At 34.7% G+C, this 144,179-nt stretch overlaps 5 protein-coding genes across 5 annotated transcripts in view; 4 read left to right on the top strand and 1 right to left on the bottom strand.

Moving 5' to 3' along the window:
* Positions 1-3,836: 3,836 nt before the first annotated feature.
* Positions 3,837-7,820, bottom strand: LOC137404721 (uncharacterized). The gene has a single exon (XM_068090954.1). It carries the CDS (start codon positions 7,818-7,820, stop codon positions 3,837-3,839), a length of 3,984 nt encoding a protein of 1,327 aa, XP_067947055.1.
* A 17,292-nt stretch (positions 7,821-25,112) lies between these two features.
* Positions 25,113-91,903, top strand: LOC137404720 (kinesin-like protein unc-104). Its single transcript, XM_068090953.1, is given in 56 exon segments — positions 25,113-25,310; positions 28,107-28,264; positions 28,650-28,789; positions 29,678-29,697; positions 29,933-30,183; positions 30,555-30,696; positions 31,035-31,143; positions 31,394-31,588; positions 32,613-32,770; positions 33,388-33,523; positions 35,037-35,122; positions 36,048-36,086; positions 36,566-36,634; positions 36,989-37,146; positions 37,283-37,459; positions 37,600-37,685; positions 38,223-38,357; positions 39,016-39,083; positions 39,216-39,502; positions 39,662-39,752; positions 39,843-39,949; positions 41,611-41,703; positions 42,065-42,214; positions 43,651-43,830; positions 44,355-44,469; positions 46,373-46,458; positions 48,542-48,675; positions 50,547-50,692; positions 52,465-52,674; positions 54,166-54,296; positions 56,421-56,634; positions 56,910-57,027; positions 57,984-58,115; positions 63,499-63,708; positions 67,169-67,384; positions 70,806-71,039; positions 71,623-71,746; positions 72,133-72,323; positions 78,058-78,146; positions 78,490-78,688; positions 79,798-79,907; positions 80,837-80,999; positions 83,368-83,450; positions 83,717-83,900; positions 84,151-84,260; positions 84,499-84,670; positions 85,004-85,080; positions 85,822-86,035; positions 87,210-87,313; positions 87,676-87,859; positions 88,459-88,564; positions 89,501-89,771; positions 90,082-90,133; positions 90,999-91,095; positions 91,307-91,383; positions 91,683-91,903. Coding segments are annotated over 56 exon segments (8,007 nt in total).
* A 9,531-nt stretch (positions 91,904-101,434) lies between these two features.
* On the top strand, positions 101,435-135,803 carry LOC137404719 (kinesin-like protein unc-104). Its single transcript, XM_068090951.1, is given in 28 exon segments — positions 101,435-101,490; positions 103,813-103,952; positions 105,175-105,349; positions 105,720-105,861; positions 106,387-106,507; positions 106,746-106,940; positions 107,930-108,087; positions 108,706-108,784; positions 110,352-110,437; positions 112,309-112,466; positions 112,603-112,779; positions 112,921-113,006; positions 113,542-113,672; positions 114,529-114,815; positions 114,975-115,065; positions 115,165-115,271; positions 116,978-117,070; positions 117,425-117,574; positions 119,324-119,503; positions 120,368-120,482; positions 122,689-122,774; positions 124,489-124,622; positions 126,509-126,654; positions 129,734-129,943; positions 131,442-131,572; positions 133,708-133,921; positions 134,197-134,314; positions 135,273-135,803. Coding segments are annotated over 28 exon segments (3,924 nt in total). The 3' UTR covers positions 135,431-135,803.
* A 4,843-nt stretch (positions 135,804-140,646) lies between these two features.
* On the top strand, positions 140,647-142,644 carry LOC137404718 (uncharacterized). The gene has a single exon (XM_068090950.1). The coding sequence runs from the start codon at positions 140,647-140,649 to the stop codon at positions 142,642-142,644; it is 1,998 nt and encodes a 665-aa protein (XP_067947051.1).
* Positions 142,645-143,588: 944 nt separating this feature from the next.
* LOC137404717 (uncharacterized) overlaps positions 143,589-144,179 on the top strand; it is a 675-nt gene continuing 84 nt past the window's right edge. The window contains exon 1 of the mRNA XM_068090949.1: positions 143,589-144,179. This exon is cut by the window's right edge and continues 84 nt beyond it. Within this exon, the coding sequence (XP_067947050.1) occupies positions 143,589-144,179 (591 nt within the window).

Genomic DNA, 144,179 nt, shown 5'->3' with positions numbered 1-144,179 from the left:
ATGAGTGATATAGAGGGAAGGTTACCGGAACGAGAGTTAGTAGCTATTGATCAGAGATTTCAAACTATAGAAGGACAAATATCAGTGGCTGTGTCAAAAGCTGCGAACCTGACAGAGCAGATACAACAACTCGATGCTAAAGAGGACAAATCTCCTAATGAACTCGCAAAGTTGCAACAACTAAAAGAAGAGTTGGATGCGCAAAACGGTTTAATCAGTGATCTAAAAGGAGACCTTTCGGATAATACAGCAAAGATGCGAAAGCAGCGCAACCTAATTTTAGACATTGGTGGTGGGTTAGCCGCTGGAGGAATTTTAACGGCCATATTCGAAGCGGTAGCGAATGCGTTGGGATCTGATGCGGTAAAAGATCTTATTCCTAAATCTACCGATCCGAAGGATATTATCGAAAGCGGCATTGGCAAAATTATCAAGAAAAATCTGGAAGACTTGGCCGCGTACTTTCATGACAGATATCTAAACACTTCCGGCGCAGTACAAGCATTTTGGCACATGATGGAAAATGCTGTAGATTATCTAGAAAGCAACTTGTGGATAATCATCGCCGGAGCATTAACTTTGTTAGCGTATGAAATAAATAAGCACAGATAAATCTCTTATGACGCCATAAAAGATTTTTACAAAAATTGTTGTTTAGGTTTGCGAAGATTGTTACAAAGATTTTTGCAAAGATTGCGAAGATTGTTACAAAGATTACAAAGATTGTTACAAAGATTGCAAAGATTGCAAAGATTGCAAAGATTGCAAAGATTGCAAAGATTGCAAAGATTGTTACCTTATTGGATTAGCGCAAAAACTCCTACACCCGCAGCCGTGGCAGCGCCTACAAAAACTCGCTCATATTTTTTTTGTTCAGAGCTAGGGGTGTAATCTAAAGAAGGCGCTTTTAAATCAGGGTGAGGTAGTGTAGGCTTTTCACCGTAGAGCTTTTCATAAGTATCAAAGGCCGAATTTACCGAATATATTTCATCGGTAGCCTTCTGCTTTCGAGCATTTTGCTCGTTTAGCCAATCTTGGTTTTTGGCTCGTTTGATGTTGTAATCCGCTTGTTCAGCGTTTAGCTTTTCTAGCGCCGCATTATGTCTCTTGGCTTCTTCCTGAGCTCCATTTTTATCAATCTTTGAAAAAAGATAATTTCCACCGGCGAACGCTAAAGAGTTTACGACGGCTCCCACTACCATAATCGCGATACTAGCCATTTATTATATCTCATAAAATACTATAAGCTCTTTTATATCAGTACTGGATACAACACAGGTCACAATTCCGTCTAGCTGAAGATTGATCGCGTGTAGTTTATTAGTTAACACCCCGGAATATGTAACAATTTCGGATTCGTCATTAAAAAATTGTACATCTAACCTCACAACGGATGAGTATGGCCAGTAGAGAATAATATCTTTGATATTTCCACCTCGAGGAATAACTAGCTGAAACAAGGCTTTTTTATCAGAAACACTTATGCGCTTTAGCCTGACTTGATGCACAGTCATGGATTTTGATCTGCCATACATTTATTATACGACAACTCAATCTCAGCAACAAACTTGCCAAGATAGGCATTACCTCGTTCATCCGAGATTGACACGTTTAAGCTGTTGAGCTCGCCAATGAGCATGGATTTGTAATTATTAGTAGGATGGTGTTGTATTATTTCCCCCACATCAGTTCTGCCTATGGGAATAATTGAAAGGAGATTTGATCGTTTACCGTTCCATAAATTTTTAGACGTGTCTATTCCATCGATGTATAAATACAAACACAATGGGGTCAGATATAAATATTCATTCTCTATCAGTTTGGCTAGTCCACCCGTAATCGTTGCGTCAGTACTAACCTTTAAAGTGTTTTGATGAACTTTAAATGAGCCTGGTAATTTGGAAAGGAGCTGCTCGTACGTGTAATACCCCGGCTGAATAGTAGTCGTTCTACCGTTGTACGTGTAACTGGTCACCTCGGTCAAATTGTAAAAAGATAAATATAACGTAATTGTCTTAAGGCTAATACCGGTTGCCTTCACGGATCGATCGAGCTCAATGCGACCGGTTTTGTTTATTGTCAAAGAGGTCATTTATTAATAAATGACTGGACAACTATTTAGCGGTTATCCCATAGATTTTTACAACTTAACTGTCGTCGTAGCAATAGACGAACATAACAAAATATCGTATAGCTTTGTCAAAAAGTTTGTCGATATCTCACCAGCACCGGTAGTGGTTAAAAGCTTTGATGATGTCAATTGATGGTATGATGACCCCATGTTATATTATTTTCAGCAATATAAGTTTGCCTTATACTGCGCGACTGCTTTGTGCGGTGTGAGTAAAGATCAGCTGACACGAGGTCTACCTTTTACAAAAGCTATTTTAAACTTTTACGTTATGTACCAAACTAAAAAGATGTTGGCGCAAATGGAGATAAGAAATCCCGGAGATCGAGATTTTGATCCGTACAACAATCCTTACAACAAAACCGAGTACTGCAAATTGCTCAATGAGTTTAGAGTAACCGCTAAAGATATTCCTGAGATTGATCAACCAGCCAGAGGTCTCGGATTTATCATACAAGACGGTGGTAGTAAAGTAGGTTCTTTAGAAAAACAGATGGCCGATCTAGGCAGGCATCACAAACCATATCCAAAATATCCATCAAGCAGTAAAGATAAGACGGATATGGATGTGCATCGGAGTGGTGCCAATGGTTGGGGTACTTATTACCAGTTTCCGGAGTGGAATTCGAGTGTGGGTACTAAAATGGTTTCGGTAACTCAAGACCCATTTGACTACAAAAGGGTAGTGCCCGATCATAGTAAGTCATTCACATCCCCCGGAATAGTTAGACTTAATGATAGTATTAGAGCTTACGTCTACTGTTTACTGGGAGCTCAGGTTCAAGCTAGACAAGCGGGTTCCTCCCTCGAGTCTCAACAAGAATTTTTAGTTCTGGTCAATGACTTGATCATGAAAAAGCAATCTCTCCAAGATTCTATATCAAACTTTGAAGACGCCCTCACTAAAACTCGCGGGCAAACAAATTATGTTATAGCCAAAGGTCTGTACATGATACCGTCAGACTTGAACTTGAACGCTTTAGGACAAAGCGTAAAAGAATTTAACGATAAAATTAAAATAGCCCAAGCGTTTGATAGCGTAGGAATAAAACCTCCACCACCGAAACCAAAACCCACACCGCTAAAGCCTTCACCAAAACCCGCGCAACCTGCACCAAAACATGCGCAACCTGCACCAAAACCTGTGCAACCTGCACCAAAACCCACGCAACCTGTGCCACTACAACAGCCACCGAAACCCAAACCCGCAGTAAAGCAGCCTCCAGCACCGACACTAAAATCAACTCCTTCTGTAAAGCCATCTATATTTCCTACAGAATTATTTTCACCAAAAACTGCCCCTTCTGTAAAGCCATCAACAGAACTGTCACCGCCCGAGGGCGACGTTCACGAAGGAAATAAATTGTTAATTGGCGGCACTATAGTCATCGCGGGTATAGCTTATTCCATGATGTAATTTTATACGACTGTATAAAATTATGACAATGCGGCTTGTAGAGCCGCCTTTTTCATCGTTTTGTACCCGGGTATATCTTTTGCCTTGGCCAGCTTTTTGAGTTCGGGTAAGTTAATGCACAGTTCTGGTGGCATTCTATTCTCATACCTAGGTATGGGTCTACCTCGAACTGTATATCTTTCCGTTGACTCTTTATATTTGTCATACACAGGGGGTCGGACGAGATCAAACAACTCCATCGCATTGATCCATCTTTGACTCAACTCATCTAAACTTTCTTTTGCTTTCCTATTCAAGAAGTGCGGCATTGTTAATGTCATTTATTCTGTAATGTCCGTGTGCCAAGCTATTTATTGAATCTAGGTAATAGCGTTTGTCGTCAAAGGCCGACAGAGTCTTTTTGCTGAATGTCCAATTTTTTATCTCGTGTAGTTTGGACTGGAGTGTCGTCATGGTTGCATTCGGAGCCGGATCTCCACTATCCAGGCATTGTTTGTAGGTATCAAACTTTAGCTTTTTGGTTATACACTTTTTTACTCCTTTGCATTTTGTCAGTCCCCAACCCTCACCCTCTACGCAGTATGACTTGGCTCGCAAAGCCACAAACTCTGATATCGCCTTACCACCACCTTCATCCTTGGGCAGACCTATCACTTTCTTGTTTTTCTCGCTGTAGCACGGGTGATATTTAGGGTAGTTGCTCGTATCATACTTTTCGAGCGGCATTTCCTTATAAAAATCTTCTGTCTCGATTAATAACACTAAGCTGTCCGTATCAGTGTACATCATTCTAGCATCGGGGTATTGCCATCGTATGTCATCGTAAAAGAATTTGTACATGAGCAGTTTACACAGATCTAAAATGGCCTGACCGACGTAAATAGGTTTGTTCATGGCCACTGTAGATTTGCTCATGAGAATGGCCGCCAAGTTGTCATTAAACTCTTTCTTACACTTGAATCGCGGCTTATTTATGAGCTTTTGTTTGCGATTCATTTTAGTAGTCAACTCTACATCTATCCGTTTGCGAACATTCTCCATCGATTTCCCGAATACGGCATTGTTCATGAGCTTGAAAAAATCTTTCTCAGAATCAGTCTTAGCTTGCTTTCGAAGATCGGTGTTTAGTCGAATGTACGGCTCCATCCATGCACTTTCTTTAAACTTGAGAACTCGGTGTACTTTAGTCAAACGCAGACCCTTTTTCAAATAATACTTTAAGATACTGTGATGTACGACGTACTTGCGCTTATCTCGAAGGTTTGGCACCAGCTTAGGAACTTTTGCATAGCACGGCTCTCCAAGCTTGTCAAGCTCTCCCACATCGCGCATATACTCTGACCACTGATCAGGTTTCATTGATTCGGGTGCCAGCGGATAATCATTGTGTTCGTCGTGGAGCTTGTTTGGGTATTCTAGATCTACCTCCGCCATGTAGCCCTCATCATCATTAATGTCTGGCAGCCCTTTCGATTTCACCCATTCGAAACCACCAGTCGGTAGCTTTTGCGACATGGCCCACCCGTACAGGTTATTCTCATCCAAGTACATCAGGTAGGTAGCTGGTTTCTTTTTATCATACCCTTCCACATAAGGATTGTTGGCCTTGGCGTATCGCAAGCCTCCGCATGTAGACACACCACCTCTTATACCACTCTCTACAAAATTGTACATGTCTACATCACTGATGAGCTCCAGTTCTTGTTTTGTTATTTTAAGCAATGCATCCCATGACAATGAGGGTGCTGAGATGTAGTGACACGGATCGAGACCATATACATCCATGGCTGTCGATCTATGGCTCTCAAAAACATCAGTCAAAAGCAAGACATCCGTCTTAAGATAGAGATCGTGATAATCACCCAAAGTCTCACACCCCAGCTCCTTCCACACTTTTTGAGCATGCCGATAGTCCTCATCACTTATACCGGCATAATTGTCAAGCGATGAACTAAAGTGTATAATCTTTGGAAGTTGCTTTTCTTTAAACCGCTCGTGAGAATCCATGTACTCGTACGGATACACGCCCTTTCTCGCCAACAAGCCGTAGTGTTCTGGATACTCTCGTTTCAGGTGCGGTAGATCATCTAGACCTTCCACCAATGTAGCCAATGAGCTATTGAGGTGCTGGAGGCTGTCCATAAACTTAAAGCGATCTATTCTCATTGACATGTACTTTTCATCCGTGTTCGCTATAACATCGATGCCCTTGTACCCCTCGTAAGCCTTGACAATTAAATGAGAGTCATACCCCTTGAGGTTGTGAAATATCACGTTAATCTTTTTTGTCTGTCTGTGCTTGAGATTGCAGCTATTGTGCGCGGGGCCTCTGTACGACCCAGAGACATGATCATGATCTCTAACTAGCCAATCTTCTTCCGTAGCCTCGCGCCCACACATGTAGCACTCTGTCGCAGTTTTAAATTCTCGCTCTTGCTCCGGAGTGATTATTATTTTCGCGATTGTAATGCTATCTATCAACTCTTCTATTCTACCCAGCTCTGCAAAGAATCTCTCCATGCAATCCTCACCCCTGTAAGTCTCAAACCTCAATGACTTTCCTAAGCTGTTCACCAGGTTTACGCCGTAGCCACACGCTGTATGGACTTTGGCATTTTTGTCCATAACAGACTCAAAGTCCCCGTAGACGGTGTAAGGCACCTTTTCCATATTTTTAATGTTCTTAAACTTCATGACCGAGCCAGGTTCAGGCATCTTGACGACGCAAGTACCATTGTGAGCGGCTAGGCACCCTTTGATGTGGTCCTTAAATGTTCTCTCACAAGTAGAATGATGAAGGCAGCGTAGGCAGGTATAGTTTCTATGTCCGCTGTGATCAGTTTGCTTCCTCATTAACACTGACATACTCTTGATCCACATGTAGTGATTTTTATAAAGAATTAAATTCACCTCTGGGAGACCTTTTGCACTATCTGTATACAACCTGTCATCCGTGTGAACAATCCCCATTCCACCATCTTTCCACTCAAACACATTAATCACAAGTTTGTTCTTGTTAGCAAACTTTTGAATCTGGTCTATGGTGACCGGGTACTTTAACATTTTGGTATTCAAGCTGTTTTGATATGGCGTGTAATTTGATAACCTGTCTACGTGATCTGATGATGGGTATAGGCATGAGAGTATCGTCCACAAGAAGCACTTGTTATCATCCAAAGCCTCTGGATCTATTTCTTTTATTTTTTTAACTAACGCTGATTTCTCGGTTTTGGTAGTAAAAGGAATGTCCATAGATTTTGCAATCCGTTTTATCACTGCCATTGTTTTGGCACCTCCATTGTTGACGTTTATGATGGCATTTTTGTTCGCTAAAGCTTTAGGGGTTGGTTTGTACGTTCCACCTCTTAGAGGTTTCCACCGATAAATTTCCAGATAAAATCTAAATACTCGCTCCAAAATCCACCCCGAACCATTGTTCGTAAATTCATCAATTTTTCTGATTATATTCGCTAGCTGTCTGTTTAATTCTTCATCCAGATTGGTTGATGCTAGGATTGGTACGGCGCCTTCTCTAGGGGTACTCCAGAATCGAGTGATTATAGTACCACGCTCCAGATGGGAAAATGAAACTTCAGCACTTACGCGAAGTTTTTTAGTTCGGTTAAATGCATCATTAATCCTACCTATAATGACGGGTTTGGCGTGATTCCATACAAAGTCTATGTTGGCTGATTGATAACTGGATACATCTATAGTAGATTTGTTGGTGACCTCGTCTAAAAAAGTGGTTCTTATCTCCACCCGTGGCGCTCTGTCAACACCTCTCAATGTGTCCAGCAAGTCCGCTTTTTTCACACGCGGCCCAACTCTTATATCTCTGGCTCGAGCTAAAGATTTTAGATCTTTCATACTCAAGTCATCCACTGTAAGACGTTTCTTGCCACCGACAATATTCTTTAACTCGGCTTTTCTCAGCTTCGCTGTATTCCCAAACCCCATACGCTTCGCCTCCTCCCTCATCTGACTGGAGGTAGAGTCTCCGTACAGGTTTCTCACATTGCGGAGGGCATCATCCGGGTGTGGCTTTTTGTAAGTACCGTCTAGCAATATCGGTATACCCTTGCTAGTTTTACCAATCACCTTGGATTGATCGCCAGCACGATACGCGAGCTCAGCCTTTCTCATCTGGCTATATCCTTTTACACCGCTTCGCTTGGCATCTTGTCGAAGCCAACTCGTATTCCCCTCTCCATAGAGGTTTCTAATGTCAGACACCGCCTCAGGTGGTGCCCGCTTTCTAACTCTCTCCATTTCTATTTATTATTACAAAGCTTTAAACGTTAGTCAAATGAATTGATGTAGGCTTAAAGAAAAGCGTATAATAAATAGACAATCAGAGGTTTAAAGAATTTTGTATAATAAATGGACAATCAGAGGTTTAAATAATTTTGTATAATAAATGGACAATCAGAGGTTTAAATAATTTTGTATAATAAATAGGTGCAAAAAGCAAGCGTGACCAGCATCGAAAGGTCCTGCAGTCGCGTGTCACCTAGGTGACAGCCGTGCCTGTTTCTAACTCTCTCCATTTTATTTCTAATATCCATTTTTTAAAATCAGCATGAGTTTGTGTATCTGATTTTGAGTTTACATGGTTTAAAGAATTTTGTATAATAAAGGTACAAATGGCAAGCGTGACCAGCAACGAAAGGTCCTGCAGTCACGTGCTCTTTGGCAGCCGTACCTGTTTCTAACTCTCTCCATTTCTCACATCCATTTTTCAAAATCGGAGGGATTTTGAAAACTTTAAATTCTAAATTTTTCCATCTTTAGACAAAAAATACCAGGGCGAAAATTCTGGTCCAGAATCTCCATATTACATACTAATTATTACCAACTGTTTACACTGATGACAGCAAATGATGTGTGTGTGTGCACATGGCGTGACGTGATGGGGTGTGTGTGTATGTGCGCGCGTGTGTGTGTGCGTGTGTGTGCGTGGTATGTGAGTGTACAAGTGCACATGTGTGAATGTGTGAGTGTGCATGTAGATGTGAGCATGGGCATGAGCAAATGTGCATGTGCGTCGATGCAAATGCACCACAGGTGTGTGTGTGCGCGCGCGCGTGTGCGTGTGTGTGTGCATGTGTGTGCGTACGCAAATGTATCTTCATGTGCCCATAAAGCTGCAATTTAGAGTATGTACATTAAAGGTAGTGATATAAAACATAATGTGTGTGTGGTGTGTGTATGTGTTTTTGCGTATGTGTGCGCAAGTGTGTGCGTGTCTGAAGTTAGAGTGTCATAATTGATGATTTCCATTTCAACTATTATCACATTTAGATACTATGGCAAATAACTTTATTAGCTAAAGATAAAGCAATTTCTTATAATTTATGCATGTAGACCTGTTTTGAACGTATATGTCACGAACAAAAAATACAATATTTTCATATGGATAAAATTATTGTCACTCTCTAATCTCAATAATACTGCTCAGATTACATATACAATTGACCAGGTCAATATAATTTTATATTTAACGATTGCGGAAGCAACAAGTTTTAACTCAAAAAATTTTCAGCTAGTGGCAAAGCAGGTATTTATCAACTAAGATGTGCACCCTTGCACTGAGTTTATGTACAGTATATTTACTATCAAATTATTTACATGTACAATATATTATTAAATTTATATTGTTTATATAAATCAAATATAGTTCAGTATAACACTAATATTTATAATTATAAATAGAAATCGAGAGTCAACAATATGTGGAGAAAAAAGATACCTAGTACAATGCTACTCTATTTAGCTGGAGGTCCTTAACAATGTTGATTTGTAAGAATGTAAGTTTCAGCTAAACAAACAAAACTAACAAACACCAACAACTGTTATCCAGTCCAGTTGCATCAGAACTAAAATAGCGTTGCTGTCAACCACTTGAGTGAAGCCTGCTGATGCAAAGGTGAGCTATTGCTAAAAATAGTCCATTTGATTATTAGAGCATTTGAATCTTAGCAATAACAAGATCAAGTGTTTGAAGTCAAAAAAATAATTGATGATTAAGTAAAAATATTGATGCATAAAACAAAGCACTTTAACTTACTGTTTTAAAATGATGTCAGTTAACTTAATTTCAGCAATAATTTTGGTTGGTTAAAATGAATGCATTATGCAAAGCTAATTAGATAGATACAACTTAATTCTGATAGTGAAATATTTTGTACATTTGAGTTTTATCTTTTTATTACTCGGGTAAAACATCCCAAGAACTTGCCTCCCAGGCCAACATTGGCGTACATGGTAGTATTGTGGCTGCAATATCCTGTAACTAATAAGTTTGTGAGCTTGAGGCAAAGTATATTTATTCCACATGAACATTCATTATGTTTCTGGAATAGAGTATGCTTTGTTATATTATTGTCAGCCTATTTAGGTGGAACTAGCAAGCGGTGCATATTCTTGCACAAGAGGTCGGTATAGAGTTAACAGCAAGTCTGAATTCTAAAATAATTTAGAACAAAAAATTAGTTAAAATTAAAAAATTCAGCTTGGTCATTGTGCGTGTGGCGTGAGTGCATTTAATTTTGGATGCATGCCAGCCAAAATGCAGTTGGTTCACAGCGAGTTTTTTGTATAAGCTATGTGTTTTTGCAATTTTGGGCTGATTTTGCTCTAACTTAGTAAAAAACATGAGCACCTAAAACAATTTGTTAAAAACATTAAGTTTGCAAACTTTGTCTATTTTCTGAAAACCTGCTTCATGAACAAAGAATGCTTTCATTGAGCAAGGATGATACCCTGATCACATGTCCAAATGCAGTAATTTTGATCGCAAGTAAATCATCTCCTGTTCTTTACAAAGGAAATCAAATTACCTGAAAGAATTTTTTCGTACAATTTGATGAAACGTATTTATCAGTTCCCTATCCATGCATAACTCAATATTACGCAACATTTTTTTTAAACGATTAATAGATGTAACAACTTCATTAAGTTTTAAATTTATAATTTTCAGATTACTAAAATTCCTTCTTTGAAGTCTTTAGAAAAATCAACTATAACAGTAATGCTAAAGTTGGAAAAGGCAAGAACAAGCGGTATAGCAAATTTTTGTTCATGTGGAAAGATAACATAAACATGATGCTATATGACTCATGGATGTAAAGAATGTTGTCTGATTCTTTGCACGCATCTTCACTGTGATTTTAGTTCTCAAAACTAATATTTAGCGAACAAGCATCTTAGAGTAATTCATTTGGTCATGTCTTCTAAAAAAATAGAAGTGGTGAATTATCTCCTACTCTAAAGACTCAAGAAAAGGGCAGTTGTGGAAGCCCTTTACCAAAGGTTTCAAAAATTGCATCATTTTTCAGTGTGGTATCTACAAATGTATGTACAGTGGGTGTAAGTATTGTGCTAAAGCATCAAATTATGTAAGAAAACTTCAACATTTAAAACACAGTCCCGAGTTGCTTGCCAACCAAGATAACTATACATATCGTGTCTGTAAGTATGTGAGGAACTGACAAACAAACTTGCTACACATGAAGTGTCCTACCAAGGATTGTGATTAAATGCTGTCTCTGATAGATAATTGTGATAAAAGCTTTTTTGTCATTTGGGAGTTGATGAAAACACTTCAAACTGGAACATAATAAACTGTAATTGGAAAATCTAAACACTATTGGCAATTGTGGAAAAGGAACAAAAAAGAGGACTACCGTTATACTAAAAAGAAAGTGTTCTATGTGTGGATGGAGCTGATGTCTTGTAGGCAATTGCACAGCTGAATCTGAAACTGATGCAGGAATATAAATACATGAAGGGTCAAAACATAAAATGTGATAATCACTAACAATAATTGTTGATTCGAGCGGTTCCATCAGACTGGCGATTATTTTTTATAAAGTTATGCAAACTTTTATAATTTATAATTTCCTATGTTTAATAAATTAATTCAATATCCAAGATCTCACTAAAACACAAGCTTTAAGTTGCATGTTGAATAAAATCCTTATCTACTTCCACAAGTCATTACTAATTGTTATTAAAATAATAGCCATTGCTACGTTGTCATCATTAACCAATGAGATGGAACCTTTCAGAATGTTGAGAGAACAAGGCTTGACGATTGACAGACTTTTTAAAGCATGTAATCACTAAAGCAAATAGTAACCTATCCAATATTTGCTTTAAGCATTTTCAAAGATTTTTCATTTAGCTCGCAGTTTGATCTTTGATTTTGATGGTGTATCTTTTGTTTTGAATTAAAACTCTTACACTCACTTTGAGCTATATAAAACAAAAACATGACTATAATGTTAAATGCTGATACAAATTTGTTGCTTTCACAACACAAATAAACTTCATCTGACTTATATGTACATCACATTGTCATTGACTCTATAGGTTAATGTTGGAAACCTATTATCCATGAAGTGTGCACTAATGCCCAATGTTACATTAACGTAACAACCTAAAGCTACATTTGACTGTTGACCTTGATAGATTTTGGCATTTATAAAAGTTTAAGATGGCAGACCAATGTTTTGAAAAACACACACAAACTGATGTAAAGTTTTTACTTGCAGCATATAAGCCAGATGTAACAAATTATATAAACTTTGGGGCAGATCAGTACTGGTATACCTTTTACTAATTTTGCCGAAGAACTAAGGCTTATGTTACGATCAAGAGCTAGCATTGGCGTAAGTAATAAAAGCAATTTTAGTCCAAGAACTATACATAGGCTATCAGTAGGTTTTATTATTTGAATAACTTATATTTAAACTATAAGGTTAGTTTACTTTATTATTAGCCTAATTATTGTAACTGTCAATGCGTATGCAACTGTCTGATGTGATGTAAAGCAATCGGTTTCAAAACAACATACAGTTCTGCACACTATAAACAGCATGATATAACTGATGATGAAAAAGAGTGATAGGTTTTCAAAAATAACACCAGTTTTTAAAGACATTAGAGTACAAATAGACACAAATGGTCTAATTGTACTGTATAACTTGATGAGCATATCAGCATTGATAAAGACATGTGTCACTACATGGGATCTGCCTTTTTAATAAAGCAGTACATTAAATGTATGGTTAATCATGGAAATATAAGGTTTGGGCAAGGTGTGCGCCCAATGAATTTATCAATGATTTTGAGGTTTATTAAGGCAGTAATATAGAACTGACTGATTTGGCCCAAATTGGCCAATTTTCTAAAAAAACCTATTTGCAAGTCTACTATTTTGATGCAGCAACTACTGTAAGTATGAAACCAGATTCAAATAATTTTGATAAATAGTTTCTTATGCTGTTGTAATTAAAGAATAAAATTTAGGTAAAGCTTTGCAGTTGACTCAGTACTACTATAGTTACTGCACTCTTGGTGTTTATGGAATGCGGAAGTGGAGAACAGAGTTACTGACCAGCATGTTTATAATAGTTTAATTAAGAAATACTTGCATGAAGATTTGCTAGTTTTTGTTTGAAAGATGATACTAGTGAGGAGGAGTTTAAGATTTCAAATTTCAAGTTTCACAATTTTCATATTTATAACTAATCGCTACATTATATATGTATAAATAATATTCATACCTTTTTATTATATGTATTATGACAGTTATTTTAGCAAAACTGGTTATACTTTACTATTTTCATTGTCTAGTCGAATCTTGCAAGGGATGATCTTTAACATTCGAAAATTTTCTAAAACTACCTTTAATGAAACAAAGCTCTACATGTAGGTTATATGAGTTATCTATCTGAGTTTAATACCATCTAAAAGACTTGACTGTTTATTGCAAAACTTGAATGGGTAATATATCAAAGTTCTGCCACTTTATTAATAACTGTTCTATATATTGCTGTTTTCTAAAATGCTACTCAAAATGTTAACTTACTTGTATTTAGAATATAATAAAAATTCAATAACAAAATTTAAAGTGATTTATAAAAGAAACTGTGATTATAATCCGAAACTGTTATTATATAATCACAGTCGGTGATCATTAGTAAATAATAATGTCACAATAAAGTTTTAAATTATATATAGAGTAAGTTCAGAAACGCCTGTGATTACAAAGGTTTTTTAATTAGAACTAACAGAATTTTCCGCAAGCAATTTATAAAACAGTGCTAAAAACTTGAGTATTTTTTCTAAACAGTTTCAAATGACCGCAACCACCCAAACTGCTTTTAAAGCAATAGCTTTGTTAAAGAAAATATTTTACTAATCAAATGCATTACGAAGAACTGGCTGGAAATTTTCCCTTAGATTATTACTTACAGTGAATATTTTCAAGTTTTGGTCCCTTTGCTTTGTTGCGTTCCTTGGTGAGAAAATGAATATCATGGTAATAAATTGCACTCGCCAAACTAAATATACTTATTTTAACTTAAAAATTAAAAAGTAGTCAGATTGTTACACTATTGATTATTTAGAGACATTCGATAGGCATAGATTTAGAATGGTTCAGGAAAAACAGCCAATAAAAATTATGTCCGTGTTTTTGATTCAAGCCTCTATGCTTGTGCCTCACCTAAAATACAGTTATAGTCATTTAAATCATTCAGCTCTTGTATAATACAAACGTACAAAGGAGATAAATCCTTTTGAAATTGTTGGAGAGGAAAATTTCATCAGTCATTCTTTTATACCTTATGTAACATTTATCATTTAAATCATTTTGTCAATCATAATTAAGTCAAAAACAATCAGGCACATAAAATTTGTGCATAGATTTAACCTGTTGTTTTTTCTTTATGCACTCCCTAAAACCATTCATGGAATAGAAGTCTAACCACTAGTATAACTTTTTGGATAATCTACTTTTGTTAAATGATAATACTCACAGGAACTCTGAAATTAAAAAGATTTTGCCATGTAGCTGAATAGAGATGGCGACTCTCTAGAGTGTCATAGTTAAACTTTTGCAAATTACTAATACCTCAAGGTTTTTGCTGTAGGCCATAATAAACAAAATCTTCATCGACTACTTTGAATTTAATTAGAATATGTATGCACAACAGTTTAATTATCTGTCAAGTTTCTGTCAGAATATTAATGAGCCATCCATTTGTAAAAGTTTAAGTTATTCAACATGTGAATCTTATTATTATAATAATTTTCACCACTTCCAAAATTGGATGCCATCATTTTTATAATCGTGCCTACATTGTTACACAAAATAAATTTTGATATGGTATAAAAGGTTAACTTTTTTAACTTGTTGTAACAATGCAATGAAAAAACCTGAAAAATAGCTTAGCAGTCAAAACTGTTTTTAATCGATGAAAAGCTGCATTACCTCGATTAGAAGTGACTAGCATTCGTGACTGTACATATGAGTTTAGCACCTATCAAAACTTGGAGAGATAGAATAACGCTTGGTTGTGGCTATTTCATAGCCGCCAGTAGATAAAATTATACGAAAAACATTGGAAACGTGGCACTTGATTACTTACACAAGAGGCTATCATATAACTTAATGTGTTAGTAATATATTGTGTACTTACTATAGTGACAAGTCTAGCTATGTGACAAGCATTTTGATATTAAAAAGGTTAAGACCCTTTGTAGCCAGTGCATTAAAATAAACAATTAAGCTAAAATATTGACTTTTCAACAAAAATACATGAGCGAGTACTTACATGTATTTTATACCTGGTTTTTACACATTAGTTACTTGCACACAGCCCTATGCAATATTATTGTGGAACTGATTGTTGGATGATTATTGAAGTGGCATGCTGTCATGTGACCAACTAATATTTGTATTCTTAACCTTAGGAGAAGTTATTATGTCTGTAACTGTTTTGAAATGTAGGCACTGTCTACTGTTGACTTCTTTCATCTAACAACAGACTGGAAAAAAACATTGTTGGGTCTGTACTATGCGTGTCCTTACCAGTTAAGTTTTTCAAGGGAAATTTTACAAATAGTTTTTAGTTTATTCGCCCAAACAACTACATACAATGTATGTAATGTTATACTTGTGTATTTAATTATAATGTACATGCTATAGTACATTCATAAATTGCTTGCCAACATTTTTTCATAATAAACTTTTAAAACTTGCCTGCTAAGCATAGATGGAAAAACTGAAATAGGGACCCAAAAATTGAAATGACAACGATTAGTGCTGGCAACCATTTTAAAAGCTTTAACAAACTAGTTGTTTTCTACGTAAAGAAGCAGAGGTGGTGTGAGATGTGCTGAAGCTACTTTTTATGTTTTATGATAAGAGGATCACAGTGGGAACCCTTGCTGGTGTCTCAGTAAGATGCCAACAATTGAAGCTACTGGCATCATGCACATAAAATGCAGCTCATCAACATAACGATGAATCTGGATAAATTCTGGCCTCACTGTCTTGATGTGACACTCAATTTTTCAAAGTTGCCTGCATTTTTATGGAACCATAAACAAGGTGAAAGTACATGTAGCTTGGTTGATTCGAGCGGTTGCACCAAGAAAAATTTGTTGAGTAAAATACTAGGGTTTTTGCATGTTTTCTCATTTCCTTGTGCATTAATAAACACAGCCCTTCTTAAAGGTAAAAATAATCAGAATTAAACTACAATGTGTAGATATATTTCTTATGATCCACCTGTAAGTCAAGTATAGATTCATTTTTCCTCAAGCTGTCAGATTTACAAACAAGAATACTGCATGTATTTCTGTTTAGAAATGTGTATTTCAAATGTATAAAACTGACCGGTCAAAATGGAATGTGTTCTAGCAACTCACAAAACTTCCTGCACGATCATAGTTTTTAACTAACATTGACGAGACACTGTTGGATCCTTGCAACATCAATTATTATTACCTAAAAGTGTTCACTTTTTAAAAATTTATTTTCAATTTTGCTTGAAAACTAATTGTTAAAATATAGTTTATAGTTTAAGTTTTAAACTAGTTCGAGCTAGTCAGATAAAAACATATACTTATACAATAAATATTTATGTGCCAAGCTAAAATTTTTAACCCAGAGAAAGCGCACAGTGAGCAAATCAAACCACAGTTATTCATTTTTGATAATGAGTCATATACTATGCTGATATTTGGGCATATCATCATATGAATGTTAAAATAAAGAAATTGTCAATTTAAGCAGATTATTTGGCAGTGCTGTAAACATGGTCTGCAGACTCCCTCTTGGTTGTTTCATATGCAGGCTCAAAATCAGCGTACTGAGGTGATGATGTGGTAGCCAGTTCCTTGCTAACAAGATCGTTTACTGCACTGTAGACATGCTCAGACTGATCTCTTCTTATCATTTCATAAGCAGGTTCAGAATCAACTGAATCATAAACAGTAGCTTCCTCACTGCGAACTTGTATCTCTGAGTATGTGGGATCTTCTGTACCTTCTCCTATGTCTGCAATGTAAAAATAAAATAATTTATAATAGGTATATTTTACAGTTTTCGGATGGATTTTATAGTAAGTAAAAAGTGCTTTACTCAAATAAAAAAAATTAAGCACTTTTAACTGCTTACTCTATCTAATCAAATTATTTTTATTTAGTTTTCAAAATACTTTTATTTGAATGCAAGGCATACGAGGACTGACTAATCTCACTGACGACCAACAAGAAAAAAGAGTTAGCAGTTGCATTGAAATAAAAAAATGCTTTAGCACAAGATCCTGACTTTCCTTCAAAATTGGTGACTGGGTTGAAATTTGGGTCTACGAATATGACCCAGAGGCCAAACCACAGAATTCTCAATTGAAATCTTTGGGCTTTCCTAGGCCTAAAAAGGCTAGAATGTCTCGCTCAAATGTGAAAACGCGGCTGATAACGTTTTTTGACATCAGAGGTGTTGTACACTCTGAATTTTTGCCACTTGGTCAAAATGTAAATAAGCATGTGTACAAAGTCATTCTGATAAGACATAGAGACATTATCAGAAGGAAACATCAATATTTGTGGCGCTCAGGTGACTGGTACCTACACCATGACAATGCTCCGTCTCACACCTCATTGATAGTACGTCAGTATTTGACAAAAAAAGGTAACTGTGCTTTACCATCTCTCTTATTCACCTGATTTAGCGCCATGTGACTTTTACCTATTCCCCAAAATCGGAATGACAATGAAAGGTGAAAAACTTGACGACATCCCAACGATTTAAGAAAATGTGATGAGACAATTCCCAAGCCTCACGGAAAATGATTTCAAGCATTGCATGGATCACTGGAAACACAAATGGGACCAGTGCATAGAAATCTCAAGCGGTTAATTTGAAAGGGACTGTTCAAATTAGGTAAGAAGGATTAGTGTTTTTGTGTATTGAGACAAAACCTGGAACTTTACAATCGCCCCTCGTATATGATTACTAACATTAGACAGCAATTAACCTATCGGTCAATACTATATACTGTTGTACAATACTATCGGTATGTTAAGATACGATATATTAATAATATATCTATTTGCATCATTTTAAAACTTTGCTTGGATTGATATTTTATTAAACAATAAAAATGTGTTTTTGTATTCCACTGTGATGGATGAAGTTTTAAAAATTTTATAAACTCACAAAAATATTCTGTATTTCAATTTGACAGTGTGTCTGTTTATTTACTGTTGGTTTCGCTGATCACTCACAATTTAACAATATCATTTTAGTTGCAAAGTTTAGCTCACATCATTCAGTTTTGCAGACTGCTGATTTTTAAACATTATAAAATTTTAAGCATCAAACATATGAAAATTTATAATGCAATTAAACCTCTATTATATAAATTTGATATTTTTTACTTTTCTCTATCAACCGGCATTTGTGCTCGCAGCCTTAACAGGCAGGTTGTTAAACAGTGCTCAGAGCGCTGGGCAGTATCGCCTGAGCTTTTTTTCCCTGTACTCAACTAGAGGTGCAACGAGACACGAGACGTCTCGAGTATCGACCTGTCTCGTCTCGTATCGGTCTCGTCTCGACTTAACTATTGCCAAACTCGAGACAGGAAATAGAACTAAAGAGCCTGCGCACGGTTGTTATAACATGGCTTCTTGCGGTAGCAACAACTCCATATATTGTAATGGATTGCGGGCAACTGCCTTTAAAGTTATACCCGGTCCGTTACTACTTGTTGCTACTGATTATGTTGGCCACTGAGTCTAATCATGTAGTCAGGACAACGGCCCTGTTATTTTTAGTTCGGTTCTGTGTCCTTAAAACAGATCGTATCTAATTACTCTTCGGATAATCCAATTTAATAAATAGAATTTTGCGGGTAAAATGTCTGTATTTTATCGTATCGTGTCTAAACACCAACTGCCCTTCATAAAATTCGGGCCTCTTTTACGTATATACTACCAATCGCGGGTAAAACTTGCCCGGACACGGAGAAACGAACGGAAGGCCGTGTCGACCATAGTCCGTGTTCGGTTAACAATGACGTTTTGTTTGCTCAATATAAGAATATACGTGTGCATGTATACAGTAATTAATATAATTTCATGAGTACAATTTAAATATAATTCACATACTACAGCTAATACACAAACAAAACTTAACATTAAGGAAACGATAAGAATGAAAGTGTTATCGTGTGTTCTTTTAGTTGCGGTATTTCTTTGTAGAGCGACGGCTATCGGTTTCATTACACATTACATTAAAAAGTAAGAACTATTCAATAGATGGTAAAAATATACATGTACAAAGCAATATGTTTATAATAATTATGATCAATCAAGCTCAAAATTCTTAGAATATATAACTTCGGTATTTTAGAGCTGTTTGTGTCACTTTTGTTTCTAAAAACTACATGCATATCACTATTAAAATGTTGTATTTAGATCGTTTACACCAGGTGAAAATTCAATTTAAAAAGAGTTTTATTAATTTTATATATACCAAGTAGCTAGTACTTGTGTAGTGAAATCATCACCAAATGCTCATTATTTTACTGTCTCGTGTCTCGAGTCTCGAATTTTTACAAGACAGTGTCTCGAGTCTCGTCTCGAGCTTAAAAAACCTGTCTCGTTCCACCTCTATACTCAACAGGTCTGTGCACCAAAATGTAAACTCGCAAGTCAAACCCGAACCCAAAAGATTGACATCCTCAAAGTTTTTATTTCCTGAGACTCGAGAAAAGATAAAACCGTGAGTTCAACAAGTTTCATTACTTGTGCCAAGCACTAGTAATGCACTAATAAGCAGTAGTCTACACCCCTAATGATCATTCGCAGCACACTAGACTACTAAAGCACTGTTATGTGCGTTAGTTTGCCGGGTTTCAAACTCTTCAGTAATCAGGTAAAAACTAACTACTGACACAGAGGCTCCATAAAGTTTCGCCAAACTTAAAGTAAATTTTTTAAAAACAATGGTGTTGCAACTGTTTTGTGTATAAAAGTTATTTAGGAACCTTTTAAATGAATTCTCAGGGAAAAAAACTCCTCATTGTGAGTACCTATCTTTACTTTTTAGGTTTAACGTAAAGAGCAAATAATTCAAGACTGGAGGCAGCCAGTGAAAAATAACCTTAGAGAGAGGAATAGTTTGAAGAAGATAAATGGCAGGGCTTACGTACCAGGAGCAGAGAACAAATGTGTAGAACAAGGAGCAAAATGAACAAGAATGATAGAGTTGCATGGAATGACTGAGGCGGTCTAGACTACATCACAAGAAATGAAGAAAAAAACAAATTTCATAAAACCATGCAAAAGAATGAATTTAAGAAAGAAAAGATACAAATGGTGAAAACGGAAAAAAAATCAACAAAGCATTGCCAATGGTCTTGACTGCGAGAACTTTTAACTTTCCTCACTTTAATTTGACAACAAACCAATTTGACATACAATAAATAAACAACCTTTAATCTTTTGTTCTTTGTTGACGGTCAATTGGATGTGACATTCAAACAGAAGCGGGCGCTGTATTTTTCAATTGGTTCATCAGCGTTTTGGGAAGATAAATTTAGCAGTTTTACAGCTGAACCGAATGTTGCCTATTTTGCCAACTTCTTCCAGAGGAGCGATATCAAACCTTTTAGCTGCAATAAATTGTGCTAACTTACAATAACTTTTTAAAGATTCCCTAATAAAATATATATTAAGAAGCCAAGAAAAATCTTTACCATTTATCTATTGCTTGCAATTAATTTTTAACGATATTATAGCCGGTGCCTATAGCATTGCAATTTGATCGAGCTTTCAATTAGTTCCTTTCATTCTAAATTTGAAGACGCCTTTTACATCTACATTCAACACTGTAGATTCAAACCTCAATGAGGTGATTGACGTGTTCTCTACAGGTTGCAGCCAAAAATGGGTTTTTTCTGTGCAATACAGTAGGAGTTACGAGTGTCGGTCCATTGTAAGCCATATTATGATAGCTGCAAAACTGCTATTAAGCAATATGCTTTTAATCTGCCAATGTAAAAGTTATATAATGATAATCAATTAAATGCTACAAAAATATATATATATATATATATATACATGCATATATATGCTCATGCTACAGACAGTACTGTTTCGGCTATTGAAGCCTCATCAGTGCAGCTCAGAGCTTAGGCAAGGGACACAAATCCCATTACCAATGAGAGTTGACTTCCTGCCACGAAACAACTAAGTTGCCTCGCAGACTTTAAGAAAATCAATGTGCTGGCACCAGAGTGCTCAAATCACAAAAGTGATGAGCTTTGCAAAAGGCTAATAGTGTCGCACCTCTCACAAAGTGCTCAACCAAACCGAAGGAAGGGAGCATATACTCATGCTACAGACAGTACTGTTTCGGCTATTGAAGCCTCATCAGTGCAGCTCAGAGCTTAAGCAAGGGACACAAATCCCATTACCAATGAGAGTTGACTTCCTGCCACGAAACAACTAAGTTGCCTCGCAGACTTTAGGAAAGTCAATGTGCTGGCACCAGAGTGCTCAAATCACAAAAGTGATGAGCTTTGCACAAAGGCTATATATATATATATATAAATATATATATATATATATATGTATATATATCTATATATATACGCATATATATGTATATATATATAAATATATATATACATATGTATAAATATATATATATATATAAATACACATATTTTTATCTATAACAGAATATGTGTATTTATTTATTTTTCTATGTATATATAAATGAGTCTGTATTCAAAAACATATAAATGTACATGTATATGTACATTCATATACATGTTAATAAACGTGTCTAAACACATATAATTATATATGCATTTGAAAATGCATATGTGTATACATACATAGATGCATACAAATATATATATATATATATATACATATGTGTTTCCATATATAATATATGCATCTATAGACCCTACATGATTCACCGAGTTAAGTTTATTGCAAATTTCCTTTTTCATGCATGTTCGCATACTAATTTATTCGCGGTTGAACACAATAACTCTCTATTAAGTGTTAACTCTATTGCGGCTAGCAATGGAGTTAACCCTTCAAATGCACACACCGCGTGTTTAGGTTTACATTTACTTTACAACTATGATTCGATCATGCTAAGCTATACATTTATTGCTGCGTACAGAGGTTCTCACAAATTTTCATCAATTTGGAGGTCTTTGAGGAAACAATTTTGTAATAAGTAAGGAGTTTTTTCACAACCATTCACTAAATTAAAAATTGAATTTTACTATGGCTTTTTGGTAAAACACAATATTTATGTTTTCCATCTCTACTGCTTTGTTATTTATTTTAGTGGGAGAGAGAGTTCTATAATCTGCACGACCTATTTGCACTAGAGCTAATAAACGCAGACTGTGCAGTGGTTAGTCATTTAATCTGTGAAAAGTAGAGTAAGCAGCTTTTTCATTATACACGGATACACAATGACTGCAAGAGTAGTAGATGGCATTCCAAGAAGATCACCAATCATTCAACTAGGTCTTGAAATTTAGCTACAATGGATCACAACTGCTAACGAGGAAAATGTATTTGTTTTAAAAAAGGAAACAAAAATGCTGTTACGAGCACAAATCTTTTGCTAACCAGTAGAACTTTGCAAAAGTAACCCTTGAGGAGAGTTCTGATGATAACTCCTTTTCCAGCTATGTAGTTGCAAGATAATCGTATTTACCATCTACCCTAGACAGTGACAGTGATATAGAGCTGCTATTACCAAAATAACTAATCAGAGAGCAACATTACACGTTAGTATGTACTTATCAAGAGGATCAGTTTAATTTTATTGCCAGACAACTGCCATATGGGCTAAACTGTTATTAATTTACGCCATTCATCGTTTGTAAAAATTTATTTGAATTTGAACTATTTTATTTGTACACTCAAGCTTGTGATAAATTATAATAATTATTATATCTATACATAAATAGAATATATAGTATAATCATTTTTGCTGCAGCGATATCAAAGAGTTTTTGTTGATGAAGGGGTCTAGATTGACCGGTTGCTTCTCTGCCAATATTTTGCCTTGAATAATATTTATCCCTGTATCTAGTTTTTGTAATAGAAATAGGTTCTGTTTCAATTTCAACCTGCAGCAGACACAAAAAAGAAAAATATTATCAAGTGCAGGAACTACAAAAACATTAGCTGATGTATTGCATGAAAGCGATCAGTTTTTAAACAAGAGAATGAACTAACACATTTAATTCTAAAAAAAGGTATCTGCACTGTGAATACAAATACATACTTAAATGTCTAGACCAGAATCATTATTATCATCAACTTTGGTATTAGAGGTCGACAGAGTTGATTTTAATGTAAAAAGACTATAGGAGAGATTTTTGCGATGACGACGCAACCCCGAACGCCTTGTGAACTCCTTGAATAATTTTGTAAAGTAGTGTGATGCATTGGCAATGAGGTTAACTCAAAGCCCCGGGGATGATTATAAGAAAGTTTTGGAACCTGGCTGCGTTTAGCACTCCTGCCTAGCAGCTATTTTTGCAATGACGTCATTCTGAATATCTTGTGACAACCTTGAATTATTGTGTAAAGAAGTGTGATGCGTTGGCAATAGGGTTAAATCGAAGCACCCGTTATAAATTAGAAAAAAATTTGGAACTTGGCTACGCTCATTATTTTTGCCTATGTTTTTAGTTTGGTTCAATAGTTATTTCCCTTTGTGTTTAAAAATAGAACTAATTATTAGTGAAATTTAGTAATTCACATAAGTGACTGTTCGTGAAATCGCGAACTTCTATATTCATTGAGTATTTTTATATTGGAGGGTATATATATATACACGCAAACTCGGGTAACTCAAACTTCAGGGGATCAAATGAAATTGTTCGACTTATCAAAACGTTCAAGATATCAGAGCACTGTCACAAGTCTATGTTTTTATTAGTAGATAAATGTACATATACAAACTATATATAATTCAAATACATAGACAGCATGTTGCAAATTAAAAGCTTCTACTGTAAAATTAAACAACAGTTCATCAGTAATTATAGAGACTTTTCTATCACATGAAATTAGTTTTTGTTTTAGGTGATGGAATTGCCAGGGCGTTTTCATATTAAAATTGACAAAACTTGATCGCTGCTGAAAAGAAAAAAAAAGATTTTCTTGTGAGCATTTTAACCAAGATCAAATTTGTCAATTTTTCTTTAAGTTAATTAGAACGTTAGCTCACTTTTCCTTGCTTTTGGAGGGCCATTGTTGAGCGGATGTTTGGTAAAACCCAATTTTTGCAAACCTTTAGAAAATTCGTTAACAAAAATATTTTGCCAATGATGGTATTAACGATGTCTTAGAACTGCTAAAAGTTGACGTTTATCTCTGTGGCTTAGAATAAAATGATATTTTAAAGCGATAACAACCATCGCAGTAGCTGTTGGTCAAAAAAACTGTTTGAGTGAACCAAGTTGAGGATGATTTATCTAAAGCAGATTATCATTGCATGGGAACGGACCAAACAAATCCCTTCAAGTAAACCATGTGTTTGAGTTATACAAATGCGAGTTATCCGAGTTTGACTATGTATATATATACTAGCTGCAATACTCGCCTACAGGGACGGATTCACATGCAGCATAAGGATTACTGAGAATTGTCTTTCATACTGTAAAACAACTTTAAATATGCAGTCTACTAAAATTGTTGTCCTCATCAGAGTATGCATACACATATACATGTCAATGTTGGGGAGAACAATGGGAATCTGCAATGAGTCTCACAGCTAGTAATCTTACAGCTAAAATCTGGTAAATATTCTAGATTCATGTGTCTAGATTCGTGCATGCGTTCATACCCGTCTAAATTTGCCGTTGAAGATCGCGCACTTCTGCTGCTGAGCCCCGCCTCGGCTGACCAGTTTTTACCCGCCAGGCAGTTGACAATTGCGTTCTTGAACTCGCCTTGAAATCAATCGCTTTGCACTCACATCAATCGCCTGGCAATCAATCAGCCTGCACCCGCCTCGCAATCAATTGCCTTGACTCTCCTCACAATCAATCACCTTGCACTTGCCTTGCAATCACCTCCTAGTTGCCTCACAATTTATCGCCTTGCAATCAATCGCCTCGCACTCAATTGCCTCGCAATCAATCGCTTCGCAATCGATCGCCTCGCACTTGCCGTGCAATTTATCAACTCGCACTCGCCTTGCAATCAATGACTTTGCACTCGCAACCAATCATCTCGCAACCAATCGCCTCGCACTCGCAATCAATCGCCTCGCACTCGGAACTCATTCATCCAGAAAACCGTGCCTGGAGACTCTCGCTGTACTCTGGGCAAAAAAAGGTCTCCCCCGCATCCCCAAGTGACGTCGCGGCTCCAAGCTTAGCTGTGCTTCCCTGCGTTGCCCGGGTAGTAAAAAAAATATTTGCACAGAAAATTGATTTGTATTTAACATATAACAACATTTGCAATTCTAACTTTCAAACTACATATCATGAAAGAAGTGTTTTGTATAGTTGAAATAAACTAAGAGAAAAAATAAAACAACTGTAAAGGTTTTCAAACCAATGTAAATTTAAAATTTAATAACTTTCAGCGACCTACATCTTTTGATAACGTGCAGTGGAACCTCAGTTCTCAAACGTAATCAGTTCCAGGCGCACTAACTGGAGATTATCGTAAATGCGCCCAAGATAACTAGTAGCGGCTAATAGTCCGAAAATTACGATACTCTATAAGGCGGACAGATAGACAGACAACGATTGTTGTTTACATAGTAGATATATACATATATATACATATACATATACGTATATATATATATATATATATATATATGTATATCTGCTGGAATGTAAGAACAACCGTAATCCCAGTAGTCATTGGGGCACTGGGCGCAATAACACCGGCGCATAAAATGTGGCTTGCCCAAATACCAACAACAATCAACTCAGGTGAGTTGCAGAAAAGTGCGCTATTGGGAACAGCTAAGATCTTGAGACGAGTGCTCAAACTCCCAGGTCTCTGGTAGGAGACCCGAGTTAGAGCAGAATTTACCACCCATACGGGGTACCCGGGGTGAGGAAACAATTTTTTTTGTATATATATATATATTAACCTTATATATATATATATATATGAGGTTTTTTAAAATCTGTATATACATTATTGTAAAATTGGTCTACCCACGCCAATTGAAACCAAGTTTAAATTTGGTAAACCTGGGCAGTTTGATAAATTCTGACATTGAAAATTGGAAACAACTTTTCAAATTAAATCGAGTAGTGTCCATAAGGGGAACTTTTTTGAATTTTTTGCTAAATAGACAACTCCAGAGCCATGCAATATTAGTGGAAGCTAAACACCATATGTGGCTAGCTAGAAGAAGCGGCAAATCAGTTCTATGTTGTTCCAACAAAAATCTACTATGACTTATGTCTATCAAATTTAGTGTCCAGATTACATGGAATTGGCATTTTACACTCTCTCTGTACTAGAAAATAGGAGGGTTTTAAGGGCCGGCCACATTTGTGGATGATTCAAATACAATTGGTCAGTTGTTAAGGAGTAGAAAATAAGACTTTGGTATTTAAAATTGCTTAATTTAGTTTGTGAGTGAGCATGTCTGGAAGGCAGAAAAATTGGGATAAACACTTAACACTTAAGCAGCCATTATTGAGTTTTTCAGCCACTCAAGGATTTGTTTACATGGTGTAAATCTCTGTCTTGCTTGTCGTTCACTGTTTACAAGTGTATGATGTGCCTTTGGTTTGTAGCATGCTTTATTAGTTTTTTTTGAGTGCTTCGGTTACTATTTTGTTCTTTGTTATAATCGGCAGCTGTAAGTGTTACAGGAAGATTTCAATGCAGCAAAAACCAAATCATTACCATAAATCCAATGTAAATCATCACATTATGTGATAAAAAGCAGCATAATTAGCTCTTTGAACCCTGGCTGTCCTTGTCAATGTTTGTCAATATTGACAAACATTGACAAGGACAGCCAGGGACATTGACAAACATACAAGGAGATTATTTTCCCTTTAAAACCGGTCGCAGAATTGGAGTTGCAATCCCTTAGAAAAGGTAGATTCAGTGGTACGACAACTTCCCTTAACTTGATAACAAAAATCCATTTCATTACAAAAACATTGTTCAGACCTTTTTGTCAAATGAAGTTGAAAAATTTGTTTAATGAGACTGGCTAAAATTGTGTTAGAAATGAAGCCGGAAACTAATATGTAATAAAATTTTAGTGATAAGAAGTTGAAATTCAATAGAATCAATAAAAATTCATACTTTAAAAAATTAGATTTAATTTTTTGTTTAATAATCTAAACTTCTTTAAAACGAGTTTAAAGTTTGTGTTATTTGTACCTCTGTCTTGAAGGTAAGAACTCTCTATGGTACGCACTATACAGCGCCTTGCAACATTACATTTTAATGCAGATCATAACCAATAAATACACTATATACAATAAAGTTACTGTAGGTAACTATTGATGCTGGTTTAACATACTATTTTGTACTAATTTTTAATACGCAACGCACTTATACAAAAATTTGATGACTTTCACCCGGCAATTTTTGAATTATATAATTACTATGGTTTCTATACCCTTACATACTATTTTTCACCATACGGCGACAACCCTCGAACATATCAAAATCGTATCCTGACTGTGCGCTGTCCAAATAAAATTTACAATATTTTTATCATGATACATTTTTAGCTCCCATATCTACGTTTCCACCAGTACCCGCCAAAATACCAACAAAACCTACAGTGCATTCCTCAAATCCTATATATTGGTATAGGATTAAAGATTGAAAGTTTAATCTTCATTTAATTGTATCAAGCTATTAAAGATTATAAGGACTGGACAAAATTGTATTTGTGTTGAAGTTTCCACATTTATGTTATGGATCCTCATCAGATGCGTGGACATACATGTATTTATACTTATATTTTGCTAGTATTTTCATCCTAATAATGCACCTTATTATGCTAAATGTAGGGTTATGCTCTGATGAATCGTGTAAGATTACAGAGTAACATTAGTTTGTTCCATGAAAACTTTTGGAACCATTCTATGAGCTCTTGACAATTATATTTGCTTTATGTTTTGATTTATTTTACTGTTATCCTCTATGAAAACACTCTTATAATCATGGCCAACAAATAATATGTATTTATATTCAAAGGGAAAGGCAAAGAAGAAAAAGGGAGAATACATTCCTTATAGGGACTCAGTGCTAACTTGGTTACTCAAGGAGAACCTTGGAGGTAATTCTAAGACAGCTATGATAGCAGCCATATCACCTGCCGATGTTAACTTTGATGAGACTCTCTCCACCTTCAGGTAGGGGTTTTTGCTGCACTTCTTACCTAGTTAGTGCTTTGAATTAATATTTTCTCACATTTTTCACTCGTCATACAAGCCATGACTCGGCAGTTCTTTTTCTAGTAAATAGTGGGAGTTACCTGCGCTGTCCACTCTGTGATACTTCAGTAGATATTTTCTTCTGTTCTTCAAAGAAGTACGTCAGTAGTGCGAGTTTGTCTCATAAAGACTGTATGCAGCATTTTCCTATTATGTTATACTGAGACAGGGTTGAGGTCATCATTGATGTTGTATTTTACATAGACACTTAAATTTGTGCTCTCACCTCTATACCATTTTTCTGGGTTTAGGTGTATGTTTTCTGTTGGGAGAACATGTCACCAATTATCTAGGTTTGTTTCAGGTATGCGGACAGAGCAAAGCAAATTGTCTGCAAGGCTGTGGTCAATGAGGATCCGAATGCTAAACTTATCAGGGAACTTCAGGATGAAGTAAAGAGGTTGAGGGATCTTCTCAAGTTGGAAGGCATCGAAATTGGGCCAGGTGGGTAGGATTCGGTATATGCCAGGTTTGTAAGGTCTGCTGGTAGTTGGAGGTTGGTAGGGTTTGGTGGTGGGCAGGGTTGAGAGTCGGCCATGTTCTAATGTTTGGTGTAAACCAGAGGTAGGTCAGGTTTGTTATTAGCCAGGTGGCTGGAAGTATTTATATCGGCTGTGCTTTCACTCAAAATGAGGATATGGCGTCCATGAGATTTTCTTTTCTTAATATAACTTTCATTATGAATATGTTTCCTGTTAGTGCTAATACCTAGCTTAGTTATCAGATGTTCTTACCTAGTCTCATTTTCACCATATCCTCTATCACCCGCTTCTCCTGTCACATTTTCTTATCCTCATCGACTATTTGATTTTATCTCATGATGAGTTGTTTTTTCAATTCTATATAGTTAGAATGAGTATGTAGTGAGTAGTGTACTCAGTGTATAAGCTACACTGCTATCATATCATTTAATGCCTATGTTGGTTCAGCATGTAGGTAAAAGTGATTTGTCTTCTCATGCCTGATTATATGCATTACATTACTAGAGCCTGTAGCGCAGCAGACAAGTGCAGGTACATTTTCATAGATATATGTATATTTGTTTCAGCTTCTAGGTTAGCAACCCTAGCTTATCATTTCAATGTGTGGTTTGCGCTTTAATATATGTGATCAATGTGTTAGTCTAGCTGTGTGGCACTCAAGAAAGTTCTCTGATTAGACTTACCTGCTTTGTGCGGCTTTGACTTTTTTCTTTCGTTGTAAAATCAAATGCAATATTTGTTAGAATTTGAGCCTTTGACTTTTTATACTTTCTTGTATTTACAAGTATAAGTTAAACAGATGTTGGTATTTGCTCACTGACATTGTTTATAGTTTGAGTGGTGTTACAAGCAAAGGATAATTGTTGACACGTAAACCAATGATTAACTCACTCATCACGTCCACAGATACATTATCTTAGAGTTTCATAAACCTGGTATGTTTCCTGCTCCTTGTAGTATTACCAGTTTATGTGCTGGTTAACTCTCCTTACAGTGTTATTAGTTTATTTAGTGGCTAACTAATGCTAGAAAACTAATTGTTGATAAAGACTTGTACATCTGTTTCATTACCATGTATTTCGTGATGTGAACATGCCAGGTTTAGGTTAAATGTGATGTATTATGCCATTGCAAGGTTTTTCCAGACAATTGTGTGGTCAGCCCTGTTTGGTTTCCCTCAGGTCTGACTGGCATTCCAAATGCAAAAGAGTTTCGGCGGCGGCGCCATTCTTCTACAAACCTGGATGATGAGCTCGATGCCATCGAGAGGCTGAAGATGAATGAGAAGCTGATTGAGGAGTTGAATGAACCCTGGGAAGAGAAGCTTAAAAAGACAGCCATCATCCAACAACAGCGGTAAGGCAGCACAGGTCAACATTTTAGTGTTTAGTTGCAACACAAAACTTACCAAGTCCTTCTTTTCCTACAAATATTCACACCAGTGAGCATTCAGTTTGCTGACAATCAGTTATTATGGTAGTAAATATCAGGTAATGGATAAAATGCCTTTTCATAATTTGATTGGAGCAGCAACTGCCAGGATCATCTGTTCGAGTTATACATCTAGAGTAGTCCATGTTCAGAAATTGTGAACAACTTGTTCCACATTTAGAATGATTGTCTGAGTAACTTCCTATCATTGTAGAACTGGGGTGAACTTCTCTCACATGTATCAACATGAGTCTGATAATCTTGGATCTGTTCATTACATGTTTTATTCTGTGCAGGGAAGAAATACTGAGTGAAATGGGTGTGGCCTTAGGGGAAGATGGTGATACTCTTGGATTATTCTCTCCCAAGAATACCCCTCACCTTGTGAACCTTTGTGAAGATCCGCTCATGTCAGAATGTCTCCTCTACTATCTGAAGGTATGTTTTTACGCTGCAGCATATACGTAGTGATTGGTGCATAACTGGGGACTCTAACAGTATTATGTCTGATACTTCACAGAATAGTAAATGGTATGTATGGTCGTCCTTAGTTTATAGGTCCATCCATCATAGATAGTTGTATGTTTACACTAATCAAAGTTCTGTATAGTTTGTATGAACATTTTCTCATGCACATAATGTTTTGACAACTAGCAAACTCTTTTTTCACTGGTAGCTTATCAATGGCTGCCCGTATTGGTCAGTCATCTTCTTTGTCTGACTTATCAGTAACATCGCTGGTCTTCAGATGATGTTTTGACTGCCTGTTTTTGCAGGGTGGAGACACGGTGGTTGGTAGTGGCGGAAAGAGCCGTACTCCTCATATTGTTCTAAATGGATCTCATATCAATGAGCATCACTGTACATTCAATGTTTCAAAGGAGGGTGAGTCTACAGGTCAATGTAGAGCCAATTGATTTATATTCTAACCAGAGGGTTTCCCAGGTGGTCAACAACTTCATGTAGTCATGTTCCTTTGCTTATTGTCACTTTTCCTCTCAAGTGCCTGTACATCTATTTAATTTGGTTTCCTCAGGTATCTAGCTTATTAACCATACTACAAAATTGTGAGTGTTTCCTTCGCGTTGCCATTTTGTTCATGCAACGATTAACATTTATGTTAACGTTTGCACAGGAAACGCCCACATAACTCCCGAAGGCGACTCACTTGTGTATATAAATGGCAAAGCTGTGTGCGAGAAAACAGAGCTTCGTACTGGCTCCAGGGTTATACTTGGCAAGAACTATGTGTTCAGGTTCAACCATCCTGAGCAAGCTGCCAAGTTGAGGATGGAGGCTATGGCTAAATCTTCTTCATCTGAAATGATGAGTGAGTGCTCAATCTAAATCTTACAGAGTGACTCTAGACAAATATATTAGCTGATCTATCATAACCTGACCGAGTGACTTCTGACGAGTTGAGTAGATGTTTTATCTAAACCTAACTGAAAAATTTCATACAAAATGAGTAGTTTTTTGGTCAAATATTAGATAGACACATTAAAAGTTTGTCTGTCAATTTTTGATTGATTTGAAGTTTTTAAGGTATTTTTCGCAAGTCTCATCCAAATAGCTTCTCAACATTCAAAAAATTCAACTTGATGACAGTCAGTGTAGCGTAATTATCCCTAATTCATTTGCTATCTATCGATAACATGATTCTTACCAACCTTAAAAGTTTGGTAATATGTTTGTGTCAACAGTCTGTTGCAAAAGACTTAGAAAAGCAAATAGTTTGACCTACCCCTCCAAACAATGTTTCCTGTTATAAAGACCTGTTTATTCTATCTAGACTAAGAAATGATGTGTAATCATTTTACCTTAGTTTATACCCTGAACAGTATATTAAGGGAGATAATAATACGTAAAGTAAATTGAACTTTTAATAAATGCCATACTACTAGAGAAGAGAGTACGGAATATAGGACATCGAATTAAAATATGTGATCATTGCTATTGCTTGGTTTATTTTTACAAAAATAATATTAAGGTAAGACAAATACTTCACCAAGGCACTATGTACAACATAAATACTGTCAGTATTTTGTAGGCCACAATAATCATATCACACATGTAATATTTTAATAACAAAGATAATATTAGTTGGGAACCAAATCTCATCATCAGCTTTTGTCGGCATAATTATAGGTTGAGCTTCAATTGTTGTGGGGCATTCAAAGGACAAAGGCCTCAATTCATAGTTCGACTCCTGATCCTATCAAAATTTGATATTGGAAAACTTAGCTGGCACCATATGTGCATTTAAGTGTATATTAGATCTTTGAATTTAGTTTCTTATAGACATGAGCTCCATTAATCTTTTTTCTACTATAAGACTTTTCTGTATTGCATAGGTGAGTCCATGGTGGACTGGTCATTCGCCCAAGGGGAGTTACTTGAAAAGCAAGGGGTCGACTTGCGCAAAGACATGGAGCAGAAGTTAGCCTCTCTTGAAGAGCAATACAAGAGAGAGAAAGTTGAGGCTGACCTTGTGTTTGAGAAGCAGCGACAGGTAAGAGGCAGCATGGACAAATAATTGCTTGACTTATTTGTTTGTCTGATTACCTGTGGGAAGAAATACATGGCACTGATCTTTGTGATAGTCTGTTAAGCCATCCCCAAATTTTATCACAAGTACATGTATGCGCAACAATAACATGTTTTTATGTATGTGCAAAGGTCTCCCTCAATCTTGTACATTGTCAATCAATGAAACTTTTCTTTGGTTTGAATTCCCACCAGCAACAAATTATCCTTATCGAAATAACTTTTGTGTGCGATTGTAACGTAATTGTGGTGGACAATCAACTTTTTCATATGATGATGAGCTCATGTTAAGTTTTTTTGTTATCAAAATGGTCACTTTTGTTTTGTGTAAAGTAATGTTATACTATTGTTATTAATGATCTTAACTGTTTTGATTTTTTGAAGTCATAAATGTTTTATGTAGTACTGTCATTAATATTCAAGGTTTCGCCCGATCCTATGCGCAACTTTTAAATCTAAAACAACATTATTGTGTTTTTGGTTGCCACCAGTTTATATTATGCAATATTTTCACACTTTACCACCACAACCATTTTACTCGCTTGTTATATAACTGTTTTACCCAGATCGTCTTGTTTCTAGGATTATGAGTGTCAAATACGCACTCTGCAAGAACAGGTGGAGAGGCAGAGCACTATCATGACTGAGAGCATTATGTCAGGTGCAGGTATGACATCGAATTCTGCAGACTACTGGTCATCCAATGAAGACTTGTTAGGTGAGTCATACCTATGATGAGATGGTAGCCTTTATATAGAAACCCAAGTTTCAATTTTGGCTGATATTGACGTGATGAATTGATACTGTTTGTTCTTACAGTGTCGTTTTAGCCATCTTAGAGTTCTCATGAACAACTCGGGACATCGTTAGTTTTTCTGATTTCTATTTCAACTCAAAATCATGCACGACAAAGCTTGGTACAAAAAACTGGTCTGGTTTGGCTGTTGAGTTTAAAAGTAGAGTTTTTGAGTAAAATAGTCATGGTTATGCCTAGCTGATGTATTCTGGATAACTTGTTACTAGGAATGTACCCATGATTAGTACTTTTGTAGATATACCTGAATAGTTTTGTTTGTCTCGGAGATATACATACACACTGTCACACAATTGCCAAATGTAGTATATGATAGTATGCCACACATAGTTTAGTACAGAAAAGTACGTGACTTCACATCTGTCTCTAACGTCTTTTTTCTGTTGACGCTGCTGAGATTGAATGCTTTAACAAACTTATATTTCACCATTTGGATATTTCACTAGATTTACCATGTAAATCATTTAACTTGTGGTGAACCTAGGTTTTCACTAGTTGACTAAATTGGATAGACGCCCGATATATATCCACAGTAAGTCTGCATTTTGGTGGCCTAGGTGTTTACAACTTCTGATTGGTTTTAAAGTCTCAGTTTTAGGCTTTCTGTTTAATGTCTTGTAAAATAGAAATGCTCCCAATTCCAAAACAATGAGCTTAGAAAAATAAAACTGTTTTTTTTTTGTAAAACTTGACTCACAATAGCTAAGCTACACAACAATAGATGGCATGACTCTTGACAATTTCCTCATTTCTGAAAGGGGCCAAAGTTTTAAGAATATGAACGTTTTGTGTGTTGGTTTGGAGCTTCACTGTTGTGTGGTGTACAGAGTTTTCAGCTTTACAATGCTGTCCTGTTCTTTGCTAAGCAATATATTGATATCTTAGTTTACTAAGTATTGCTAGAAATTAGTACCTAATACATCATCATTTTGGGCCTGTCACAGCATCTGACAGCTCATGATTACCTAAAGCTGGTTTTACAAGGCACCATGATAGCATAATAACTGTTTCACTGACAGTGTTTAGCTTACTTGCTGGTGGATACCTGTTTCATGGTTGGTTCATCAGAATGTGAATGGTTTTACCAGGAGAAAATTGTGTCACTAATTTGTGAGTCTATCCATCGTTTTTTTTACGTCAAGTCGTTTGCACATGCCCTCGTTGACGAAAAAGCTGTCATATTTGTAGAAAACAATTGTTTTTCTTTGATTTATTAGTACTTTTAAGTTTTGTTTTGATACTATAATTAAAAAAATTGCAAACAAAAACATTGTCTTCAAATTATCATTGCAAAAACTTCGTGTTTCGAGCAATAAAATTGTCTATAAAGATGGTCGACAACAATAAAATGACGTCACGAAAAAATGAAGGATTGTGCACAATTATGTTGCATCAATGATTAGAACTTTTGTTGTAGACGATGCACCATGGAGTGACAGAGAGTACCAACTAGCCATGTGGGCGTTTAGAAAGTGGAAGTATCACCAATTCACCTCACTAAGAGTACGTTTGCTTCTTTTCAGCCTTTTTGTCTCTGTGCGTCAGCTTTGCTGAGTAGTCTAATATGTCAGCTATTTGTGCTGCCTGCCTGTTTCTTTTCAACAAAAAGTGTCTATTACCTCTCATCCTCGCTATCTCTTCACACTGCACCAGCAACCACCTTTGTACCACTATGTTTCTTTACCATTTCTACAAGCTACAATAATTTCGGTCAAAATTCTTTTTGGAGTTGATGATATTAAAAGATATTTTAGCATACATACTGCATGTAATAGTCCAAATACAGATCCAGCATAAAAAAGATGAAATGCCTTACCACTGTTATTTTATTTTCATACCTCTGCCTGCAGAACTATTACATGATTAGGGTAAACTTTGCGGGTGTCACGCTGTTGTCTCTCTCCTTCTCTGCTCCAAGCTCGCGCATGCCAATGCTATGCCTTGCCGTTCATACAAATCACACGCATCTGCCTGTATTTTTGGGAGAGGATTGCTTTGTTCTTGCTATTTCATATTTCTTGTATTCCAAGGTGTTGACACAGTTTTAGTAAAAAAATCATTGTTTTTCATGAAATATAATAAAGATAAAATGCTGCATATCAGTGATTGTTTCTTCTTATTGTAATTTGACAGCTCACACTTTTCACTGGTCTCTGTACTGGCGAATATTATGTTATCCTAGTGAATGCGGTAGTTTTTGTACATCACAAATTTATCAACAAAGTACTTGTTAGCATTAAACCCACTCTAACCAGCTACTCTCACTTATTAATCTCTAGTGAGAGTTTTTAGCTGTATTTAACATTGAATATTATTTAGTGAGACCCGAAATTAATCACATTGATTTCCCTAGACGTCAACAACTGTATCAAACTCCTTAACTTTATCACTGAGCTTGCTATCTAACACAACCCTTTCTTTATGTTAGGATTTTTGCATAAGAATTCAGCCGGCTAGAGAGATCAAGGTGATATGCTGGTGTTGTGATTTTGTATTATTGTCCTTACACTTGGCTCCTCATTCTTGTATGTCCCCTAGTCACCACCCTAGCACACAGACTATTTGAAATACTTATGCACTCAACTAGATAGTTTTCATAGGCAATTACAAACATAGAAATTTGCTATCAGACTTGTCTATTTCAATGGAAAAAGATAACTGTAAGGATTTGTGACAGAACCCATACACATATAGCTTCGGATTTGGCTTGACTTATTAGATCTTATGTAATGTATAAGCATTAATTTTCTCTCTCCCGCTTTCCGTGTGCACTATCATCATTTTGGCTTTTTATTTCTCTGAACTTGTGACAGTATTGGTGCGCTATTCTATGGTTTGCTCAATGGTTTTATGCTTGGAATCAGGGCATTGCTGCTTGCGGATGTTTGATAGTGATACGTTTAAATGTCATCCACTGATGTTTATAACTTTTTTTGTGATTGACAGGATGTACTCTGGGGCAATGCCATTCACCTCAAGGAAGCCAACTCTATCAGCGTAGAGCTGCATAAAAATGTGAGTAATTTACACACAACTCTGGCATGCTAAGCCTGTCTTCGTGAAAACTATACATTATTAGCTATAACAGCAACATGGGTAGAGCCACTCTTTCCTAAAAGTCCTATATTAAACCGCTTATCACTAGTTCTGCAAGTTATCATGCATAAATTATGTATGAGTTATTTGTACTGTTTATACTGTTGACTGGCAGATATACAAATAACTAAGTATTGTAGGTGTTTTCATGGAAACTTGTCTATTTTAGTGTGGGCAAGTAGTTTTATTAGGTGTGAAATGCATTTTTATAAGTGCCTACAAATATGTATTTTTTGTTCATGTTTTTCTAATAAGACTTGGTTCATCCGACAGGTGGAATTCCAGTTTGTTCTTCTCACTGATACCCCATACTCACCCATGCCTCCTGACCTCAACGAAGAACTAAATGTACCAAACAAAACTCTGCTAGCTATAGAAGTGAAGGACAAATGTAATGGCGCTGTACATTATTGGAGTGTCAATAAATTGTTGTGAGTTATATACGACATTGAGTCAGAGATGCATATTGATATACCTGGTATATAAAATGAAAAGCAAACCCACCATCATATTCAGAAAAATAATATCTACAAATAGTGTCTATATTAGCTTCATGTCTGGTTGTAGGCAGCGACTGGACCATATGAGAGAAATGCTTAAACTGGAGAGTGACCTCAATTCTCATAAAGGGTCTAAGAGTAGTCTGAGCCGGGAGTCTCACGTACCCCACGCTAGTAGCAATGATAGCCTTTTGTGTAACGATCCATTTTATGATCGATTTTCATGGTTTCGACTGGTGGGCAGGTAAGATAATGATTTTAGGTGACTGGCTCAGTAGGGTATTGTAAGGCATTTATAAAACAGTGCCAAGTGGAATGCCTCGATTTTATATCTCCATATTGTCTTGGTATGCCCATATAAATATGGCTTTTCCGACATTTTAGGGGTTTTCTCTATATCAGCAACCTGCTCTATGATCTTCCACTCATACAGAAGATCGCCATCGTTAATGAAAAAGGAGATGTACAAGGTCTGTATGATATGTCATGTACAAGTCTGTACATGTATAGCCTCGGTTACCTTCTATGAACATTTTAAGTTCTACTTTAAGTGCCTTTCAAGGTTCATTGCTTAGTTTAATTTTAGATTTTTAAATGTTTAGTAGTTTGGGCTTTGAACAAGGATAGACCTTGCTGGTTGGCATTTTCTCAATTGTGCAGCTAATGTATTTAAAAAATGCCACCTGCTCACCAATTGTAGAAACTTTCTAATATAGATTTATTTAATTCGTTGAAATGAAGGTTATGTGATACATGCAAAAGTTTTCATTAAATTCATATTAATGTATCTCAATAGGATGTATTATTACAGCAATATCTTAAGTGAGTTCAGTTAACTCGCAATAGGCGAACACAAAGTTAGCTAAATAACTTGGTACCATGCCATGTCTCTTCAGGTGTTAGCAATGTGGGTTCACCATAACTAGAGATTTTAAAGAACACTTTTATTAGTTTGTATATTTGCCCTTTTTTGTGCAGCTGCTGAACTTCCTCCTTCATCTTTGTAGGATACATTCGCATTGCCATTCAGGCAATCACAAATGAAGACGATGTTGAAAAAACTCCAACCAGGCAGTCAACATCATCCACGCTACACTTTGCTGATGATGATTACTTCCCTTGCGTTTCTAAACATGATTTAAGTTGTTAATTCCCATGTTATCTCAGTTTTTTCGGTGTTAGACATTGTAACAATAAATTGTTAAGTGTTTCATTTAGTTGTACAATCTCCGCTAGCAGGTGGTTAGAACTTGTAATCGTTATCAGTATGTGCTTGTTTATATTTTTACTTCCTTCAACAATGACGATAACTTTAGAAAATGGACATTTTTATTCTGAAACTAACTAGACCGAACTTGCTCTCTGCAAAGCCTATTTACAGTGACATCTCATTGTTAGTTAATTAAGATTTATCTGTTTTTTTGTGAACTTTGAAGATTACTTGTGATTTATAACCTTGATAAGGAGTTAGTTATCATGTGAAGCTGCTAGTAATTTTCCTACCACTACTAACTCACAGTCTTATTAGCACAACCCTTGGTCGTATGTTTTGTTAATATTGTAGTTTCTCGGCTCCAACAATTATCAATCAACCAACATTAGCAGATATTATTAACCTATGGTTGAAACATTTTGGTTTCTGCTTGTTTTGTTTTGGAATTAGTCAGTTATAATGATAGCAAGCTTTGATTTTTGGTTGACCATCTGCTAAAACATGACAAAAAGTATTTTGACCCTAGTAATTAGAAAATCCTTTTGTTTTTTTACTGTTCTCCTCCTACAACTGATTTCTTGCTTCAGTGCCAATCTCCTCACCGCTCTTCACTACTTCTGTATTGAGGTGTTCTAGTTATCTATCACCTCAAACAGTATGTTTCAAATTAAAGCTTTTTTACATTGACAATTTTCACATAGCATTTTAATGGCGTACTTACGCAGCAATCGCAGTAATCATCTCAGGCAGAAATGCGTTTCTAGACTTGGTGCATTTATTTATTTAGCCTCGACAACCGCTTTCAGTCGTAACTCCTAGTAAAAGCAGCAGCACAGACGGTATCAACTCCCGTGTGGTTGAAGGTCAAACACATGACTGTCCAAAAATTAACCCAGACTCACAGTCATTGATAGACAAAGCGTTTGAGGACTCACCACACTCCAGTACACCTGCAGACACGGGTTCTATGACAAATACTGCTCTCACAATTGGCTCTATATTCAGATTTCGGCTCACTGTCTTACAGGCATCACAGGTGCCCAGTGACTATGCTGATATATTTTGTCAATTCAAGTGAGTCAAATATTATATGTTTTATTTCTATGTGTGTAGAATGTTCATTAGTTAAATACCCGACAAAGGCAAGTTATTCTATTAAATTATTTGGCCTTATTAGTTTTTTGCATCTATCATTGTTTATCAAAAATATATCAACATATTTTCTCTTGACAGCTTTGTTCACCGGCATGATGAGTCGTTTTCAACTGAACCTCTCAAGAACTGTGGCCAGTCTACCTGCTTGGGATTTTACCATATTCAGAATGTATGTGTTTTATTCAGAGAGTTCGGGTTTAATGTTTAGAGTAAATATCGTTTGCTCATCAGTTTTAATCACTCCGCTATTGTTTAACAGTTTACGGTGGAGGTGACGAAGGCATTCTTGGACTATGTGAAAAACCGACCGGTTGTGTTTGAAGTGTTTGGTCATCATCAGCAGACGAAGATGAGAAACACCAGAAAGTAGGCACCTATTCATCGATACATTAGCAATGTCATTCATGTGTATCATATCTTTTGATGACATTTTGTTGCTCGTTATTAACTTCTCTAGAAGCCTTAAAAGTCTGGCTCTATTCGAAAGGTTTTGAATACAACAGAAAAGTTCATCTGTACTTATCACTTTTCTATGTAATAATTTTGTCTTATATTATTTGTTTAATGAATTATATAAGAAATTGGATGTAGGTAAGTAATTGACTTTTATGGGAGTTGATCAAGTTTATGTACATTATTGTAGTAGCAACGATGGCCTATTTGGTTTTGGTTTTTAGCCTTTTATTGTAATGTCTAATAAAATCAAACGTGTGACTGTTGGCATTATTTCATGTACAGCAAACTCAGTTGAATGTTCAGGAATTTCATTAGACTTGTAATAGGAATGTTTGAATAGTCAATTTCCTTTCAAAGATAATCAAATAAATGAAAATTAAGAATGAACAGAGTGGGTTCGAGCACGACCTGATTGTATTCGTTTAGACCTGTGCAGGCTAGTTTAAACTGGTTTAGGTTAGAATAGGCTAGTTTAGACTGGTTTAGACTAGAATAGGCTAGTTTAAACTGCTATTGAATGCTATTGATTAGTCATCTATTCAATGGCGTAATAGTGGTAAAAGCATAACTCTGTCGGACGATTGTTAATAACTATCTTCCAATCATCTTTCACTTTGAGTTTTCCACAATGCAAACCAGGCAAGATTTGATTGTCATAAAACTTGCTAATGAGGTGCCAATGTACAGTAGTTTATTTTACAATACACACTGTATCTAGTTAATCCACGGATATAAGATATGGTTATATACAATGATGCCCTAGTACAGGGGTCAGGAACCTTTGTGACTGAGAGAGACAAAAACCCCCACATGTTTCAAAATTTCATTCTAGGAGAGCTGTATGTATATTTCAAATCACGAAAACATGAAAATTGAAAAGCAAGACCAACAAACTTAGTATGTTTGAGCAATTTTAGAGTATAAGAAAACTGGATTTATTTTGAACAACAATGTTTAAATAGCAATTTTTTCTTTTAGCTGTTTTTTGGTTTAAAGGGTTTACCTTTTGGTCTAAAAATGGCTTGTGCGGTCTCTGTGCGGAGCGAAGTACAGAAAGCACTAAAAACTCTCTGCTGAGCGCGCCACATCAAAAAGTTGTAAATGAAAATATATTTCGATTAAATGGAAATTATTTTTTATTTGTTTATTGTTTCTGTAAATTCAGCATTATTTGCATTATTATGTTAATTAAATTAACAGCCAAATTATGGATTATTTTGCTACTGATTTATTAAACAGCCAGATGCAGTTATCAAAAGAGCCACATATGGCTCGAGAGCTATAGGTTCCTACCCCTGCCCCTACCCCAGCCGTAGTACATCGATTATCTGATTATCATGTGTAATGAAAGCCACACTGACCACAAGGTAGCAGTTTCAAACCTGTATTTTGTAAACTATTTTAATCAAATATAGTTTATATGTTGTGAGCCAGTTTGAGTAAAATAATCAGTTTTAGTTAAAATATTTGTTTCAGAGAGTTATTTTACCTAAAACAACGCTCTTGATTGGCTTTATTTTATTCCATCAAACTGTATAGAACATGTTTGCTAACTTTACTTTGAATTTTAGAGGAAAGAGCAAACCACCACACCTGACACTTCCAATATCAAAACCTCTGGCGAGCTCCAAGTCTTTCCCGAATCACATTGCCAGCAACTATGGGTAATTGCAGTGTACAGATTTGAGTGTATCAAACTTTTCCAGCAAGTCACATCTTTTCAAACATAGTACCTAACTTTGTATTGCTTGCTTACTGCCTACAAAAATTTTATCGGTACCATTTTTGTGTCTTTTTGCCTAAAAATGAATTATCAGGACAGCATAAAAACAGCTTGTTGGAAATTGTGTCTCCCTGACACCCAGCTAGCTTTGACAATATAAAGCTTTCTATCAGCGCCTTTTTACTTATGTTATTCTTTCTCGTTTCTGGTATTTTATGATGCCTACTTGTGTAGTACTGTATGTTTGCATTTCATCTAAAATAATATTTTTTATCAGGCGCGTTACATTCATTTCTGTGTAGGTTACAGACGGTGGCCAGGCATGACCTGCTGGTCTGGACTGAGATATGTGAGTTGGCTCCTAACGGAGAGTATGTGCCTGTCACCGTCGACATTGGCAAACATAATGGCTACCAGGGAGAGTTTCTTCTCAGACAAGGCATACAACGCAGGTAAGTCATTGAATACAGCTACTTATTGCAATCGTACAAATTTGTGTCTGTAGGTTGTTTTTGTAGCTTTTTCTGATAGTTTTCATGGGACCATGGCCATAGCTACCAAGTGATTGTTTAGTTTTATTATCTAGGTGAAAAAAGTAGCTAATTGCATGGTTGAGCAAAATATGTAAACTCGAGTTCTTAATTGTCGTTCTAATCTAATGTCACTGATATGTTTGTTCTCATGTGATATTTGACTCGCCATTGAGCAGGTTAACTCTCTCATGTTAACCATGAGCTGCGGAGTCTGGTTCAATACATTGGTTGCGGTTGTGTATCATAATGAGCTGCAGGGTATGGCTTTAATAAGGTTCCTGCAAAATATCTCTGATTAGATAATAGTTAAATAATTAGCCTATAATCATATATGTATATCATACATATCAATACATATATCACATATGTATTTGCGCAAAGGGATACAATCATTTGCCTGTATTGACCCAATAGATATGTTTATAGCCCACCCGAGCATGGTTCCGTTTTGCAAAAATATTGTTTTTCACTTGTGCAATCTCTGACTGTTCCTGCCTGTAACAAAATTGTTATAATATTATATCTGACGTGCTACCTTTTTGTATCTTGCGCTTGGCTCATTGGATATTAATACTTCCTATTAATTATGCAAATGAACATATATAAGCGAATGTTGTTTTTTACAATAAGTGTGTTTTTAACTGAGAGAGTTGTTTAGTCTGGAAGCTCATTAAGGAGCTGCTAAATAAAGTTAATAAAAAGCTGAACTCTCATTGGCTTATATTGTTAAGCCCCCTAAGAACAGCGAGTACACGAGGACCATGCTGTTACAGATGTATTACAGCTACGAAAGTTTCACAAGTTGTAGATCAATGGGTTTTAGGTGATTATCTATTGAGCAAAAGTACTAATGAGAATTATTTTATTTTAAGAGGAATTGATATTGTCATAAGCTATGATAATTTTGATGACTCATCTGACTCTCAAAATACTCATGTGGTAGCAGTCAAAGTAACTGAAAGAATGTCTAAGCTCACTCTGCAACACTTTTTAACCTTGTCTCTGACATCAGCCATAAATTTTATGCTGAATATTTTGGTGTCTGAGCATTTTTTTTATAGATTTTGTTGTTTAAAGGTTGTGGCAATTTGTATGTGCCCTTGCCATAGATAAGGTTTTACTGAATACTTAAATATGTTCCCAAAAAAAGTTAATTTGTTAGCAAAAGAATTAAATATTGCGGATGTTGATATCCAATTTCTGTCAGATAATTGTCTCACCTAAAGAAAAACCGCACATTAAATGCAACCTTAGCATTTACTGGCTTTCAGTTTATCAATCACACACGCGTAAACTTATGAACACGGGAAAATGAATGATTCGTCTTAGAATGGCTTGTGTTTGCCGTGTTTTAGAATTGCCGTGACATTGGTTTCGGATCCTGCTGCTAATTTAGTGTGGAAGGATGTACGGGAAGTGGTAATTGGTCGAATTAGAAACACCAGAGAGTTTATACCTGATGAGCATGGATATATGTCAGTTCTTTCTCTCAACCTTCTCCCTGGACAGTTTATGACTCTTCCCATGGATGATAGGTGGGCCGTTGATATCTTTACAATGCCTTTTTGGCCTCTCTGATACTACTCTATATGTACTGTATCTTAGTTATCTTACTCACATAAGGGTCTGATGAAAGCCAAGTCATGCGTTAGTCTTGGACAGTTTACTGCTCTTTTTTTTCTAATTATAAGCACTCCAAAGCAATATTTTGGTCTTATTTTTTGCAATCTGAAAGGTAATTAGCTTTTTTAATTGCTGCTTACTGTGTTATAAGTAAGAGCAGTGATTATGCTGTTTGTGCTAGAATGAATATCTAGGTGTCAGTCATCTTCACTCAACATAGAGATTTTGTTTGTGATCATATGTTATAATTAGAGTAAATATCTATTTTATAATTATTGTTTCAGAAAGTAATTCCTCATACCTATTCTAATATTGTATCACTTAAAAAAATGTCATTATCAATATCTCAATATGATGGGAATGTGGCAAATCAGCTACATGAATGGCATAAAATAATCAACTCATGTGAGATAAAGTATTGCTATCTGGTTTTCAGGCAGTTCTTTAGATTTGAGGCAGCATGGGATAGTTCTCTACACAACTCAACACTCTTGAATAGAGTTACTCCATCCAATGAGAAGGTCTATGCTACAATAACTATGTACATAGAGGTAAGATTAAAATGATCAAGTTTGTTTAAGTTTCCGAGTTGTAGTTTAGCATTCATGTCTGAACAATAGATAAACCATTGTGTCCCTTTTGTCTACCAACTATATAAAGTGTTATGCTTATACTCAACATGCTCTAGAGTCAGCTTCACTGTCACATTTTTTGTAAATTGAGCTCAAATTAAATGCCAATTCACTGGGATCAACTTGAAGTTCCCTAGGACACTTATGTATTCGCGTCATCTAACTTTCGCGTTTTCGCGTAGTCATCCTCTCACGAAGATTTTATGAGCGAAACTAAACAATCAAAACAAGTAAGCGAATAAGCGAAATTAAATAGCTTTGTTTATTGATATCCACAATAAAATTGTCATATTAGAAATGTGGGTAATTTTTGTGTGTTTGGGCTCATTGGGCAATTATACTTTTGTTCATCGATTAAATCAAATCACCATTCGTTTCCTTAACAAAAATAGGTAATGAGTAGTTGCCTTCCTCCTCTTCTATTGTTGATAACATACTGTCAAGACATATTCCATGTCAGGAGTTCAGAATTCTCGATAAACATGAAATCCTCTCAACCCACAAGTGAAAAAAAACTGAGCCATGGCCACCGCGTGCTACATATACTTGAGATCTAGTATTGGTACCACATCAGTTACGGGGGCAGGGACCTAGACGTCATTGGTAATCCAAGAAATTAATGGCAGCAAGCATTCAAGTTGCATTATCGATCTCGTCTACACATTTCTACCTGCGGTTCACAAACACAAACTAGTCTCAAATTGAAAACAAAGTTTTACTAGTGAGCTGGACCTGAGGAATCTAAATATGTTTGTTCCACTGCATTTATTTTCACATCACCATATTTTTGCACTCATCAGAGCGGCGAAATTTAGTAGCAGCAAAATTTTACTCTGTATGCTACTCACGAAACTAAATACTAGCGAAATATAAGTGTCCTAGGGTATTCGCTCTTGGTTTTGTTAGAATCCTATGTGAGTTGTTTTTGCCGAAGTGAAATAATCAAGTTACTCCAATTTTGCTTAGAATCTCCGTGAATCTTGATTTTAGCGATCTAGGAAGTTATTGCCATAGCGTACATCAGCATTTGCTGTCTTTGTACATCAATGTAAATTCTTGACCTGTATTTACAAGTGAAAAAGCAAAATAATAGCCTTTTAGATTTCAACAAGCTGCATTGGCCAATTAGCTTGAAGTTTCACAACGGTCACACTGGCGATAGTCATTCGCAACAAGTCGTTTTGATTAGTTGCTTTTGCTCAAAGATGGGAATCATAAAGCAATGAACTACGGTTTGCTGTTGACAATCTTAATCAAACTCTCATCTTGTAAACTAAGACTAATGTGATAAATTTACTGACACTACTCGGTTGTTTTGGTTTTCATCTCTGCACGTGTGTTGCTGATTAGTAAGCAGTAATGTTCACCTTTGTCTACACATTACTCGCTGTGTCATGACACTCCATTTGCTCTTTCTGTTGATTTTCAATAGCCCCTTTGTTATCGTCGATGACACTTTGTGAAGGAGCAATTCTTGAACTATTGGAACAAACACAACGAAAACACTTAGCCTATGAGCCCGTAGATTGATGGCTAGATTTTTGAAAAACATCACCTTGCTAGCTTTTTGTTACTCAGAGGCTAAATGGTTGCGGTTGTTCAAAAAGATTGATCAATCCATTGAGTAAAGGTTCATGATTCTTCAGGTCTATACACTTATCTAGATTGGTACTTGATTTCATTGCTCTCTCTGTAAGAGAGAGATTTCTGTACTATTCCTTTTACTGCCTGACAGTTCCGGCTATGGTTTAACAACTTAATAAATACCTCCTAGCTATTTTATTCTCTCTACATGGGATTCTATTGATGATTATTGTTTTAGATGGAGAGTTTTCTGTTGCCTGTCTGTATTACCAAGGATGTTTGTCTGCATATCTTTGGAAGGGATGCTAGGATACTTCCTTCAAGGTATGGCTCTGCTGGTCTTTAATTTAATGTTACTCACCACTACCTGATTACGTCTTCAATGTTTTAATCTAATCAGAAAATTTGATATATCGCTCACATACACGATATGACTGTTTCATGGGGTGCGGGTATGTGTATATTGGCCTGGTGTACCCATATGCTGCTTCTCATTCTCTATCTACCTGAACAAATATAAGCCCTGACTCATTTCAGCTTGTCATCTGTCCAGTCTTACAATTTATATACTTCTCTAAAGACTGGTTCCCATATACGTCGCAAAGCACCAGCGACAGCACCGCAGGCTATTAGCGGTGAAATGGGAACGTACACACCGGGTACCGCCGAGGACTGTCGTTAGTAGCCGGCGGCAACGCAACTGTTTAGGGCTGTTCAAATTTCGCAAAAGGTCGCAGGTAAAATCTTCCCGAAATGCACTGTACGGTTAAAGGTCACCATTATAGGAACGGCATGGCGAGCGAACATTTTATTTGATTACAAATTATGTTTACGATATTATTAACAATGTGGCTTTGTTGTGAACAGATGCCGCCAAGCCTAGCATCACAAGCATTTTGCTGCGCATGTTACCGCCGGAGTCACGTAGACGATATGGGAACCAGGCTTTACTTATTGCTCCTGTGCTGTTTTACCTGCCTGAGCTGTTTGCTAAAGGTTTCTTTGTCTACTTGCTTTCCTCGTTAAATTTTGCCATGTTCAGAGATGTATTTAGTTTCTGAGTTATTTGCTGCATGCCAATTGTATATATACCGGAGGGTATGCTAGTCTACCTAAGTCATTTTTAGTATGGTGAGACATTTAGTAGAAATGGTGGAACATGGTGATGGATGCCACGTTCCACCATATTCCACGAGGAGTATGAGGGAACGTGGTGGAATTTGGTGGACCATATTCCACCAGGAATATGGTCTACCAAAATTCTACCACCATCAGCGAAGTGGTTGACTTTTTGTGAAACATGTTTGTTAATGAATGACAATACACAATTACCTTTGAATGTGTGACGTCATAATCCTTTATTCAGTTTGTTCTTTCTTTATATTTCTTCATGTTGAAATGTCAGTCATATATTGTATACATTACCACTGATGATTTGCTCCAGGATATTCGATATCGCTAAGTATGCACGAGCTGTCATTGTTTCCTTTCATTGCTTTGTTTTCTTTCACTGCTTGCAGTTGAGTGTTAAGTGGGTGGGCTAGTCTGCACTGCTTTACTAATCTCAAGCTCTCACTTCCTCTTTAATAGGAATAATTCATTGCAGCGAGCTTTCAATGTTGCTGTGACATTCACTCTGAGCAAGTGTCCTTTAGTAGAAAGTTTCTGTGGCTTATACCATTGCTCTACATACATCGTGTGATTTTCACTACTTAATTTTGCATACTGTAATATTTTCAATCTACGTCTGCTTTCTGGCCTTTACTGTAGGGCAGTCGTTGAGATGAAAATCAGCTATGTCTTGTCTTACACTTGATATTAACTGATATTAGTAATTTTTGTATGTCGAGATATATAAGTTTAGAATAAAATGTAACAATTAAAGCACATGAGCATTCAATTCTGTTTTCTACAAAATGTTGGTTTGTTTTATTATATATTGCCAACTAATGTGTGTGTTTCAATAATCTGTTTTCTGACTTGAGGTCATTCTCTCATTCTCAATAATCCAGAAACAAATTCTAAATTTATAAAACATTTTGCTAGAAAGATTTAGCATCACTGGAAGGCCTTTGGTCATAAAAAGATGTAAAAAATAAGAAAGTTACCACGTCGGCTTTCACCTTTATTTTTCCTATCCAAAAAAGAGTTACTTGGTTCTTAAAAGATTTTCTCTTAATATCCTTAATCTACGTAGGAATATGTTCTGGTCTAGAATTATTATAACTCATTGAAGAAGATCGCTTTGTAGTTTTCATTATTTATCAAAAACAGGTTTAAGGAAACTTATACACAAAGTACTCTAATAGGTACTTGCCGAATAGAAAATGTGATATCACACTCATATGACTATTATACAGATAGTTGTGTGTTGCTCATAAATAGCAACTCTGTTTCATTCTTGTAGCACGAGGTTCAAGTACTTCAAAGCTCTCTTCAGTTCTAGCCAGGCAGGATCTGACAGGGATCCCGAGCACATGACTAGACTGAGCTCCATTTATGAGCTGACTTTTAAAGACTCCACCCTTAATTCCAGCCCTGGTAGGAATTAGCAATTTTTAGGTTTTTTTAGATATATGTGTTACTATTGACATTTGATAGATATTTCTAATCTCAGATAAGTTCAACTGACCTGAGTCTGAGAGAAATAACAAAGGATACTTACCATATGGTTACGTATTTGAGTAACTTACGGTAGATGACCTCCATAAAGTTATTCATAGCAAATTTAAATAAATAATGAAATAAACTTAACTATATAACCACGAAAATGCATAATTTTCAACTGTATCACAGCTATTCTCTAACCCAGTTGCTACCCGCTTGTCATATTGAATTCGGTATTGTCTCTCGTATCTATTGTTTAATTAGGCATATCTTTCCTATTAACGAAATATATGTTAAATTGAAAATACTGCTTTATATGACAGAGGTCACAATTTCCTAACATTGTTTAGTTGTTATAAATACAGGTTAGGTCTCCCGGAAGATGGATGTTTGTTAGAAATGGCGCTGATTTTGTTAACACTTTAAAACAACGGTGCTGTCACTTGTTAGAAATTGTAGTATCCCCGATGTTATGGTTAAGCTTTCAGGTAATAAAATCAACAATAAATCTAGGCATGGGTTAACCTTGAATCCTAAAGTGTCACAGTTGACTGTGCAACTCAAATACATGTGCCTGTAGGTTGGTAATCACTCTGAAGTTGCAATGTCAAAGTTCAGTAGACTGGAACTTCCAGTTATAATATAACTTGATTAATGAACTCACTCATGAATAGTCAAGAGTACTGGCCTATGAGTCCAAATTGCCTCTCCATGAACTAGCTCATCTGCATGTTATTTATGTGTAAATATATAAAGTATAAGTTGATGATTTTATAATCATACCACTTTAGGTTTTGCTTCTCTGAAAGTGTAGGAAATGTCATTTGTTTGAAAAATAAGTCTGAACTGTTTTCTCAGTTCCATTGTTATGCCTAAAGCTATCATCTACAACCTTAATTATTTGCTTTTCTTCTATGAATCTTTAGCCATGGCAGGTAATTCACTTCTATGTGGTCATAGACGTAAAGTGTCTGCAAGCAGTTCTATGACTCGTTCATTGTCTATGTCTAATGCAGGTAAATACATAAATGACACATTAAATACAGAACAGCACCAGTAACAGCATTTTTTGTTGAGTTTTTTGTAGTCATTTTTTTCTCGCTTCTCACGCGCTTTGTTCTAGGGATATATCAGAGTGTGATCTTTGCTTCAAAGTTGTGATAAGTGCTTAGTAGAATTGGCTTTTAGAATTGAGTTATATCTGTTCCAGTCAACCATTTTAACATTTTTGGTAGACACCTTCTTGCGCAAGTACCAACAAAAACTGGGTTAATCGGATAGGCTACTGGGATAATTCATTAGCATATGGTATCTTTACATTTATTCAGTCTAAATGTTTGCAGTCAGTTCTTCATTTGCCAATCTACTTTCAGGCCTGCCGTAATAGGCATCAGCATAGTTGAGTTTGGCTACTGCAAAATTTACAGTAACAAGTCACAGTGTTACATTGTCTAGAATTTGAATTAGGAGAGCCAGACTGTAATGCATTTGTGGAGCAATTATTTCATTCCTGCGATGAGATGAAATCTTTACACTAATAATGATGATAGTGGTTTGAATGATCTCCCAATCACTCTCTATTTTGCGTTTTATTAACACTGTTATGTTCTACATTAGTGTTTGTTCTGCAAACCTGCTTATTAGTAAAAAAATTACTTTTTAAAACAATTGAAATCATTTAAGATGGCCTCAGGTCGCTTATGACTGGATATTATAACAATTTATAGTTTGTTGGACATCACTTTGTAAACACATATTAGCAGGTTCGGTATCATTGTTTCACCAGTTTGTCATCACTTCTGTAGGTCTCCTGAGGCGTACTCGGCAGGTGATTGACACTTCACAAGCATATGTAAGAGGTGAAGAGAATCTCGGTGGTTGGAGGCCTCGAAGCGACTCTCTTATTTTTGAGCATCAGTGGGAACTTGAGAAAATCAAACGCCTTGAGATGGTTAGTGAGTGGTAACTGATCTCTAGTCAATAGTTAATATTGCAGCTATGTTAATTTTTGTCGTTGTGTTATTGCTGACATCAATGTTTAATTAGTTTTATTTCTGTGTCATGCTATAGTTCATGCCCTGGCCACCAGCTAACAAAAAATAAATTATTACAAACCATGTAAAAGCACATGAATCTAGTAATATTGGATAAAATAATATTGCAGTTGTCAACAGTGGGATTAATATACTATTGAAAGAGTAACACTGTGGGAGACCAAAATGGAAGGTTTTGTTTTAATGAATTCAGTACTATAGTACATGTGTATACTGACTATTCTTCAAACTGATCATGGTTTTATTAGGTTGTACCAATGCTCTGAACTAGTTAATATTTGGTAGAAGATGATGTTGTTGTTGATGATGCCATAATAGGTTGTTATCTCCCTAAAATTATGTGTGATCGATGTGTTTTCATTGATAGTAACATAGACCTCGATATTCTTTCCATGTGGTACCGCAAATAGAGAATAAGTAGCTGAAATTAATTGCAGGGACTGTTTCCAAAAAACTCCAACAATGATATCAACATTGATCTCATAGTTACTGAATTTAACCCCTTCATATAAGTTTTTATCAGCATTGCATGTAGTTCAAATTAAAATATGTAAACTAAGCAAAAATATGTGCGAGCAAAAATTCTTATACGAATTCATCTTCTTTGCATCATTAATCGCAAATAGCAACACTTTCATCAGTTTCGCTCTTTAAACAATTTAACATTCAATCCATTCATGCATTTTGCATATTTTTTTATATCTCTCTTAGCCTTTTATACTTTAAAAGTACTACTCTCATAGCTTCAAAAGTTTAGCCGCAAAATATGTAGTAGTACAGATGCCATAGTAAATGGGAAAACTTTTCGTATGCATCAAAGTATCAGGAGCGTGTTAAACAAAAAACTACTAATAGCCTGATACAATGCAATTATTAATTATTTATGGCAATCCATTCAAAGTTTTAACAAACAAAGCATAAAGCTTCTGAGTTATAAAATGAACTTCAATACAAACCGAAACAGATACTCTTGATGTAATCAAGTCATTATTAGTACGGTTTGAGGAACACTTTTCGACTGATCGCTTGTTATTATGGGTTCGTAAAGATGAAGAATATCAAGTATCGTCAGCCACATAGAAGTGGCGTTCAATTGATGTGTGGCTATATGTTTTTTAACCTGTCTCTACAAAGTAGTATTTAAATAAAGGTGCCGTTCAAATAAAAAGTGGCGTTCAAATAAAGGTGACGTTCAAATAAAGGCGGCGTTTAAATAAAGGTGGTGTTCAAATACAGGTTTCTTGGTATATTAGTTTTGTTTAGCAAATATTATGTTGTGAAACTTGGTATTAATGCATTGTTAAGTAGAGTAAATTTGTGTTCAAGTAAACTTTCCTGGATTCGAATACGTTTTCTTATGCACTGAGGGAGTGATACTTTTTGCTGAGCCAAGGTCCTTCTCTCAAACAAATAAATTATATAGTTGCTGGTATTCACAGTCAACCGAGAGCTGAACCAATAATACGATTGGTTGAGATGATTTGTTTATACTTAAAGCATTGTGAGTAACAAGAGTAATTACCTCTCTGTTAGTCTTCATGACCCACTGGGTGGTACTATTTTACAGGGACAGCGTTTATAATTCACTTCCTCGTGCGAGTCATTTGTATTTAGTCTTCTAATCGCGTATTTTGCTGTCTGAAACACTTAAAATGACCTATTTTTTCAGGTTGAAAAAGTGCGGCACACATTCCTAGTGCGAGAAAAGGTTCAGGAACGGGCTGCTCCTGTTTGTCCAAGAGAACCGGCAAAAGGAGGTACCTCAGAGACAAGTTCACTTAGCAGTTGTGATACAGCGGACAAACGTGGTCTTAGCCCAAAAAACAGTGCTGACATGAGCGTCTTAGATAATGAGTCTAACAAGCAGCTTGCGATGAAGGTATATTTTACTGTCTTTCAGAGTATTCTATGTGCGCAACACCCGGTTTGTTTGTTGTATATCTTAATTGAGTTTATGTTCCGCCGTGAGTATTAATAATGACTTCATAGGCATATCCTGGTGGTTGCTTTATCACAAAAATCAAATCCGATTATCATAAGGGTATTCAAGCTACCTTTCATAAAACTCATGACTTTTAAATCACTCATATATGATGCAGTGGTGCTGCACCTTCACTTCCTGTCCCCCACTGTCTGTGAAAGCTGTTGTTTTATTCATGATTTTATTTGAAATGAACTCATATTAGAGACCACAATGTTGTCTTGAATGATCTAATGTCCCTTGCCACTTTATTTTATAGTCATTTGTTAAGTAGATCGAAGTCTTATCTAGGGGTCTAAAGATAGTTTCAGTAATCTAATAAATCGTTGATAGCTTATTGAGAATAAGAAGTTTATCACCTGTTTTGCTGAAGTATTTAATTGTTTAAGCTCTGTATCTCATTAAGAAGAATATTGTGATATACAGAATACAGTTATCTTTCTAGCAAAATAGCTAAATATTTTCAAAACTCGATAGTATGATTCATGGAAGTGTAAGAGTTGCAAGGCAAAATTGTGTTTGGCTTTTAAATTGATTACACTCATCTCTGTAGGCTAGGTTGGCTTCACAAAAATGTTTTCCTTCGATTGAAATATATTGTATCTTCATTTAACCCTTTCACTGCCAACCATGTACAAATTCGGGTATCTGCCTAGTGCCAACCATTTTACCGCAAATTGCCGATACTGCTTCATGCTATGCAAACACTATTTTTTCCAATTTTAATCTCTATCTAGAACATTTTTGTTACATATTTTATTTTACTAACATTTTAACAAACATTGCTATGCAAAAACTCAATGGATCTATACTTTGTGCGATGATAAAGCTATGTGAAGCTACGATCGATGCGAAGCTAAAGCGATCCTCCATAATGTTCCTTACTCTTAAAAACTATTACTTTCACCACTATGAGACACAGTGCTGCTGGTTTAATTATTTGTATAATCACGAAATTCTGAATTGGCTATAATGTCATCAACATAACTAATTACCTGTTTTCTGACACGCGCGCATGGTAATTAATGAACTCACACAAAAAGCGTTAGTTTTTAAATTAAAAATTCTCAAACAAAGGTTTAAAATTGCTTCGTTATTTTAGGCTAATTTTATAGACAAGTCTTCGGACAACACTGTCCATTTCATGTCTTAAAGACCATGGGTTATGTTGTCAACGAGTAATAAAATTAGGTAACTATGCAATTTTTGGGAAAGTCGCAATAATGCGTCTACTGCAGTCGTCCCACGAAAACGCATTTATGTGGCTATGACAGTGAAAGGGTTAAACTCTTTGGCATTTAGATTTGATTGACATGCCAAGTCTATTTTGGAATTTTTTGCTAAAAGCAACCAATTGGTACCATTGATAATTTGTGGTCTTACTTTCAGGTGATTGCTTTGATGAGTTCCGGTGTTGCTTCATCCAGCTGGTGTATGAGGAAGTCAGACTCTAGTGAGAGCTTTAGCTCAGACTCAGATAAACTCACACCGAGCAGCTCCGTTGTATCAGGGCTTTCCAAGTGAGTCGGTCATAAAGTGCCACAATCACCTACCCTAATATTTGTCTACTTTCTTCCATAAAAGTGCTGTTTTCAATGAATGTGTAGGCATTCTCAACATGATCATAATAATAATTCATAGCATAAATAGCTGCATTATATTCAGTCAGTTTATCTCATGTCCATGTTCTGTCATTGTATTGATTGAATAGATAACTAATATTGTTCCCAGTATTGCAGTATTGTTCCCAATTAGTTACTGTAGTTCTGTTAGTTTATTCTGTCTATACAACTTTTTAAGTAGAGCAATTAATTTTTTTTTTAATTCTATTACTTTGTTGTACTTTTTGTGTCAATCAAAGCTTCGGCGCTAGTTACTGTTACTATATTTGCTATTATAGTTTTAGTCTTTCTGGTATTGGAACTGCCAGGTTGGTACAGTTTAGTTATCAATAACTATTACATGTTGTAGCATTCAGGATCTGTGTATATGTGTTAACTTATGTGTTATACAATCACTTTGATTAGCGAATCACAGTCATTATAGTTTCAATCACTGCTTAATAGTGATTCATATCACCTCGATCAAACCATACCTGTTTAGTTTATAACTTAACAAACTGGCTTTGCTAGAGAAGGTTGTATAAGAAGGTTCTTGTTTACTCAAGAAAAGATCTAATTTAATTAACAGCCAATACTTACAGTATTATAGAAACTGATTAATTATATTCTTCAACTAAATCATTTATTATTTAGTTGACGCTTTTTATTAAGCGGTACTGCTTGATAAGGTTTCTAAATGACATCATATCCCAATCACTGTTGTTGTAACTAGTGCTGATAATAGCATTCAACCCAGCATGCATCTAAATTTATTATCTTTAAAGGTTGACTTGCAACAAAATTCACATTACCGTTATTTGATATGAAAATATTCACCATATCTTACTTTGTTGTGTTGTAGGTGAAAAATATGTGGAAAGGTGATTACAAGCTCTTAAAAGCTAAAAACGAACAGTTAATCGCAGCCACATGGGACCGCCATAGTTTGGATTCCCTTTCCAAAACGGCTCAAATGTGATTAGTTGTGAGAGATGGTTTCTGTTTACACTTTTTTGCAACCTTATTCGTCGAAATATTTTTACAAATATACTTCACACATTCAATATAACTATGTCTGTTGTTCTTACGCGTCTGTTTTATCGTCATTGTAATGCTGTCACTTTTAGTACCGATATCTTATAACTTACCGTAAAACTTCGTTTAATTTTTTAGCCTTAGCTTGAAAGAGTACATATCATTATCTGATAATCATGCCGAGCCTGTTGGTCACTTGTGATAATTGAAAAGTGCTGCAGAAATTATTTGCGAAGTATTGGGTCACACGATCAGATTACGACTTGCCAATTAGACCAGGTCGAAACAAAATTGTAAAGTAGCGAGCATCTACATGTATATTTGATACGGGGTCTTTAGTAAAACCCGAAGTGTTTGTCATAAACTATTACTACGATAAGTTTTATATTGATTTTTGTATTGCCCTTTCAATTCGCGTGAGAACATACGTGACAAGACAATAACGAAATTTCGTGGTTTTGTCATCGAAATAAAGAGATTCCAATCTACGGCGGCTTTTCGTTTTTGAACTTTTAAGAGCTTGTAATCACATTTCCACATATTTGGCACTTACAACACAACAGAGTAAGACATAGTGAATCTTTGGAAACCAATTAACTGTAATGTGAATTTTGTTGCAAGTCAACCTTTAAACATCCCTTTAACTTGAAATGCTTTTCCTTTTGAGGAGTTGTTAGTTGAAATGATTATGTAGTTACTGCTAGTGGAAACTGGTTCATTTAAAATGATGATAATAATTTGTAAGACATTTACTTTCTTCTACTAAATTTTGGCAATGCTTAACATGACAAGCCATGAAAGCACAAAACTTGAAACCTGTAAACCATTGTGTTCCTTGATCAGGGTGTTAATAATTGTCCAAAACATTTTCTAGCAAGTGAAGTTTTGGTTGGTGTCACTATGGGTGTGACTCTTTCTACGTATTGACTCTTCAATAAATTAGAGACAGTTTTCTATTTTGTCATTAGAATTAAAGGTAGCTTATCAGTTGATATACTAATGTTTTAGATCTATGTCGAATGCTGATGAACGTAAAAAGGCACCTATGTCATGTGGTAGCATGCATACTGTGTCATCGGATAGTAGTTCAGTTGGGGAAGCAAGTCATCAGCTCATCATAGACACAGAAGAGATATTTCCCAACCCAATCATCTCTAAAAAAGGCTTCATCAATGTATTTGACCAGCCCCACCACAGGAACAAGTGGTCTAAATGTCATGTGGTATGTTTTTTGTATTGACTAATATACTAGTTATGGAGTGTCTTCTGTAGATATGTTTCAATCCATTATCTGCCTTATATGCATTAATGTAGTATGCAAACCCCTATCATCGGAGAGTCAGCCTCATGTATTCATGTTTACAGCCAGATGTTTAACCGTGTTCAACAGTCACGAGTATATCATCAGTTTTCATTTGTATTTTATATATTTTTGTTTATACCTCAACTTACTCTCCACTTAACCATGATATTATAAGTAATAATTATTAATTACAGGTGATTCGACGACCATACCTGTTTCTCTACTCAGGAAGTAAAGACTGCGTAGAGAGAGCTGTTATCAATCTGAGCACTGCTAGGATTGAGTGCAGTGATGATCAACAGCAGTTACTTGGTAAGATTCACTCATTTGTCTCTATTTTTAAATTTATATTTATTCACGCTGTTCAGATTTTTGTTATGCTTTGTTGATAGTTTAACCTTTTCATTGTCATATGCTCATTTATGCGAAATCTATGGTCGATTGTCGTATGCACATTTTTGCGATTTTTTGAGCAATTATGTAGTAACTTACTTTTATTATTATTTTATTAATTGACAACATCACCAATGACCTTCAGGAATTTTATGGTAGTGACAGCGTTGTCCGAAGAATGCTCAATAACATTAGCCGTATTAATGTAATGGACAACGGGAAACCGGTGCAAGCTCTCAAACTTGTACTTTTTTTCTTACCACACATGGAAAAGTTAGTGTTGCATAAGGATATCTGTGCTGGTATATTTTATATATTTATTTATTCTTTCTCACTTTATTTTAGACATATACAAAGTTTTTATAGGGTAGAAACTGTTTTGGAGAAGAAAAGGAAAACATTGATTCAAATTGTCTGATTTAAATGTAAAAATGTGTAATTTCACACAATTTTTTCGTACCAATCAAAAATTTTCTTTTACAACAAAAAATTGTCATAATTGGAATATAAGAAAATTCAAAGGTGAGCTAACCTGCATTGGTAGCCTTCCGATGATCAATATGTGAGTATACTTGTCATGGTCGGGAATGAATTTAGAAAATAAGTTTAGACTTTCTTATTTTGAGGAGCCGAAGTGGCGAGTTTTAAAAGTTTTAGAAGAATTTGAATTAAATTAAGCTATTCACATGTATTTTACCCCCCCACATGCAGTAAAGTCTCTATAATGTCTTGGGACCGGATTATCTATATTATAGGGGTGTCTACTGTAGCTAGAGTTATTAACGATGATTCAATCATCATAGTTTTTACCAACACTGCAACTAGCTATAGACTGCTCTCACGCTTGTCCTAATTTGCTGTTATACATATTGCAGGTGTACAGAATACATTTTCCATAATCACTCCTTATAAAGGCTACATCATCCAATCACTAGACGAAAAGGATGTATTCGATTGGCTGTACGCACTCAACCCTTTGCTAGCTGGACAAATTCAATTGCAATTGGGTAACAAAAATAGGACACAATCGTGATAGTAACAGACTCTCTCATTGGCTACAAGTAAATAGGTATATCTGTAATTTATATATTTGTCCGGCAATCCTCATCATTATATTAACTGATACGAAACTTTTCTTTTTGGATTTAAACTATATTTTTGTGTATTTAATCTTCGGAAAGTAATCTCTAACGAACAATCTATATTTTATATGAATTTGTGTTTATTACTGCCAGGATGTATGACACCTCATTCAATCAACAACCATATACATTCATTATGAACACCTGCAGGGTGTGTCAATACTCATCCACAGCAAATCAGCTCACATTGTTTGATGCTTATCCAAGGCTATTATTCTGTCTGTTCTCAATTTAGAATTTTATGTGTATGTCCATACTGAACAATATGTTATCATTGGTATAAAATTCAATCACTGTCAGAGATATTTTACTAATCTCTGTGTACTTGTGCATATTTCATGTGATATATTTTTGTTGTTATCTTAACTTCTAGTCAGTCATTGTTGTGATATTATACTGTTAGATCCAATGAGCTAATTATTTTGTTTATTTTCTTAAGAAATAGAGAGTTGTTCCTAATAAAATATTTATTTTATATAGAATGAGAGTTAGTCATAAATTCAAGTTATATCGTTTGAATGACCGCTGCCGTGAAAAGACACACATTTTATTTATGTAATTTCGAAGTTAGCTTTGCTGTAGATTGGCTCTATTATTAGTTATATTGTAAGTGTTATTTTATCTCTTTATACAGTAACAAAGCTTATTTACGAAACAACTTCTTTAAATTGGACAGCATCGCATAAAGCAAATCTATATGGCACTACATATAATCGCTCGTTGCCTTTTCATTCATACAAAAATTGAAAGCTAAAGCACTCCATCTTCAGATGCTGCTAGAACCTTCTTGCAAACCTGTTTATAAAAGTGGTAATCTCTAGTAGTTCCTTCTCTGCTTTCAATGCAAGTTAAATTTAAATGATTGCTATTTCTATTTGCTCTGCAGAGGCTTATAAGTTACTTGTGTTGTTAAGCATAAGAAATGGAACCTTTAACAAACATGTAGCTCTGTTATGTTTTCATACAGAACCAAATACAGCCAATTTGTGTTATGAAAAAGTATAATGTCTCATGAGAACATCTGGAGGTCAAATGATCCACACAGATATCTATAATTATCCCATAACTCACAAAACACTGTTAAGAAAATGATTGTTATAATTTTATTTTAAAGAAGCTGCTGTACTTCAAGATTTTTCTCAGATATCCTGTCATATTTTAATGTAAATAGAAGAGGCTTTTGGGATGTTTAGTGTTTTTATGACAAATTAATGGAAGTTTTATCAGTATTTTTTGCCGTACCAGCTTAAATGTTTTTAAACAAATGTGTAAGATAATGAGTCTCAATTGGAAAACACTCTGTAGGTTACTGATGTAATAGGCATGGTTTAAGTTTCACTCACTGATCATAACATGTGAACCTCTGTTACCTTACAGGGAGAAGCATTGTACTGAAACTGAATGTTTCTCATTCTTTAACTTTGTGTTTTATATAAGAGTGACAGTTGAGTCACACATTTTCTCTTGTTACAGATGTTTTTTGTAGGATTACAAAGATAATTAGCTTATTAGCCATTATACTGTAAACAGTTAGCTCTCCTACTTAAACCCTTCAACTATAGCTGATTTGCGACCACTTGAGTTTCTTCATTTTACTTCATAATACTAAATTATTGCTAAAAGGTGTTTTGTTGACATATAATGGAAAATTAACGATTTGGTACAGTATACTGCAGTGCAGTATGGTTTTGGCTCTAGACGACTACAGGTGGTTTTCTGTTCACAGTGGCCTGATACATATACTGTAGCAGTATTAGGAGTACATTGCAGAGTGCGATGTTTATAGATATGAAAGTCACCTAGCAATTAGCTAGTTGATGCTAACAATGGAAGTAGGATAACTTCTATTAAATAGACTAAAACCACCTTTTCAAATATTTGGTGGTATTTGACCATCCTTTCTCATTTATCTGAAAACAATGGCCGATTAGTGCTTGCTATCATTTTGCCATCTCGGTGCTCCAATTCATGCTTTGCTATTCAGTTCTTAGAATTCTTGCAGCCCTCAGCTTTACCTATTATGAATACAATACATTATACAAATAAGCTGGTTGTACAACGACTGGTACTCACAGACATTGTGATTGCAAAAATTTAGGAAACTTCTCAAGGGTCACAATTTTGTCTGGCATGTAATAAAAAACTGTTTTTTGTGGAAATTTATACTCTGAAGGTGAGTATGGAAAATAACCTCGCGAAATGAGACAGATTACTGTATTCATATTTAATCAGCTGACTTCTACAATAACCATAGCAAGTAAATCAACTAAGGACTTCTTTACTTACCCAAGAGTAACACATGCATGGTTATTTCACAAATATTCCTATCTTTTATAACTATACATGTTAAATCATAACTGTCACGAACAACTTTTATCCTATTAACTAGGTAAACCAGACACGCTGATTCCGATTTTGTACTCAGAATAAAGATTAGTCCACTAACGTTCAGAGTAATGAAAACTTTTTTACAGCGTTTTAGTCTTGGTCTCGAAAACAACACAATTGGCATTACAAGCTCCGCCCATAAATACGTGACGTAACCTAGCTTTTTAGGAACAGAAGTTACGTAGGGATGTTTAGACTGATTCAGAATAATAGAGATGGGTGTTTTAAAATCCATTAATATCTAAATTCAGCTTTAAAAATAATATGTCTTTTCTGAAAGGTAGATAAGCTATTTAGCATTGCATATTTAAAAAAACGCGATAACAACGCTAGCTTGTGATAAAACCGCGCTTTTTGAGCTCATTTTTCTCGGCGTCCAGGCCATTTAAATGTCATGTAACAAACTACGAGCAATTTTAAATGGTTTATATACCTTTCATAAATAATTGAAATTATTTTACAGGCTGGATTTAGATAATAATAGGTTTTAAGACACCCATCTATAATATTCTAAATCGGACTAAACATTCCTAACTTCCGTTCCTGAAAAAGCTAGGTTTCGTCACATATTTATGGGCGTAGCTTGTAATGCCGATTGTGTTGTTTTCGAAACGGATATTGAAATGCTTTAAAAAAGCCTAAATGACTTTGAAGGTTAGTTGACTAATTTTTATTTTGAGTACAACATTGGAACCAGCGTGTCTGAATTACCTAGTATATACGATAAAAGTTGTTCGTGACAGTTATGGTTTAATGTGGGTTAAAAATTTCAACATTGCTTTTTTGTGATTGAGCAGCTATGGATTATGCTGTCATGCTATTGCATGAATTTGCTTATACTTGAGAGTTTTAGATCATCTGATTTTATACATACTATAGTTGAAGGCCCAGCATTGCCCAGCTGATTAAAGGTTTTTCATAGAAAATTTATTTTGAACATTTCCAATACATAACATGTACAAAATTTAGAAGTGGTTTGTTTATTTTGTGAGTGTCCAACCAATGTATAGCTCAAATATTGGAAAGCTTGACCCATTGCTAAAACTGATTGTTAAAAATCATATCTTATTTCTTACACTTCACATTTGCTCAAGATTTAAAATAGCTCTTGAACACTGGCAGGTAATGTAGTTCATATTTGCTGTGTTCTTGTACCCAATGAATTTGAGTAACCAGAGCTAGTAACTCATGGTACTACTTTTAAATTTACTATAATAAGATCAGCGGTAGTCCAAAACAGGCAATGAGCGTTTTGAAAAAAATTGCACACCATAGGAATATAACTCGCTCCTACGTAAACTTATGTAAACTTACTAAATCGAATATTGGTAGGATTACATAAGATTGCATAATGTTAATTATTAATACAATTTTAATTAATTGTAGAAATGCAAAATGCTAAAAATGACTTGTTTAATAATAAGATGCAAGGAAACATTTAGCACATGTTTATGCTGACGTAATAAAATCATTTGTCGAAGTCACTCTCACTTTTAAATCGTATGTCGTATGTTTCTCTTTTGATGGCATGTGTTACGAGCTGAGCTCACTGATTTAGTACTGGTTTCAGTCTAATTACTGTCGCGGTGTAACAAATCACTCAGTAGCTGGTTCAATATGGTTGGTTTTTAAGCAGGTCATGTATCAATGCTTAAAATGCTTTATAAAGTCCAGCATGCATATTAAATGCTTATTAAACAATTATAAATGCATAAACATAGGGAAAGACTTATACTATCTAAAAATATTAAAAAAGATTATTGTGAAGAAAATATTAAACGAGGGATTTGGTCACAAAGTTCGGACTGGGTATCAACACCTTTAAATGTTCTCAATTCTCACTGGTTCATAACTAACAACTTGGCAGTTGTTTATATTCACTCAGTAAGCAATACTTTAGCGCATGGATATTCAACTAATTCATTTGTGGATACCTTTATGGTTTTGAAACAGTGCGTCAGTGTCTTTCATGCAAATGTTGCATTCAGTCACTAAAAACAAATATTAGTGTGCAGTCAAGCATTCAAAACAGAGCATATTTGCTTAAGATTATTAATTAATTGCCATTCATTGTCATCAGCACTGATGTTTGAGTCACATAATGATTATAATGAACAAGTAAATGGTCTTTTGTTTGTCTGGGAAAAGCGCATGAGCTCTGGAATGTGAAGCTCATTGTGTAAGTTATATTTAGTGTAGGAGGAAGTGAGCTCACTACCTTATTACTAGCTATAACCCGCTATGACCTACAAGTGAGACTCGGTAGCTCTGATATGTTGTTCTTGTTAGAGCTCACTTTAATGCTGGCTGTACATATTCTTCCTGCAGAAGGTAACTTTGTTATATCACATGACTCCTATTTACAGTTTAGTAGTTGTATGTATGCTGAAAGATAGTTCAAACTGGTTTGTTTATCATTTCATTATATGTTTCTATAGTAACATTACTATCAATGTTTTGAAGAATTTTAGGCTCTGACCAAAGAAATAATTCACATTTACTATGCTAAAATATTGTGAAGGTAATGTATTTTCAACAAAATTCAATTTCTTGGGCAAATTCCATCGTTTTATTATATAACTCAGTAAGCTGTGTATGCAAGTAGCTAATAGCTTCATTTTAAACTAAAGTGCTACTAGTATATTTCAATTAATTGTTATTTGCTTGTGAAATCGCAACAAACAGCGTATAAGGAGACCAGTTTTTGTTTAAACTGAAGTACACTAACTCTTGGTCCTTAGGAGGTAAAAAATTATTTGATAAGTGCAAACACTTGACGCAACCTGAATCGTCTCGCATTACTAAAAACATCAAACAAACTTGCTATTCTATTATCGTTTTCTATGTATCTGTAATTCAGGAGAAGTAAATTTAGCCCTTGATAAACCAGCCAGGCAGAGTAGTGAATATAAACCTAATGAGGTTTACCCAGCCAGCAATGCAGTCAATGGCGACACTTCAGACTTCTCTTATACAGCAGCTAATCAAGAAGTGAACTGGTGGACAGTGGACCTGGGTGCTAAGTACAGTATTGGCAGCATAACACTGTATAACAGACCTGAACCTTTTGGTAAGTCTATTAAGTGTTTATCAATTCTTTTTTTTAGTAACAAAATAATGTAAAAAGAAGCAATCAAGATCTTATTTGCAAGAATTTGTTTTTGTCATGTTTTTATCGCACATATTCCTTAAAACCAATGTGAATATGATTTTGTTTACAAAAAGGACTGGGAATGACAATATTTTAGCTGTCAGAAAGGTAGTGGCAAAATAGTTGCTGAACCAAAGCTGCTGTACTTGAAAATTTTTTTATAATTTTTTAACTTCTACAAACGCTGTAACATTGCCAAAGTATTATTAAAAAACCACATGCTTTAGTGTTTGTGCTAGGCAGACAAGTAAGTTTTCTGATATGAATAGATATTGTACTTAAATAATAAAAAAAAAACTTTTTTTAGCATGATTTATTTGATGGGGCACAACTGTGAGTAAAACTTTAAGCTGTTATTAATCTCGATGATAAAAGATCTTCCAATTATATAGATAAGCACACTTTTTGTGTGTGTCCTGAGAGATCACCATGTGTAATAAGTATTTACACTATTATTGTTAGATATGGAAAGTTGGCTGCAGGGTGCAGTGGTAAATGTATTAATAACAGCAGATCGAGTGCCTGAGTTTAATTTCCTAGTGATGTGCTGTTTTCCTAATGATCTTAATGCAGCTTTGGACAAATTAGCAGCTAAACATACATGACTTTTGTTATCATAAAGATTTATAACTGCATTCTATTTGCAAATCTAGGTAACAGAGTCTGTTTAGAGCCAATAGTTACCAGTTAGCAGTTTTACATTCTCGTAATGTCACAAAATTACGAGCTATAATAAAGCTAGGAAAATGCCTGTTTCAACATTACTGTCTTGCTAGATCTCCAAATAACATTAAACACAAGCAACTATTAATACCGGCAGTGTCATACACCATGAGAAACTGTCAAGCTTAATAACTTTATGTAATAACTTTATGTAGAATTACTCTATATTTTGGCAAGGTGCTTGATTGTCGCAGTTGGTATTGTGCATAGCTAAGACTCTAATATGTAAGTTCAATTGTGGAATGAGGTAATATTTTTTTAGCGGTTTTAGCGTGGCTTTGGACAAGCGTACAGGTAGACAGGGCTTTTATTAGGCAAAAGATTATAGTACTATAATACTATAATCTATAAGTATAATACTATATATTGTAACAATATAGTTTTGCTGCTATTATAGTATACAGATTAGTTTAGTAACAAGACCATCAAGCATAATCAAATTATTAGAATGATTCATTTCTGACGAAAATTTTATGAAATTTTCTACAACATGGTTCCTTTGCTTCTACTTCAGGGTTGTAATCTGGGTTTATTTAGAATAAAATTTATTCCCTTAATAACCTAGCTTTGTAACGTTAAGTTTTTGTGATTTAGTCATGTCAAAGATTGTTGGAAAAAACCCCGTTTTGCAGAGCTATTTTGTATTGTATTATTAGGGCTGAACTTTTTTTAAAAATTAAAATTATTAAGGTTTCTCAGATTTGTTGTCTCAGCCTAAATAAAATTGATATTTAATTAGCGCTTTGAGTTTAATAAATGATTGGTTTTTGATATTTAAATCATAAATTAACTGCTATCACTTTGATGCCTAAATTTGAAACCTCTTTTTACAGGAGGCAAGACTTGGTTTTTAAATATTGTCATTTTGCAGATCAATGTCAATAAAATCAGTTTTGGTGTCTCAGCTATTTAAACTATGTCTAGTGAAAACTGACAAACTCGGTTTTTTTTTTTTAAAACTGTTTCCAGCCATCGAAAATGCATTAATGACTAAGAGGAATGGAAAAACTATGGCACAATGATTTTGTGTTTTGAAAGTTTATGAATTCAAATTATTATCACAATAGTTTGTTCATAAACACAGCATACCTCTTGTACTTGATGTAAAAAGAAGTCAACTTTTGAATTATTCAAGGCAACAGCTACATATTCTGGAAGCTTTCCATTTAACAGCTTTGAAGTAACCAAACTGAACTTACAATAGAACAATAAGGCAGATAATTTAACCTAAAGTCTATAACTATTAAAGCTCTGAACTGTCTCCTTACACTTCTCTCATCGTGGCAAGCTATAGGGTGAAAAAAAAGTTGACTTTGGTTCAATAGTATGTCAAATTTTATAATTATACTTTGAAACGATTAGTTTGTTAATTGTGTGCCTATGTACAGTGGATAAAAAATTTTGTATTGTATTTTTGACCTAACATGTAGCTTTTAGTGTTTTACTTCATCACAAATTAACATGAATAAGAATTTGTTTAATTTTCCTGTTTTTGGGTTCTTTTGCTGCTTTTTTTACTGTGTTCGTATACACTTAATTTTCTGTGTTTGTAGTTTTTATCTTGTTCTGCTCGGTAATGACTATACATTGATAAAACTTATTGAGGTTTATTATCTTCTTGTTTAATCAGCGATAATTTTTTTATACAACATGAGATTAAAAACAGTTTTGGTACACATTGCTTTAATAGACATTTACTCTATTTTGATTTAGTGATATATTATTGGTGGATAAAGTGTCACTTTTAAAACTGATTTTATACTTTTGAAACACAATTTCTTATCTGTATTTCAGTAACATTAAGTTTTATTTGTGCTGCACAATAGCCAGTCAAATCTACAGGTTAATGTACTACTTATCAATGACATTATGGCTTTTTATAAAATTATTTTGCACTAATTATTTCAGCAGATGTAACATATTTAATTGGTTTATTAATTCACAGTGGTTGTAAAATAACAAATACAAATCTTATTACTTCATGAAGCGCCGTTATTTTAGAAGCAAAAATAATATATATAAACATATTTGACTAGAGACAACTTTTTTATTATTATATAGTATTTAACTTTTATATGAATTGATATTATTCAAGTGTTAGTCTTGCTCAACTATGTTCGTAAACATAATTTTATTGATTATGATATCAGAGAAGATGAGTTATGTTTCTTTAAACTTACGCAATAGTTCATAAGATTTTATAGGTGATAAGATTTTCATTGTTTGAAAAGTTGTCAGCACCAATGCTCTAAATAAAAATCTCTTTGCACATGAAGTACTTTGGTGCCTTTCACCAATTTCTTAAACCTATGCAGTTTGGTAAAGCAAAATGGTTGCCTTTTTTCATTATTTAGGCACTCATACCACTAACCCATTTAAAGTGCTGAAAGTGTACAAAAAGCACACATTTATTGTTAGTGGCAAGAGAAGACAACATCTCACATTTCTATTTGCAAAATCCATATAACAACACCATTTGCTACTATTTCAACTCTAGTATTAGCTAAGATCAAATATTCTACGTTTCGTTTAACATAACCTGTTGCAGCACTTTATAGGAAACCCGGCTACACATGTAATCAATTTACCTCAGAAGTTCAGCCTCTCAGTTTACTTTCCTAAATTCAATCTCACCATGTAAAGTCCGATGTTACAGGTGAGAGGTTGAAACAAGTGAGTATTCTAACCTCTTCCAAAACTCAACCAACAGACCCTTCACTATCATCAGGTGACTGGACAAGAGTCTCTTATCAGGATGCTGCTTATCAGGAAGTAGCTACTCATAACTTTAATCCACCAATAGAAGGACAGCATGTTGCTATACTGAACACTCATGAGAAGGGTCTGGCTCTGGCAGAAGTACAGATAAGAGGTAAGCTATCTATGAAGCTTCATGAAAATTGAATAAACCATGTGTTGCAGCTCTTCAACTGTTTAACTGTACATAAAGGGAAGCGAGGAAAACCAAATATTGTTATAAGCAGTGATTGGTTAAACTTGAAAACAATAAAATATAAGACAAAGCGTGTTTTATCATTTGTTTGTAGAAGTGTAAATAAATAATCGGTTATGGATAGAAAGTTCAGTTGTTGTAGTGGTTTAGGTTTACAAAAGTAGGTATAAATTAATTAGTTAGGTACAATTTGCTGAGTAATAAAACAATTCTTTAAGTAATTCTACAATTCTTTTCAAAGATTGTACATGTTCCATAAATTGCTAGAACGGCAGCCAGCTGGCTGAAAACTACGAAGTAATTATTTAAAACACTCAACTTTTCTTCATATAATTTAGCTACAAGGGATTCTCTAGATGCTTTTTATTAGGCAGGGAGTCTTTGTAATAGAAAAACTAGTGAGTGTTCACATTATATTTGATATATATTTTCAGCTCTTATAGCTCAATATGAAAAGAAAATATTAATAACTGCACTGTACAAGTTATCGGCTAGTTTATCAGTTTGCATCCAAAGAGCTGTACTGTTAGAAGGTCATGTGCAGAAGCAATGTTCCATATTTAAGATGTTTTTTCAACCAAATCAACGTTACATGAGCAATAATATAGCTGTTGAAATAGTCATCAGGTACAAACTTTCTATTCAATATCCGAAATATAATTATTTGGTGCTTTTTTGAAACTTCATATGAAAAAACGACACTAGAAGAATTTCTTACCCAAACTCACTGATGTAAGAAATAAGAGTTGGAACTTTTTCAATGCTGTTTTATACATTTTTTAATACACATACCTTATTACCTAGCAATAGTTTTCCGTTATTACATTACTTAGCTAATAATCATTTCACTGACAAAGGAAACTCCGCTTGAAGATGGTATTTCTTTGTTGCAGGAGTTATATGTTTTATTATAACAGATACAAAAATGATAAGTTGGTTACGCAGAAGATAGCTGTGCGGTTAAAGCCATATGGAAGAATCCATAAAAAGGTTTTACAATGAAATATCATATGTTTGATTGTCAGCAGCTATGAGATACCAGCAAAAATTTACAAGCGTTCTAACTCTTAAAATTTTTCGTATGTTAATCAAAGTGTTTGGTATGACCACGTATTTATACACGGTATTTAAAAAACGTTAAATGTCTCGGAAAAGCCACTCTCTAGTTAGTTGCAATTCAAACAAAGTAAATAAGTGCATTGCACACTTATAAGAGGCATTCATGTTCTACGGTTTTTGCCTCATGGTGTAGAACACAATGTTTTTGTGTACTATATATACTCATACCCATATACTCATTGTTTATTTTATCTTTTTATTTATTTGTGTTATAAATATAATAATATTAACTTATTATTTTGCTACTCTTTGTAATGATGATGATTTTACCAGAAGGTGATTGCATTCGATAATTACTATGGGTTTTTACCACACTCTATGTGCGTCTATAACCTACTATAGTTTTGCATGGCAACACTGGCATGCGAAAGTTGGTATGTCAATTTGCATGTCATTGAAACAAACTAGAACCATATAATTCTATACCAAATAAATTTTTCATTGTAATGAAAGCAAAGCAAAATTACTTCACTTTTAGCCATTACTTGCTAATGATTTCACATTCCCCTTTAAGCAATTTAATATTTTTATTTTATCAGAATTTATTTCAATGACACACTTTTTTCAAGTTATAAAGTGTGAAAGTGTCAGTAGTTTGATAAGGTTTGAAAGCCTTTACAGTTGCTTTTGTTTTCTCTCCTAATTTATTTCAGCTGCACAAACACAAGAACACTTTTAAACAACTACACTTTTCTCATGGTACTTAGTTTGTACAAATATAAGTACACTTCTACACAGTTAGCATAGTTGGAACAACTAGAAGTTAGAATGGCAAATTTTGTTATATTTCAAAAAATAATAAATTTGTTGGACCAAAACTTTTTTGTTATTGGGACAACGCATGGTAGTACATCTAGTCAAGCGATATATATGTAACTTGTTATATATAATATATATCAAGCTAAATATATGATAGTTTGATATATATATGATTTATATATATAAATAAAGTTGTCGAATATACATGATATTTAAATATATCTCACATCATGGACATATTTAATAGATTTTCAATTATCTAATAAAATTATTTAATACTAAGGATCAAAGATGTTTAGTTTTATTTATTAGCATTATGTACGTTATTTTTACTGTTTGATTTTTGTATTTTATCATAGTTGACGACTTCATAATTAATTTTGTTTTGCTGGTTAATTCTGCTTACAAAGCTACGGAGGATCAGAAAGACATTCTCATAATTAGATATGATTGTTAGACAGAGTTTCATTCATTCCATAAAGTTTCAATTCAAAAAACTGTTTAATCAATCAACAAATAAAATTTATTTATGCTGTAAGCATATCATTACTTTATAAACTTTGTGTTTAGATTACAGTTATTCAAGAAGTAGAAACTGCTTCCAATCTCATAATGATGGAACCAAACCAGCTTATAATGCAGTTGATGGTGATCTAACTAAATACTCTTCAACTCTGAAAAGCACAAATGGCTGGTGGAAAGTCAATTTTGGAAGACAAATCCTATTTAGAGAAGTTAAGGTTTTGGTCAGAAATGGAAATTGTGATGAGGGCCCTTGTTGTAAGTACTTATGTATTAATGTATTAATGTTTATTGGAGTTGACAAATCATATCTAAAGAAATTAGAGTTGGTCAAAGTTATAGAAGGTCAAAGTGAGTGTGATCCTTGATGTAATGTTTAGTTCTACATTATTGTTTTTGCCGATGAATAGGATTAACTTCCTAAAATTGCATACTCTGACCTATTCTTCCAGCAAAACTGCCGCAGACTAGCTTTTGCTCAGTATCTTTGCAGCCTAAGCTGTATAATGAAATACAGAAAGTGATTCTATTCAATTATTCATTGTAGACAAAGTATGCTTTAAAGAAATCAACCTAAACACTAAGCTACGTATGGCTCTAAATACACATTTATTTGAGCTGCTAATGTTATTTTTCCACTAAATAAAAGAGTCATTTAATTGACTCTATCAACAAGCAGACTACAAGTTAAACATCTGAGAGTTTTAGTTCAGTATAAATATCAGTCTACCTGTATTGTTAGAAAAATAGTGCTACACAAGAATTGAACTAAAACAGAACTCCAGCATCAGTAGCTGTCTAAAAGTATTAAAGTTTTAATACATTCAATAATTCAGTATTCTCATTCAATTACTAGCTATTAGGTTTGTATATATTTTATTATCTAAATTTTGTTTGTTTAGGCGTTTCAGCAATCTTAAAACTTTATTTCACATTACAGCAAGTCGGTTGAAAGAAGTCTATTTCCTCACTAATCCGTCTGGTACAAGCTCTAACCCCAATATTAACAGTGTTGATGGCTGGAATATATGCTCGCGCACTGAGTCAGCATTAGGAGAAGAATATACAAAGTCTTGTGACAGTGATCCCATCAATCCTCTCACAAGACAGTTCAGTATCTTTAGCACAGCTGACACATGGATAGAACTGAGACAAGTAGAGGTCTATGGTCATGGTTAGTACACCTCAAAAGCACTATTATATGTATACAATGACACTCAACCAGTTGTTGAAATGGCTGAATGTATGAGTTAGGTATTTTTGCCTAAATTTGATTTGATAGATTTATCTTTTACCATCATAATTATGCTAAGCAATGAATAAGCTGGTAATTCTCTTTGTCGTCACAAGCAAGATTAAATTATAAACTTCATTTGGCTAGTATATGCTGCACTGCAATTTCAGTGCGGTGTCAACCCACCGTTTTATTTTTGAAAAAACTAGTCTATAAACTGAAAGCTGAAAAAATTACTGCGAGCAAAAAAATAAGGCAATCATTGAACTTTATGCTCATTCAAAATAAATTTCAGAAGTCACCATAAAAAGTTTTTGTTGGGTTTATAAGGTAACCATGTAAACCATTTCTAGACTTTCGGCAAAAAAGTTGACATGCTTCATAGTATAAAGCACTGATAGACATATACTTTTTAAAGATAATATACAGACATAACTGGTAGAGATAGGCAGAAATTAACATTGTGCAATCTTTTTTGGTACTTCATGAATTTATGAATGATTCACATTATGTAATTTTGTAGAGCTTCCTCAACTGAACATTGATGCGCATGTTGATATTAAAATGGAAGCAGTAACTACCAAGTCAATTACATTATCTTTCAAACCATGGGCTCAGCTTATGATAGGAGGTCTTCCACCAACTGGGTGAGCTGTCGGAGATTAAACACAAAGATGATCGACTTAGTACTAAAAATCTTCTAACTTGCATATAAACAGGAAGTTATGACATAACTAATTTGTAACATTTATTCTGCTGTTGCTAAGTCTTTGTGTGTCACATTCTCAACAAAATCGGGCAGTGTCAGTTGATTTCTAAAGAAAGAAAACTTGCTCAACAGCTGTAGTCAGTTTGTATAAATTACCAATACATGTTGGTTTTAACAGCTGTTGGTGAATGTAGCTATTCCAGTCAACAAGATAGCTGGCAGCGCCTATTTATCAAATTTTACCAACTATTATTGGCAGCTGTATTGGGCTAACTGAGCACTTGGTTCATAACTTGGTAACAAAGCCTAATTGAAATATTTCAGATATGAAATAGAAGCAAGTAACTCTGGTGGCACCCAAACTGTTACTCACAACAACAACCTTCAAAGCCTGAGAGTTACCTTCTCTGAATTGGATCCTGGAAAATTATACAGTTTCACTCTCTCTTGTTTTGTTCAAGGATACAAATGTCCTGGAAACACCCCCACTATTTCTCAATCTACTGATTGTGCAGGTTAAATGTGTTTTTTTTCTCTGTGGTTGACTGCTTAATTACAAGTTTACATAATATTTTCACTGTATGATATTTTTCATAATTGCTTAAATTAAAACTGGTATAATACTTAAGTTTATTATGTTATACTCACACAGTTTTATAGTAGTGAGTATTTAACTTTATACTACTCAACTAATTAAACACATTACCTGCATTTACAAAGGCTACAATACTTTGACTATTACAGTTCAGGCTCTACAAAATGTGATCCAATAGAATTTTATGAAATATTTCTCTAGACACAAATAAACATTGAGTCAAAAAGAGAAGATTAAAAATATATTTTGGTTTAAAATATGTTACACTGTAGTTAACATGCCTAAATCTGCTTACTATAATAAACTGTACCCTTTTTGATTGGCTGCTAAAATTTTAGGTATTGCATTGTAATTTAATATCTATGTAAGCTATAAATATAGATAAATGTAACAATTATTACTTGATTGCTAAGAAACATTAATTTTTCAGTAGCAACGGTTAGAATAATTTGTGTTATACAAGAATATTCCAAACAATTTGCAAAAGACAATCATAAAAATAATACTTCAAACCGTTATGATGTACATCAAAACCAAAGCGTTATTAGTTTTCTATTTAGTAAAACTTGGTGTAAGTTTTATGTAAGTAGTCTGAACTAGAACATAAACATAGAACATGGACATCTCAGATCAGCGAAACTCAGAAAGTTAAATTAGTTATATCTTTAATCAGGTTCTGGATTGTTTAATTTGTATGCTGTATCACTTAAGAAAACTCTGATTGCACACGTTTAAAGCGTCAACTTATTAATAATGCTTCAGGAGCAGTTGAAAAAAATTTAGCTTTGAAAGTTAAAGTTCTCTACTTTGAATCATTAAAATACCGGTGCATGATATTTATATTTTCTATTTATTTGTTTTATAAAACCATTAAGCTTTATACTTACAGCCATAAAAGCCTAGAACCCCATTTATTTTACCTCTGCAATTATGTCTCTCACTAAATCTTAGTAAAGTTTGTCGCAAAATCCGTAAACTCAATTTGTTCTGTGTGCTAATTTTGTGATGAATCTGCTGATTGGGTAGCAATCATTGAGGATGCAAGTGAAATTAAAGTTTATTCCATGTGTGATAGTAATTAAGATGAAATTTTGTAGCATGATTGAAAAGGCAGATTAGATACCAACTGTGTTTACAGTTGGTAAAAGAACAAAAACTGTTCAAATCATTAGCTATATTAGTTATAATTATGGTAAGATTGCCTGTTAGTGTTACTGTTATTGTTATTGCTATTTGGGTATACAGTTTTGACTGGATTTATAGTAATCTAGAGGCTTATTCAAAGACCAAAGAATTGTCACATAATTGAACAGTACTAGAGATCTTTTTCAGATAATTGGAGCGGCACCTTGAAGTTTAAATATAATAACTGTTTTAGAGAGCACGGTAACCCATATTTTCGCACAGTATGAAATCTGTCTGTTGCATAAGGTTCCTAAAGGTTGACTTGCAACAAAATTCACATTACAGCTATTTGGGATCATAAGATTCACCATGTCTTACTCTGTTGTATTGTAGGTGCTAAATATGTGAAAATGTGATTACAAGCTCTTAAAAGCTCAAAACGAATAGTTAATCGAAAGCCGCTCAAGACCGCCTTAGTTTGGATTCGCTTTCCTAAACGGCTCAAATGTGACGCATTTGTGAGAGATGGTTTCTGTTTACACTTTCTTGCAACCTTATTCGTCGAAATATTTTTACAAATATACTTCACGCATTCAATGAAACCATGTCTATCGTTTTTATGCGTCTGTTTTATCGTCATTGTAATGGTGTCACTTTTAGCAGTGATATTTTATAACTTACCGTAAAAATTCATTTAACTTTTTAACCTTACCTCGAAGGAGTACATATCATTGTCTGATAATCATGATGAGCCTTTTTGGTCACCTGTGATAATCGAAAAGTGCTGCAAAAACTTTTTGTGATGTATTGGATCACTTGATCAGATTACGATTTGCCGATTAGACCAAACTGAAACAAAACTGTAAAGTAGCGAGCATCTATATTAGATACAAGGTCTTCGGTAAAAACCGAAGTGTTTGTCATAAACTAATACTACGATAAGTTTTGTATTGAGCTTTATATTGGCCTTTCAATTCACGTGAGAACATATGTGACAAGACGATAAGCAAATTTCGTGGCTACGTCATCGAAATAAAAAGATTCCAATCTACGGCGGCTTTTCGTTTTTGAGCTTTTATGAGCTGGTAATCACATTTCCACATACATGTATTTGGCACCTACAACACAACATAGTAAGACATGGTGAATTTTTTGATACCAAATAAATGTAATGGGAATGTTGTTGCAAGTCAACGTTTAAGGCTCGAACAATCATTGGTATATTTTGTTTTTATACCTTGCTGTCTTTACAGTTCAAATCACAATTATCTGTACTTCCCTCTAGTTTCTTTTTCTGTTCTAGTACTAACTACATCATTTGGTTAAGCAATGTCAATAATCTTAGATTGCTTGGTATCTTTATGAACCAGTACTAGATGCCCTGCATGCCTCAATCAACTTACCTAAATGAACACTAAATGCTAAAGCGGTCTTACCTTTACGTTTTAATAAGCTGTTTATTGAAATTGTTATGCTACGCGTACTTGTCAGTGCACAGTAGACTGCGTTTCCTAGATATACTCTCGTGTAACTACTAATTTATATTTTTTGCTCTTTTGAGCAGATTGCCCATTTTTGAACATTTACTAGTCAGTGGTTGGAGGTTTTCATCTCTTGCTTGATATACTCTTAGTATACATTTTTAGTCTACCTATGATTAAACGTTGAATGACTGACACTATTTTCTTCTGCTGTAGAAATACTCTCCAAATTTTTACTAGCATTAGACTTGGTCATTTTTCTGTATTGTTTGAAGGGAATGCCTGCTTCTTTTTAGTCAGGTACGAGATGTCATGTCAAGTCAAATCATTCTGCCACTTACTGTTTTGAGAGTTCTAATTACCATGGGTACCACATTTGGTCTACCTACTGTGATCTACTGATATTGAACCCTAGTTCTGTACACTTTTTGATATCTGTTTTTTTGTCTACACTCTTGCAATGCCAGATATAGCTATCTTAATAATCAAACAATCCTTCCACACTTAATCGACTAAAACCAAGTTCAGTTTTTTTACTTCAATCACTTTATTGGCAACCAAATAAAAACCTTAAAGTACCTCATTGATTTGACTCACTTTGTGAGCACTGCAGTTGCACCACCTTTTAGAACAAGATAGTTGGTGTTCCATTGTACTGCCACTGCTACTTTGTTATGTCACGTTTTATTTTCTGCTTGTGCGGTTTTTGCCGATTTTCAACGAAGCATCTGATAGTTTCATTTCTGTTTTACGTAGCCTGTATTTTGGGCCGCTGCTTGTTTTCTCAATTTGAGTTTTCCTATTATTTGTGTGCCATGCTTCATCATTATATGCCACAAGGAAGCGTTCAGCCTTCCTTTTTAGAGCACCCTGCTTCATCCGCCGCCAAGTACTTGTTGCCACTGGTTTGATAGAGTGTATCTAAGATATTTCCTATGCACATGTTTGTTTACCTAGCCATCACATAAGTCTTTTTCTTAAGACTGTGTAAATACTTTTGCTTTTTCTCGATCAAAATATCACTATTACAATGATTCTTAATATCATTATTATAATTCACATTATCATTATTGCTACCATTATTGCTGTGATTAATCTCTCTATTATCAGTATGCTAATTATTAAAAATTGAGATGATAAGACAAGCTATTTAATGTGAATATGTAAAATCTTGTATCACTGTGGACATTGACATTGTTTTGATTATTGCAGTTTATAGCAAGTACTTTTTTGCAGATGACATCAGGAATTACTAGTTTGAAATCACAGACAATAATAATTCTAATGCAAGTTTAACACAAAATTGTGAGACTTAAATTATGCATACATGTTCATATAACAGAACAGGGCATACTTTGGCAATGTATACATTAATTTGTATATTTGATGTATAGTAAATGTCTGTACTAGTAAAACTCAGTAAAAGAAAGTATTAGAAAATGCGTTTTAGTAATGTTTGCGACATGTTTTTTAACCTTCCGACTGTTTACTGATAGTTGATTTACAGTCTACTTTTTAAACCTGCAAAACATATTAAAAAGTCAACAAATATTAAAAAGTTAACAAGAATGAGAGGTTATTCTGTAAGAACCAGGTGCAGAGACAGAGGTTGTTTATGAGGCCTGCAAACAGAGAATAATTAGCTTACAGAGATTTAATGAACTGATGTAAAAGTAATTCATATTGCCGATGCTGCCAACTTTCCCATACTGAGCTGACATAGCCTTAATCTCAGTTTGCCTTGATGAGCTAAAGTTGCTAGCAACCTACTTTCAAACACCACCCAAAGGTTTAAGCTATTTTTACTCAGCAAGTTTTCAAGTTGAAAAAGTAAAAAATACAAATATGTTAAATAATTTCAACTCTTCCAACCTTTTAGGCATTCATATTAATTCTAACTCATTCAATTATTTTGTTTCATTACATGATATGCTCATTCTGAAAGATTGCACATGAACTAGTTGTGAGGAGTGAAGATCCATAGGAACTTTTATTTGTATATAAAATAACCATTTTTGTATTGAAATTAATATGGTTTTGGTTGGCAATAAAAATAAACATGGCTCATCAAAAGCTTTTCTACATATTTGAGAAGAATATACTTTCCCAAGCATTAATTATATCAAGAATATACTTTCCTAAGCATAAATTATATCAATTCAGGTTGGTGGAAAAATTTTATTTATGCACATTTCATTTCTTGGGTATGAATCTGATCAGTTAAGCAATTTTCCTTTGAGTTGATGCATTTATAACACATGCACTAAGTTTTGGGTATGTCGCTATAAGTCATAACTTGGGTTTTGTTTTATACGGACACTGAGCATGAATAGTTATACGCTGGCTACTACTTAATTCAAATATATGGCATCGCCACTGCTGTATCAAATGACTAACTGGCTACGACCTGTGGCAAAAATAGCATTCTTTCATGGACAGCTCCAAATGCTTTTATAGTGTACTGCTTTTATAGTAGTTTTATTGACTATTTCATTAAACCAGACAAGTCAAGAGTAAATACACACACCCAAAGCGCTTTTATTCACACTGTTCTACAAAAAAGATGAACTCTCTAAAAGCAAAGCAAAATATCTACACAATGGCATAAGGCAATATGACTCAAAGCCTAACATTTTAAATATCAATGTATAATCAAAGTATTTTTAACAGAGAATATCGAGTGAATAAATTTTGTTTTATGAAGCTGAGAACTATATTGGCGCGTTATTCATCAAGTCAATCATCATCATGTTGTTCATCAAGTTGGTGCCTCAAAAGGCAACGACAGCTTGTCCATCTGAGTATGTGCAAGGTCAAATATTTGATATTAGATTTACTATAATTTTTCAGATTTGAGTCAAAATTTGTGCAATGTTCTATAAAGAAGTTATTTTTTAGAATTGGTATAATTAGGCTTCACAGCAAAGGTGAAGCCTACCAGTTGCAAGTTTTGAAAATAGCTCAAACACTTGTCACTACAAGCTGGGACTTTTTAAACATTGCTAGAGATGCCGCCTTCTTAAATTTTGCATCTATTTCTTCATGTAGCTCCTGAACCACCAGGAATGATCACATTTACACCTACAAAGACTCAGAACAGTGGTAGACAGAGATGGAAGTACACTGCATCTTGGCAGGTAAGAAAAGTTTATTTACCTCATAATTTATTTACCTCCTTAGAATGTTCAGAATAAAATTTTAGACACCAGCAAATGTCACTTGCAAGGACATGTTGAAGTGTGTAGGTAAGGTTGGGTCTCTACAAAATATTGTTGAAACAATATCAATAGGTATATTTTTGTCAAAATTTACATTAAAAGCAAAAGTTATAGGTATACATTGAAATAGGTTTTTGCTTCATTTAATTAAACTAAATGAACATGAGATTATTCTTTATTATTTTCTCAGCACAATCGTTGTATCTTCATAAATTAAATATATTAATGAACACCATAATACTAAGATAACTTCATTTTTTAGCCACCAACCAGAGCCAACTGCGAGGATGAATTGAACTACCGCTACAAACTAAATGGAGGCTCAATATCAGATACACAAGAGACAACAACTGCGGTATTTTATGTTGATGGAGTAGAGGGGTATGTGTTTGCTGCCAGAGCTGAAAATAGTGTTGGTCCATCTGGGTTCAGAAGTAAAAGTGGAACATCTGGAGCTCTGAGTAAGTGTAGTAACCAAACAGAAACTCTTGAGACTGAACCTAAGGTTATGCATAACGAGGCTGTGCGGAGCATAATATAAGTAGCTATTGACATCAAATCTAAACATTTCCCTTTTTAGTGACTTACTATTTGTTAAAATTAGTTATAAGTGCAACTAAAGCGTCAAAATTAGTTTAGGAAATGTAGTATTAAAGCTATATAGCTTGTCACTTGCTTTTGTAAAAAATGAACCAACATAAAATATATGTAATTTGCTTGCTGGACTGAAATTGCTAGCATGGTATCAGGTTTCTAGTGGGTTTGATTGGACTTATCTTATAGTAATGACATAGAAGAAGTGCTTTCGATAATGGAATGAATATGGTAAATTTTGTTACACACTGATGCAGATTTAACTCTCACTTGCAAACAAACAGTTTTATGATGTATTTACTTTGTTTATTTTTTAGAACTGGAAGACTTTTCTTGTTACATTTTATGACGCTGCCACAATATTTGTTATATAGCAGTAAAGAAAATGTTCTAAATGACACTGCATCAATTAATTTTAATTGCCACTTATAAAGCTGCAATGGAACAATTTATATTTGCAAACATCTAAGTAAGCTTTGTCATAAATACTGCCATAGAAACAAGCAAACAAGAACAACAGTGCAACTTTCAACATGAAATATTTAATTAGAAACATAAGTCAACATAACCTATCAGAACACCCACACCTACTACTATCCTTCTACCAATTTTATGTTAATCAAATATTTTTCAATGTTTTTAAAATAATTGATCTGCATGTAACAATCAAATTATATTTGTCACTCACCTTATGTGGGTATCTCAGAATTCCAGGCTGAGAACAGTAAAGGGAAGTTCACTGTGTGTAATATGCCATTTTTATAAAACAACACAAGCTTATGCAAAGCTTTTTGAAGTTGCTATACTTCTAAATTCAAGTCAAATAATGTCAACATTCAAATTTTGATCTTCAATTCAGCAATAAGAGCTTTGAAAATGAATTGTAGTTTTAACTCTTAATTGTCCATTTTCTTTTTGCATCTATGTTCTTTAGTTGTTCTCTATTTGCATGCATACTGTATGTTCTTATTTGTAGAGCCACAGTTTGAATCCACCCAACCAACTTTGACTGCTACAAGTCCATATTGTGTCAGGTTCACCAGAGTTGAACCAGAGTTTCCTGGAGGAGCCATCACTCAGTATCAGGTACTCAGCTGCTTTAAACTAAAGGGAGGTCAGAGTTTTTTATCGACGTGGTATAACTCTCATGTCTGAAAATAATTATAGGACCCTGTAACTCGACAAAACTTTACATTAAATTAAGTTGCGAGTGATGATTTTATTGCGCATTAAAATGTTGACCATGCTTTACTTTGAATAATCAAAGTTTTAGGCAAACTAACAAAAAATTAATCTGAAACTCTGAAATAACGCCAAAATTTTTGAATTGAACTGTTTAATTGCAATACCAAGTTAAAATAAAATAGAGGAAAAATGATGCCGAGTTATTATTTTCAAATGCAAGAATGCCTTCATGTGTACATAGAGGTATGAAAGTATATCATGTTTATCCCAAAAAATATCAAGTGATAAGAATAAAAAAAATAACATCCTTGAAAAGGCACTGCTGGTGACCAAATTGCTCTTTTTAGAGGAAATTTTTGAGCTGAGGAAGTTCTAATAAACTCAAAGACTAGTGATCCTGAGAACCAAATTAAAATTTTTTTTAATAATACAAGTGCATTGATAATTGCAATTCATTGATTCTGAAAACTAAGCAAACATAACTATAGTCTTCTCATATCATAGTAGTACATATCATATTATTGCAATACATGAGCATTGTTACACATTCTTTTTGTTAGCATTTGTTATTGATGCTAAAAAGGTATCATATATTCAGCTCTGTTGTAAAACTTTTTAGATTTATTAGTAAATTTCATATGTTATTGCTTACAATAAAATGTATTAAATGCAGTGATTAATACATATGACATGTTTAAAATACTGCTAACTGTGTTTAGTTTTCTCTTATTTAAAACTGGACAGTTCTTTTTTAGCTCTGCTAATGCTGGCAAAGTATTTACTGGTAATATTAGGTATCATTTCACTTAGAGACAATTGAATACTTACAGTATAAATGTAATGATGATGGTAAATGGAAGGATGCTGGCAACTCAGTAGGAAAAACCATATGTGGATATCAACCATACAACAACGCAGAGTGTCAACTCAGAGCAAAAAACACTGCTGGTTTGGGTTATTCTCAGAAGAAGACAACTACAACTCTATGTGCGGGTGAGCAAATTTAGGCTTAGTGAAACTCATGCTTGTTTAAAATATTTTTTAAGCACGTAACATATATACATGTTAGGTACAACCTCACACTCTTGTGCCAATATTGTGTTGATCACGGCTGCAACATTGGTATGTCTGACTTTCTTATTTTAGTTTATACAAGCAAAAAAATTGCTGAACTATTTATTTTGGTACAAAATGGAATAGTCTAGTGATCAGTAATAATACTGATTAATGGAGTAATTCTCAAAACAGTCGACTACACTTCCATATGCAAGTGAAGAAATTGTGAAGTAATAAAAAACATGTGTGAGTAAGAAACTTTTGAAATGGTTTATAGAGTAGATTTAAACCTTACAGTTTCTTTTTGTAACTGTAATCAGCCAAAAAACTTGACTAGTCCAAACAATGCAGTTTTATATCAACTAAATAAATTTACCTAACTCTGGTTAAATGTGAAGTAAACCAAGTAAATTATTATCACTTGTTTCACATGTAGTTCAGAGCCTATGCATTAGTTTTTATCTCAAAGTAAAGTAGAAGTAATAGTTTTTTGCACAAACAATTCATCTAGTAGTTTTTTATGTAGAATTTAAATGTTCATATTCACTTTTCTGTCTGTATTATGTCATTCATTTATTTTAATGTAATGGATAATGTGATAGATAATTCTCAAAATATCTAATGCTTTTCTTTCTATTCAGAGTGAGCAAACTGTATGCAGGATCTTCTGAAAAATTGTAGCTGTATCAAATTAATAGCTATTAATAGAATGAATGAAAATACTAAAACCATATCTACATCTACCTAAATCGGAAATCATCATGGCAAATTTAAATTTTATTGTTCGCGATCTTTTATACTCCTGAAATAAATACGCAGATTCAGAAGGGGTAAGACAGTGAAACACTGTATCAGTCACTTTAAAACATTATTTTTAAAGCTTCAAAGTTTTTTTTACCGTCTAATTTTGCCAATTCGAACCGTTATGCCGGAATAAAAAAAGCTGTCATTCAATTTTTATAGGATCATATTGATTTTTAGAGCTGTCTATAAAATCTAAAAAGTCAATAAAAATTTATTGAACAAGTTTTCTATTGTTTGAAACATGTTTATGACAGTTTATTTGAGCTATATTGGTAGGCAGATTAACTATGTTTTGGTTTGAAGAACGATGCTGGCGAGGGAAAGTTCGAAATTACAGTTTCATGATTTTTACGTTCATAAATGACTGTTATTCATAAAGAATATTTTTTATAACTTTGTATTTCATTTAGCAAAACAGTAATTTTAGTTGAACTACTTATACTTTTAACATTTTATAGTGAAATTCTAAATTTGTTTCAGCAAGTAAAGGCTTCGGAAAATCAAAAATTTTATAGCATTTTCTTCATTGAAACAAAACACATGTCTTTCTTTTATTTTAAGTAGTGTGGAGTCTTCGTCTGAATTTTATACCACTTGAAAAGGGAGACTTGGCTGGTTGTTTTAAAAAGTTGAATGAGTAATTTATCTCAATTTAGTTTTTGTAGTAGAATACTAAATTATAGCATTTTTCTGAGAAAGGACTGGTATCCAAGTAGATCGCATAAAATTTAGTCCGTTGCAAATATTAGTCTACTAGCCAAATTCATGGCATTGCTTGGTTAATAAATTTAATTTATCCAATTAATTTGATTAACTTAACTCATGAGCTAGAAGTCTACATCTCTACCTCAACAGTATTCATGTTCGATGCCAGTTTCATGGCATAACAATCAAATAAGTTAATAATTAGAGGCGATGTAGGTGTGAGTAACTTCAAATGATTCAAGCGTGAGTATTTTACCTGATGTAATGAATGTCATCGCAATGATTTTGGCTACAGTCAGATGAGCAATCTTAGTATAGTGGTTTATAGTTCCGATTTTCATACATAGAGGTTTAAATGGTCAAACCATCTATGAAGCAGACTTTCCATTGCTATATTTTAATCAGTGTAACTGAACACATAGACAGACAGATGAGCAAACATAAGACGAACATAGATGTTTATAGTTTATTTATGTTTATAGGTTATGGCTATAAAATGGCCAGTGTTGCACGGATAACAATCAAGTATTTACGTTTCAGTTTATTTCTGTGTAATTAACTGCCTAGTTCAGCTTTATATTGGGTGCAAGTCTTGCTGCTTATGTTTATATGAATTCAAGTATTTTTTTGACAACAATTTTAGTCTAAAGCTTGCACCATGCTAGCTAGAGGTTTTAGCACAAAGTCATGAAAAAATGACATGTGTATTGCTAAGTGCTCAAATTATTCCATAATACAGCCAGTTAATTAGTGTAGTGTATTGTACATTGAGCATCTAACAGGTAATATTTGACAGCTCCTGCTTTTACTGCGACTCCCACAGTGGTAGAAGATTATGACTCTGACAGAAAGAGAAGAAAAATTACTATCACTGTCAAGGTGAGATAACTCACGTACCAAGTTAATTTTAGAGTGGTGATACAACTTAAGTAAAAATGAAATTATAAATCTTTTAATTGTTTTGAAATTTTGGTGCAATAACATTCAGCATAACGAACTATACATTAATTGCGTTGTATCCGCTTTTGTGTTATCAAACTGAATAGAAGAGAACTTCAAAAGTCATAACTATTTACAAAGTAAAGTAGCCTGTATATGTTTTTAACTAAAGGATTGTTACTAATAACTTATTTTGATTATTTCAGAATGTTCAAGCGCACTGTGCTTCTATAAATTCTCTGCAGTATAAAATTCCTGACGAGAGTTATTCTACAAACAACGTTATTAGAGACCTCAATGCTCTGACTGACTATAATATTACTATCAAAGCTACTAACGACGAACTCTTCAGTAGTGAATATTACATATCTGTGATAACAGGAGAACTTGGTAAGTAATAAAAGTAAATGTATTTATGCTGAATGCAGTATTTAAACTACTCATATATTACATGTTCGCAATCAGACATGGAAATAATTCAAAACACTGAAAGCACAGAAAGTTTACAGAAAACCTTCATATCGTTATCTACTTTTTTTCTGTATAAAATATTAGTGTAATTGTCTATGAAACAAATTATATGTTAACATGAACAGCTTGGCTTTGATTTTGATATAATTTGAAAATTCATTGATTAAAGAGCCATGGAATGCACCAGTCATTACAGACAAATACTCTCCTAATAAGAGCTGTGTAATAATTGAGTGGGACGAGCCTCTGCAACCAAATGGAGTCATTACCAAGTATGAAGTAAGTCTACAATTTTCCTTAATAGTGGTTACTGGATTTTTTTTAATCAGAAATCAGACAAATTTAAGATGCTGCAATCCATTATTTGTCAATGGTTACACAAATTGATAGAGCACATTCTTTACCAATTTCATTACTAACGTTACATGGAATTACTACTAAAGTTTTATGTAGCTTTGATACAATAACTGCAAATGTGGAATCAGTTATGGAAAGTTCTTAGAATATGCATTTGCAGCATAAATGTGCAAAACAAGGTGAATCATATTCAGACTGGACAGCTACTACAGATAAATCTTTAAGAGATTGCAGATATAAACCAGGAAACCGTGTCAACTGCAGTCTGCGAGCAGCTACTAAAATTGGTCCTGGTCCAGCTGAAGAACTTATTATACACGTCACATGTGATAGTAAGCAATTTTCATTTGACATAACCATTAGACACATTGAGTTTGTTGGTAAAAAAGATGTTGAGTTGACTAATGTGTAATTTTTCAATCTTGGCATTACAAATCCTTATTTGATTACAAAACTAACTGCCAGCTGAACAAATTGTTAGTAACCCTAGTAATACACTATTGACTAGTATGTTGATTGCTTGCTGCAACAACATCTACTTGCTGAGACATGCTTTTAAGTAAATAATATTATATTCATTATTTAACATGTAAATAGCTTTGGTTTCCCTAGTGGTTCTTTGGCCAATATGTGATTATTGCAAGTTAGTATTTACTTTTTACCAGATCCGTCTCTTCCAGTCTTCTCTCTAAATTCTAATGGAACTTCAGATGACACAGTGACAATCAATATCTATCTGGAAGTAAGGAGTTTTAAGTATATATTGTTAGTATTTCTAGTGCAACAGCGATACTGGAAACTATCAAGTGATTGATCAGATATGAATTATCATTGATAGTTTTACCTGAAATTTTAGTTTTTTTTCTATAAACTTTTGTGTTTATTTTGTTTTTTAATGCAATTTCATTACAAGAACTACAAAGTGAACGATTATGTGATGTATCGTTAATAGTTAACCAGTCATTTTTAGCTATAACAAGCAAAATCAAAATGATAAATGCTCTCTTTTAGTGGTAGCTGTCATTCAACTTCCTTTTATTGCGCATGATGACAAAAATTATTTTACATTTTTTCTAGTGTTATACTTCAACGGTTTTATTCCTTTTTATTAAAGTGGTAATGTACAAACACGATGTGTCAAATCGAGAGTTTCTATTTAGTATATTGAAGCAAGAAAAGCTCTGTAAATAAGTAAGAAAACTAAAATGAGGGTATTGATATTGTTAGCACAGAGGTTAATAGGTGGGGTGAGAGTTGTGATTTTAATGAAACATTTTCAGTACCGTCTTTAAACCAACTGTAATGTTATTGTGCGTTTCATATCATACTTTATTACACTCTGATTGGCCTTTTGGATAGCTCAAGAATGGTCTCTTTCAGATATGCCACTTAGCATAATTTCTTGCACCTTGCAAAGTTTTTTTGTTTCTATTTAACAGGGTTAAATAATTTATGATAGCCACTCTTTATGTGATTTTGTCAGGAATCTCAGCACAAATGTCAATACATTCGGTCTTATTCAATCACCATCACAGACACTGAAGAACACCTGTTTTTCGCTGTCAGCAATGCCTCTGCTGGTAGTATCATGGTGCCAGGTGCTCTCGCATTTACAATCTACTCTGTCTCTATTCAAGCAACTAACAATGCAAATATGAGCAGTAATACAGAGAAGTTTATCATCACTGCTGAAACCAGTAGGTGTTACTATTACAATAATATTTGAAATTAATGTCCAAGTTTTGATTATATTGCCTAAGACTGTTAAATGTAGAGAAACCTTTCTGACAAATAAAATCACAGGCTGACTCCGCAGTCAATCACATTAAATGGCCTGTTATGTTGTTAATGTCCTATTAGTTGTATGTATACAACTAATAGGAACTAGGGTTTAATTCCCTTTACCAAAAAATTTGAAATATATATTACCAAATACGCACATTATTGATGAAACAGTATTTAATTAACATGAGCATATTTTGCAACAACCACAATCCATTTATTGGGATAAATGTTTTTGCATTTAACAACGATTAAAAAGGCTGAAACAGATAACTAGAAAAAGTTTGGAAACGGGTAACATAAATATCCTAATGCTGATTTCTTATAGTGAGCTTTCTGAGTTTTCTATAAGTGGTAATTATTATACACTGTTGCATATTTTCCTATGCAAACTGTAACTGTTTCTTTCAGAGCTTACAATTTTTCATTAAAGTCTATTGACAACCCATTTTGAATAACTAACTAGTATTTGGTTAAATTGTACACTTCATTGGACTTATAAATTTAAAAGTTTTGGTTAGCCACAGTTAAATGGATTAGAAAATTAGTTAAATTAGGTGAAGTTTCACTTTTGTTGTGTTTATGACCTTTTTAGCATAAATAATATACATGTATTTATAACCTAAAGAATAAAATAACTGATAATATAAAAAATTATGAAGTAAAAAAACTGCCAAAGAATCAGTTGTTTTTATACAAATTTATATTTGCTTTGTTGCACTTCCTCAAAAATTAATACATTTTCTGCATATATAGAAATAAATACCAAGCCATGGGTAAGCCTATGGTGATTTTTAGGAAGATTAAATTATGCTTAATTAAAAACTGTTAAGATAACACTGAACCAATTTTCTCAAAAATAATTGCATCTGTTCTTTGCATAAAAGTTTATATACATATAGTTAAATGCTTTTGATATAAACATTCACTCGCTTTTTGTTGCTTAAATATACAAACTTTGCAAAATAAGAAATTTTTGTTAATAGCTGAAATTGTTACATCTGGCAGCAAGTGCATGATTAAACTGTGTTGTTTTTAATTTTTTTTAACAAAAACATTACACATACATGTAATGATGTATACTCCTAGAGGCACCAGAGGAACCAATCATTGTGCTACTATCCAATGCAAGCTGTGTTACAGTCATCTTATATAAACCAGAGATTCCCAATGGAGTGATTCAGAGTTACATGGTAAGAGAGACTAAACTGCCTATTAAATAGGAGACTATTATGATATTGCTTATTAAATTGAAAACGTGAAAGCAAACTTTGCTGGTAGTTGCATGTAAACCTTTTGCTCTCTCTTTGGCTGTTTATAATTATAAAAATTATGTGATTCATTTTTACTGAGAATAAATTTTTTCTATACTTTTGGTTGAGATCTTAGGCAGTTATATAAAAATCATTATTATTTCAGAAATTAGTGGTATGCTTTTTTGAATACTAAAATTATTTTCATATTTTCAAACCAAATAAGTTAGTTATCTAACTAACTTGTTGATAGCGTACACCTTTTATTCTGTTAAATTATCTTTTCAAATTTGTTGCTATAGGTAAGGTGTACTCACTCAGAGTCGGTTGCAATTGCTACTGAAGTTCAAGCTGATATGAATGAAACTGCTAAAATAAGCTTTTGTGGGATTCCTTCAGCCACTGCTGTTGAATGTAGTACTTCAGCAACCAACTCTATTGGACAAGGAATTGTGTCACAAAACAGAGTTTATTCACAGCTGACCGGTTAGTATTTTGACAGCGCTCAGAAATTGGGTCACAGACAGCTGTGAGCAAACTTTAACAAAATATTTGTGATGTCGCTTTTACCAGCTCCACACGCAAAAAGAACTAAGTGAACTTTGAGTTTAACTCATGAATGTTTAACGCACCTATGATCACAGACTAAGACATTCAATAGTTTAAAAGCAATGCAAATAGGTTCTGCTCCTTCTTCCTCGCTTTTTATGTGAATTTTTGCTAGGAGCCCTGTTTCTTTCTGCATGACTCTAGCCGAGCTGACCCAAGCGGCCTTGAGTTGGGCCTAGTAGGTCTAAACTGAGTGAGGGTACCTACCTTCACACTTTGTTAAATTTAGTTTCTATCACATTAATCATGACTGCTATGAGCTTTGCCTATATCTATACTCACATGTTTATATGATAGAAATGTAAATACACCTTGTATAACACTATCATGTGTTGACTGACACAAAACATTGCGAGAAAATTTATTTTTTTGCACTCTGGAACTATAGACGTTTAATGTAAATCCAAAACAATTAACCCAGCTAAACGTCATCGTTATACTCTATAAATTCTTTTAAAGTTTTGCCCTTTTTGCAGTAACAAACTCTCAAGAGTCCGGTATAGAGTTAATTGCAGGAACCAGCAAAGGAATATCTTTGACAGTCAAAATTAAGAAAATGAGTATAGAACGTGGTATTATTGGGTAAGTTGTGATTGAAGTACTATTTACTCTATTATCTAGAGTTAGCAATTAAAACTTAGTTTTAAATTTAAAACAGCTTTTTTGCACCTCAGAACTGGATACCGTATTTGTCAGTTTGCGTTCAGATGCATTTTCCAATGTTGGAAGCTGCACCAAAATAAAGACATAAAGCGTCAATAAAGTTTCATCCTTTTATTGGGTTGTTCATGGCAACCCCTCTTAATCTAGTCTGTTTTAACTAACAATCCAATTAGAACTAAGAAAAAGTGAGTTTTTAATGCAGAGAATAAAAGTGAAAACTAAATCCTACCTATTTCAATAAGCTAAGTTTGATATCATGAACTCTTTGTTAAAATATGGAATACATGTAACAAGTGGGTCATTTTGGTAACATTCTTTACTAAGTGACTTGTAAACCTATGGCCCATCAACATGCCAACTGAAAGGTTTCTAGCAAAAAGCAGGTTCATTCCGTTAAAACGCTTTGTTGGGAGTGCGTAATCATACATGAACTGTGGTCATGCGCAGATTTTGTTTTTACTATTATGAGAGTCACGTTTGTCTGACTTGCCATTTATTTGTCTGGATACAGTTTTAGAAAAAAAGAAAAGTTCTCTTTTAATAAGACTCAAACTTGAGGCAGAAACTCAAACTCGAGGCTACTAAGGTATTTATGTGTACGCAACATAGACAGGGACTCAGTTTATTTTGAAACATGAAAACAAAATAGTAGCAAATGGTGCAGCGTGAATGTAATGCTATATTTTATTCTAAAAAAATTAATTTTAGAAAAATTTATATCAATGGCAAACAGAACTTCTAATCACTCTTTTTTGCATTGTTGTTCCTATCTCTTGTCAGTTGTCTAAGTATTACATTTAAAGATGAACTTTTAATTTTAAGCTAGATACCAGACTTGTCCTATATTAATTTTAGGTCATACCTCGTAATGTTAGCTAAACAGCCTAAAGATCGAAGAAAAAGAGACACAAGGAATTGTGGGTGCACCAAGGAGTCAGCAGGCAACAGCTACAGAAAGTCAGCTGAGTGTTACTGCTACACTACTGCCGAACTATCCGCTGATAAAATTAGAGACAAATACGTATTCACAATTGGGGACCAAAGGAAATACGGAGAGTTTAACAATGGAGAGCTTGAAAAGGAAGCACAATACCTGATATACATAGCTGTCAAGGTAGAGACTGATGTGAGTTAAATGAAACTTTGATAATGAACTTTTGCAAATACCGTGAATAAGAACCAGGGTTCTATTCTTTGCGTTCAGCTTTCATGTTGACATGGATAATTTCAATCAATATTTTTTGTTGACAATTACTAATAGTTGGCTCATCAACTTTGCATTTCTAAAGTAATGTGATGTAACAAGCTAAACGAAACCGCTAGAAGTCTAAAGCTGTAATGTATTTTACGCCTTTCATTTTTTGAAGAATGTAAAATCTCCATTGGTACTGATGACTTTTTATGATTTTGGGACTAATTGCAACATTTTATTTCAGGAAGGAGTTGACCCACTTATAAAGCTTCATCCTGACTACATCACCGCAACAGGTTAGTAACGTTAGTAAAATTGTGTATTTGATAGGGATATTGGTCACAAGTTCATCTTAAATAGTGTAATCATTCACTTAGAATCAAAGTCTCTCACGAGCTTTAATTTCTCTTAATTTAACCCCACTAACTTTTTAGCTCCTAAAAGTGACCGCTCAGGTGGAGTCATAGCAGGAGCAATACTAGGTGTAGCAGAATGTAGCAATAACTGCTACATTCTGAGCATTGGACATTTTTTCTTGCAAAGACTTCAACTATTTTATACAACAATTATTAACCAGGTTATACAGTGAATTTTAGGATTTTGAGTATTCTATGGTAACAACTAATAACTGCTAATTGTTTTAGTTCCCAATGAACTTCTGATTGGCTGTTACAATTTTTGGAAGTAAGCTAACTAAATGTAAAAACTGGTTAACATATCAGCTGCAGTACCCCTAATGTTAGTTTGCGCAGCAAATCTCCTGCATTATTATACAATTTTATGGTTGCATTAACCTGCATGACTGATTCTCACAGAAAAAGTCAGCTTGCCATGCCATTTTTAAAATGCTACTCTTACTGATGTAGTAAAATTTAGGAGGGTTTTGCCAGCACCCGTCTAAAAGTGGAACAGCCAGAACTATTTTGTTGACAACAGTAACTAAACTGAACACAATGAACAAAATCAAATATGGTGAACTAAGCACTATTTTATGCTACGTGTTCTAACTTGCTTTTTGAGGAGCTTCAGGTTCTGGTAATTGCACTCACACCTGTCTGTGTTGGCGTACTTAACTTGTAAACATCAATACTTGTTTTTTGTATTATCATATATATATAGCCCCAAAACTATATATATCAACTTGTTTTATTTTATTTTTAGCACCTAAGCAAGATATTGCTGGAGTTATAGGAGGAGCTGTAGGTGGTGGCCTCGTTCTAGCACTTTTGGTTGCTTTGCTACTCTTCTTAGTCAGGAGGTAGGCAACTATATTTATGTTACCATAGAATGCTCACTCATATTAATTTTCTATTTTAACATTGTCTGAGGTAGAAAGAAATATTTTTGGAGTGAACTAGAGTCACATAAATGGACTGTAATCTTTTTTTAATGTAGCAGTCTCTTTCCATTCATGACACTATTGTTAATTAGTCTGCAAATACAACTTTATTAGGATTTTAACTTTGTAGGAAGTTCATGAAAATGAAAGAATCTGACTTCAGACAGAGTGCACAACCTAACATTTCAACTATGAATGAACTTTCAGGTAATTAGAGAGCTGTTCTTATGGTGCTCTGTGGATATCAACTATAATTTGCTGGTAACGGCAAGACAACCATTATACCCACCTCTAGAATGATTTGTGCTATTTTAAACAATAATATAAGCATTCACTATTCTTGTGTTATTTAGAAGGCTCAAAGATTTATCTGAGAAGCTGATCAGACATTTACCACAGATGAACCAGTAATATACCAAAATAAATTTTTTACATTTATATTGCTTTATGTCATGCATTTAAAGTTGAGAAGCTACTAATTTACAAAAGTACAATTGCATCTGTAGATATTGATTCAAACAGCAACACATATGAGGAGGTTGCCGATAACAGTAAAAACAGTGGGGATGCCCATATCTATGACACGGCTGATAGTAATTCTGCGTATGAGATACCAAACAGATCATCTGCAGCTCATGAGTATGAGGTGGCACAGACAGATGTCTCTCCTGTGAAAGACCTATCTGAAGGCATCTCTCTTTTTTACGTTAATGTAAGGAAGAAGTGACTACCAAAAAGGCTTTATATTTAGAATTTTTGAGCACTTTCCAAAAATAACAAGATAGCTGGAAATCAGTTTTTACTGCTCAAAACAATGTAGCAATATTTGGTACACTAATTTTCTTAAGTCATAAATCAATTGTTTCACCTGTTCATGTATAATTGATATCCAATTTATAGCTTATAACCCACAAGTGCTTAACTAGTGTAACTAATAAAATTCCTTTTGGTTTTGAGTACAGTAATGCAAACTACTGTATATGAACCATTTAATTACTACATGTTATAAATTTTAAACACTGTATGATCATATGAGTTGTAACAGTTTTTATTACCTATATTCCACTGTTAGATTTACTGAATCTGTTTATTGGGTGTGAGTCATTTTTAAAAATAACAAAAGTTTAAATTATCACCAATTTTTTGCAGGTCGGATTTCAAAGTTTAAATGATGAAGTATGATTTGAGAAGTGTTGAAAGAAGAACTGGACCACGACATAAACAAAATTGAGCTGTGCAAAAACATTATTCTTCTGTTTTTTTTTAAGCCGGTTTGAATCAAAGCCTTTGAACAAAAAATATAGACCTGATCTTATTATCCTGCACTAAACTATTACTCACGTTTTTCAGGTAAATTCATTCCATTTTCAGCAAAACAGACATAAATATCTTTGACAGGACTGTTTGGTGGTACTTTTACTATTTACTATGTTTCACTCACATCCACTATATTTAAAGTTTTAAGGTTTTGTGTAGCAAGTTTGAATTTTTTTTAGCTGATCCAGCATTTGCAAAAGGGTCTTAATACTTTGGTTTCTATTTCGTTTTCTAAAATTTATAAAAATTGTCGCATATAATTTAGTGTTTCTTTTGTCACAATAGTTATGATTTTTTTCCAAATATCAGCGTTCAATGATTCTGTTAAAAGTATTCCATAGCCCTGAATATAGTAATAATCATTGACAGCTTTTCTTTGCTGGCATTATTTGTTTATTTTGCAATGTTATTTGGTAAAGAGGATTTTTTCTATATAAAAGTGACATATTTAACTTCAACCATTTTTTTAATAAACTTACTACTGTCAATAAAACTTCTAATATATTATATATTAAAATAAATAATTATCTTTTAAATCTTGGAAGATTTTCAACGCCACAATCAGCTTATATTTCTGCTTGTTTTATAAAATACATTACACCTTTAGCTGTTTAATAATAACACATAAATTTCTGTTAGGCTGCTGAGCGTATAAGTAAAATATTGGAAAATAATTTAAAAGTATCTTCCTCGAGTGTTGAAAACATTAGGTTTCCAACAATCTATCACAGCGGCCAAAAAACCTTTGAACAACAGGTGTACGTACCGTATACATACGTATTGAATGTTGGTCCATATAATTCAAATGAGCTCATAGTAGAATTTGGTTGATCACTGAAAAAAAACATTTAAATGTTTTAATAGGACACGACGATTTGGATACTTTATTAACTTAACTCATAATTAATCACTGCTAACACTTTTAAAGGCTACTTATTGTTTTCCTATGTTCAATGGTTACACTAGAATAATGTGTTTTTTTTAATACTGGCAAAAACAATAGTTGTCAGTTCATAATGTTGATTACATTCAAATAATCCTGTGTATTATACCCTTAATTCATGCATGTGTTTATTGTTGAGTTAACATATCTTGTACCACAATTTAAATTATCGTGATAAGATCTTTTCAGAAATATTATTTGGTGGATTACTTCATAGACAAAATCATGAAACACTTTTGTGTGAAAAACGTTTTTGTGTATTCCTCAGTTTTTTGTTTCTGGTTTGAGTGACATTTTTTTTCTTTTGTGAATAAAGTTATTAACCAAATCAATGGCTTTCTTTAGCAGGTATACTGGTTATGAGCTGATAGATTACTGCAGTCTGGAATCCTACAGAACTATGAAATTGTGCTTCACAAGTTAGTTTTACACTCAGAATAATCAAAAGTCGCAAGTGAAAATATGAAGATTTTGACCCTATCAACCCTCTAGAATAAGTACACACTGAGTTTGCAAATACAGTATTGCCAACTTTTTGTGAAGAACTTGAACGGACCAAAAATTTCATAGATGAAAACTACAGCATGTTATTTCTAGAGATGCCCGATTCTAATTTCACCAGCCGATTCAGATACCGATCTGATACACCGATTCCCATTGAAAAATAATCTGATTCAGATACCGATTCAGATCTTTGGTGTTGCATATATAATTGTTAACTTTATCGTGCGAATATAATGCAAATAAAATATAAACATTGGTGTATTTGCTTGTATTCATGGAATAAAGATATACATGTATATATAGTCACATGATGACATACCGTGCATGTAGTAGCAAAACAGTCCATGTTTCTTGTAATCTGCTATTAATAATGGTAATTACTGTTAGTGGTGCAGCTTTCTCTTTGATAATGAAGTCTCGCTTCTACTGCTGAACAAGTTGCTGCGCCTGTACAAGTCTGGAGGAAATAAATACTTCTCTTAATTACCGTTAGTGATGCAGTTATCTCAATGAGAGATCTTCATCTTCCATCACTATCGATGTAGCCAAGCAAACTGAAGAAAGACTCGCTTGCCACAAATTATGGAGAACAGGCAAAATACCGATAGGCCACTGAGGTTATTTTATGCAATGTTACAATACATCATATCATCAGGATCAAGGGAAATAAATAACTTTATGCATTGAATGCTCAAATTACTCTTGTAATGCTAGTACATAGAGATATTACACAACAGTATTGTTTCTCATCATTGTGCTTTTGTTTGTGAATGGCTGCATTAAATCATATTGCTGTAATTGGGAAATAACCCACTCGGTATTTTCGTCCTAACTAAAGCCAAAAGATTCCTCAGATGTGTTGATGTTTGGTAGGCTATAGATATGAAATAGACTATGTGACAGGCCCGGAAGTTATTAGGTATAAATAAGAAATTGCAGTTGATGATGTTTTATTAGGGTAACAGGCTGAAAAACGTTTTTCTGCTAAATAGTTAATCTATAAAAAGTATCTGAAGTTTCCCACTTTTTTAGAAAAGATCAGCCGATACCAATTCAGATACTCACACCCGTATCGGCACCGATACCGATTCCGATACTAAAATCGGGGCAACTCTAGTTATTTCGTTATATTCTTTGTTCTAAGGACAAAGCTCACGCAGTGCTGGAGCAGTTCTTAGCAAACTTGGCACCAATACAGGCAAAAGACCAAATCCACAGCTACAACATTGGCGAGTACACAAGCAGACACTTTTAAAACAATCTTGGCATCGTTTAAATAAAATACACATGCACAGCATTACACACAGCCTATCAAAATAGTGAGGGCGGTGCTCATGGCACAGTACGCTTTTTGTAATGTGCTGCCTATTAGCTGACTCAAAGCTTGATAGTCTTTTTGGATTTTTGTGACGCAGCAAGGTCAGTATATCTATGAATGTAGCTATCAGTACCGCACAAAATCTACCACTTTCGAATTGTTCAAGAACTTTGAACCAAATATGAGCAAGATTCATGTTTTTGGCTAACCATGTATTTATTATGATAAATCACATGGGTAAAAATTTAATGCTTGATGAGTTACCAGCTTTTTATCTGGCTCAAAAATTAAAAATCACAGCCAATATGTTCTTAATCTAAACCACACTAATGTGATTACATACTGTAATATGTTAGTAGACATGTCAGCAAGCTTACAAATTACCACATTGGATAATCAAAACTCAAGCTTACCTAAATGACATTATCCTTTTTACTGACATACAACTGCTCACATAAATTTATTAACAAAGCTCACTAACATGTTAATCGCAAATAATGAGGCCATAACCGATAAACACACTGACCAATGGAAAGCAACCAATAGAAAAAACCTTTGGACTCCACAAAACTCCCGAAGAAATGGTTTGGGACTAAGCGATAGAGACAAGATCCAATAGAATAGGTCACACTGTGCAAGATCTTTAAAGCAAATGCATATCATTGACTATGAAAAATCCTTTGCACCCATAGCTTGATTTACTAATACTCCTGCTTCATTATAATAGGCTACAAAAAGAACGTCATTTTGCAGCAAACTTTGCAGTAAAATGAGAGTATTTTAATGCAGTTATCAATAAAGAATTATAATAGGACAACCAAATGGCTACAAAAACTAACCAAGTGGTGAAATCTTTACGCGCAACAAAAAATTGCCATATGGACTGAAACAAAGCACCCATCGGTCATACAAAACTTTAATCAAATTTCTCAAACCAAACAAATTTAAGGCTAACATTCAAGAAGTATGCATGAGTAGATGATTACGCAATTGCAGTGTTCTAAGTTGATAGCAATATTTATGGGTGCTAAACCAGATAAACATATTTTTTGTATTCGGCATCTGAAACAATGTATATTGAATGTAGGCCAAAGAAGACAAATCGATTATTTTTTTAAGAGTTAACTTTAACAATTAAAGGATAGAAAATACCAAATCAACCAACAAAGATATGCTGAACAGAAAATTTAGCAGTATGGGATGATTGACTACAAAAAAACGTTACCTCGGATTGTCTGCAGAAAACTTTTGCAAAGTGTCACTGATGAAGAGTACAACGAAGTTTGTCGAGCAAAACTACACACCGCAAAGTTGAAAGAAATGTCATACCTTATAACTGTGACATGACCAGATATGATGGGAAGTATCAAAGCTCTCCCAGTATCTAGAGAAACTTGAAATTACCCACATCAATGTAGCCAAAAGTTGTCTGAGATGCATAAAGAACACTCCAGGCCATACCCATTCTCACAGTCCCATTGATAGCGTTTTAAGAGGTATTTTGACTCTACTGTGGTTCTGATCAGAATGGTTGTCACAATCTTAATGCTTATGTCATTATAGTCATCAAAATCAGCTCGCGATACCAGAAGCAAGCTAGCTTAGCTCACTCAAATTCGGAAACAGGGTTGGTTAGCCATGACAATTTTTTTGGCACCCCAAACCCATGTTCAAAATACATTGCTGCACGGTACCACTACATAAAACACTACCATTTGTATCAATACGTACATGTAAATAGTGAAGGCAATATTCTGGATGTAATGATTAAGCCACTAGAAAAGATTAAACATACATGTAGCTTTGTGTTTGAACAGCTATGACTTTGCCATTGAGAGGGTGTGTTGAGATCAATTAAATAGATCTGTGTAAATGACCATTCATTTATATACTGCAACTGCGTATGTTGTATTTTGGAATTATCTTACCTTGAGCAATCAGTAGCAATAGTGTGGAAACAATATCTATATACCGGAAGTCAAAAGTTACTGCGTAGACTTATGTAGAATCATGTATGGCATACAATCTTTGTGTAATTTTTTTGTGCACCTGTGTTTCCTGTTTCTTGCCTAGTAACTTTTTTGTTTTTCATTTGCAAATAAAGTCTTTAACTAAATCTATGGCATCTTCTAGCAGTTTAGAACATTCTAGATATGCATCAATGCTGAGGCACATTTTGCTAATACTAATTTTGCGCCGATCAAATAATTCAATTTATGCATTTTTCAGAGCAACACCAAACTTATCATTCAAGTTCTTAGTATGTCCTTATATTTACTGAATATTTAGGAAAGTCTGAGTTCCTAGTAGTAACGGTTTACAAACACATTAATGTCAATGATAGGCTATTAAAACTGGCTGCCAGTTTTAAACAGATACACATGCTACTTACATGTACTTAACAATTACAAGCGCGTTAGTGGACCAAATAATTGAAACGGTTTGTTGTGGAATTTGTCAAAATTTGGCAATTTTCTCTGGTTATAATTATTAAAACTGCAGTAATATCCAAAATATGAAATCATATTTTTTGTATCTGTGTATTCATTCTCTTTTGCTGTTCTGAGAAGGTAATGTCAATAGTTTTCAGTTTTAGATGAAGAAATATTTGAAAGCGTTTAATCTAGCAAGCAATCTTGAGTGAAATATCTTCCTTAAACTGACTTACCAGTTTTCTCTCAAACTTCCCTTTTAACTTGGTTCACATAACTTTGATTTCCGCAAAGATCCATTCTTGTTTGCTAACAAACCAAATGTGGTTTAATAATATTGGAGGGAACTAAGGGTAAATCAACAACATGTGATTTGATAAAGTAAATAGATTTTCTAAATAAACTTCATAAATAAGTTAAATATTTGTATATATTTTGTATATAGATGCTGCAAATGACTACAAACATATTTTGACAAAGTTTGTGTGCGGCTTACAAAGTGTATACAAAGTGTGTGCAGCTTCACTATCAATTAAAGATTAAGCTGATATGAGCTAGCAAAAATATATCTCTAGCTTAGTAAATTATTAAAGTTAGCCAGTATTTAGATACATATATTACTACCGTTTGTAATGTGACTAGCTCAATTAGTCACTGATAACTATCAGTCTGTTGTTTTGCTGATAGTCATAAATTGACTATAGACAGGAAGTAAACAGTCTTTCTTTGTTTAAAACCATGTTGCTGCAAGTAATTATGCTTATTTCAGGATAGAGCTTCTTACATATAACAAACCTTTTCCGAGCAGCTGTGCCTTATAACAGCCCTGATATCGTCTTAACATGATGGACTTTTTTATAATTTATATACTCTTAAATATTTTTGTACTAATAATCTTTATCCTCTGAATTTTTTGAATTGTAACTCACTGTTAGTTAACTTCAAGAAAATTATTTAAACAGGGCTTGTGATGAATATGGGCTCATAACTAAACTTTTTTTGAGCATAAAAAGACAGTCTTTGCTGCACGCTGTATAGGAAACACAATGCATCAGTTCAAGGAGGTTTTATACAACGCTGCCAAATGTATTTGTAAGGGTGAAAACATATTCAAATATAGCATATTAATAAATGATTCAACAATATGAAAGTCAGATTATTAGATCTTTATATGCTAGCTGTACCCAAAATTATTGATTTTCACAATTTACAGTTTTAGAATTTTTGGAGGCAAGTTGTAGCGACTTATTTCTCATAATGTTCAGAGAACTAGAGAGCACTCTGAAATTGAGAAATAAGCGCTCAGTCGCGACATGGTTAAGTGTTTGTTGACTGGTATTAGTCATTTTATCCAGTTTTATGTCCCTTATGCTACATATATCTTATATATATATATATATATATATATATATATATATATATATATATATATATATATATATAACATACCACTTGTTTGGATTGTTGACTTTTTTAATTACAAGCAAGAAATTTCGAACCAATCTCAAACATTGTCCAGAGGTTTTTTGCTCTAAATAAAATTCATACATGTAAAAAAGATGTTATCTCGTTATATATGTCATACACAGTATATTACCAGTAGTATGATAACAATACAAACCCATTAAATAAATGATTATTATCCATAAGAGTTGAACATGTTTAAAACAAAAGACATGATAAAACTATTACTGAAGTTAGTTTTGTGTTTAATCAAACCTCATTGTTGAGAGTTTTGCATTTACTCATGTAACCGCCCGCCAATATTTATTGTTCCTAATTTGAAATGAATAATAAAAACCGCTAAACCTGTTAAAAAATCATGTCCACAGCTGACCAGGCAAAACAGAGTATTCAATGACATTTCCAGTTAGGAAAGCTTTAGAAGCTCATCAAAGCAGTAACTGACATGCGAAAGTACAAAAGAAGACTGTCTCTCTCACACTTCCTTAAAACTCATTGTGGTTGTTATAATAAGCATCAGGAACAAGTATATTTTGTTGATATCAAGTAGTCACCACCAGATGTTAGGCCTATATGATAACTTAGTCTAATTAGGTCCTCTAACAGGTGTGTAACTTTGGGGATTCTAAAAATGAGTTGTTGGTATAAAGGATATGATGTTAGCCACTATAGTATGACAGATGCAATTGTGTAGGTAAATTTGCCTAAATCATGATTTTTATTTTTAAATTACTTTAGTTAATTGTATTTGTGTAAACTAAGTCTTATAGGAAGCAGCTTTACAAGTCTACCGGAATTTTCAAAAAAAAGACAAGCACATATGAAGCTCTAATAAGGGTTTGAATGAGATACAGTGCTTATCAAATTTGAGTCAATATCAACCAAGGGGAAAAACTACTTGTTAATATAAAGAAACAGTAAACTTTCACTCAAATAAGTTGATGATAGGTGACTGGAAAGTGACATCTGACTGACTTCACATATTTGCTTCAAGAATATTATTAATAGTTTTGCTAGTTATTATTTACATTAAGCTAAGAATGCGTAGTAGTCATTCATAGTCATACTAGGGGGTTATTGTTTGTGACTAAGAGACATAAGAAAGAGAACAAAACAGCCTGGTCAAAAGCAAATATTTTAATAGAACTGTGCATATTTACAAAAAGTATGGAGCTCAGCGTATTTCATTTGCTGCATAATATTCGAGAAAGGAAGAAGTTTGCTCGCCTTTGCAATAACATTACAGCTCGTTGTAATCTCTCAGCTGATAGCTTATATTTAGCATGTTGAAGATGTTTAAGCTAACCTTGTTGGCTCTGCTAATCGTTCCTACCAAAGGTATAGTATATCTGTTGAATATTTAATGACTCTAATTGTTGCTTCATCTATTTGTGCAGCTTTGGTTTGTATGAATTGTGATTCACTTGAATAAACTAGTTTTTACATCTCTCTTTTAATACGATTTTAAGAATAACTATAAAATTTTACTTCTTAACCCTGTGGTGCCTGGTGTCCCATATTTGGCACACCAACTTTGAACCAAAACTAAGCCCATCAGCAATGTGAATTGGGCCTTTGTTCTTTGTTGCATGGCTGGGTGGGTCTTCTTTGTCATGGCACTACATTTTATAATGATTGGTCACCATACTAAGGCTCCTTTTCTTTCCTTTCTTTCTCCTCTCTTTTAGTAGGATTTTATGAATAACTATCAAATTTTACTTCTTTAGTTATATTTATTTTTATTGATATTAGGAATGGTATATTTGTTCAAAGAAAAACCAACCGGCCAGAGCAGTGAGCATTTGGCACTGGGTTGATCCTATCCAGACAGCAATGTCTGGATAGCCACGAATGACTTTTCGCATACAGCAAAACGCCAACCAGTGAACTGGTGAACAGTAAACCTCGGTTCTAAATACACTATTGGAAGTATAATAGTGCACAACAGACCTGACCCAGAAGGTAAGTAAAACTTACGAATTTCCAAATAGTGCAAGATTGTGGTTTTGTAATTACGACACATGCTAAAGCCAACCTGTTTGCACAATCGAACCAAGGCTAAATCATAAATAACTCTAATCGAGTTAGTTCTTTTGTATTTTTTACTTACAATAAACTCTAATTGGTTCAGTGCGCCCTACCGGTGAAATTTGAGTTGAATAGGCTCTTTGCAGTCATCATTAAGGAATTGATGCATTTCTCAACTTTTAATTAGCAAAACGATTTGAACCAAAATACATCAATACTATCTTTTGTTGTAGCTTATCTATCTATTTAACCATGCTGGGTGAACAGAAAATGTTCAAAAACTTACTTCTGAAACACTCAGAAGAAAAGTATGTAAAAATGATGTCACTAGTTATCATTGCTATATAGTTGATATCAGATATTACGTTGCAGCGGTACGCAACTATATTCTGTCTGTCTCTTTGCAACTGTAAATTTCATAATCACACTCCCATTGGAACTGACCAGTTTAACCGCAATCAGGTTTTATTGAATTATTAAGTTTTTTTAGGATTTAATTTAGAAACGTCCTAGTAATCAGCCCTACACAAACATCAAAAGCGACCACGAATGTCAGGAAGAAATAACAGTACTTGATAATAAAATCCCCTAAATTTCTTTGCAAGCTTCTCTTTATCACCCTTTTGGATGTCATTCCAAAACAAGTAAATAATAAATTTGGTAGTTCAAAGCTTCAATATTTAACCTGATCACCTAGCCTGCATAAACAAAACTTAGCTTACAAATAAAATATTTAACTGTATTGTTTCGTATATATTTGCATTACGAACAATGACTTAAGTTTGTTGGTGAAAATGGGAAGAACATACATCACAGCCATATAAAAATGTATTTGATTTAATGATTCAGTTTCACATTGAAAGTAAACTCATTGGAAACTCACACAGAACCACTTTGGTTTATGTTTTATGATCTTATATTACTCTTGAGAAATAAACGTACCAGGTAAGATTTGATAGCAATTATGAAATGCTGTTTTTGTGTCATTCAACTGCTTCGCTTGCCGTTTTATTGATAGCTATGAAAAGCATTTTATCAAATAAAAATATTGTGCTTCATTTTTAGTCTTCCCAACCAGTCTCTACTATGGTAAGATGTTGTTGTTGCATATCACCTGCTATGATATGACTGTTGTTGTTGCATCACATCTTTATAGAGTAAGATTTTGGTTGAATCTTCTGCATTGCTTGTACTTTGCATGTTCAGCTGCTCAGTTTGAATTAATTTCCGTAGTTTGACCTGGACATTACATAAAGCCATTAAATAGTGCGAATGATTATATTGGAGTTGTCTTTTTACTTGCCTTCACACTACTGGCAAATAGGAAAGTTTTAAGGGCCAGTCAAAATTGTGAATGATTCAAATACAATGGGTCAGTTGTTCATGAGTAGGAAATGAGATTGTGGTTTTTAAAAGTTATTTATTTGTTTATTTTATTTTGTAAGCGAACACGTCTGGAAGGCAGAGGAATTAGGATAAACAGTCAACAATTAATCACCCATGTTTGATATTTTCAACCACTCGAGGAGTTGTTTACATGTTGTAAATTTCCGTCTTGCTTCTTTGATGTATTTACATCATACACTTGTAAATAGTGTATTGTTCACTAATTACAAGTGTATGATGTGCCTTTGGTTTATGTCATGCTTCATTAGTTTTTTTAGTGCTTCAGCTACTATTTTGTTCTTTGTTATGTTCGGCAGTTGTAAGTGTTACACGATGGTTATTAATGCAGCAAAAACCACATTGTTACCATAAACCTAATGTAAATCTTCACATTATGTGATGAAAAGCAGCATAGTTAGCTCTTTGAACTCTGGCTGTCCTATTCAATGTTTTTCAATATTGACAAACATTGACAAGGACCGCCAGGGACATTGACATTGACAAACAGAAAAAGGAAATGATTTTTCCTTTTTATCAAGGCAAAATTAGAGTTGCAATCCCTTAGAACAGACCGATTCAGTGGTCAGACAACTTCCCTTAACTTGCTAACAAAAATCAACTTCATTACAAAAACATTGCTCAGACTTTTTTGTCAAATGAAGTTGACATTTTTTTAATGAAACTGGCTAAAATTGTATTAAAAACGAAGCCGGAAACTAATAGGTAATAAAGTTTCAGTGACAAAAAGTTAAAATTCAACAGAATCAATAAAAATTCATACTTTAAAACATTCGCTTTAATTTTGTGTTTAGTAATCTAAACTTCTATAAAACGACTTTTAAAATAAATTTTACCTCTGTTTTGAAGGTAAGAACTCTCTATGGTACACACTATACAGTGCCTTGCAACATTACCTTTTTCATTTGTCATACAAGCCATGACTCGGCAATCCATTTTTTAGTAAATAGTAGAAGTTATCTGTGCTGTCCACTCTGGGATACTTCAGTAAATATCTGCTTCTATTATTTAATTAAATAAGTATATCAGTAGTGCAGGTTTGCTTCATAACGACTGTATGTAGCATTTTCCTATTATGTTATACAGAGGAAAGCTCGAGGTCATCATTGATGTGGTGTTTTGCATAAACACTTCAATATGTGCTCACACCTCTAGACCACTTTCCGGATTTAGGTTTATGTTTACTGTTGGGAGAACATTGCCACCAATAATTTTTATTTCATCAGGTATGCGGACAGAGCAAAGCAAAATGTTTGCAAGGTTGTGGTCAGTGAAGATCTGAATGCAAGACTTATCATAGATTTTCAATATGAAGCAAAAAGGTTGAGAGATCTTCTCAAGTTGGAAGGCATTGAAATCGGGTTAGGTAGGTAGGACTTGGTATAGGCCAGGTAGATAGGATCTGGTGATAGCTAGATGTCGGTAGTGTTTGGTAGTGGGTAGGGTTAAGATTCGGCTATGTTGTAGGGTTTGGTGTAAACCAGAGGTAGGTCAGGTTTGTTATTAGCCATGAGCGTAGAAGTAATTATATCGATTGCGCATTCAATCACAATGAGGACATTGCGACCATTTGATTTCCTTATTTTAATATAATTTTCCTTTTGAATCTGTTTCGGTTTGTGTCAATACCTAACTTAGTTATCAGATGTTTTTACCTAATCCCATTTTCCCCATATCCTCTATCACCTGTTTCTCCTGTCACCTTTTCTAATCCTCATCGACTTTTTAATTCTACCTCATGAGTTGCTTTTTCAATTTTATTTAGTTAGAATGAATATGTAGTGAGAAGTGTACTCAGTGTATAAGCTACACAGCTATCATATCATTTAATGCCTATGTTGATTCAGCAATCAGCATGTAGGTAAAAGTGATTTGTCTTCTCATGCCTGATTATATGCGTTACGTTATTAGTGCCTGTAGCGCAGCAGACATGTGCAGGTACATTTTCATACATATATGTATATTTGTTTCAGCTTTTAGGTTAGCAACCCTAGCTTATCAGTTTAATGTGTGATTTGTGCTTTAATATATGTGATCAATGTGTTACTCTAGCCGTGTGGCACTGAAAAAATTTCTCTGATTAGACTTACCTGCCTCATGCGGCTTCGACTTTTCTTTCGTGTTAAAATCAAATGCAATATTCGTTGGAGTTTGAGACTTTGGCTTTTTTATAGTTTTCTGTATTCACAAGTATAAGTTACACAGACGTTGTTATTTGCCCAGTGACATTGTTTATAGCTTGAGTCTGTGTTACAAGCAAAGGATAATTGTTGACACATAAACCAGTGACTAACTCACTCATCACATCTACAGATACATAATCTTAAAGTTTCATAAACCTTCTATGTTTCCTGCTCCTTGTATTAGTACCAGTTTATCTGCTGGTTAACTCTCCGTACAGTATTACCAGTTTATCTAATGGCTAACTAATGCTGGAAAATTAATTGGTGGTAATGACTTGTACATACGTTTCATTACAACGTATTTGGTGATGTGAACACGCAAGGTTTAGGTTAAATGTGATGTATTATGCCATTGGAAGGTTTTTCCAGACAATTGTGTGGTCAGCCCTGTTTGGTTTCCCTCAGGTCTGACTGGCATTCCAAATGCTAAAGAGTTTCGGCGGCGGCGCCATTATTCTACAAACTTGGATGATGAGCTCGATGCCATAGAGAAGCTGAAGATGAATGAGAAGCTGATTGAGGAGTTGAATGAACCCTGGGAAGAGAAGCTTAAAAAGACAGCCATAACCCAACAACAGTGGTAAGGCAACACAGGTCAAAGAGTAAGTTTAGTTGCAACACAAACCTTACCAAGTCCTTTTCTTCTAATAAATAATTACACTAGTGAGCATTCAACTTGCTGAAGCTCATTGGTTATGCTAGTAAGTATCAGGTAATAGATAAAATGCCTTTTTCATAATTTGACTTGAGCAGCAACTGGCTGGATCATCTGTTCGAGTTATTTATCTAGAATAGTCCATGTTCAAAAATTGTGGATAACTTGTTCAACCTTTAGAATGATAGTCTGAGTAACTTTGTATTATCGTAGAACTGGGGTGAACTTGTCTCATATGTATAAACAGATCTCTGATAATCTGAGAATCGTTTATGACATATTATATTATTTGCAGGGAAGAAATACTGAGTGAAATGGGTGTGGCCTTAGGGGAAGATGGCGATACCCTTGGATTATTCTCTCCCTAGAAAACCCCTCACCTTGTGAACCTTTGTGAAGATCCGCTTATGTCAGAATGTCTCCTCTACTATCTGAATGTATGTTTCTACGCTGCTGCATATACGTAGTGATTGGTGCATAGCTGGGGGCTCTAACAGTCTCATGTTTTGATGCTTCACAGGATCGTAAATTGTATGTATGGTCATCCTTAGTTCATAGGTCCATCCATCATAGATAGTTGTGATTAAATTTTTCGGAAAGGTTAAGACATCATTATGCAGACAATTGTCCAACTTGTTATTGCACTCTGTGGTTAGTAAAGATACATAATGCTAAAGTCACAAGTTTTCATGTTTTCTTGTGGAATATTGCAGGTAAGGAAATTTTTTCAGTTTTAGTCTTGAGACCATTATATTATGCTATATGTGACTGATACACTAATCAAAGTTCTGTATAGTTGTATGAACATTTTTTTCATGCACATAACGTTTTGACGACTAACAAACTCCTTTTTCACTGGTAGCTTATTAATGGCTGCCTTTATTGGTCAGTCATCCTCTTTGTCTGACTTATCAGTAACATCGCTGGTCTTCGGTTCATGTTTTGACCGCTTGTTTTTGCAGGGTGGAGACACGGTGGTTGGTAGTGGCGGAAAGAGCCGTACTCCTCACATTGTTCTAAATGGATCTCATATCAATGAGCATCACTGTACATTCAATGTTTCAAAGGAGGGAGAGTCTACAGGTCAATGTAGAGCTAGTTGATTTAGATTCTAACCTGAGGCTTTCCCAGGTGGTCAAAAACTTTGTGTAGTCATGCTCCTATGCTTATTGTCACTTTTCCTCTCAAGTGCCTGTACATCTTTCTAATTTGGTTTCCTCAGGTATCTAGCTTATTAACCATACTACAAAATTGTGGGTGTTTCCTTCGTGTTGCCATTATGTTTATGCAACAATTAACAATTATTTTAACGTTTGCAAAGGAAACGCCCACATAACTCCCGAAGGTGACTTACTAGTGTATATAAATGGCAAAGCTGTGTGATAGAAAACAGAGCTTCGTACCGGCTCTAGAGTTATACCTGGCAAGAACTATGTGTTCAGGTTCAACCATCCTGAGCAAGCTGCCAAGTTGAGGATGGAGGCTATGGCTAAATCTTCTTCATCTGAAATGATGAGTGAGTGCTCTATCTAAATCTTATTGAGTGACTCCCGACCATGAGTAGTTTTTTGGTCAAATATTAGATAGACACATAAAAAGCTTGTCTGTCAATCTTTGATTGACTTGGAGTTTTTAAGGTATTTTTCGCAAGTCTCATCAAAATAGCGTATCAACATTTCGATAAATCGGTAAATTGGTTAACCCATAGCGTTCAAAACTATGTGCAAAAACTTGGTGAAAATTAAACCTAATGACAGTCAGTGTAGCGTAATTATCCCTAATTCATTTGCTATCTATCGATAACATGATTCTTACCAACCTTAAAAATTTGGTAATATGTTTGTGTCAGCAGTCTGTTGCGAAAGACTTTGAAAAGCACTTAGTTTGACCTACCCCTCCAAACAATGTTTCCTGTTATAAAAACCTGTTTATTCTACCTAGACTAAGAAATGATGTGTAACCATTTTACCTTAGTTTATACCCTAAACAGTATATTAAGAGAGATGATAATAGGTAAAGTAAATTGAACTTTTAATAAATGCCATACTACTTGTGAAGAGAGTACGGAATATAGGACATCGAATTAAAATATGTGATCATTGCTATTGCTTGTTTTTTATTTTTACAAAAACAATATTAAGGTAAGACAAATACTTCACCAAGGCACTATGTACAACATAAATACCATCAGTATTTTGTAGGCCACAATAATCATATCACACATGTAATATTTTAATAACAAAGATAACATTAGTTGGGAACCAAGTCTCATCATCAGCTTTTGTCGGCATAATTTTAGGTTGAGCTTCAATTTTTGTGTGGCATTCAAAGGACAAAGGCCTCAATTCATGGTTTGACTCCTGATCGTATCAAAATTTGATATTGGAAAACTTAGCTGGCACCATATGTGCATTTAAGTGTATATTAGATTTTTGAATTTAGTTTCTTATAGACATGAGCTCCATTAATCTTTTTTCTACTATAACACTTTTCTGTATTGCATAGGTGAGTCCATGGTGGACTGGTCATTCGCCCAAGGGGAGTTACTTGAAAAGCAAGGGGTCGACTTGCGCAAAGACATGGAGCAGAAGCTAGCCTCTCTTGAAGAGCAATACAGGAGAGAGAAAGTTGAGGCTGACCTTGTGTTTGAGAAGCAGCGACAGGTAAGAGGCAGCATGGACAAATAGTTGCTTGACTTATTTGTTTGTCTGATTACATGTGGGAAAAAATACATGGCACTGATCATTGTGATAGTCTGTTAAGCCATCCCCAAATTTTATCACAAGTACATGTATGCGCAACAATAGCATGTTTTTATGTATGTGCAAAGGTCTCCCTCAATCTTGTACATTGTCAATCAATGAAATTTTTCTTTGGTTTGAATTCCCATCAGCAACAAATTATCCTTATCGAAATAACTTTTTGTGTGTGATTGTAGCATAATTGTGGTGGACAATCGACTTTTTCATATGATGATGAGCTCATGTTAAGTTTTTTTGTTATCAAATTGGTCACTTTTGTTTTGTGTAAAGTAATGTTATACTATTGTTATTAATGATCTTAACTGTTTTGATTTTTTGAAGTCATAAATGTTTTATGTAGTACTGTCATTAATATTCAAGGTTTCGCCCAATCCTATGCGCAACTTTTAAATCTAAAACAACATTATTGTGTTTTTAGTTGCCACCAGTTTATATTATGCAATATTTTCACACTTTACCACCACAACCATTTTACTCGCTTGTTATATAACTGTTTTACCCAGAGTGTCTTGTTTCTAGGATTATGAGTGTCAAATACGCACTTTGCAAGAACAGGTGGAGAGGCAGAGCACTATCATGACTGAAAGCATTATGTCAGGTGCAGGTATGACATCGAATTCTGCAGACTACTGGTCATCCAATAAAGACTTGTTAGGTGAGTCATACCTATGATGAGATGGTAGCCATTATATAGAAACCCAAGTTTCAACTTTGGCTAATATTGACACGATGAATCGATACTGTTTGTTCTTACAGTGTCGTTTTAGCCATCTTAGAGTTCTCATGAAAAACTCGGGACATAGTTAGTTTTTCTGATTTCTATTTCAACTTAAAATCATGCAAGACAAAGCTTGGTACAAAAACTGGTCTGGTTTGGCTGTTGAGTTTAAAAGTAGAGTTTTTGAGTAAAATAGTCATGGTTATGCCTAGCTGATGTATTCTGGATAACTTGTTTCTACGAATTTACCCATGATTAGTACTTTTGTAGATATACCTGAATAGTTTTGTTTGTCTCGGAGATATACATACACACTGTCACACAATTGCCAAATGTAGTATATGATAGTATGCCACACATAGTTTAGTACAGAAAAGTACGTGACTTCACATCTGTCTCTAACGTCTTTCCTCTGTTGACGCTGCTGAGATTGAATGCTTTAACAAACTTATATTTCACCATTTGGATGTTTCACTAGATTTACCATGTAAAACATTTAACCTGTGGTGAACCTAGGTTCTCACTAGTTGACTAAATTGGATAGACGCCCCATATATATCCACAGTAAGTCTGCATATTGGTGGCCTAGGAGTTTACAACTTCTGATTGGTTTTAAAGTCTCAGTTTTAGGCTTTCTGTTTAATGTCTTGTAAAATAGAAATGCTCCCAATTCCAGAGCAATGAGCTTATAAAAATAAAACTGTTTTTTTTTTATAACTTGACTCACAATAGCTAAGCTACACAACAATAGATGACATGACTCTTGACAATTTCCTCAATCCTGAAAGGGGCCAACGTTTTAAGAATATGGACGTTTTGTGAGTTGGTTTGGAGCTTCACTGTTGTGTGGTGTACTGAGTTGTCAGCTTTACAATGCTGTCCTGCTGTTTGCTAAGCAATAAATTGATATCTTTGTTTACTAAGAATTGCTAGAAATTAGTACCTACTACACCATCATATTGGGTCTGTCACAGCATCTGACAGCTCATGATTACCTAAAGCTGGTTTTACAAGGCACCATGACAGCATAATAACTGTTTCACTGACAGTGTTTAGCTTACTTGTTGGTGAATACCTGTTTCATGGTTGGTTCATCAGAATGTGAATGGTTTTACCACGAGAAAATTGTGTCACTAATTTGTGAGTCTATCCATCATTTCTTTTACGTCAAGTCGTTTGCACATGTCCTCGTTCACAAAAAAGCCGTCATATTTGTAGAAAACAATTGTTTTTCTTTGATTTATTAGCACTTTTAAGTTTTGTTTTGATACTATAATTAAAAAAATTGCAAACAAAAACATCGTCTTCAAATTATCATTGCAAAAACTTTGTGTTTCGAGCGATAAAATTGTCTATAAAGATGGTCGACAACAATAAAATGACGTCACGAAAAAATGAAGGATTGTGCACAATTATGTTGCATCAATGATAAGAACTTTTGTTGTAGACGATGCACCATAGAGTGACAGAGAGTACCAACTAGCCATGTGGGCGTTTAGAAAGTGGAAGTATCACCAATTCACCTCACTAAGAGTACGTTTGCTTCTTTTCAGCCTTTTTGTCTCTGTGCGTCAGCTTTGCTGAGTAGTCTAATATGTCAGCTATTTGTGCTGCCTGCCTGTTTCTTTTCAACAAAAAGTGTCTATTACCTCTCATCCTCGCTATCTCTTCACACTGCACCAGCGACCACCTTTGTACCATTATTGTTCTTTACCATTTCTACAAGCTACAATAATTTCGGTTAAAATTCTTTTTGGAGTTGATGATATTAAAAGATATTTTAGCATACATACTTACTGCATGCAATAGTCCAAATACAGATCCAGCATAAAAAAGATGAAATGCCTTACCACCGTTATTTTATTTTCATACCTCCGCCTGCAGAACTTTTAAATGATTAGGGTAAACTTTGCAGGTGTCACGCTGTTGTCTCTCTCCTTCTCTGCTCCAAGCTCGCGCATGCCAATGCTATGCCTTGCCGTTCATACAAATCACACCCATCTGCCTGTGTTTTTGGGAGAGGATTTCTTTGTTCTTGCTATTTCATATTTCTTGCATTCCAAGATGTTGACACTGTTTTAGTAAAAAATTCATTAATTTTCATGAAATAAAATAAAGATAAAATGCTGCATATCAGTGATTGTTTTTTCTTATTGTAATTTGGCAGCTCACACTTTTCACTGGTCTCTGTACTGGCGAATATTATGTTATCCTAGTGAATGCGGTAGTTTTTGTACATCACAAATTTATCAACAAAGTACTTGTTAGCATTAAACCCACTCTAACCAGCTACTCTCCCTTATTAATCTCTAGTGAGAGTTTTTAGCTGTATTTAACATTGAATATTATTTAGTGAGACCCGAAATTAATCACATTGATTTCCCTAGACGTCAACAACTGTATCAAACTTCTTGACTTTATCACTGAGCTTGCTATCTAACACAACCTTTTTTTTATGTTAGGATTTTTGCATAAGAATTCAGCCGGCTAGAGAGATCAAGGTGATATGCTGGTGTTGTGATTTTGTATTATTGTCCTTACACTTAGCTCCTCGTTCTTGTATGTCCCCTAGTCACCACCCTAGCACACAGACTATTTGAAATACTTATGCACTCAACTAGATAGTTTTCATAGGCAATTACAAACATGGAAATTTGCCATCAGACTTGTCTATTTCAATGGAAAAAGATAACTGTAAGGATTTGTGACAGAACCCATACACATATAGTTTCGGATTTGGCTTGACTTATTAGATCTTATGTAATGTATAAGCATTAATTTTCTCTCTCCCGCTTTCCGTGTGCACTATCATCATTTTGGCTTTTTATTTGTCTGAACTTGTGACAGTATTGGTGCGCTATTCTATGATTTGCTCAATGGTTTTATGCTTGGAATCAGGGCATTGCTGCTTGCGGATGTTTGATAGTGATACGTTTAAATGTCACCCACTGATGTTTATAACTTTTTTTGTGGTTGACAGAATGTACTCTAGGGCAATGCCATTCACCTCAAGGAAGCCAACTCTATCAGCGTAGAGCTGCATAAAAAATGTGAGTAATTTACACACAACTCTGGCATGCTAAGCCTGTCTTCGTGAAAACTATACATTATTAGCTATAACAGCAACATAGTTAGAGCCGCTCTTTCCTAAAAATCCTATCTTAAACCGCTTATCACTAGTTCTGCAAGTTATCATGCATACATTATGTATGAGTTATCTGTACTGTTTATACTGTTGACTGGCAGATATACGAATAAGTAAGTATTGTAGGTGTTTTCATGGAAACTTGTCTATTTTAGTGCGGGCAAGTAGTTTTATTAGGTTTGAAATGCATTTTTATAAGCGCCTACAAAGATGTATTTTTTGTTCATGTTTTTCTAATAAGACTTGGTTCATCCGACAGGTGGAATTCCAGTTTGTTCTTCTCACTGACACCCCATACTCACCCATGCTTCCCGACCTCAACAAAGAACTAAATGTACCAAACAAAACTCTGGTAGCTATAGAAGTGAAGGACAAATGTAATGGCGCTGTAAATTATTGGAGTGTCAATAAATTTTTGTAAGTTATATACGACATTGAGTCAGAGATGCATATTGATATACCTGGTATATAAAATTAAAAGCAAACCCACCATCATATTCAGAAAAATAATACCTACAAATAGTGTCTATATCAGCTTCATGTCTGGTTGTAGGCAGCGACTGGACCATATGAGAGAAATGCTTAAACTGGAGAGTGACCTCAATTCTCATAAAGGGTCTAAGAGTAGTCTGAGCCGGGAGTCTCACGTACCCCACGCTAGTAGCAATGATAGCCTTTTGTGTAATGATCCATTTTATGATAGATTTTCATGGTTTCGACTGGTAGGCAGGTAAGATAATCATTTTAGCGTGGCTGGCTCAGTAGGGTATTGGAAGGCATTTATAAAACAGTGCCAAGTGGAATGCCTCGATTTTATATCTCCATATTGTCTTAGTATGCCCATATAGATATGGCTTTTCCGACATTTTAGGGGTTTTCTCTATATCAGCAACCTGCTCTATGATCTCCCACTCATACAGAAGATCGCCATCGTTAATGAAAAAGCAGATGTACAAGGTCTGTATGATATGTCATGTACAAGTCTACATGTATAGCCTCGGTTACCTTCTATGAACATTTTAAGTTCTGCTTTAAGTGCTTTTCAAGGTTCATTGCTTAGTTTACTTTTAGATTTTTAAATGTTTAGTAGTTTGGGCTTTGAACAAAGATAGACCTTGCTGGTTGGTATTTTCTCAATTGTGCAGCTAATGTATTTAAAAAATGCCACCTGCTCACCAATTGTCGAAACTTTCTAATATAGATTTATTTAATTCGTTGAAATGAAGGTTATGTGATACATGCAAAAGTTTTCATTAAATTCATATTAATGTATCTTACTAGGATGTATTATTACAGCAATATCTTAAGTGAGTTCAGTCAACACGCAATAGGCGAACACAAAGTTAGCTAAATAACTTGGTACCATGCCATGTCTCTTCAGGTGTTAGCAATATGGGTTCACCATCACTAGAGATTTTAAAGAACACTTTTATTAGTTTGTATATTTGCCCTTTTTTGTGCAGCTGCTGAACTTCCTCCTTCCTCTTTGTAGGATACATTCGCATTGCCATTCAGGCAATCACAAATGAAGACGATGTTGAAAAAACTCCAACCAGGCAGTCAACATCATCCACGCTACACTTTGCTGACGGTGATTACTTCCCTTGCGTTTCTAAACATGATGTAAGTTGTTAATTCCCATGTTATCTCAATTTTTTCAGTGTTAGACATCATTGTAACAATAAATTGTTAAGTGTGTCATTTAGTTGTATAATCTTGGCTAGCAGGTGGTTAGAACTTTTAATCGTTATCAGTATGTGCTTGTTTATATTTTTACTTTCAACAATGAAGATAACTTTAGAAAATGGACAATTTTATTCTGACTAGACCGAACTTTCTGCAAAGCATATTTACAGTGACATCTCATTGTTAGTTAATTAAGATTTATCTGTTTTTTGTGAACTTTGAAGATTACTTGCGATTTATAACCTTGATAAGGAGTTAGTTATCATGTGAAGCTGCTAGTAATTTTCCTACCACTACTAACTCACAGTATTATTAGCACAACCCTTGGTCGTATGTTTTGTTAATATTGTAGTTTCTCGACTCCAACAATTTTCAATCAACCAAAATTAGCAGATAATATTAACCTATGGTTGAAACATTTTGGTTTCTGCTTGTTTTGTTTTGGAATTAGTCAGTTATAATGATAGCAAGCTTTGATTTTTGGTTGACCATCTGCTAGAACATGACTAAAAGTATTTTGACCCTATTAATTAGAAAATCCCTTAATTTTTTCACTGTTCTTCTCTTACAACTGATTTCTTTCTTTAGGGCCGATCTCCTCACCGCTCTTCACTCTTCACTTCTGAATTGAGGTGTTCTACTTATCTATCACCTCAAACAGTATGTTTCAAATTAAAGTTTTTCTACATTGACAGTTTTCACATAGCATTTTTAATGGCGTACTTACGCAGCGATCGCAGTAATCATCTCAGGCAGAAATGCGTTTTTAGACTTGGTGCATTTATTTCTTTAGCCTCAACAACCGATTTCAGTCGTAACTCCTAGTAAAGGCAGCAGCACAGACGGTATCAACTCCCGTGTGGTTGAAGGTCAAACACATGACTATCCAAAAATTAACCTAGACTCACAGTCATTGATAGACAAAGCGTTTGAGAACTTGCCACACTCCAGTACACCTGCAGACACTGGTTCTATGACAAATACTGCTCTCGCAGTTGGCTCTATATTCAGATTTCGGCTCACTGTCTTACAGGCATCACAGGTTCCCAGTGACTATGCTGATATATTTTGTCAATTCAAGTGAGTCAAATATTATATGTTTTATTTCTATGTGTGTAGAATGTTCATTAGTTAAATACCAGACAAAGGCAAGTTATTCTATTAAATTATTTGGCCTTATTAGTTTTATGCATCTATCATTGTTAATCAAAAATATATCAACATATTTTCTCTTGACAGCTTTGTTCACCGGCATGATGAGTCCTTTTCAACTGAACCTCTCAAAAACTGTGGCCAGTCTACTTGCTTGGGATTTTACCATATTCAGAACGTATGTTTTTTTAAAACTTTATTCATCGACTTTGAATTTAATGTTAAACTTAACTATCGTTTACACATTAGCTTTGATCACACCACTGTTATTTAACAGTTTACGGTGGAGGTGACGAATGCATCCTTGGATTATGTAAAGAACCGACCGGTTGTGTTTGAAGTGTTTGGTCATCATCAGCAGACGAAGATGAGAAACATAAAAAAGTAGGAACCTATTCATCAATACATTAGCAATGTCACTCATGTGTATCATATTTTTTGATGACATTTTGTTGCTTGTCATTAAATTCTCTAGAAGCCTTAAAAGTCTGGCTCTATTCAAAAGGTTTGTATACAACAAAAAAGTTCATCTGTACTTATCACTTTTCTATTTAATAAATTTTTCTTATCTTATTTGTTTAACAAATGATATAAGAAATTTGATGTAGGTAAGTAATTTACTTTTATGGGAGTTGATCAAGTTTATGTACATTGTGGTAGTAGCAACGATAGCCTATTGGGTTTTGGTTTTTAGCCTTTTATTGTAATGTCTAATAAAATCAAATGTGTGACTGTTGGCACTATTTCATGTACAGCAAACTCAGTTGAATGTTCAAGAATGTCATTAGACTTGTAATAGGAATGTTTGAATAGTCAATTTCCTTTCAAAGATAATCAAATAAATGAAAATGAAGAATGAACTGAGCGGGTTAGAGCAAGGCCTGATTGTATTCGTTTAGACCTGTGCAGGCTAGTTTAAACAGGTTTTGGTTAGAATAGGCTAGTTTAGACTGGTTTAGGCTAGAATAGGCTAGTTTAGACTGGTTTAGGCTAGAATAGGCTAGTTTAAACTGCTATTAAATGCTATTGATTAGTCATCTATTCAATGGCGTAATAGCGGTAAAAGCATAACTCTGTCGGACGATTGTTAATAGCTATCTTCCAATCATCTTTCACTTTGTGTTTTCCGCAATGTAAACCAGGCAAGGTTTGATTGTCATAAAACTTGCTAATGAGGTGCCAATATACAGTGATTTTATTTTATAATACACACTGTATCTAGTTAATCCACGGATATAAGATATGGTTATATACAATGATGCCCTAGTACAAGGGTCAGAAACCTTTGTGACTGAGAGAGCCAATAAACCCCACATGTTTCAAAATTTAATTCTAGGAGAGCCGTATGAATATTTTGAATCTCGAAAACATAAAAATTGAAAAGCAAGACCAACAAACTTAGTATGTTCGAGCAATTTTAGATTATAAGAAAACTGGATTTATTTTGAACAACTATGTTTAAATAGCAATTTTTTCTTTTAGCTGTCTTTTGGTTTGAAGAGTTTACCTTTTGATCTAAAAATGACTTGTGCGGTCTCTGTGCGGCCTGCACAGAGCAAAGTACAGAAAGCACTAGAAACTATCTGCTGAGCGCGCCACATCAAAAAGTTGTAAATGAAAATATATTTCTATAAAATGGACATCATTTTTTTTGTTTTTTTTATTGTTACCATAATTTCAGCATTATTTGTATTATTATTTTAATTAAATTAACAGCCAAATTATGGATTATTTTGCTACTGATTTAGTAAACAGCCAGATGAAGTTATCAAAAGAGCCACATGTGGCTCGAGAGCTATAGGTTCCTTACCCCTGCCCCTACCCCTGCCATTTTACATAGATTATCTGATTATCATGTTTAATAAAAACCACACTGACCACGAAGTAGCAGTTTCAAACCTTTATTTTGTAAACACTTCCGATCAAATATGGTTTATATGTTGTGAGCCAGTTTGAGTAAAATAATCATAGTTTTTAGTTAAAATACTTGGTTCAGACTGTTCTTTCACCTAGTACAGCGCTCTTGATTGGCTTTTTTTATTCCATCAAACTGTATAGAACATGTTTGCTAACTTTACCTTGAATTTTAGAGGAAAGAGCAAACCACCACACCTGACACTTCCAATATCAAAACCTCTGGCGAGCTCCAAGTCTTTCCCGAATCACATTGCCAGCAACTATGGGTAATCGCAGTTTACAGATTTGAGTGCATCAAATTTTTCCAGCAAATCACAACTTTTCAAACCTAATACCTAACTTTGTATTGCTTGCTTATTGCCTACAAAAAATTTATCGGTACCATTTCTGTGTCTTGCCTAGAAATGAATTATCAGGACAGCATAAAAACACCTTGTTGGAAATTGTGTCTCCCTGACACCCAGCTAGCTTTGACAATATAAAGCTTTCAATCAGCGCCTTTTTACTTATGTCATTCTTTCTCGTTTCTGGTATTTTAGGATGGCTACTTGTGTAGTATGTTTGCATTTCATTTGAATTAATATTTTGTGGTCAGATATATTACATTAATTTCTGTGTAGGTTACAGACGGTGGCCAGGCATGAGCTGCTGGTCTGGACTGAGATATGTGAGTTGACACCTAACGGAGAGTATGTGCATGTCACTGTCGACATTGGCAAACATAATGGCTACCAGGGAGAGTTTCTTCTCAGACAACGCATACAACGCAGGTAAGTCATTGAATACAGCTACTTACTTATAGCAATTATACACATTTGTGTCTGTAGGTTGTTTTGTAGCTTTTTCTGATAGTTTTCATGGGACCATGGCCATAACTGCCAAGTGATTGTCTAGTTTTATAATCTAGGTGAAGAAAGTAGTTAGTTGCATGGTTGAGCAAAAATATGTAAACTCGAGTTCCTACTTGTCCTTCTAATCTAATGTCACTGATATGTTTGTCTTCATGTGATATTTGACTCACCATTGAACAGGTTAACTCTCTCAGGTTAACCATGAGCTGCGGAGTGTGGTTCAATACATCGGCTGCGGTTGTGTATCATCATGAGCTGCAGGGTGTGGCTTTAATAAGGTTCCTGCAAAATATCTCTGATTAGATAATAGTTAAATAATTAGCCTATAATCACGTATGTATATCATATATATCAATACATATATCACATATGTATTTGCGCAAACGGATGCAATCATCTGTCTGTGTTGACCCAATAGAAATGTTTACAGCCCACCCGAGCATGGTTCCGTTTTGCAAAAACTTAGTTTTTAACGTAATTTCTTTTTTTGCAATGGCCAGTTTTGTCAGATGTGTGAGATAAGTGTGTCTCGACGTAACATTCACGCATAAATTACAATGTCATAACCAGGATTCATTATACAACTCATTTACTCATCTTCATAATAATATATAACAAGTTTACATAGAATAGTTCCTTGTGATTGTCGGACATTGCTGCTGCATACTGATATATACTATTAGTATCAGCACCGGAATAACCACCACTGTCATCCAGCTGACTATTTCTGTAATGGCTTTTTCTTCATGCACATCCATGCCATTGTTAGGCAACTGATCTGTTTCGTTTGACTTGTGCAATCTTTGACTGTTCCTGCCTGTAACAAAATTATTATAATATTATATCTGACGTGCCACCTTTTTGTATCTTGGGCTTGGCTCATCAGATATTAATACTTCCTATTAATTATGCAAATGAACATATATAAGTGAATGTTTTTTACAATAAGTGTGTTTTAAACTGAGAGAGTTGTTTAGTCTGGAAGCTCATTAAGGAGCTGCTAAATAAAGTTAATAAGAAACTGAACTCTCATTGGATCATATTGTTAAGCCCCCTACAACAGCGAGTCTACGGGGACCATGCTGTTACAGATGTATTACAGCTACGAAAGTTTCACAAGTTGTAGATCAATGGGTTTTAGGTGATTATCTATTGAGCAAAAGTACTACTGAAAGTTATTTTATTTTTAGAGGAATTAATATTATTATAAGCTATCATAATTTTGATGACTCGTCTGACTCTCAAAATACTCATGTGGTAGCAGTCAAAGTAACTGAAAGAATGTCTAAGCTCACTCTGCAACACTTTTTAATCTTGTTTCTGACATCAGCCATAAATTTTATGCTGAAGATTTTGGTGTCTGAGCATTTTTTATATATTTTGTTTAAATGTTGTGGCAATTTATATGTGCCCTTGCCATAGATAAGGTTTTACTGAATACTTAAATATGTTCCCACAAAAAGTTAATTCGCTAGCAAAAGAATTAAGGATTGCGGATATTGATCTCCAATTTCTGTCAGATAATTGTCTCACCTAAAGAAAAACTGCACATTAAATGCAACCTTAGCATTTTCTGGCTTTCAGTTTGTCAATCACACACGCGTAAACTTATGAACATGGGAAAATGAATGATTCGTCGAAGAATGGCTTGTGTTTGCCGTGTTTTAGAATTGCCGTGACATTGGTTTCGGATCCTGCTGCTAATTTAGTGTGGAAGGATGTACGGGAAGTGGTAATTGGTCGAATTAGAAACACCAGAGAGTTTATACCTGATGAGCATGGAGATATGTCAGTTCTTTCTCTCAACCTTCTCCCTGGACAGTTTATGACTCTTCCCATGGATGATAGGTGGGCTGTTGATATTTGTATCATGCCTTTCTCGTTTGCTCTTTTTTTGCCCAGTAGTGGTAATTTTGTCTCAGCTATTAGCAACCCTTATTCTTCTTCACCAACTTCATCTAATCAAGCTCATTCTTTTTATCTAGCACCTCTTTCTTGTTTTTTGTTTACGGTTTAATGGTTTTGTTCATCATTCATTTTGTCTTTTTTTTTTAAACATTCATTTTTTCCATTACATAGTTTAGGGTATAACAAGCTGTTCATTGTTTTATGGATTGTTTCTGTATCGCTTTATTGTATCTCACCTATTCCATTCATGTAGTATTCAATTCGTGCCAATTCATCTATTCAATTCAAGATTCATGATGTTTGGTGATGAATTTGGCCTCTCTGATACTACTCTATATGTACTGTATCTTGGTTATCTTACTCACATAAGGGTGTGATGAAAGCCAAGTCATGTGTTAGTCTTGGACAGTTTACTGTTCTTTTTTCTAATTATAAGCACTCCAAAACAATATTTTGGTCTTATTTTTTGCAATCTGAGAGGTAATTAGCTTTTTTGATTGCTGCTTACTGTGTTATAAGTAAGAGCAGTGATTATGCTATTTGTGCTAGAATGAATGTTTAGGTGTCAGTCATCTTCACTCAACAGAGTGATTTTGTTTTTGATCATATGTTATAATTAGAGTAAATATATATTTTATAAAAATTGTTTCAGAAAGTAATTCCTCATACCTATTCTAATATTGTATCACTTAAAAAAATGTCATTATCAATATCTCAATATGATGGGAATGTGGCAAATCAGCTACATGAATGGCATAAAATAATTAACTCATGTGAGATAAAGCATTGCTTTCTAATTTTCAGGCAGTTCTTTAGATTTGAGGCAGCATGGGATAGTTCTCTACACAACTCACCTCTCCTGAATAGAGTTACTCCATCCAATGAGAAGGTCTATGCTACAATAACTATGTACATAGAGGTAAGAGTGAAATGATCAAGTTTGTTTAACTTTCCGAGTTGTAGTTTAGCATTCGTGTCTGAACAATAGATAAACCATTGTGTCCCTTTTGTCTACCAACTATATAAAGCGTTATGTTTATACTCAACATGCTCTAGAGTCATCTTCACTGTCACATTTTTTGTAAATTGAGCTCAAATTAAATGCCAATTCACTGGGATCAACTTGAAGTACCCTAGGACACTTATGTATTCGCGTCATCTAACTTTCGCGCTTTCGTGGAGTCATCCTCTCGCGAAGATTTTATGAGCGAAACTAAACAATCATAACAAATAAGCGAAAAAGCGAAATTAAATAGCTTTGTTCACTGATATCCACAATAAAATTGTCATATTAGAAATGCGGGTAATTTTTGTGTGTCTGGGCTCATTGGGCAATTATACTTTTGTTCATCGATTAAATCAAATCACCATTCGTTTCCTTAATAAAAATAGTCAATGAGTAATTGCCTTCCTCCTCTGCTATTGTTGATAACATACTGTCAAGACATCTTCCATGTCAGGAGTCCAGAATTCTCGATAAACATGAAATCTTCTCAACCTACAAGTGAAATCAACTGAGCCATGACCACCGCGTGCTATAAATACTTTAGATCTAGTATTGGTACCACATCAGTCACGGCGGCAGGGACCTAGATGTCATTGATAGTCCAAGAAACAAATGGCAGCAAGCGCCACAATATTTTCGCACTCATCAGAGCTGCGAAATTTAGTAGCAGCGAAATTTTACTTGGTATGCTACTCACGAAACTAAATACTAGCGAAATATAAGTGTCCTGGAGTAGTCGCTCTCGGTGTTGTTAGAATCCTATGTGAGTTGTTTTGCTGAAGTGAAATAATAAAGTTTCTCCAATTTTGCTAAGAACTTCCGTGAATTTTGGTTTTAGTGTTACAGGAAGTCATTACCATAGCGTACATCAGCGTTTGCTGTCTCTGTACATCAATGTAAATTCTTGAACTGTATTTACAAATGAAAAAGCAAAACATTAGTTTTTTAGATTTCAACAAACAACGTTGGCCAATCAGCTTAATGTTTCTCAACAGTCACACTGGTGATGGTCATTTGCGACAAGTCGTTTTGATTAGTTGCTGTTGCTCAAAGATGAGCCAGTGATCTAATTCGGATCACAATTGCCATGAAGCATTTAAAAATGAAATCATAAAGCAATGAACTACGGTTTGCTGTTGACTAGACAATCTTAATCAAACTCGCATCTTGTAAACTATGACTACTGTGATAAATTTACTGACACTACTCGGTTTTTTCGTTTTCGTCTGTTCACTTGTGTTGATGATTAGTAAGCAGTAATGTTCACCTTTGCCTACACATTACTCGCTGTGTCATGACACTCCATTTGCCCTCTCCGTTGATTTTCAATAGCCCCTTTGTTATCGTCGGTGACACTTTGTAAAGAAGCAGTTCTTGAACTATTGGAACAAACGCAATGGAAACACTTAGCCTATGAGCCCGTAGATTGATGGCTAAATTTTTGTAAACATCACCTGGCTAGCTTTTTGTTACTCAGAGGCTAAATGGTTGTGGTAGTTCAGAAGGATTGCTTGTGTCATATAATCTATCTATAGTCTTTTATTTATCACATATAAACATCCTATTTTAAGCCATTTTACTTGCGTGAAACTACACGATGAACCAACTATTTTTTCTTGCTGGTATATTTTACAGAAACTTCATTTCAACTTACCAACTATGACTAGTGTAATCAAACCATCGAGTTAGGGTTGATGATTCTCCAGGTCTATACACTTATCTAGATTGGTACTTGTTCTCATGCTCTCTCTCTCCCCCCTTCTCTCTCTCTCCCCCCTTCTCTCCCTCTCTCTCCCCTTCTCTCTCTCCCCTTCTCTCTCTCCCCTTCTCTCTCTCCCCTTCTCTCTCTCCCCTTCTCTCTCTCCCCTTCTCTCTCTCCCCTTCTCTCTCTCCCCTTCTCCCCCCCCTTCTCTCTCTCCCCTTCTCTCCCCCCCCCTTCTCTCTCTCTCCCCCCCTTCTCTCTCTCCCTCTCTCTCCCTCCCTCTCTCACTAAGGGAGAGATTTCTGCCCTATTCCTTTTATTGCCTGACAGTTCCGATTATGGATTAACAACTGAATAAATACCTCCTAGCTAATTTATTTTCTCTACATGGGATTCTATCGATGATTTTTGTTTTAGATGGAGAGTTTTCTGTTGCCTGTTTGTATCACCAAGGATGTTTGTCTGCATATCTTTGGAAGGGATGCTAGGATACTTCCTTCAAGGTATGTTTCTGCTGGTCTTTAATTTAAAGTTACTCCCTACTGGCTGGTTACGTCTTCAATGTTTCAGTCTCGTCAGAAAATTCGATATATCACTCACTTACACGATATGGCTGTTTCATGGGATGTAGATGTGTATCTTGACTCAGTGTACCCATATGTTGCTTCTCACTCTCCATCTGCCTGAACAAATATAAGCCCTCACTCATTTCAGCTTGTCAGCTTTCCAGTCTTACAACTTCTATTGTTCTCTTGTTACTCCTTCAGCTGTTTAACCTGCCTGAGCTCTTTGCTAAATGTTTCTTTGTCTACTTGCGTTTCTCGCTAATTTTTGTCATGTCCAAATATGTATTTAGTTTTTGAGCTATTTGCTGCATGCTAATCGAATATATACCCGAGGGTATGCTAGTCTACCTAAGTCATTTTGAGTGTGGTGAGATATTTAGTAGAAATGGTGGAACATGGTGATTGCACTGGTGGAATGTGGTCCACCTAATCTTGGCGGAACATGGTGGACCATATTTCGCCAGGAATATGGTGGACCATATTCTACCAGGAATATGGTCCACTAAAATTTCACCAACATCAATGTGGTGGTGCAATTTGGGTGAAACATGTTTGTTAATAAATAGTGATACACGATCACATTTGAATGTATGGCATCATAATCGTCTATTCAGTTTGTCCTCTATGTTTCTTCATGTTGAAATGTCAGTCATATCTTGAATACATTATCACCAATGATTTGCTCCAGGATATTCGATATTGCTAAGTATGCACGAGCTGTCTTTGTTTCTTTTCATTGCTTTGTTTTCTTCCACCGCTTGCAGTTCAGTGTTGAGTGGTTGAACGAGTCTGCACTGCTTTGCTAATCTCAAGCACTCACTTCCTCCTTGATAGGAATGTCATTGCAGCGAGCTTTCAATGTTGCTGTGACATTCACTCTGAGCGAGTGTCCTTTAGTAGAAAGTTTATATGGCTTATATCATTGCTCTACATACATCGTGTGATTTTTACTACTTAATTCTGCTTACTGTAATATTTTCAATCTAGTCTGTTTTCTGCACTTTACTGTAGGACAATGGTTGAGATGAAAATCAGCTACATCTTACACTTGTATTAATGAGTACGAATAACTATTGTCTGTTGAGATATGTAAGTTTAAAATAAAATGTAACAATTGAAGAACATAAGCATTCAATTCTGTATTCTACAAAACTTTGGTTTGTTTTATTATATATTGCCAACTAATGTGTGTTTCAATAATCAGTTTTCTGACTTGAGGTCATTCCTTCATTCTCAATAATCCAGAAACAACTTCTGAATTTATAAAACATTCTGCTAGAAATATTTAGCATCACAGGAAGGCCGAAAGTTACCACTTCAGCTTTCATCTCTATTTTGCTATTCAAAAAAGAGCTACTTGGATCTTAACATATTTACTCCTAATATCATTAATCTATGTAGGAATATGTTCTGGTCAAGAATTATTAGGACTCATTGAAGAAGGTCGCTTTGTAGTTTTCATTATTCAACAAAACTGGTTTAAGGAGACTTGTACACAACCTAGTCTAATAAGAATTAGGTTATTACACTACTTTAATAACCTACTCTAACAAGTACTTGCTGAATAGAAAATATGATATCACACCCAAATGACTATTATACAGTTAGTTGTGTGTTGCTCATAAATAGCAACTCTGTTTCATTCTTGTAGCACAAGGTTCAAGTCCTTCAAAACTCTCTTCAGTTCTAGCCAGGCAGGATCTGACAGGGATCCCGAGCACATGACTAGACTGAGCTCCATTTATGAGCTGACTTTTAAAGACTCCAACCTTAATTCCAGTCCTGGTAGGAATTAGCAATTTTTAGGTATTTTTTAGATATATGTGTTACTATTGACATTTGATAGAAATTTCTAATCTCAGATAAGTTCATCTGACCTGAGTCTGAGAGAAATAACAAAGGATACTTACCGATAAGGTTAAGTATTTGAGTAACTTGCAGTAGATTACCTCCATGGAGTTATTCATAGCAAATTTAAATGAATAATGAAATAAACTTAACTATACAACTACGGAAATGCATAATTTTCAACTGTATCGCAGCTATTCTCTAACCCATTTGCTACCCGCTTGTCATATTAAATTCGGTACTGTCTCTCGTATCTATTGTTTAATTAGGCATCTTTATCCTATTAAAAAAAAATATATTAAATTGAAAATACTACTTTATACTACGGAGGTCACAATTCCCTAACATAGTTTAGTCGTTATAAAAACAGGTTAGGTCTCCCGGAAGATGGATGTTCGTTAGAAATGGCGCTGATTTTGTGAACACTTCAAAACAATGGTCCTGTCACTTGTTAGAAATTGTAGTATCCCTGATGTTTTCGTTAAGCTTTCAGGTAATAAAATCAACAATAAATCTAGGCATAGGTTAATCTTGAATCCTAAAGTGTCACAGTTGACTGTGCAACCCAAATACATATACATGTAGGTTGGTAATCACTCTGAAGTTGCAATGTCAAAGTTCAGTAGACTAGAACTTCCAGTTATAATATAACTTGATTAATGAACTCACTCATGAATAGTCAATAGTAGTGGCATGTACGTCCAAGTTGCCTCTCCATGATTTAAACTAGCTCATTTGCATTTTATTTATGTGTAAATATATAAAGTATAAGTAGTTATTTTATAATCATACCACTTAAGGTTTTGCTTGTCTGAAAGTTTAGGAAATGTCATTTGTTTGAAAAATAAGTCTGAACTGTTTTCTCAGTTCCATTGTCACGATTAGAGCTATCATCTACAACCTTAATTCTTTGCTTTTCTTCTATGAATCTTTAGCCATGGCAGGTAAATCACTTCTATCTGGTCATAGACGTAAAGTGTCTGCAAGCAGTTCTATGACTCGTTCATTGTCTATGTCTAGTGCAGGTATATGTAAATACATAAATGACACATTAAATACAGAACAGCACCAGTAGCAGCATTTTCTGTTGAGTTTTTTGTAGTCATCTTTGTTCTCGCTTCTCACACGCTCTGTTCTAGGGATATATCAGAGTGTGATCTTTGCTTTAGAGTTGCGATAATTAGTGCTTATTAGAACTGGCTTTTAGAATTGAGTTATCGGTTCAAGTCAGCCATTTTAAGGTTTATGGTAGACACCTCCTTGCGCAAGTACCATCAAAGACTGGGTTAGTCGGATAGGCCACTGGGATAGTTCTTTAGCAAATGGTATCTTTCAATTTATTCAGTCTAAATGTTTGCAGTCAATTCTTCATTTGCCGATCTACTTTCAGGCTTCCCGTAATAGGCATAAGCATAGTTGAGTTTGGCTACTCCAGAATTTACAGTACCAAGTCACAGTGTTACATTGTCTAGAATTTGAATTAGGAGAGCCAGACCGTAATGCATTTGTGGAGCAATTATTTCATTCATACAATGGGATGAAATCGTTACACTAATGATGATGATAGTGGTTTGAATGATCTCCCAATTACCCTCTACTGTGCATTTTATTAAAACTGTTATGTTCTACATTAGTGTATGTTCTGCAAACCTGCTTATTAGTAAAAAACTACCTTTTAAAACAATTGAAATCATTTAAGATGGCCTCAGGTTGCTTATGACTGGATATTATAATAATTTATAGAGTTTGTTGGACATCACTTTGTAAACACATATTAGCAGGTTCGGTACCATTGTTTCACCAGTTTGTCATCACTTCTGTAGGTCTCTTGAGGCGTACTCGGCAGGTGATTGACACCTCACAAGCGTATGTAAGAGGTGAAGAGAATCTCGGTGGTTGGAGGCCTCGAAGCGACTCTCTCATCTTTGAGCATCAGTGGGAACTTGAGAAAATCAAACGCCTTGAGATGGTTAGTGAGTGGTAACTGATCTCTAGTCAATAGTTAATATTGCAGCTGTGTTAACTTTTGCCGTTGTGTTATTTCTGACATCCGTGTTTAGTTAGTTTTATTTCTGTGTCATGCTATAGTTCATGCCCTGACCACTAGCTAACAAAAGTTAAGTTATTACAAACTGAAGACATGTGAATCTAGTAAATTTGGATAAAATAATATTGCAATTGTATTAAAGTAATGTCATTAGTAGGATTAATATACTAGTCAGAGAGTAATAGTATGGGAGACCCAAATGGAAGGTTGTGTTTTAATGAGCTCAGTATTATAGTAAATACTGACTATTCCTCAAACTTATCATGGTTTTATTAGGTTGTACCAATGCTCTCAACTACTTCATATTTGGTAGAAGATGATGTTGCTGTTGTTGATGATGCCATAATAAGTTGTTATAACCATAAAATTACATGGGATTAATGTGTTTTCATGAATAGTAACGTAGACCTCGATATTCTCTCTATGAGGTACCGCAAATAGAGAATTGGTAGCTAAAATTAATTGCAGGGGCTTTTTCCAACAAACTCTAACATTGATATTAACGTTGATCTCATAGTTACTGAATTTAACCCCTCCATATAAGTTTTCATCAGCATGGCATGTAGTTCAAATTAAAATATATAAACCAAACAAAAATATATGTAAGCAAAAATTCCAATACGAATGCATCTTCTTTGCATCATTAATCGCTAATAGCAACACTTTCGTCAGCTTCACTATTTAAACAATTTAACATTCAATCCATTTATACATTTTTCATATTTTTATCTCTCTCTTAGCCTTCTATACTTGGAAAGTACTACTCTATGTCAAATCTCCTTTTGTCAAACCGTAGCCACTAGTGGCTCACACCAAGTTTATTTATCGCTCTAAAATGTGCAGCCTCATTAGGAGTAAGTTGAATCAGACAAATGTTGGCAAATTTTATGTTTCGCTTCATTTTTGGTAAAAGAAATGTAATTATGTTGCCAATTTTTGCTTTTCATAACCGAAAATAGCATCTTGTAGAAAACTTAGACGGTGGTGTTCAACCGGATAGAATCTCTAAATGGAAAAATAATACACAAAAATTATAATACCTAGCATCTGCCATAAGCTGATCAATAGCAATTTTTATCAAAGAGTTTCTTTTAAAAAATTTACTTTTGGTCAGTTAGGGCAGCTTAAAATAAACTAACACAATGTTTAATCAAACCACTTGTGAGGTAATTTCTATATAGGCTAATGACTTAGGCTTTTCTCAGTGGCTGGACATCGCATACATTTGCTTACTATGTAGGCTGACTATGAAAGTTGTGATGACTGGAGGAGACTGTAAGGCAGCGGCTACTAAAGGCGTGGTCACACGAGCACCGAACCGACGTAGGATCGGTTCGGTTCGGAGGCTGGTTCGGTTCGTGGCACATGTCACACGGCCACCGAAGTAACTTCCCTTCCTAGATACCATACGTATAGAGACAGGACACGGTTTCATTAGTAGTTGTTATGTATTTGAGTTAAATATTTCTATTGTAAACAAAAAAACTTTGAGGAACAATTATAAATTATAATTACACAGCAGATTTATCAGAAGATCGTTCGGCTGCTCAAAATAAATCACTCGATACAAATATTTTGCTAACCCTTCCCATCAACATAATTATATTTTTTTTATTAACATATGAATGTTTTTCTATGCTGAGTACATAACAAACAAAAACAGTCTTTATCATAGTACTGTGGTTTTACATAAATAAATCAGTCAACGATAGTTCATCAGGATGAATATGACACATTACTTATATTCTACACGAAAGAAAATCACAACCATTCCCTTACATTTATGCAAAACTTAAGTGCAACATCTTACATTTATGCAACCCAATCACAAGTCCGGGTGAACCTTGTCGTAAATTGCTTCATGTTGTTTATTTAACGAAATAAAAGTATCGTCCCATTTCTTTTTTAACTTTACTCACACGCACGTAAGAAGAAATGTGACGCGTGCTCGCTAGAATTCTAGAATTTTAACCAGCCAATAAGAGCAAGGGTTCGGCACGAAATTTCGAGCAGTACCGAAATAGTTCGTTTCGGCCAGAAATGTCCTCAGCCGAACTTTTTAGAGCTGAAAACGACGTCGTTTTGCGTCATTTAGTTCGGTTCGGTGCCCGTGTGACCACGGCTTAAGACAGACTCATAGCAAATAGGAAAACTTTTAGCATGCATCAAAGTATCAAGACCGTGTTAAACACAGAACTATTATTAGCCTGATACAATGCAATTATTAATTATTTTTATGGCGTTCCTTTCAAAGTTTTAATAAAAAAAGCGTAAAGCTTTTGAGTTATAGATTGAACTTCAATACAAACAGAAACAATTGCTTTTGATGTAATCGAGTCATTATTAGTACGGTTTGAGGAACGCTTTTCGACTGATCGCCTTTTATTACGGGTTTGTAAAGATGAAGAATATCAAGTATCGGCAGTCATATAGAAGTGGTGTTCAATTGAAGTGTGGCCATATGTTTTTCAACCCTTCTCCAATAGTAGCATTCAAATAAAGGTGGCATTCAAATAAAAGGTGGCGTTCAAATAAAGGTGGCATTTAAATAAAGGTAGTGTTAAATACGGGTTTCTTAGTTTATTAGTTTTGTTTAGCAAATGTTCTGTTGTGAAACTATTGGTATTAATGCGTTGTTAAGTAAAATAAAACTGTGTTCAAGTAACCTTTCCGGTCTTCGAGTACATTTTCTTATGCACTGACGGAGTGATTATTCTTGCTGAGCTATAAGGTCTTTCTCTCAAACAAATTCATTATATAGTGGCTGGGTACACAGTCAACCAAAAGCTGAACCAATAATACAATTGGTTGAGATGATTTGTTATGCTTAAAGCCTCGTGAGTAGCAAGAGTAATCACCTCTCTGTTGGTATTTATGACCCACTATTTTACAGGGACAACATTTACAATTCACTTCCTCGTGTCAGTCCTTTGTATTTATTTATTCTACATAATCATGTGTTTTGCAGTTTGAAACACTTAAGATGACCTATTTTTTTCAGGTTGAAAAAGTACGACACACATTTCTAGTGCGAGAAAAGGTTCAGGAACGGGCTGCTCCTGTTTGTCCAAGAGAACCGGGAAAAGGAGGTACCTCAGAGACGAGTTCACTTAGCAGTTGTGATACAGCGGACAAACGTGGTGTTAGTCCAAAAAACAGTGCTGACATGAGTGTAATAGATAATGAGTCTAACAAGCAGCTTGCGATGAAGGTATATTTTACTGTCTTTCAGAGTATTCCATGTGCGCGACACCCGGTTTGTTTGTTGTATATCTTAATTGAGTTTCTGTTCCGTCGTGAGTATTAATAATGACTTCATAGGCATAATATGGTGGTTGCTTTATCACAAAAATCAAATCCGATTCTCATAAGGGTGTTCAAGCTACCTTCCATAAAACTCATGACTTTTAAATCAATCATATATGATGCAGTGGTGCTGCACCTTCACTTCCTGTCCCCCACTGTTTGTGAAAGCTGTCGTTTTATTCATGATTTTATCTGAAATGAACTCATATTAGAAACCACAATGTTGACTAGAATGATCTGTCTCTCTCTTGCCACTATATTCTATAGTCATTTGTTAAGTAGATCAAAGTCTTATCGAATGGTCTAAAGATAGTTTCAGTAATCTAATACATCGTAGATAGCTTATTGAAAATAAGAAGTTCATCACCTGTTTTGCTGAAGTCGTTAATTGTTTAAACTCTGCATCTTATTAAGAAGAATTTTCTGATATACAGAATACAATTATCTTTCTAGCAAAATAGCTAAATATTTCCAAAACTCGATAGTATGATTCATTGGAAGTAAGCCTGTGTACCTCAAGGCAAAATTGTGTTTGGCTTTTAAATTGATTACACTCATCTCTGTAGGCTAGGTTGGCTTCACAAAAATGTGTTCCTTCGATTGAAATATATTGTATCTTCATTTAACCCTTTCACTGCCAACCATGTACTAATTCGGGTATCTGCCTAGTGCCAGCCATTTTACCGAAAATGGCCAATACTTCTTCATGCTATGCTAACACTATTTTTTTCCAATTTCAATCTCTATCTAGAACATTTGTGTTACATATTTTATTTTACCAACATTTTAACAAACATTGCTATGCAAAAACTCAATGGGTCTATTATACTTTGTGCGATGATAAAGCTATGTAAAGCTACGATCGATGCGAAGCTAAAGCGATTCTCCATAATGTTCCTTACTCTTAAAAACTATTACTTTCACCACTATCAGACACAGTGCTGCTGGTTTAATTATTTGTATAATCACGAAAATCTGAATTGGCTATAATGTCATCAACATAACTAATTACCTGTTTTCTGACGCGCGCGGTAATTAATGAACTCACACAAAAAGCGTTTGTTTTTAAATTAAAAATTCTCAAACAAAGGTTTAAAATTGCTTCGTTATTTTAGACTAATTTTATAGACAAGTCTTCGTACAACACTGTCAATTTCATAAGTCTTAAAGACTGTGGGTTATGTTGTCAACGAATAGTAAATTAGGTAACTATGTAATTTCTGGGAAAGTCGCAATAATGCGTCTACGGCAGTCGTCCAACGAAAACGCATTTATGCAGCTATGGCAGTGAAAGGGTTAAACTATTGGACATTTAGATTAGATTGACATGCCAAGTCTATCTTGGAATTTTTTGCTAAAAGCAACCAAATGGTACCATTGATAAGTTGTGGTCTTACTTTCAGGTGATTGCTTTGATGAGTTCCGGTGTTGCTTCATCCAGCTGGTGTATGAGGAAGTCAGACTCTAGTGAGAGCTTTAGCTCAGACTCAGATAAACTCACACCGAGCAGCTCTGTCGTATCAGGGCTTTCCAAGTGAGTCGGTCATAAAGTGCCACAATCATGTACCCTAATATTTGTTTACTTTCTTCCATAAAAAGTTCTGTTTTCAATGAATGTGTAGGCATTCTCAACATGATAACAATAATAATTCATAGCATAAATAGCTGTATTATATTTGGTCAGTTTATCTCATGTCTATGTTCTGTCATTGTATTGATTGAATAGATAACTAATATTTTATTATCACAATTTTTATCATCGTGTAGTATTGTTCCTATTGTAGTTCTGTTAGTTTATTCTGTCTATACAACTTTTTAAGTTGAGCATTTAATTGTTTTTTTTGTATTTTTTTACTTTGTTGTACTTCAATACTTGTTGTGTCAATCAATACTTCCGCGCTAGGTACCGTTGCTAAATTTGCTATTATAGTTTTAGTCTTTCTGGTATTGGCACTGCAAGGTTGGTACAGTTTAGTTATCAATAACTATTACATGTTGTAGCATTCAGGATCTGTGTATATGTGTTAACTTATGGTTTATATAATCACTTTGATTAGCGAATCACAGTCATTATAGTTTCAATCACTGCTTAATAGTGATTCATATCACCTTGATCAAACCATACCTGTTTAGTTTGTAACCTAACAAGCTGGCTTTGCTAGAGAAGGTTGTATAAGAAGGTTCTTGTTTCCTCTAGAAAAGATTTAATTTAATTAACTGCCAATACTTACAGTATTATAGAAACTGATTAATTATATTATTCAACTAAATCATTTATTATTTAGTTGACGCTTTTTATTAAGCGGTACTGTTTGATAAGGTTTCTAAATGACATCATATCCCAATCACTGTTGTTGTAACCAGTGCTGATAATAGCATTCAACCCAGCATGCAACTAAATTTATTATCTTTAAAGGTTGACTTGCAACAAAATTCACATTACCGTTATTTGATATGAAAATATTCACCATGTCTTACTCTGTTGTTTTGTAGGTGAAAAATATGTGGAAAGGTGATTACAAGCTCTTAAAAGCTAAAAACGAACAGTTAATCGCAGCCACATGAGACCGCCATAGTTTGGATTCCTTTTTCCAAAACGGCTCAAATGTGATTAGTTGTGAGAGAGGGTTTCTGTTTACACTTTCATGCAACCTTATTCGTCGAAATATTTTTACAAATATACTTCACGCATTCAATAAAACTATGTCTATTGTTCTTACGCGTCTGTTTTATCATCATTGTAATGCTGTCACTTTTAGTACCGATATGTTATAACTTACCATAAAAATTCGTTTAATTTTTTAGCCTTAGCTTGAAGGAGTACATATCATTATCTGATAATCATGCCGAGCCTGTTGGTCACTTGTGATAATTGAAAAGTGCTGCAGAAATTATTTGCGAAGTATTGGGTCACACGATCAGATTACGACTTGCCAATTAGACCAGGCCGAAACAAAATTGTAAAGTAGCGAGCATCTATATTTGATACGGGGTCTTTGGTAAAACCCGAAGGGTTTGTCATAAACTAGTACTACGATAAGTTTTATTTTGATTTTTGTATTGGCCTTTCAATTCGCGTGAGAACATACGTGACAAGACAATAACAAAATTTCGTGGTTTTGTCATCGAAATAAAGAAATTCCAATCTATGGCGGCTTTTCGTTTTTGAGCTTTTAAGAGCTTGTAATCACATTTCCACATATTTGGTACTTACAACACAACAGAGTAAGACATAGTGAATCTTTGGATACCAAATAACTGTAATGTGAATTTTGTTGCAAGTCAACTTTTAAACATCCCTTTAACTTGAAATGCTTTTCCTTTTGAGGAGTTGTTAGTTGAAGTGATTATGTAGTTACTGCTAGTGGAAACTTGTTCATTTAAAATGATGATAATAATTTGTAAGACATTTACTCTCTTCGACTAAATTTTGACAATGCTTAACATGACAAGCCATGAAAGCACAAAACTTGAAACCTGTAAACCATTGTGTTCCTTGAACAGGGTGTTAATAATTGTCCAAAACATTTTCTAGCAAGTGAAGTTTTGGTTGGTGTCACTATGGGTGTGACTCTTTCTACGTATTGACTCTTCAATAAGTTAGAGATAGTTTTCTATTTTGCCATTAGAATTAAAGGTAGCTTATCAGTTGATATACTAATGTTTTAGATCTATGTCGAATGCTGATGAACGTAAAAAGGCATCTATGTCATGTGGTAGCATGCATACTGTGTCATCGGATAGTAGTTCAGTTGGGGAAGCAAGTCATCAGCTCATCATAGACACAGAAGAGATATTTCCCAACCCAATCATCTCTAAAAAAGGCTTCATCAATGTATTTGACCAGCCCCACCACAGGAACAAGTGGTCTAAATGTCATGTGGTATGTTTTTTGTATTGACTAATATACTAGTTATGGAGTGTCTTCTGTAGATATGTTTCAATCCATTATCTGCCTTATATGCATTAATGTAGTATGCAAACCCCTATCATCGGAGAGTCAGCCTCATGTATTCATGTTCACAATCAGATGTTCAACCGTGTTCAACAGTCACGAGTATATCATCAGTTTTCATTTGTATTTTATATATTTTTGTTTATACTTCAACTTACTCACCACTTAACCATGATATTATAAGTAATAATTATCAATTGCAGGTGATTCGACGACCATACCTGTTTCTCTACTCCGGAAGTAAAGACTGTGTAGAGAGAGCTGTTATCAATCTGAGCACTGCTAGGATTGAGTGCAGTGATGATCAACAGCAGTTACTTGGTAAGATTCACTCATTTGTCTCTATTTTTAAATTTATATTTATTCACGCTGTTCAGATTTTTGTTATGCATTGTTGATAGTTTAACCTTTTCATTGCCATATGCTCATTTATGCGAAATCTATGGTCGATTGTCGTATGCACATTTTTGCGATTTTTTGAGCAATTATGTAGTAACTTAATTTTATTATTATTTTATTAATTGACAACATCACCAATGACCTTTAGGAATTTTATGGTAGTGACAGCGTTGTCCAAAGAATGCTCAATAAAATTAACCGTATTAATGTAATGGACAACGGGAAGCCGGTGCAAGCTCTCAAACTTGTACTTTTTTCTTACCACACATGGGAAAGATAGTGTTGCATAAGGATATCTGTGCTGGTATATTTTATATATTTATTTATTCTTTCTCACTTCATTTTAGACATATACAAAGTTTTTATAGGGTAGAAACTGTTTTGGAGAAGAAAAGGAAAACATTGATTCAAATTGACAGTGATTTAAATGTAAAAATGTGTAATTTTACAAATTTTTTCATACCAATCAAAAATTTTCTTTTACAACAAAAAATTGTCATAATTGGAATATAAGAAAATTCAAAGGTGAGCTAACCTGCATTGGTAGCCTTCCGATGATCAATATGCGAGTATACTTGTCATGGTCGGGAATGAATTTAGAAAATAAGTTTAGACTTTCTTATTTTGAGGAGCCAGAGTGGCGAGTTTTAAAAGTTTTAGAAGATTTGGAATTAAATTAAGCTATTCACATGTATTTTACCTCCCCCCACATGCAGTAAAGTCTCTGTAATGTCTTGGGACCGGATTATCTATATTATAGGGGTGTCTACTGTAGCTAGAGTTATTAACGATGATTCAATCATCATAGTTTTTACCAACACTGCAACTAACTATAGACTGCTCTCACGCTTGTCCTAGTTTGCTGTTATACATATTGCAGGTGTACAGAATACATTTTCCATAATCACCCCTTATAAAGGCTACATCATCCAATCACTAGATGAGAAGGATGTATTTGATTGGCTGTACGCACTCAACCCTCTGCTAGCTGGACAAATTCAATCGCAATTGGGTAACAAAAATAGGACACAATCGTGATAGTAACAGACTCTCTCATTGGCTACTAGTAAATAGGTATATCTGTAATTTATATATTTGTCCGGCAATCCCCATCATTATATTAACTGATACGAAAATATTCTTTTTGGATTTAAACTATATTTTTGTGTATTTAATCTTCAGAAAGTAATCTCTAACGAACAATCTATATTTTATATGAATTTGTGTTTATTACTGCCAGGATGTATGACACCTCATTCAATCAACAACCATTTACATTCATTATGAACACCTGCAGGGTGTGTCAATACTCATCCACAGCAAATCAGCTCACATTGTTTGATGCTTATCCAAGGCTATTATTCTGTCTGTTCTCGATTTAGCATTTTATGTGTATGTCCATACTGAACAATATGTTATCATTGGTATAAAATTCAATCACTGACAGAGATATTTCACTCACCTCGGTGTACTTGTGCATATTTCATGTGATATATTTTTGTTGTTATCTTATGTTCTAGTCAGTCATTGTTGTGATATTATACTGTTAGATTCATTGAGCTAATTATTTTGTTTATTTTCTTAAGAAATAGAGAGTTGTTCCTAATAAAATATTTATTTTATATGAAATGAGATTCAGTCATAAAGTCAAGTTATATCGTTTGAATGACCGCTGCCGTGAAAAGACACACATTTTATTCATGTAATTTCAAAGTTAGCTTTGCTGTAGATTGGCTCTATTATTAGTTATATTGTAAGTGTTATTTTATCTCTTTATACAGTAACAAAGCTTGTTTATGAAACAACTTCTTTAAATTGGACAGAATCGCATAAAGCAAATCTATATGGCACTATAATCACTTGTTGCCTTTTCATTTTTACAAAAATTGAAAGCTGAAGCACTCTATCTTCAGATGCTGCTAGAACCTCCTAGCAAACTTGTTTATAAAGTTGGCAATCTCTAGTAGTTCCTGTTCTGCTTTCAATGCAAGTTAAATTTAAATGATTGCTATTTCTGTTTGCTCTGCAGAGACTTATAAGTTATTTGTATTGCTAAGCATAAGAAATAGAACCTTTAACAAACATGTAGCTCTGTTATGTTTTCATACAGAACTAAATACAGCCAATTTGCGTTACAAACAAGTATAATGTCTCATGAGAACCTCTGGAAGTCAAACGATCTACACAGATCTCTATAATTATCAAATAACTCACAAAACACTGATAAGTAAATAATTGTTATAATTTTATTTTAAAGAGGCTGCTATACTTCAAGATTTTTCTCAGATATCCTGTCATATTTTTAATGTAAATAGAAGAGGCTTTTGGGATGTTTAATATTTTATGACAAATAAAGCCAAGTTTTATCAGTGTTTTTGCCGTACCAGCTTAAATGTTTTTAAACAAATGTTGAGATGAGTCTCAATTCAAAAACACTCTGTAAGTTACTGATGTAATCTGCATGGTTCAAGTTTCACTCGCTGATCATAACATGGGAACCTCTGTTACCTTACATGGAGCAGATTTGTACTGAAACTGTATGTTTGTCATTCTTTAACTTTGTGTTTTATATAAGATTAACGGTTGAGTCACACATATTCTCTTTTTACAGATTTTTTTTGTAGGATTACAAAGACAATTAGCTTATTAGCCATTATACTGTAAACAGTGAGCTCTCCTACTTAAACCCTTCAACTATAGGTGATTGGCGATCACTTGAGTTTCTTCATTTTATGTCATAATTCTATATTATTGTTAAAAGGCGTTTTGTTGACATAAGATGGAAAAATTAACGATTTGGTACAGTATGATGCATTGCAGTATGGTTTTGGCTCTAGATGACTACAGGTAGTTTTCTGTTCACAGTGGCCGGATACATATACTGTAGCAGTATTTGTAGTACATTGCAAAGAGCGATGTTTATTGATATGGAAGTCACCTAGCAATTAGCTAGTTGATGCTAACGATGGAAGTAGAATAACTTTTATGAAATAGACTAAAACCACCTTTTCAAATATTTGGTGGCATTTGACCACCCTTCCTTGTTTATCTGAAAGCAATCGCTAATTAGTGCTTGCTATCATTTTGCCATCTTGGTGCAAATTAGCTCAAAGATATTTAGGCCTAGTACTGAATACGTCTCTTTGAAATTTGACCCATTCATGCTTTGCCATTCAGTTCTTAGAATCCTTGCAGGCCTACAGTTTTAATTATTGTGAATATACTGCACCATACAAATAAGCCGGTTGTATGACGACTGGTACAAACTTACATCGTGATTGCAAACAACTAGGAAGCTGTTCTCAAGTGTTACAATGTTGGCTGGGACTTAATAAAAACTGGTTTTTATTTTGTGGGACTTTCCACTCCAGAGGTTAGTATGGAAAGTAACTTTGTGAAGTGGTACAGATTACTGTATTCATATCTAATCAGCTGACTTCTACAATAATCATAACAAGTATATCAACTGTAGGACTTCTTTACTTACCTAAGTGTAATATAGCCTAAGTTATTTCACCACTGTCTCTATATTTTATACCTATACATGCAGATATAATATATCTGTTGACAATTTCAACATTGCTTCTTTGTGATAGAACAGTTATGAAATATGCTGTCATGCTGTTGCAGACTTTTGCTTATACTTGAGAGTTTTAGGTCATCTGATTTTATACAGTATATTCTACTAGATAAAGGCCCAGCATTGCCCGGCTAATTAAAAGTATTTCAAAAAAAAATTATTTTGAATCAACATTTACAACATTTCCACATCCAACTTTTAAATGAAAGTGTTGTTTTATTTTGTGATTGTTTGACCAAGGTACAATTCAAATATTGGAAAACTTGAGGCATAGTTAAAATTGATTGGTGAAAACCATCCCTTATCTCTTACACTACACATTTGCTCAAGATTTAAAATAGCTCATAAACACTGACAGGTAACTTAGTTGACGCAAGGTTCTTGTACCCAATAAATTTGAGTAACAAGAGCTAGTAACTCAAACTAATATTTTTGGTATTTATTATAATAAGGATAGTGCTATCCCAAAACCAAAGGAGAGTGTTAGGAAAAAAGGGAACACAGGAATCATACTTGCTCTTATTAAAAACTTGCGTAACCTTAGTAAATGTAATGTTAGCAACTAGTAAGTTTACATAAGATTTCATAATATTAATTATTAGTACAATTTGAATTAATTGTGGAAATGTGAAAAGGCTAAAAATAATTTATTCAACAATAAGATGCAAGGAAATATTCAGCTTGTCCTTATACTGGCCTCAAAAAGTCGATTGTTGTGGTCACTCTCATATGTTGTTTCCAGCTCTGGATTACATTCATTGAGTTGACTTTTATTACCACAAAAAACTTTGGCAGCATGACAGTTGGTAGTTTCCAAATCGAAACTCACAACTTTTAATTGAAATGGTATGTTGAATTTTCCTTTCTTTTGATGGCATGTGTTACAAACTGAGCTCATCGATATAGTTCTGGTTTACATACTAATTACTGTAGCGGTGTCACAAATCACTCAGTGGCTGGTTTAGTATGGTTAGTTCAGGCAGGCCATGTAACATTGCTTAAAATGCTTTATGAAGTCTAACATGCAAATTAAATGCTTATTAAACAATTATAAATGCATAAAAATAGGAAAGGCTTCTACTATCTAAAATGGATTAAAAAAGAATATTGTGAAGAAAATATTAAGAGAGGTATTTGGTACCAAAATTCGGACTGCGTGTCAGGACCATTAAGTTTTCTTAATTCTCACTTGTTCAAAGCTAACAACTTGGCAGTTGTTTATAATCACTCAGTAAGCAACAGTTCAGCACGCAGACTTCCAGCTAATTTGTTAGCAGATACCTTTGTAGTTGGAAAACAATCAGTCAGTTTTTTTCATGCAAATGTTTGGACACGTGCCAAGGTTTAAGTCAGTTAACAAATATTCGTCAAGGACAAATGGCAGCAAGCGCCACAATATTTTCGCACTCATCAGAGCTGCGAAATTTAGTAGCAGCGAAATTTTACTTGGTATGCTACTCACGAAACTAAATACTAGCGAAATATAAGTGCATGCAGCAAATAGCTCAAAAACTAAATACATATTTGGACATGACAAAAATTAGCGAGAAACGCAAGTAGACAAAGAAACATTTAGCAAAGAGCTCAGGCAGGTTAAACAGCTGAAGGAGTAACAAGAGAACAATAGAAGTTGTAAGACTGGAAAGCTGACAAGCTGAAATGAGTGAGGGCTTATATTTGTTCAGGCAGATGGAGAGTGAGAAGCAACATATGGGTACACTGAGTCAAGATACACATCTACATCCCATGAAACAGCCATATCGTGTAAGTGAGTGATATATCGAATTTTCTGACGAGACTGAAACATTGAAGACGTAACCAGCCAGTAGGGAGTAACTTTAAATTAAAGACCAGCAGAAACATACCTTGAAGGAAGTATCCTAGCATCCCTTCCAAAGATATGCAGACAAACATCCTTGGTGATACAAACAGGCAACAGAAAACTCTCCATCTAAAACAAAAATCATCGATAGAATCCCATGTAGAGAAAATAAATTAGCTAGGAGGTATTTATTCAGTTGTTAATCCATAATCGGAACTGTCAGGCAATAAAAGGAATAGGGCAGAAATCTCTCCCTTAGTGAGAGAGGGAGGGAGAGAGAGGGAGAGAGAGAAGGGGGGGGGGGAGAGAGAGAGAAGGGGGGGGGGGAGAGAAGGGGAGAGAGAGAAGGGGGGGGGGAGAAGGGGAGAGAGAGAAGGGGAGAGAGAGAAGGGGAGAGAGAGAAGGGGAGAGAGAGAAGGGGAGAGAGAGAAGGGGAGAGAGAGAAGGGGAGAGAGAGAAGGGGAGAGAGAGGGAGAGAAGGGGGGAGAGAGAGAGAAGGGGGGAGAGAGAGAGCATGAGAACAAGTACCAATCTAGATAAGTGTATAGACCTGGAGAATCATCAACCCTAACTCGATGGTTTGATTACACTAGTCATAGTTGGTAAGTTGAAATGAAGTTTCTGTAAAATATACCAGCAAGAAAAAATAGTTGGTTCATCGTGTAGTTTCACGCAAGTAAAATGGCTTAAAATAGGATGTTTATATGTGATAAATAAAAGACTATAGATAGATTATATGACACAAGCAATCCTTCTGAACTACCACAACCATTTAGCCTCTGAGCGCTTCCAAAGGAAGAAACAAGGATACTAACTACAAAGACAACTAGGGCTGGAAAGATGATGCTAAGCATGGTTATACCTGTGTACGTATCAACCTTACAAAATCCTTCTGAAGAAACCCTCATTTACGCTATGCTGGACACACAATCCGATTCGTCCTATCTCAGTAAAGAAATCGCTCACATTGTTAAGCCAGCTTATTCTACCGAAACAGTAACTATTAGCACCCTTACGGGTGAAACTACAGATTGGGTGAAAAGGTACAGCAATTTGCGAATTCGGGGTTACCAGCAGATTGAGTCGACAACCCTAGAAGCGTATGAATGGAGCGAGCTTTTGTATAGTGGTCAACAAATACCCAACAGTGTCAATGTTCAACATCTACCCCATCTCAAAGAACACACCCAAAAACTGCCACCTCCTTTAGATATACCAATGGGTATGTTGATAGGCGCAGGCTGTGTAGAAGCTTTTGAGCCTCTGGAATGTATACCAGGAGACAAGGGACAACCATTTGCGCAACGAACCATTCTGGGATGGACAGTTTTAGGTGGGAAAGAACAGCTAACAACAGTTGAAGGCAAACTGAATCAAAAGACTAAAGTCAACGCCACATCAGTGTGCTTTAAGGATCATGATGAAATCACATTGATCTCACAAGAAGACATAAAATTCATGAATATAATGCATGAAGAGGCTCTCATCAAAGAAAATGGATCATATGAGATGCCACTGCCATTTAGACAACGACCGATCATGCCCAACAACAAAGTGCAGGCCGAAAAAAGGCTGATGGGTTTGAAGAAGAAGTTTGGTACAAATGAAACATTCCGCAAGGAATACACAACTTTCATGGCTGATTTGCTAGAAAAGGGTCATGCTGAAGAGGTTCTTTCATCAGGAGAAAAAATCCGTACAGGTGAAGTGTGGTACATCCCCCATTTCGCCGTTGTGCATCCGAAGAAAAACAAGATAAGAGTGGTCTTCGACTGCAGCGCAAAGTTCGACGGCACATCACTGAACGATCACCTACTGCAGGGCCCAGATCTTTTTAACAACATGCTGGGAATATTGTTAAGATTTAGAGAAGAGCCTGTGGCAATAGCATGCGACGTTGAGAGGATGTTCTATAACTTCCAAGTCAACGCAGATGATAGAAACTACTTGCGATTCCTTTGGTTTGGAAACAGCGGAGAGATAAAACAGTATCGTATGACAGTCCACTTGTTTGGGGCTACTTCATCGCCAGCAGTGGCAACCTATGGCCTTCAAACACTAGCAGAAAGTCATAAAAAAACCTACCCTACGGCTTCTCAATTTATTCAAAAAAACTTTTACGTAGACGACGGCATTACAAGCGTACCTACAGTGGAAGAAGCGCTTGAGCTCATTGAAAGTTCGCGAAAACTTTGTCAAAAGGGAAACTTGAGACTGCACAAATTTGTTTCAAATAATGCACAAGTACTGAAAGGAATACCTGAATCAGAGAGATCAGTCAAAGATGTTGATCTGTACAATGGATGCTTCCTCCCTCAAAGAACACTAGGCCTAGAATGGTCGATGAAAGAAGATGTATTGAAATTTACAGACAAGGAGTTTCAACCAAAGCCTATGACACGGAGAGGAGTGCTGTCAACTGTAAGCCAGCTATATGACCCGTTAGGTTTTTTGGCTCCATTCTCTCTAAAGGGAAAGAATATCTTGCAGAAAATCAACAAAGTAGATGACGACTGGAACAAAGGGATTCCACCTGGTCTGATTCAGCCATGGAAAGAATGGGTGAAGGAGCTAGGCAACCTAGATGATGTGCTTATACCACGATGCATCAAACCGGCTGACTTTGGACCCACTGCACAAGCAGAGCTTCACCACTTTTGTGATGCAAGCCTTAGTGGGATAGGAGCTTGTTCTTATATGAGACTGATAGATATAAATGGTAATGTGCACACATGTTTGCTTTTGGCAAAATCTAGAGTCGTTCCTAGTAAAGGCATCATTACAGTGCCACACTTGGAGCTTCAAGGTGCAGTTGTGGCCACTCAGCTGCACTCTATTCTGAAAAAATAGCTCAATATCAAAGTTAACCAAGAGCATTTCTGGACGGACTCAGAGATTGTTCTAGCATACCTATCTAACGAGAAGAAGAAGTTTCATGTTTATGTGGCGAATAGAGTGCGTGAAATAAAGATGACAACTAAAGCTGAACAATGGCACCACGTTAGCAGCTCTGAAAATCCCGCTGACATCGCCTCGAGGGGCCTAGATTGCAGTAAGCTACCAAATTCTATGTGGTTTACTGGACCCACATTTCTCATGCAGCGTAACATACAGAGTAGACTGCAAAATGACCGCAAATTAGCAAAGTGTATCGCAGACGATGACCCTGAGGTAAAGAAAATAAAAGAGGTCAAGTTGACCAAAACTCAGTACAGTACGGCATAATATGACCAACTCCCCAAGTTCAGCAGCCTAAAAAGACTAATAACGTCTTTCGCATATCTGCAACAGATTGCACGGAAGAAATCATGAAGTGCGATTTCTACCCCCACAGTGACACAGCTGGAAGATGCAAAGCAATTGGTCATAAAGATTACACAAAGAAAGCACTTCTGGACAGAATTGGATGCACTACATAAAGGACAAACACTACCCGCCGCTAGTAGCATTATCGGTCTCAATCCTTACATTGACAAGGAAGGCATACTTCGGATTGGTGGGAGGGCCACGAAATCAACAACTCTGAGCTTTGAAGAAAAGCATCCTATAATTGTTCCTAAGAATTGTCATCTAGCCAAGTTACTCATTAGAGACGTCCATAACAAAGCTCACCTAGGCATGGGTTACACCCTCAACATGGTGAGACAAAGTGGGTACTGGGTGATCTCAGGCACAAGGATAACCAAAGACATTGTAAAAATTGTGTGGTGTGCAAAAAGTTGAGAGGAAGCTTCGTGCAGCAGCAGATGGGCGAATTACCAGAAGATAGACTACAACAAACACCGCCTTTCACTATGACTGGAATCGACTGTTTTGGGACTTTCACGGTAAAAGAACGGCGTACACTGCTCAAGCGTTATGGCTTGCTGTTCACTTGCTTCTATAGTCGAGCCATACACATTGAAGTGGTTGATGATCTCACCACAGACGCATTCATAAATGCCCTTAGATGTTTCCTAGCTATCAGAGGCTCTGTCAAGAGAATATACTGCGATCACGGCACGAATTTTATTGGAGGAATAAATGAGATGAACAGACAGTTCACAACAATGACTAATGAGGAAGTAAAAAGGTATCTCATCAACAGACGTATAGAGTTCATCACCACAACTCCTGCAGCTAGTCACCAAGGTGGAGTGTGGGAGCGCCAGATCAGAACTGTGCGTTTCGTGTTAAATCAAGCCATGTCGAAATATCAAGGTCAAATAGACACAGCATCACTCAGAACGATCCTTTTCGAAGTTGCATCTATTGTAAACCACCGACCTCTCTCTACCATGCACCTCAACAATCATGAAGAGGTGCCACTGACTCCAAATGCATTACTGACAGGAAAAGTTGAGTCAACACCTCCCCTCCTGGAGACTTTGACAGTGAGGAAAGGT

The sequence above is a fragment of the Watersipora subatra genome, chromosome 9 (assembly GCF_963576615.1).
Source record: "Watersipora subatra chromosome 9, tzWatSuba1.1, whole genome shotgun sequence".
Classification (NCBI taxonomy): Eukaryota; Metazoa; Bryozoa; class Gymnolaemata; order Cheilostomatida; family Watersiporidae; genus Watersipora; species Watersipora subatra.
The sequence above is the reverse complement of the archived record's forward strand: the minus strand, read 5'-3'. Positions and strand labels throughout refer to the sequence as shown.

Coding starts and splice junctions, on each gene's coding strand:
- LOC137404721 (XM_068090954.1), bottom strand. CDS start 7,820: ATGGAGAGAGTTAGAAAGCGGGCACCACCTGAGGCGGTGTCTGACATT.
- LOC137404718 (XM_068090950.1), top strand. CDS start 140,647: ATGGTTATACCTGTGTACGTATCAACCTTACAAAATCCTTCTGAAGAA.